Genomic DNA, 128,403 nt, shown 5'->3' on the forward strand with positions numbered 1-128,403 from the left:
AGGAAATAATAAAAAGTTTCATTAATGAACCAGAAGCTTGGAATTATTCCTAAAGAGAGAAAGCAACAGGGATCAAATTTAAGAGAAAAAACAATTGTAAAGAACATCATAGCTTAAAACAAATATAAGAGAGGAATTGTAGGGGAGTGGGGGAACTGGTTTAGGGAAACATCACACTCAGAGCCAATGAAATGCACAAATTCATTTTTTTATTCAACAAATATTTGTTAAGCATCTTTTATGTGCCAGGCACCGTTCTAGGCATTCAGGTAACATGAGTGAACAAAACAGGATTCTTGCCCTCTTGGAGCTGATGTCCTAATGAGATAAGACAGAAAACAGAAGATAAACTTAATATAGTGAACACCTTTGTATGCCAGAAAGGGATGTGAGTGCAATGGAAAATGATAAAGTGGGTCAGGGCAAGCAGATTTGTTGTATCAAGGAAGGAAGGAGGATACTGAATAAGGTGGTCAAGGTAGGCACTATTGAGAAGGAGAGAGTTAGCCAAACAGATTATTAGGGAAAGGGTATGCTAAGCAGAAAGAACAGCGAGTGTGAAAGCACCAGGGTGGGAGGGAGTATGCCCAGCATGTCCAAGGGACTTCAGGGAAGCCAGAATGGTTGTGGGAGAGTAAGTTAGAAGAGTGGAAGGAGATGAGGTGGAGAAGTCACAGGACCCCGTTTTTTTGTTTGTTTGTTTGTTTGTTTTTAACAGAGTTTTGCTCTTGTTGCCCAGGCTGGAGTGCAATGGTTCGATCTCGGCCCACTGCAACCTCTGCCTCCAGGGTTCAAGCGATTCTCCTGCCTCAGCCGCCCGAGTAGCTGGGATTACAGGCCCCCACCACCATGCCCAGCTAATTTTGTATTTTTAGTAAAGATGAGGTTTCTCTATGTTGGTCAGGCTGGTCTCGAACTCCCGACCTCAGGTGATCCGCCCGCCTCAACCCCTCAAAGTGTTGGGATTACAGGCATTAGCCACCGCGCCTGGCCTAGGACATTGGTTTTCACTCTAAATAAAATGCGGCAATGTCAGGAGAGGTGTGTAGGGAGAAGTCGGGAAGTGCAGGGCTTTGAGCAAAGGAGGGATATGATCTAATGTGTCTATGAAAGGGCTTGATTCTGGGTGCCTTATTGAGAATAACTTTAGGAGGAGTGAGAATAGAGCCAGGGAGATCAGTGATCTAGGCAAGAGAGGATAGATGGTGACTATGACGGAAGCAGTCGAGATGATTAAAGCTGTCCATTCTGAATGTATTTTGAAGGTAGAAGGAGCAGGATTTCCCTGATGCATTGAGTATAGGGTGTGAGAGGAGGAAAGTCACAGATGATCCATGTTTTCTGGCCTGAGCAACTAGTTGAATGAAGTGCCCTCAACTAAGATAGCGCAGCTGCAGGCTCCTGCATGAGCTTTTCCCCCAAGGTCATGTAAGGTTTGGTGGGATTTGGGATGGAGGAACGTGGTCAAGAGTTCCATTTTGGACACGCTGAGTCCAAGATGTCAATTACACATTCAAGCAGAGATGGTAGTAGACAGTTACCCAGAGTCTGGAGTTGGGAAGAGAGGTCTGGGCTGGAGATACATGTTTGGGAATTGTTGGCGTATGTATCTTGTTCAAAGCTACTGACGAGGTGAGATTATCACATGGGAGAATATAGATAAGAAGGAGAAAAATCACATTAATTGATTAAAAGAGAAAAATCAGAGTATCATCTCAACAGATGCCGAAAAAGATGTGATAAACCTCAAACACTGGTTATTGATTAATGAACAGCAACAGTCCAGGCACGGTGGCTCACGCCTGTAATCCCAGCACTTTGTGAGGCCAAGGTGGGTGGATCACGAGGTCAAGAGATCGAGACCATCCTGGCCAACACAGTGAAACCCCGTCTCTACTAAAAATACAAAAAGTTAACCAGGCATGGTGGCGCAAGCCTGTAGTCCCAGCTACTAGGGAGGCTGAGGCAGGAGAATCACCTGAACCCAGGAGGCAGAGGTTGCAGTGAGCCGAGATCAAACCATTGCACTCCAGCCTGGGCGACAGAGTGAGACTCCGTCTCAAAAAAAAAAAGAAAGAAACAACAACGAAAAGAAAGATAAAGAAACTTTTAAGGAAAAAAGGAAGAGAAGACCTGAATAGATATTGAAAGATATCACATCCTTAGATGAAATACACATATTTTTTTTCCTTTTTTTTCTCAAATTACAAAGCAATATAGGCTTATTGAAGAAGTAAAATGGTACAATGATGTGCAAAGAAAAAGTTAATCATCATTTCATCCTCACCTCAATCCCCTTTGAGTTAACACACGTTAACACACTGGCATTTATTCTTTGACACCTTTTTTCATAGCTCATTCAATATTACAAGCATTTATGGAGACCACAACCATAGAAGTTTGTTTGTACGTGTTTGCTTTGACAAAATAGAATCATACTTACACATTACTACCTTATTAAAATTTAACACCATATCATGTGCATCTCTACAAATATGTAGATATGGATTCAACTCTAGCTTTTTCTCCTCTCATGTATATTATATCATATATATACATATATTATACTTGTGTATTATATTTTAGGTATATATGCATATAATGTATTCATATACATATTAATATGTAAATATATTAACATAATATCATTATGGTAGCTAAAAAAAATTAGATCCAATTTTTCTTCTACCCTTCTCCTTTCAGATTTTACCCAAATCTCACACCCTCATACCCAACTCGACAAAATTCCTGTTAACAATCCAACGTAGAGCATTCCAAACTTTTTTTTTTTTTTGAGACGGAGTCTCGCTCTGTCGCCCAGGCTGGAGTGCAGTGGCGCAATCTCGGCTCACTGCAAGCTCCGCCTCCCGGGTTCAAGCCATTCTCCTGCCTCAGCCTCTCCGAGTAGCTGGGACTACAGGCGCCCGCCACCACGCCCGGCTAATTTTTTTGTATTTTTAGTAGAGACGGGGTTTCACCATGGTCTCGATCTCCTGACCTCGTGATCCGCCCGCCTCGGCCTCCCAAAGTGCTGGGATTACAAGCGTGAGCCACCGCGCCCGGCCCCAAACTTTTTTCCCAAACTCATGTAATTATAAACAAATAGAAGTTTGTACACAAATATACATGTTTACACATACATACACACACACACACACACTCATCCATACACAGTCATGTGCTGCATAACCACATTTCAGTCAATGACAAACCACATATACAACAGTGGCCCCAAAGAAACAAAGAATTATAGTACCATATTTTTGCTGTACGTTTTGTATGTTTAGGTACGCAATTGTGTTACAATTGTCTATAGTTTTCAGTACAATAACATGTTATACAAGTTTGTAGCCTGGGAGCCACAGACCATACCATATAGCCTAAGTCTGCAGTAGTAGCCTCTACCACCTAGGTTTATGTAAGTACACTCTATGGTATTCACGTAACAACAAAATTGCTTAACAGTGCATTTTGAGAAAGCATCCCCATCCTTAAGTGATGCATGACTGAATACTGTTTATTACTGGAAACCATAACATACACCATTCTTGGCATCTTGCCCTTCTCATTCGACACCTTGTAGCAATCCTTCCAATTCATATGCAGTAGCTCTAGTTCCTTCTTCTTAGTAACTGCATAGTATTTTGTTTTTTTTGAGACAGGGTCTCACTCAGTTACCCAGGCTGGAGTGCAATGATGTGTTCATGGCTCTCTGCAGCCCCAGCCTCCTGGGCTCAAGTGATCCTCCCACCTCAGCCTCCCTAGTAGCTGGAACTATAGGCGTGCACCACCATGCCTAGCTAATTTTTATATTTTGGGTAGAGACGAGGTCTTGCTATGTTGCCCAGGCTGGTTTTGAACTCCTGGGCTCAAATGATCCACCTGCCTCAGCCTCCCAAAGAGCTGGGTTTCCAGGCATGAGCCACCACACCCGGCCAACTGCATAGTATTTTATGATGCAAATACACACACATTTATTCAGCCATTCCCGTATGGATGTATATTCACTTTGTTTTTAGGTTTTTGTTACTATAATTCTGCAATTAACAACTTTACATATAGCTCTCCATATTGATTATTTTATTTTTACTGACTACAATCCCAGGAGTGCAATCATTGGGTTAAAGTGTATGAGGATTCTTTATTTTAATGGATGCTGCTTGGCATTTGTTTTTCTCAAAATGTGACAATTCACATTTTCACAAGTAATGCATGAAATTGCAACAGATAATATCATTCTTTTTAACTTCTGCCAATCTGTTGCATGTAGAGTAATATCTCATTATTATTTTAATTTGCAATTCCCTGGCTGCCACTGAGTTGGGTACCTTTTCATATGTTTACCAGCCATTTGGATTTGCTATTCGGTTTATTTCCTTTTTCATACTTACTGCCCTTTTTAAAAATTGGAATGGTTTATCTTTTTCTTATCAATTTGTAAGAATTCATTATATATAAAAAATATTAACCCAATATCTGTTATCTACATTGTACATATTTTTCTAAATGCATTTTGACTCGACTTTGTTTGGGTACCTTTCACCATATAAAGGTTTGACATTTTTATGTAATCAAATATGTCTATCTTTTATACTTTCCAGGTTTCTGGTTTTAGTTTAAAAGATGTTCTCTGTCCCCTAGATTTGCATGTAGTCACCTAAATGTTTTTTTAAAACTTATTGTTTACATTTATGTTTTTAATCCATTTGGAATTTATTTTTGGATTTGTTGTGAAATTGAGATACAAGTTCATTTTGTTCCAGATGAATAGGCAGTTATGCCGGCAATACTTATTAAGTAAGCCATTCTTTCCCACAGAATTGAAATACTACCTTTGTCACATATTAAATTATGATATATACTGAGATCTATTTTTGGATCCACTCTTCTGTTCCACTGATTTGTCTACTCTTATGCCAATACCATGTTGATTGTATTGCAGTGATTTTTATTACAGTGGCTTTCAGTTGAAGGCAAGTCTCTCATTATTTATCTTCTGCATACTTTCTTTGTTATTCAGGCACTTACATTTCCATGTGGCTTTTAAAATAATTTTATCCAACGCATTCTACCCCTCAAAAAGAGAACTATTAGGATAATACATGGAATTTTGCTGTATTTATTTAGGGGAATATTATTAGTTTTTTAATCTGTAAAAATTTTAGTCTTTCTTTCCCATTTATTATACCTCAAAAATTAGCAATAATTTCTTGATATGATTAAATATCTAATCACTGCTTAAATTTGCCCAGTTGTCTCAGGAGTGTTTAATTTATTTTTTAGACTTAGGATCTAAATAGGCCATAAATTGCAGTTGGTAATGATAGGTGTTTAAATCTTTTTTAATCTGTTGACACCTCCTTCATTATATGTTTTCTTGCAATTTACCGAAGACAACAGGTTGTCCATCAGCATTTTCCAAACCTGAATTTTGATAATTGTACCTCTGTGGTGTCATTTAATGTATTCTTTTGTCTCCTGTAGTTCCTGGATGTTGGTGGTTAAATGTAGAGCTTTGATCAGATTCAGGTTCAATTTTCGGGCAAATATTTGTCATAGAAGGTGACATGGAAAGTCTGATCATCTCTCTTTGTTGTTTAGCACACCCATATCCACTGATTTGTCAAGACTTGCACAGTGGTGATATTTTGACTCCATCATTCCTTCTCATTGTTAACTGAAGCAGCTTTAGAAGTTTCTTAAACAATGGTGCAGTGTCCTCTTCAACCATCTCGTACCTAGAGGTGCAGGTTATGCAGGGAAATAAGATAAGGAACTGCTTTCAGATGAGCTGGTTTCCTAGAATCCTATAACATCACTACTGTGTTTTATTTTGTTGGTTTGTTTCATTATAAACTAGTGGATATCAACACACGTATTTGCTTTTTGTCTATGATAGTTATTATTTTTTGTTTCATTGGCCTATGGGAGAGAATTTCTTCAGATTGGATCTCGGAATCTTTGGACATAACCCTGGGACCTTTGGGGTCAAACTAGAGAAAAGAAAGCTCAGGTACTTAGGGTAGGCTGTGTGTTTCCTGCCCTAGACATATCAAGGCTGTAATGCAAGGGACCCTGCTGTTTCCAGGGAATATGGTATTTGGGAACACCATTTATACATTTGGTGTTATGGGCTTAGTTATTGTTTCTGAGCTTTTTCAGTAGACAGAATAGAAAATGGTATTTGTTTATAAGATTACATATGTCATGACTTTATACTAACAGTTGCAGTTCAACTACACTGTTTTTGTCGAACCCATTGATATCTTTTCTCTCACACTGAAAAATTACAGAATGACCTGTTTACTTTAAGCCTCTCTGTATACACTACAGTCTCAAAATAATGGTTTTCACACTACTTCTGAAACATGAGATTTCTGAGCAGCTTAAGATACTTTTTGCAATTCTTTTCGCCCTTAGGGAATATCCCACTAGGGATGGGCTATCAAATTACTGTGCTTTCAAGCTGCTCTAAATAGGTTCTCTCTGTGTGACTGTGCCACCAACCTAATTCCAGTTGTATTGGGTTCAATTGCTTTTACTTTCCATTTTAAGGGATTGCTTTTTTTTTTTTTTTTGAGACGGAGTCTCACTCTGTCACCCAGGCTGGAGTGCAGTGGTGAGATCTCGGCTCACTGCAAGCTCTGCCTCCCAGGTTCATGCCATTCTCCTGTCTCAGCCTCCCGAGTAGCTGGGACTACAGGTGCCCACCACCACGCCTGGCTAATCTTTTGTATTTTTAGTAGAAACGGGGTTTCACAGTGTTAGCCCGGATCGTCTCGATCTCCTGACCTCGTGATCCGCCCGCTTCAGCCTCCCAAAGTGTTGGGATTACAGGCGTGAGCCACTGCGCCCGGCCTATGTTTTATACTAACTTTTCCCATCCAAGGACAAGGTATATGAAAATGTAAGCCTATGAGTCATGTTTCATGTTAGTATATAATTTAATTCAATTTCAATCCAAATCCTAACAGGACTTTTTAAGGAAATTTAGTAAGCTGGCTAGACAATCACGGGAAAGAGAAATGGACTCAGATGGCCAAGACCATTTTGAAATAATAAGGAAAATGAGGGGAGACTTTCCCTACCAGATATTGAAGCAAATCCTGAGAGTCTATAATGTAGGAAAACTTTACTGATAGACATCTGCTCCTGGCTGTGAGGAAGCAACAGAGCCCAGATTCAGCCTCCTCCCTAAACAACCATATTACTAGACAAAATATATGAAATAACAATTTTCAGGCATTGGACAACGGGCAACATAGAGAAGGAAACTAAATAAGGGGAACTCTAATGTTGCCAACTTACTACCAGGAGAGAATTTCTCAGCTGTAGTTCATGGAAGGAGCACCCAGAGTGCAGAGTCTGAAGAGGTCAAAGGACCTAGGATTTGTGGGGCAGGGCCAAAGAGTAATGAGCCACACTGGGAGACCCTGAAGATCTGCAGAGGGCTCCCCTTGAGAGTTTAGCTTAGTATCAATCAGTTTATGTGTGCCTTAGTCGGCCTGGGCTGCTGTAATATACTCTGGGAGGCTTAAACAACAAGCATTTATTTCCCACAATTCTGGAGGCTGGAAGTTTGAGATCAGGGTGCTGGCATGGTCAGGATCTTGATGAGGGCCCTCTTCCTGGTTATGTCCTCACATGGCCTTCCTTGTTACTTGCATATAGAGAGAAAGAAGTAACAATTCCTCCTGTTTTTATAAGGGCATTAATTTCATGATGAGGGCCCCACTCTCACGACCTAATCTAACCCTAATTATCTCCCAAAGGCCTTATCAACGAATACCATTACATTAAGATTTAGGTTTTCACTATATGAATTTCGAGGGGGACAGAAACATTCATTCCATAGCAATATGTATGCGAAAATTACATGAAGTGTGGGGAAGACCACCGGAATGGATCAGGTAGAACAATAGCCAGAACTAGCCCTAGGCTAAAGATTGTTCTGGATCCAACTAACAAAGCACAAAGGCAAGCTTTGAAAGGATTGAATTCATTCAACATGCCAGGATAGGTGTTTTCTGCCATCATCTTCACGCAGAGGCATTGATTTTGACAACTACCCCCAGATGACAGTACCTTTGTGGGAGACTGAGAGTTCAGCAGAGAAGTTCTAGTACACTGTGGAACAAAAATCTGAGAATAGACGCATTGAAGAGGGTAAGAAGAACAATTTCACTATAACTGTGTCACCTTTCCCCCAAGGCAGCACAGTTCAGTGCCAAGAAAGACTCCTTCAGCCTGCAATTTCTCCTATAGGGAAAGTGAATGCATAGCAAGCAAGTACCTGGCTTATCCAGTCATGAAGAGTGCTACTTGAGAGGTCCACCTCTTTCTTATCTCACACAGAATACTGAGGTGATTGGCACAGCCAAAAAGTTCAGAAAGTTGGGAGCAAGGAAGAGAGCTGGGGATTCACATTAACTAGGGCTCAGAACTCAATAAAGGGCCATGGATGTTACTAACTGCTTTGTTTTGCAGATTCCATCAGGAAGCCCTCCTATGAGTTACTGGAAATGCTTTGTTCACAGAACCCCTCAACTTGCTCACAGGCACCCTAAATGCTTTGCATGTCCCACCCTTCTCCACCCCGTGGCCCCTATGCATGTCACCACAGATGCAAGTACAAGCCTCTGCAGATGGCTCATGAGCATGTGCAGAAAGCCATTCTAACTCTGTGAGATTGGGACAAGGCATATAAACTTGACCATTTCAGGGAACAGCCTTAAAAAAAAAAAAAAGATCAAGAGAAGGCATACAATCTTAGGAATCTCCCTCTCCACAAGTGGTAACAAGAGGTGTGAATCAGACACATTAATAGGAAAGGACTGAGAAAACCTCAGAATCCCTAGTCAGGCCGAATAGTGCAGGTATTTCTCTCCCAAAGTTAGTCAGCAGAGACTGGAGAGGGTGATTGCTTCGTCAAGTGAAAAACAAAAACAAAACAAAACAAAACAAAAAAACAACAATGCAAGATCCCAATGTAATTGAAAAATCAAGAAAACGTGATACTAAGGGAGGAGACCACCCCTCATATTGTCTTATGCCCAATTTTTCTGCCTCCAAAGAAAGAAGAAGTCTTTCTGAAGACTGAGCTGCCTTGGGCCAAAACTGTATAATAGCACTACAAAAACAGTCACCTGGTAAACTTCAAACCACACTAAAAGAAATCCATTTAGTAAATTTCCAAAGTTGCAAACTGTGTGGACCCACCTGGAGTCCCATCTGGACTGGACAGCCCCACTGGATTATACCGGATATGTGGGCATAAAGCCTATGCCAAGTTACCTGACCAATGGGCAGGTAGTTGTGTTATTGGCACTGTTAAACCATCCTTTTTCCTACTGCCCATAAAAACAGGCAGGCTCCTAGGCTTCCCTGTCTATGCTTCCCAAGAAAAGAGAAGCATAGGTATAGGCAACTGGAAAGATAGGTCTATATAAGATATATATATATATAAGATCTATATATAAGATAGGTCTCTCTGTGTGACTGTGGCACCAACCTATATATATATACACACATATATACACATATATATACACATATATATACACATATATATACACATATATATACACATATATACACATATATATACACACATATATATACACATATATATACATATATATATATGAAGAGCAGTGATAATACTATACTTGCATCAGACAAAACAGACTTTTAGTCAAAAACTGATAAATAACTCAGTAAAGTTTCAGGATACAAAATCAGCATACAAAAATCAGTAGCATATTCATATACTGACAATAGGATCAAAAAAGAGATAAAGTCCTTAAAATGTCCTATTAGAAAAAGAGATATTAAGAAAACAATCTCATTTATAATAGTAACAAAAAGGACAAAATAAATTTTAACAAAATTAAGTATAAATTTAACCAAGGAAGTGAACTGTTTATACTATTGAACTATTTATGAAAACATTAAAACATTAGTGAAAGAAATTGAAGACAAATAAATGAAAATATATCCCATATCAATGAATTGGAAGAATTAATATTATTAAAATACCCATATTACCCAAAATATTATATTAGTCATTTTCTCACTGCTATAAAGAACTACCTAAGATTGGATAATTTATAAAGAAAAGAGGTTTAATTGACTCACTGTTCTGCATGACTGGCGAGGCCTCAGGAAATTTAAAATCATGGTGGAAGGTGAAGGGGAAGCAAGGCATGTCTTACACAGTAGCGGGAGAGAGACCGAGCAAGGGGAGAAGTGCCACACTTTTAAGCCATCAGATCTTGTGAGAACTCACTATCACAAGAACAGCATGGGGGAAACTGCCACCATGATCCAATCACCAACCACCAGGTCCCTCCCTAATACATGTGGAATACAATTCAAGATGAGATTTGGGTGGGGACACAGAGTCAAATCATATCAGCAATCTACAGATTCAGTGCAATTCCTATCAAAATTCCAAAGGTACTTTTCACAGAAAAAGAAAAAATGATCTTAAAATTAATATGAAATGGCAAAAGATCCTGAGTAGCTCAAGCAATCTTGAGCAAAAACAGAGCTGGAGGCATCACATTTCTTGATTTCAAAGCTATCTTAATCAAAACAATATGATACTGGCATAAAATCATATATCAATAGAACAGAGAGCCCAAAAATAAACCCACACATATACAGTCAACTGCTTGACAAAGGTGCTGAGAATATGCAATGGACAAAGGATAGTCTCTTCAATAAACGGTGTTGAGAAACTGGATATCCACATGCAGAAGAATGAAATTGGCCCTTTATCTAACACAAAAATGAAGTAAAAATATATTAAAGACTTAAACCTAACACCTGAAGCGATAAAACTCCTGGAAGAGAACACAGGAAAAAGTTCCACGACATTTATCTTGGCAATTTTTGTTGAATATCAGGATACCAAAAGCACAGGCAGCAAAAGCAAAAACAGAAATAAGTAAGTGTAACTACATCAAACTAAAAAGTTTCTGTATAAGTTTCTGCAAATGAAATGATCAAAAAATGAAAAGACAACCTCCAAAATGAGAGAAAATATTTGCAAACCATATATACCAGGGATCTCCAACCCTGCAGTACAGGTCTGTGGCCTGTTAAGAACCAGGCCACACCGCAGGAGGTGAGTGGCAGGTGAATTAGCTTTACTGCCTGAGCTCCACCTCCTGTCAGATCAGTAGTGGCATTAGATTCTCATAGGAGTGCAAACCCTATTGTGAACTGTGAACATGCAAGGGATCTAAGTTACATGTTCTTTATGAGAATCTAATGCCTAATAATCTGAGGTGGAACAGTTTCATCCTGAAAAAATTCGAGAAAAAGTTTTCATGGCCCAGTCCATGAAAAAATGGTCTTCCACAAAACTGATCCCTGGTGCCAAAAAGGTTGGGGACTGCTGATATATATGATAAGGGGTTACTACCCAAAAAATATAAGGAACTCATACAACTCACTAGCAAAAACCAAAAACAAACCCAAATAATTCAATTTTAAAATAAATAAAAGATCTTAAGAGATATTTTTTCAAAGAAGACATATAAATGGCCAACAGGTACGTGAAAAGTATTCAACGTCACTAATAATCGGAAAACTCAAATACAAAAACACAAGATATTACCTCACACCTGTTAGTATGGCTATTCCCAAAAAGACAAAAGATAACAAGTGTTGGTGAGGATATGGACAAAAGGGAACCTTTGTTGGCTGATGGTGGAAATGTAAGTTAGTAGAGCCATTATGGAAAACAATGTGGTGTTTTATCAAACAATCAAAAATAGAACTACCATATGATCTAGCAATCTCTTTTCTGGGTATACAGCCAAGGAAATAAAATACTCCAATGTTAGCTGCAGCACTATTTATAATAGCCAAGATACAGAATCAACCTAAGTGTCCATCAACAGTTGAATGGATTTAAAAAATGTGGTGCACATATATGCAATGGAACATTATTCAACCTTAAAAAAGAAAGAACTCCTGTCACTTGCAACAAAATGGATGATACTGAGGGACATTATGTTAACTGAGATAAGCCAGGCACAGAAAAACAAATACTGCATCATCTTACTTATATATGGAATCTAAAAAAGTCAAACTCATAGAAGCAGACTGTAGAATGGTGGTTGCCAGGAGCTGTGAGTGGGGGAAATGTGGGAGATGTTGGTCAAGGGGTACAATCATAAGTTATAAGATGAATAAATTCTGGAGACCTAATGTACAATATGGTGACTGTAGTTAATAATAATGTATCGTATACTTGAAATTTGCTAAGAGAGTAGCTCTTAAGTCTTCTACCACACACAAAACTATCTGAAGTGATTTATATATTAATTAGCTTGTGGTAATCCTTGCACCATATATACATATATCAAAACATTATGTTATGTACTTTCAATATATACAATTTTTATTTATATATTGTACCTCCACAAAACTGGAAAATAAAATTGCCAGGCATGAAAGATGCAGAATAATATCTCATAATGAGGATTTAAATAATCAACCTGTAAATGGATCTGGAAATGACACAGATTATTAAATTAGTAGGCAATGATATTAAAGTATTATAGTAATCACAAATATGTCCAGGAAGGTAGGAAGAAAGCATGAATATGTTAAGGAGAGACATTGAAGTTGCAGAAAAGACTCAAATCAGACTTCTAAGGACTTGGAGACGGGGCCATTCAGTGCATCAGACTTTGGTGAATTGGTTTTTTACAAATTGGCTTTTAGAGAACTCATCAAGAACTATAGCTTGGGCTGGTTGCAGTGGCTCACACCTGTAATCCTAGCACTTTGGGAGGCAGAGGCGGGCAGATCACTTGAGGTCAGGAGTTCGAGACCATCCTGGCCAACATGGCAAAATGCCATCTTTACTAAAAACACAAAAAATTAGCCAGGCATGGTGACACACACCTGTAATCCCAGTTACTCAGGAGGCAGGCAGGAGAATTGCTTGAACCAGGGAGGCGGAGGTTGCAGTGAGCTGAAATCATGCCACTGCACTCTAGCCTGGGTGACAGAGTGAGACGCTGTCTTAAAAAAAAAAAAAGAGAGAACTATAGCTTGGACCTGAGACTGATAGTGGGGCTAATATTTCTTCCCTCTTGTGGGAACAGGAGGTGGGAATAAGAGAGATGCTCTACTTTGCCAAGCTTACCCTGAGAAGTCGGAAAAAGACAATGGACTCCATTTGTGGCTGTGCAGATCCAACAGAACAAGAGCCAGAAGACCAGGCTGCAGAGAGACTCATTAATCCCATCCAACTGAGAAACATGGACCGATGAATGTCAGGCTCTCACTGAGTTTGCAGAAATAGTGATATCTTCCTTGCTGGTACTTCCTGCAAAAGGAAGGTGTGTCTGCAAAGTGCATAAAGCTGAGAATGGAAAGAGAAGCTCTCCCATACACTTAAGAAGGCATTTTGCTGAGAATTCAAATGTGGATATCATACGGTCCCTCTTCTGTCTCTTACAGTCTAATGGACTTGCCTTCCTCATTTTCTGTTCCTTTCTGTTTTCTTTGTAGATCTCCATTCTTCTTACTTTTCTCCCAGTTAACATAGCACCTGTATGGCACTGGTAACAAGATGCTTCCCTGAGTTTCCTACTGCACACTTACACAACTAGCATCAGAGGGGGAGAAACTGACACAAATTACCAGAGCCTGGAGCAGGACCTCCCTTAGACCCAGGTGACCAGGGCTCCTGGCATGAGATCTGGGTTGTAGGGCTCCACTGTAGCTCTCCTCAGGCCTGAAGCTCTACTCACTCACATGGCAAGGTGTCTTTAGGGCCAAGGAAATGTGGCCACTTGGAGTCTCTGCCTGTAGGATCCTGGACCACAACCGTTACAATTGTGCTGGCGTGTCCATATAGGGAAGTATGCACAGGCCCTGAGCATTCATTTATATCCTTTCCCCAGATCCCTCAAATATTAGCAGTAGAACTGTCTGGCAATCCACAGGTGGCCTAAGAGTATTCCATATTAACACACATCCCTTCTTACTAAGGGAACCCAATCTTACTTTTCATCAGCGTGAACACTTTCTCTAGGGCCTGGACTGTGTATCAGAACCCATGGTTTAAATTGTTGCTCTGTGTCATGTCTCTGCCTCCCTTGAAATAATTGTCTGTGTGTACAGTCATGCACCTCATAACATTTTGCTAAACAATGGATGGCATACACAAGGGAGGTCTTATAAGATTATATTATCATAATTTGAACGTACCTTTTCTATGTTCAGATTTGTTTATATATACAAATCCTTACCATTGTGTTACAGTTGCCTACATTATTCAGTACAGCAACATGCTGTATAGGTTTGTAGCTTAGAAGCAATAAGCCCCACCATATAGCCTAGGTGTGCACTAGGCTATACATCTAAGTTTGTGTAAGTATATTCAATGATAGTCACACAAGGGAATCACCCAACAATGCATTTCTTAGAAAGTGATCCTCATTGTTAAGTGACTCAACTATTTTCGTTTCTAATTTACTCAACCCACTTCATTTGAGTTTTCAGTGCCATCACTCTTCTGAAATAGCTCATATAAAGATCACCCATGGCCTCCATTTTTCCAAATCCATTTCTGTATTAGTTTTGTGTTGTTGCTGTAACATATTACTACACATTAGCACCTTAAAACAGTAAGAATTTAATATCTTACAGTTCTGTGAGGCAGAAGTCTGACAGGGGACTCACCAGGGTAAAACCAAGGTGTCTGCGGAGCTATGTTGCTTTCTGGAAATTCCAGGGAAGAATCTTATTTTTTTGCCCATTCGGATTGTTGACAAAATTTGATTTCTTGTGGTTGTAGAAGTGTTTCCTTGTTGGCTATCAGCTAAAGGTCATTCCCAGTTTCTAGAAGCCATACTCATTTCTTTGTTCATGGCTCCTTCCTTGATCTTCAAAGCCAGCAATGCTGGGTTGGTTCCATCTCTTGCTTTGAATTTTTCCCACCTCCTCATCAATCACATCTCCCTGACTGGCGATTCTGCCTTCTTTCACTTTTCTAGGTCCATGTGATTACATTTGCCCACCAGCATAATCTGGGAAAATCTCTCTATCTTAGAGTTTGTGACACGTGACATCAATTTCTTTCTTTTTTTTTTTTTTTTTTTGAGATGAAGTCTCACCTGTTGCCCAGGCTGGAGCATGGTGACACAATCTCAGCTCACTGCAACCTCTGTCTCCCAGGCTCAAGTGATCATCCCACCACAGCCTCCTGAGTAGCTGGGACTACAGGCATGTGCCATCATGCCCAATTTTTTTTTTTTTTTTTAAGAGACAGAATTTCACCATGTTGCCCAGGCTGGTCTCTAGCTCCTGGACTCAAGTGATCCTCCCACTTCAGCCTCCCAGAGTGCTGAGATTACAGGCATGAGCCACTGTGCTGGGCCCTGTGACATCAATTTCATCTGCAATTATAATATAGTATTACAGGTAAAACACTAGGGACTGAAGATCATAGGCCAAAATCTTGCCTAACACACCTGGCTTCTTAGAAACATTTAAGATTTTTTTCTTGAGATGTTAATTTTTCTTGACTTAAAGGATGTGGTTTGGATGGTTGATTCTTCTGTCATTTTTGCTGGTTTTGGTAGTTAATACTTCCCAGCTATCTGTACTGGCAAATGAAAGAATACAAGAACACCAGGGTTGGTTCTCACTCTACTTCTCTATGTGGATAAAGTCATCCCACCTACTTCCATTTCTTAAATATATCTTTATGCTGATGACTCCCAAATTTACATTTCCAGCCTTAAGATCAAACACAGCTGAGTCCTCGATATCTACTTCTGGATGTCTAATAAGCATCTCAAATTTAGTATAGCTGAAGTAGAGTCATGATTCATTCACTTCAGCTCCACTCACCACAATCCTCCCCATCTCAGTAAATAGTTGCATAATCCACCCAGTTGATCAGACATCCTATATTCTTCTCCTTTCCTTCTATTCTCGAACATTCTGCCGTGACAATACATTGCCATGTCCTATTGTCTCTTCCTCTAAAGTGTATCCCAAGTGCAACCACATCTTGCCTGTTTAATTGCCACTGTCTTAGGTTTAGTCACTGATTTAGTCTACTCAGGCTGCTATAACAAAATATCATAGACTGAAGAGCTTGTAGACAACAGAAATTTATTTCTCACAGTTCCGGAGGCTGAAAAGATTAAGATTAAGGCATTGGCAGATTCAATATCTGGTGAGAGCTTGCTTTCCGGTTTATAGATGATGCCTTCTCCCCATGTTGTCACATGGTAGAAAAGGTGATGAATCTCTCTCAGGCTTTTCTATAAGAGCATTCAAGTAGGCTCCATCTGCATGACCTAATCACCTCCCGAAGGCCCCACCTCCTAACACTGTCGCGTTGGGGATTAGGTTTCAACAAAGGAATTTTGGGGGCACAAAAACTTTCAGACCATAGCTGTCACCATCATTTCTCATCTGGATACTTCAATAGCTTCCAGTTTTTCCTTCTTTCCCCATAGCTGACTCTCCAGTGGCAGCCGAAGTGACTTATGGAAAAGTAAAACAGATAATATTGCTCCCTTATTTTAAATCCTCCAATGGATTCCAGTTGAAATTAGAATAAATCTGAAATCCTTACAATGATCCATGAAACCCAACACTATCTGGCTCCTGTCTCCCTCACTGACCTCCTCTCAGTTTACTTCGTCTTGTTCACTACCTCCATTCATTACAACCTTTTTCATATATTATTTCATAGGTAGAGATGGGGTTTTGCCATGTTGTCCAGGCTGGTCTTGAACTCCTGACCTCAAGTGATCCCCACATCTTTGCCTCCCAAAGTGCTGGAATTACAGGAATAAGCCACTGTATCCCACCTATATTTTACACACTCACACTCCTTTCCCTCCTTTTACTTGCTTTTTTGTCTGCCTGGAGTTTCTTCCCCAGTTTTTTAAAAAACCCGATTTCATTTTGTCTTAGCTCAATGCCATCTTCTAAGAGAATCCTTCCCCAACCCACTTTCGATGTAGTCCTTCATACCTCCAGCACCTCCAATCGCTTTCTATCATACTGCCCTATATTGTTTTTATAGCACTCATCAATCTATTAAATTATCCTATTTGTTTATTTACTTGCTTATTGTTTGTAACCCTCCACTAGAATTTAAATGCCATGAGCCCAGGAATCTTCTTTATCTTTTTTATCACTATAGCCTTAGCTCCTCAAAATGCGCTTAATATATAATAGGTGCAAAGTAAGTATTTCTTGAATGAATGACTGAAAACAAGCCTTTCTTTTTTTTTACTTTTTTTATTTTTGAAACAGAGTCTCACTCTGTCACCCAGGTCGGAGTGCAGTGGTGCAATTTCGGCTCACTGCAACCTCTGCCTCCGAGGTTCAAGCGATTCTCCTGCCTCAGCCTGCCGAGTAGCTGGGATTACAGGCATGCTCCACCATGCCCGGCTAAATTTTGTATTTTCAGTAGAGACGGTTTTGCCATGTTGGCCAGGCTGGTCTCAAACTCCTGATCTCAAGTGATCTGCCCGCCTCTGCCTCCCAAATTGCTGGGATTATAGGCGCGAACCACCACGCCCAGCCGAAAACATAAACCTTTCAAACTCTCTGACGATCTAGAATTTGTTAGGAGGTTATTCAAATTGAAAATGAAGAAACCAACCCTAGTATTTTAAGTTGGGCTTCTCAGGAAGCAGTCTTGGAAACTGAGATTAGCACGCAGATATTGTGAAAGACTCCCGGGATTCACACCAGTGGAAAAAAAGGCAATAAAGCGGTATTGGGCAGAGGATAAAGTTTGGGTGCGATGCAGAGTCTCACTCTGTCACCCAGGTTGGAGTGCAATGGCGCGATCTTGACTCACCGCCACCTCCGCCTCCCAGGTTCAAGCTATTCTTCTGCCTCAGCCTCCTGAGTAGCTGGGATTACAGGCATCCACCACCATGCCCGGCTTATTTTGTATTTTAAGTAGAGAGAGGGTTTTTTCCATGTTGGTCAGGCTGGTCTCAAACTCCTGACCTCAGGTGATCCGCCTGCCTCGGCCTCCCAAAATGCTGGGATTACAGGCGTGAGCCACTGCGCCTGGCCAATGCAGTTATTTTTAAAAAGCCTAAGCTGATTCTAAAGGGAACTCTGAAGCTAGGATAGCCCTCTCAATTTGGCCCAGATTATGAAGGGAGGGGCCTGGGTATATATTCCCATAATGATCAGTCATTAGACACAGGCTATCCTGGGGAGGGGATGTGTCCTAGAGTGAGGTAGCTCTCTCCAGATGAGGAAATTCTTGGAGAGGCTGACAACTGAGGGCTGTCTGCTGACAGCACTCCTTGCAAATGCTGAGGAAATCAGTCCTTCATTCTTGAAGGAGATCTGGGTGGCAAGTTCCAGGATCTATTACAGTCCAATCTTTGCATTGCCTAGAGCCACTTCTTCTTCTTCTTTTTTTTTTTTTTGAGACAGAGTTTCACTCTTGATGCCCAGGCTGGGCTGGAGTGCAATGGTGCCATCTCAGCTCACTGCAACCTCCGCATCTCAGGTTCAAGCAATGTCTCAGCCTCCTGAGTAGCTGGGATTACAGGCATGTGCCACGACAGCCAACTAATTTTGTATTTTTAGTAGAGACCGGGTTTCACCATGGTCAGGCTGGTCTGGAACTCCTGACCTCAGGTGATCCACCCGCCTTGGCCTCCCAAAGTGCTGGGATTACAGGTGTGAGCCACTGCGCCTGGCCTAGAGCCACTTCTTTATGTAAGTTTTAGGAACAGCTTCTCCAGAATTCTGGAACACCTTTTCCCTGGGGAAAGCTAAGAAGATGAAGGTGAGTGGGATCATCCACAGATAGCACCAATACAGTAGATTTCAGTGCTGCAGTTAATGCTCATTGCCTCCCTGAACTACTAGCCGTCTATTTGACCCTTAAGCCTGGCTAGCACCTCTGCTGTTCTGGTGGCTTGTATGTAAGTATGATCCAGACCATCAGCTCCTAAGGATCTGAGTCCCTGGTCACCTATGTCTTTGTCAGGGTGTCACTGCTACACTTTTCTACTTACTATCAACATTGCTCAACAGAATACCAAGGTACTCAAATGGATCACCTGGTGGAAAACATATTTTTCTTTCTTGCCCTTATTGTGTAACAGCAGCCTTACCTCCTTCTGGTGATGGGGGTCATTTACTTCTGCCAGAATGGTAATTCTCCTTGTCCTGGCCTCTTGGTGTGAGAAACTTCAAGAACTCAGGTCGCAACCTTTGTGGATGTATTCCTTCCTAGGAACTCAGACTCTTAAGTGTTAAAAACTCAGAGTTTTGGCCAGGCACAGTGGCTCACGCCTGTAATCCCAGCACATTGGGAGGCTGAGGCGGGTAGATCACAAGGTCAAGAGATAGAGACCATCCTGACCAACATGGTGAAATCCCATTTCTATGAAAAATACAAAAATTATCTGGGCATAGTGGCATGCACCTGCGGTCCGAGCTACTTGGGAGGCTGAGGCAAGAGAATCACTTGAACCCAGGAGGTGGAAGTTGTAGTGAGCCAAGATTGCATCATTGCACTCCAACCTGGAAACAGAGCGGGACTGAGTCTCAAACAAACAAACAAAAACAGCAAACAAACAAAAATACAAACTCAGAGTTTCAAGAACGTAAAGCACAAATTCCTGAAATGAATCATTGGGAGTGAAGGAAAATAAGGGTACTCTCACTTTTACTCCTTGATTCCTAGACCTATGTGTTCTACCTACAGGGGAAATAGGACCATGTAAAGGTCATTCCTTTAGAAAGCTCACTGCATTCTGAGTGATGGCAACCCATCTTCATAAGGCACTATCTCTGATCTGGTGTTTCTGTCAGGACCAGCTTCTTGCTATGCGATATGAACATTGAACCTCGTGGTCATGTGTCTGTTTCTGTGCTTCCTTTAATATTAAATGAGTCCCTTTGTCTGACACAATAGTATGTGGGATCTCGTATTGATGATAGAGGCTGGCTGCTGCCAGTTGAATGACATGTAGTTTTTTTGGTTTGATTTTGTTTTTGTTTTCTTTTTAGTACCTCTTATGTCATGGATGCTCTGATGGGCATTAACATCTGAATAAAGATCTTTACACTTTGTGCTCACTTCCATAAGTTCATTTATTTCCATATGTTCATAGCCCTTGTTGCCCACCAATCTTCCAAGTGTTCACCTTCCAAGACCCTGGCCAAGATGTATCACACTGCCCATGAGTCCCTGTGTGTCTATCTAACTGCAGGCCACTTCTCTTTCCACACAAAATGGCTGACCAGGTGGACTTCCTGGAATACTACTCACTGGGCGGATTTCCCCTTGCCACTACCTTTCAAGACTACCCTGAGTGGGGCTGTTGTACAGCCATCATCTATATCTAGCTTGCACCAATATACCTAGTTGAGCCATTTGTGAATGAAGCTCAGGCTTCTTCCTCTTACATCAACTAGTCATTATAGACCCCCATGCAGTCATGGATGTGAGCTGAGCAGTGATGTGGTGGTAAATATTTAGCAACTAGCTTTCTGAAAAGGAAAAGAAAAGATCCAATTTGTAGTATTAACTAGTTTCCATGCTGTAAGTACTTACGGTGAATTTCAACCTACCGACATGGCATCAATGGGCTTGCAAGATTCCTGAAAATTTAACAAGAAACTACTATGAGCTGGTACAAACTTGCTTCCGCATATACCCAGAGCTGAGGAAGACATGCTGTGTAACAGTGGTGGATGACATGAGCTACCCGCATGCTACCTGTTCACTCGGATTGCTTGTGCCCTCTGGTTTTATTGATGTTGAATCCTAGATGTTCCTCTTCCACCTAGACCCATCCTAATTTATTGCTTGGTGAGTGTGATAAAGCCTAGCTCATGAGAGGTAGTTTTGGTGTCTCCACAGTGAGGCACTTGTCTTTATTAGGGCCCAGTCGTATTTCAACATTTATTTTTTGGAAGGTGTATAATTCTCTGTTGCCATGGTATGGCTTTTATGCAGGATCTATGTTGTGATTCTTCCATTAGGGCTTGTCATAAAATCCACATGCCATCTTTTCACAACACTGATTTTCCTCATACCATAGGGTCTGCTGGATTATGTGGTCCAAGAGGCCAGCTGCTTGCCCTGAAGCATGGACTTGATGGGGAATCCTTTCCTGCCATGGGCCCCATTGAAAAATAGCAACCATTGCTGGGTGCGGTGGCTCATGCCTGTAATCCCAACACTTTAGGAGGCTGAGGCGGGTGGATCACGGGGTCAGGAGATCGAGACCATCCTGGCTAACATGGTGAAACCCCGTCTCTACTAAAAATACAAAAAATTAGCCAGGCGTGGTGATGGGCGCCTGTAGTCCCAGCTACTTGGGAGGCTGAGGCAGGAGAATGGTGTGAACCCGGGAGGCGGAGCTTGCAGTGAGCAGAGATAGAGCCACTGCACTCCAGCCTGGGCGACAGAGTGAGACTCCGTCTCAAAAAAAAAAAAAAAAAAAAAGAAAAGAAAAATAGCAACCATTGTGTCAACCAGTATGTGAGCTAGAAGTGTACTTCTGGGAATACATTGCCTACAGAACCTGAAGAGGCCAACCTAGCATGCAATATGCTTCCATTCTTGTGATGGGAACTACAAGATGCAGTCATTTCTCCTTTACTTAGGCGATGTCCTAGCATACCCCAGGCCACCAGACTTTTCAAAATTTACTTATGCAGTGTGCTCCTGAATCTTTAAGGTTTATTTCCCTCAAGAATGCATGTGAATTATCAAGGCCTTCAACCTCCTAGCTACTCTTGTTTATCTGGTCCAACTGACATGATGTCATCAATTTCCTGGACCAGTGTGCTATTCTGCAGCACCTCCAGCTGGTCCACGTCTCTTCAGATTATGTTATGACAGAGGACAGCAGAGTTAACATAGCTCTGGGACAAAGCTGTAAATGAACATTGTTGTGCATTCCAAAGAAACGTGAATCATTTCTGATTCTATTTTTTATAGGAATAGAGAAAGAATGGACTTGCCAAATCATTGGTCACATATCACTTACTTGAGTCCATGCTTATCTGTTCTAACAAAGATAGATCTGGAACAGAAACTGTAATTGGAGATACTATTAAAATAATAGGTCAGGTCTATGATAATCCACTGCCATTCTCCATGATCTGTCTGAATTTTGCAGAGGCCAGATGGTTAATCTAAATGGAGATATAATGGGAACTACAGCATATTTGTCTTTTAGGTCTTTAAGGAGGCAACCATTTTAATCTTTTTTCCCAAGATGCTTTATCATGGTAAAATATACATAAATAATAAAATGACCATTTTAACCATTTTTAGGTGTACAGTTCTGTGGCATCAAGTACATCCACATTGTTGTGTAACTGTCACCACCATCCATCTCCAAAACTTTTTCACTCTTCCCAAACTGAAAATCTGTGCCCATTAAATAATAACGCCCCATTCCCCCTTTCTCCTCAGCCCCTGGCAACCACCATTCTACTTTCTGCCTATGAATTTGACTACTTTAAGTAGTTCAACGAAGTGAACTCATACAATATTTGTTCTTTTGTGTGTAGTTTATTTCACTTAGCATAATGTTTTCAGGATTCATGTATGTTGTAGCACAAGCTTAATCAACCTGCAGTCCATGGCCCACATGAGGCCCAGTACAGCTTTGAATGTGGCCCAATACGAATTCTTAAAACATTACGAGATTTGTGCATGAACCTTCTTTTTTTTCAGCTCACCAGCTATCGTTAGTGTTAGTGTTTTTAGAGTTGGATTTTCCTTTCAGTCTGTCCAGAAGACTGTGGTCTCCACGCTGAGTATAGTTTGCAATTTATTCCAAGTGCCTTGTTTACTTGGAACAACTGCAGGCTCTCATAAGGGCGATCAGTTCTGCCTTCTGTGCAGAGGTTCCTGGTGGTAAAGTCCTGGCTTCTGTGACCTCTGAAAAGGTTACCATTACATATATAGCTTTTCTTTTTCTGTCGGTTACCAGGCTGCTCCCACCCATGAACAATGTCCAGTCTGCATATGGCAGGGCTGTGTCCTTTAAATTAGGGTGACTGGAAAACACCTTAGTCAATAATTTGTAAACATTATGCGGCCGGGCGCGGTGGCTCACGCTTGTAATCCCAGCACTTTGGGAGGCCGAGGCGGGTGGATCACGAGGTCAGGAGATCGAGGCCATCCTGGCTAACACAGTGAAACCCCGTCTCTACTAAAAAAAATACAAAAAATTAGCCAGGCGTGGTGGCGGGAGCCTGTAGTCCCAGCTACTCGGAGAGGCTGAGGCAGGAGAATGGCATGAACCCAGGAGGCGGAGCTTGCAGTGAGCCGAGATTGCGCCACTGCACTGCAGCCTGGGTGACAGAGCGAAACTCCGTCTCAAAAAAAAAAAAAAAAAAAAAATTAAACATTATGCATAAGTTCTTTTGGCTCTTCGGTAGAGGGAAGTAAAGTAGCTGGGTTCAAGGCTCTGGTAACCTGCAATTTTACTGTGGGTTCATCTAGGAGTGTGGCCTGGTATTTGCTCAATCTGCCCACTGTCAGCCAGTAGCCTCCCTTTTGTTCTAGTAACACTAGTACTTGGTGAGGCACGTAGACAGTGACAGGCTGTCCCAGAGTCAACTTTTCAGCCTCCTTTAATAGTAGGCAGGTGGCAGTGACCCCCCTTGAACAGGGGCCAGCCTTTGGCCACATTATCCAGTTGTTTAGGAAAGTAAGCCTACTGGCTGCAATATTTCTCCTAATTTCTGTGTAAGGATCCCCAGTGCTAGACCTAGTCTCTCATGCACGTACAATTGAAAGGGCTTATGAGGATTTGGGAGCCCCAGGAATAGGGTGGAGGTTAACTTACATTTCAGTTATCCAAATGGGTGCTGGTGTTTTGCTCCCAGTTGAAGGCATCATTGTTAGCTCCCTTAACAGACTGTATAGTGGCTTCACTGGTAGTTCATAGTTAGGAATCAAGATCTAACAAAACCCTGCCATGCCTAGAAATCCTCTCAGCTACCCTCTGGTAGTGGGTGCTACAATGGAAGCAATTGCATTTTGTCTTTCCACTGTTAGAGCTCTAGTTCCCTTCTGTAAGAGAAAACCTAAGTATGCCACAGTTTATTGGCATATTTGAGCCTTTTTACTTGAAACCTCATACCCACGGGGGGCTAGGTGGTTCAGAGTTTTAATGGTGTTATTCCAACATTCCCATTCAGAGAGGCTAGGTATTAGTAAATCACCCACATATTGTAACAATACCCCATTTTCCAATTTTAAACTCTTTACGTTTCAAGCCAAGGCTTCCCCAAATATATGCGGAGAGTTTTTAAATCCTAGTGGGAGTGCAGTCCGATGATACTGAAACCACGTTGCGGCTTCGAGATCTATCCATTCAAAGGCAAACAATAGTTAACTTTCTGTGTCTATGGGTATTCAAAAGAAAGCATCTTTTAAATCCAATACTGTGAGCCATTTATAATCTCCAGGAAGAGAAATGAACGTAGTATATGGGTTAGCTACAGTGGGATGTATGTCCTCTACAATATCCCAATTAGGGTACCTGTGGGGAATTGCCCCCTCGGGATCTGTGTTGCCTGAATTTTCATCATGAAGTCATTGCGCCTCTTCCTTCACTTTATTGAAAACTAGCTGCTGCTCATCTGCAGTGAGCATAATGCTTAGGAGAGCCTGCACATCTGCCCAGGGGGGCACTGTGTAGCAAATACAGTGGTATTATAGGCCCAATAATGTTGGCTGGAGATCCTTGCTAATTGACTCCTACTGAATATTGCTACAGTGGGAACTGCCCTGCTCCAGACTCGGTGACTCCCTGGCCAAAATTAGTACCTTGCCTAGTCCTAGAGGGAGACAGTAGCCCTGCTGCCTTCCTGTACTCTAGGGGTAGCATTCCCTCTCTTTCTTGAGCTGCGGCAGTAGCCACTATGGGGTTTAGGGTATTCATTGACTATTCATTAAGTTGGGTTTCAAAGGTTTTCTCTTCCTCCCCTTGTGAGTCAGGACAGACTTAGCAGTGCATTGCACCATTAGCTTATTTCCTTTTTCTTTAGCAACATTAACGCCCAGACATAAGGTATTTCACCTCATTTGCCTGACCTCTGGCAGAACAATTCTAATTGATAAATGGTATGGAAATTTAAAGATCCAAAAACTGGCTACCATTTCTCAGACCCCAAAACATACATTGGCCAAGATGTGTTACAACAGAAGATTAACTGTTCTTGTCATTAGTGGATAACCAACGTGCTTCCAATCTGACAAAGCTCTTCCCAGAGGACTATTTGTAGGGATAGATGCACTGTTGCCCATACTGACTACTCTAAACTTAATATCAGACCAACAGAACAAATGAATTTTCATGAACAAATGCAAACGGGTCCTCTAACTTTGTAAAGTGGGTGTATTAATCAGGGTTCTCTAGAGGGACAGAACTCATGGAATATATATATATATATGGGAGTTTATTAAGTATTAACTCACATGATCACAAGATCCTACTATAGGCGGTCTGCAGGCTGAGGAGCAAGGAGAGCCAGTCCGAGTTCCAAAACTGAAAAACTGAAAGTCCGATGTTCAAGGGCAGGAAGCATCCAGCACAGGACAAAGATGTAGGCTGGGAGGCTAGGCCAGTTTCTCTTTTCACATTTTTCTGCCTGCTTGTATTCTAGCCTCACTGGAAGCTGATTAGATTGTGCCCACTTAGATTAAGGCTGGGTCTGCCTTTCCCAGCCCACTGACTTAAATGCTAATCTCCTTTGGCAACACCCTCATAGACACACACAGGATCAATACTTTGTATCCTTCAATCCAATCAAGTTGATACTCAGTATTAACCATGACGGGGTATACAAAGGAGTCCTATTGTTTCCTCAACAGTACTGAAAAAAATGGCTACATGAGCTCAAATAGAGAAAATAGACTCCCAGCTTTCGATCAGGTTTTACTTAACCCTTTGAGCAGCTCCACTCCCAACCTCTGTTGTCCCCCAGTAATAGAGAGACAGGGGGTCTTTGCATCTGGGAAGGTCCTTGGGAGACTCCCCAGGACAAACCATACCTGGCAGCTGTTGGGAATCTCCCTATGACTGCCGACTTACAAGCCACTGGCCACTGAGCACAGATCCACCCGAGGAGTCACCAGATTTGTTCCTGGACAGAACAAGGTCTGGCTGCTCATTTCTGTGATCCAATAATAAGATGCAGACAGACTAGGAAAGAACGGAGTTTATTTCTGCAACTAGTTACTGGGAGAACGTCAGAGTAACTCACCAGACCAATTCAAAGTTGCAAGATTTTTTCTAGTGCTAATAAATATTTTAAGCTCCATGCTACATGTAGAATTGCATCTACAAGCAGGAGTGTTTCATTCACTCTATATGTAATCTTTAACTAGGGTCTAGGGTCTGGAAAGCTTTCTCTGGAGTCTTGGAAAGTTTCTTAATCTGGTTTTTTTTAATTTATTGTTTTTATTTTTATTTTCTTGAGATGGAGTTATGCTCTTGTCTCCCAGGCTAGAGTGCAATGGTGCGATCTCAGCTCACCGCAACCTCTGCCTCCCGGGTTCAAGTGATTCTCCTGCCTCAGCCTCCAGAGTAGCTGGGATTACAGGCACCTGCTACTGAGAGGTGACAACGTGCTAGCAGCCCTCACTTGCTCTCGGCGCCTCCTTGGCCTCAGCGTCCACTCTGGCCGTGCTTGAGGAGCCCTTCAGACCGCCACTGCACAGTGGGAGCCTCATTCTAGGCTCGCCAAGGCCGAAGCTGGCTTCCTCTGCTTGGAGGAGGTGTGGAGGAAGAGGCGTGGGTGGGAACAGGGGCTGCGCATGGGGCTCGCAGGCCAGTGCGAGTTTCTGGTAGGCACGGGCTAGGCAGGCCCCACACTTGGAGCGGCTGGCCGGCGTCGCTGGCCCTGGGCAGTGAGGGGCTTAGCACCTGGGCCAGTAGCTGCGGAGGGTGCACCAGGTCCCCCAGCACTGCTGGTCCTCCCACACAGTGCTTGAATTCTCACCGGGCCTCAGCCTTCTCCCCACGTGGCAGGGCTCACGACCTAGGCGAAGCCAGCTGGGCTCCTGAGTCTAGTGGGGACTTGGAGAACTTTTATGTCCAGCTGGAGGATTGTATATGCACCAATCAGGACTCTGAGTCTAACTTGGGGTTTGTGGATGCACCAATCAACACTCTGTATCTAGCAGGGACTTGGAGAACTTTTATGTCTAGCTGGAGGATTGTAAATGCACCAATCAGCACTCTGTGTCTAGCTCAAGGTTTGTAAACACACCAGTCAGCACCCTGGGTCTAGCACAAGGTTTGTAAATGCACCAATCAGTGCTCTGTGTCTAGCTAATCTAGTAGGGACTTGGAGAACTTTCATGTCTAGCTAGAGGATTGTAAATGCACCAATCAGCACTCTGTGTCTAGCTCAGGGATTGTAAACACACCAATCAGAACCCTGTCAAAAACGGACCAATCAGCTCTCTGTAAAATGAACCAATCAGCAGGATGTGAGTGGTGGTGGGGGGTGGGGGGGGAGTCAGATAAGGGAATAAAAGCAGGCTGCCCAAGCCAGCAGCGGCAACCCGCTTGGGTCCCTGTCCACGCTGTGGTAGCTTTGTTCTTTTGCCGTTTGCAATAAATGTTGCTGCTGCTGCTCACTTTTTGGGTCAGCGCTGCCTTTGTGAGCTGTAACACTCACTGCGAAGGTTTGTAGCTTCACTCCTAAAGCCAGAGAGACCACGAACCCACCGGAAGGAACGAACAACTTCCTATAGGCCACCTTTAAGAGCTGTAACACTCACCACGAAGGTCTGCAGCTTCACTCCTGAAGTCAGCAAGACCATGAACCCACTGGAAGGAAGAAACTCCAGACACATCTGAACATCTGAAGGAAAAAACTCTGGACACACCATCTTTAAGAGCTGTAACACTCACCGTGAAGGTCCGCGGCTTCATTCTTGAAGTCAGCGAGACCAAGAACCCACCAATTGCGGACACACCACCACACCCGGCTAATTTTTGTATTTTTGGTAGAGATGGGATTTCTCTACTGAAACAGGGCTGGTCTTGAATTCCTGACCTCAGGTGATCTGCCCACCTTGGCCTACCAAAGTGCTAGAACTACGGGCGTGAGCCACCACGCCCAGCTGAAAGTTTCTTAATCTTAAATGGGCCCTGGTATGAGGTGTATGTGTAAGAATGCTTTTATTGTTCGATCAGACTTTAGGGTTTTAGGGTTTCTCATTCCAGCACTCATACTCAGGCACCAGTTTCTCCAGTTCTTTAATGTTTAACTTGTGACTTCATCATGATTATAGTAAAGGGTTAGTGGAAACCGTTCTGGTTGCTAATGGAAACCTGGCCTGATACAATGGTGTCCCATAAGTCTTAGGATCTGTTTATTTTTCTTAAATTGTGTTTCTTTCTATTTCTCAGATTCAATAATTTCCATTATTTTATCTTCAAATTTGCTAATTCATTCTTCTATTTGCTCAAATCTCCGTTTGAATACTTACAGTGAAATTTTCATTTTAGTTACTGCGTTTTTCAGCCCAGACTTTATTTTAGGTCTCTTTTTAGCTCTTCTACCTTTTTATTGGTATTTCTGTTTTGTTCGTACACTACTTTTGACTTTCTTCATCTTTTCTTTTAGTTCTTTTGGCATCTTTAAGACAGTTTTGTAGATCCGCCATCAAGTCTGTTTCAGGGACAGTTTCTGTTTACTGTTTTTCCTTTGACTAGGCCATATTTTCCTGTTTCCTTATATGCTTTATGACTTTTTTTGTCATTGAAAACCAAACATTTGAATACAATAATGTGATAACTCTGGAAATCAGATTCTCCTTCTTCCCAGGGTTTGCTGGTTTTTGTTATTGTTTTTGTTTATTTATAATTGGTGTAGTTTGTCTCTCGGCCAAGAGTCAGCCTGAGGTGTAAACTTAAGGTCTTCTCAGGTCTTTTCTGGGCCTTACTCTGGGCATGTTTAGTCACTTTCTAAGTTTTCCTATATGTGTTGTTTTTAATGTCATTGTTTTTTATCTCTGCGTCCAGAAAAGAGAAAAAGAAAAAAATGAAGCAGGGAGCGAAAGGTGCTGGCTTTTTAAATCCCCCAAAGTCACTTGAGCTGGAGGAGTTTGCAACAAATGAGGGTAAGTGCAACAATAACGGCCACTCATCTCTTTGTATCTCTCTGAACTTTTGTGTTCAGAAGTGACATTCAGGGCCAGGCGTGGTGGCTGACACGTGTAATCCTGGCACTTTCTAGACGTATCACTTGTGGCCAGCAGTTCAACACCAGCCTGGGCTAACATGGTGAAACCCCATCTCTACTAAAAATACAAAAATTAGCCAGGTGTGGTGGCAGGTGCCTGTAATCCCAGCTACTCGGGAGGCTGAGGCAGGAGAATCGCTTGAACCCAGGAGGCAGTGGCTGCAGTGAGCTGAGATCACACCAATGCACTCCAGCCCGGATGACAGAGTGAGACTCTGTTAAAAAAAAAAAAAAAAAAAAGTGACATTCAGCGATTGAGCACAGCGTACTGATATCTGAAGGACAGAGTCCTTTTTGCTCAACCCCCCCAAGCTGTTTGTAAGCTGCTTCAGGAACCTATGCACTGCTGCCTGCCTTGTAGATGTGTGGTGAGGGATAGGTAGTTGCTACTGTGCTAAGTGCTGAAATTGACAGAAATTAACCACAATTTATATTCCAAACCTTCCTCTAGAAGTTGCAAGCCTTCTATAGACTCCAGAAGTAGTTAAGACAGATTCTGCCAGCGCAATTGTTGCCTGCATGGAGAGACAGATTATTTCTGCTTCCTGCTCCACCATCTTCCCCAACCTGACCTCCTAGAGTTTTCAATATATATTTTAACTTAATCTATGTGCATCCTCAAATAACATTATACTGCTCCAGGTGTAGTGTAGGTAACTGACAACAGAATAACTCCACTTCCTCCCATCCCTCATTACATTGGTGCCATTCATTTCATTTGCCTCTATGCTCTAATCTCCCAAGACATTGTTACTCTTACTTTAAACAAACTGCTATCTGTCAGATCAATTAAGAATGAAAAAAATTTTTTAAAGACTTTATTTTACCTTCATTTATTCCTTCTCCAATGCTCTCCCTTTATGTGGGTCTAAGTTTCTGACATATCATTTCTTTTTCCTTGAAGAACTTATTTTAATATTTTTTGCATGCAGTTCTGCTTGCAATGAAATTCTCTCATTTTTTATTGACTAAAAACTTATTTCTCTTTCACTTTTACAGGATAATTTTTCTGTACCTAAAATTTAGCTTGATGCATTTTAAATAGTTTACTCCATTCTTTTCTTGCTTGGTTGGTTTCTTTTTTTTTTCTTTTCTTTTCTTTCTTTTTTTTTTTTCAAATAGAAAAGGGGTCTTACTATGTTGCCCAAGCTGCTCTTGAACTACCGTGGAGGGCTCAAGTGGTCCCCAACCCTCGGCCTCCCAAAGTGCTGGAATTATAGGCGTGAGTCACTACGCCTGGCAGGTTTCTGATGAGAAGTCCACTGTGATTATTATCCTTGTTCCTATGTAGGTAAAAAAATTTTTTTCTCTCACTTCTTTAAATATTTTCTCTTTATCTTTGCTTTGTTGCAGTTTGGGTATGATATGCCCAGTTGTATGCGTTTTGGCATTTATCCTGTTTGATCCATCCTCAGCTTCCTGGATTGTGGTTGTATGTCTGTCATGAATTTTGAAAAATTTTTTACCATTATTATTTCAAATATTTCTTCCGATCTGTTTTGTCTTTCTTCTTCTTCTGGTACCAATTACACATAGTTACACTTTTGAAATGTCCCAAAGTTCTTGTATGTTCTGTTTTGGTTTCAATTATTTTTTCTGTTTGCATATCAGTTTGGGAAGTTTCTGTTGAACTATTTTCAAGCTCATGGGTCCTTTCCTTGGTCATGTCCAATCTATTGATGAGCACATCAAAGGCAATCTTCATTTATGTTTTAATATTTTTTATTCCTAACATTTCTTTTTTATTCTTTCATCTATCTGATATTACCCATTTGCTCTTGCATGTTGTCTACTTTTTTCGTCAGAGTCCTTTACACATTAATCATAGTTATTTTAAATTTCCTGTCTGATAACTCCAAAATCTTTTTTTTTAATTTTATTATTCTTATACTTTAAGTTTTAGGGTACATGTGCACAACGTGCAGGTTTGTTACATATGCGTACATGTGCCATGTTAGTGTGCTGCACCCATTAACTCGTCATTTAGCATTAGGTATATCTCCTAATGCTATCGATAACTCCAAAATCTATGTCGTATCTCAGCCTGATTCCAATGCTTGCTTTGTCTCTTCAGACTATGTTTTCTCTGGTCTTTTGGTATGCCTTGCAATTTTTTGTTGAAATCTACTGTGATGCATTGGGCATAGGAACCGAAGTAAATAGGCATTTAGTGTGAGGTTTTATGTTAATCTGGCTAGAAGTTGAACTGCGTTGAATGTTTGCTATAGCTAGAGGGGCTAGAGGTTTCAAATTCTATTAGTGTTCTCTAGTCTCCCCTGTTGACTTTGGGATTCTCTAAGAACCCTTCCTCAGTTACAGTCTGTGCCTTGGACCTTTTCCAGCTGTAATACACTGCTGTTATACTAGAGTTATGTTGGTGTGGTAGAAAGGAGTGGGAAAGGAAAGTGTTTTGTAATTTTTTTTTTTTTTTGAGACAGGGTCTCACTGTCACCCAGGCTGGAGTGCCGCGGTGCAAACTCGGCTGACTGCATCTTCCGCCTCCCACGCTTAAGCGATTCTCCTGCCTCAGTGCTCACACCCACCCCTGCTTCTCTGCTGAGTAGCTGGAACTACAGGCGCCTGCCACCCTGCCGGCTAATTTTTGTATTTTGCGTAGAGATAGGGTTTCACCATGTTGCCCAGGCTGCTCTTGAACTCCTGGGCTCAAGTGATCTGCCCGCCTTGGCTTTCCAAAGTGCTGGAATTATAGGTGTGAGGCACTGTGCCTGGCCTGTTTTGTAATCCTGTAATTAAATCTTAGTCTTCTAATAGGCCTATGTCCCTGAGCTGTGACCTTCACAAATGTTTGTTAGCTTTTTAAAATTTCCTTAGGTAGACAAAAAGGCTAGAGGGCTGGGTGTAGGTGAAATGCCCATTTCCAAGTTGGGATAAGGCTCCCATAAAACCTTTTCCCTGGAAAGTAGGACTTCTATGTAGACAATGTTCTGGGCGTGCTTTACAACGGTTACTTTTCTCTTTCTCTGCCTGAGCCACGGGGACATCTTTCTTGGCTTTTCATTGTGCAAACTGAGTGGGTTTCTGGAGGAAAACCCATTAAAGTCTGGGGGTCTCCCTAACATTAAAATACCCAGGAGTTTCTCATCATCGACAGTTCATACTCAGCCTCTAGAAATTTGTCAAAGTAACCACTTAAGTGTTTCTACCAATTTATGGTTCTGGTTGCTTCTGCTCAAAGTAAGCAGATCTCTGCCATGACTCTGAACTTGCACGTCTCTTCAGATTTCAGCATGGCCGTTTACCCTGCAACCTGGTTCTCTAATGGCTCTAAGAAAAGCCATTGGTTTTCAGTTTGTTCAGCTTTTCTTCTTGTAAGAATGGAAGCAATGACTTCCAAGCTCTTTACATACCAGAGCTGAAACTGGTAATTCCATCCTGGGCTGTTTTTTATTTAGTATCCTGGCTGAGTTTTCAGGGGATGGGAAGTGTGTGCAATTTCCTAAACTTCCACTTGGAATTCCCTGGTATGATAGCTCTTACCCCTTACAGATCCAGAATTTGGAGGGCACGAACTACTAAGGATGTTTATTCTATGTGTATGTTTGTATACTGGGGGCATGGCAAGTAGTTTGAGAATGCTGTAGACTTACCATGAGCTGGACCTGGGCCAGACATCCAGTCTCGACTTCCATATATCTCCATGCTAAGACAGGGCCAATAATGAAACTCTGAGTCTCTTGGTATCAATGTCGTTTTACACACTGTGTCCGTGATGTCCTTGAAATGTTTAGATACTCTCTTTTCCCCAGTGTATGGCTACCTAAGTAAATGGCTATAGATCACTTGAGGGAAGGACTTGGGGAATTATTACTGTGTACACTTGTGCTGGTGCTGCAGAGTTCTTTCTTCTAGGGACATGCCCTCTCCCTCCAATTAAGTATATTCTAGGTCCAAAAACTGGTTCAAGTCCAGAAACTGGGCGAGTGATCATGACTTTGTATCAGAGCATCAGCCTTTAACCTCTTGATCATCCATTCTTGGCTTAATTTTGTTGTTCAGATTGAAGACTTTCTTTGATGGTTGCCCATTTATTTTGCTCCAGATGGCTTGTCATCTCCAAAACATCTGTGAGTAAAGCCCCCTGGACTGCCACTCTTGCCTTGCAATGTCCATTTGGCTTTTGAAGTTTAAATGCCATCATGTCACTTCAATGTTACAAGGTTCTGTCATCTCTACTGCTCTCAGTGAACCCAGTTCTGAAATGGTATCTTTTGTCTTCACCCTGGACTACAGAGAGAACCACTGCTGAGTCTTAGAGTGATGCTGATTCCTCTCTAACCAGATAATGCCTTATTGATTTGGTAAGTGGTGTATTCTCTGAACTTTCCTTTGAAATATATTCATCTGTTGGGTTTTCCATTTTTATATAAGTATATTCACTCTAGCAAGCTCACTTCTTTGAGCCATTTAGTCCCTCCTTACAATGTAAACCAAAGCAGTTTTGGCATCTCTATGTAACCAGGTGTACTGTGAGCCATTGATTTCTCTGTGCTTCCAGATGACATCCTAAGTGTGTTCACACTATCACCCAGGATCCTTGCATGAGTGTTAAATCTTGTATGCTAGGAGAGTATTACCAACTTGATAAATTCTCCCTTATCTAACTGTATGTTCCACCTCCCCACCCTGCCATTCATAACCTTCAGAATTTGGTCCTTGGCCAGACGTGGTGGCTCACACCTGTAATCTCAGCACTTTGGGAGGCTGAGGCAGGCAGATCACCTGACGTTGGGAGTTCAAGACCAGCCTGACCAACATGGAGAAACCCTGTCTCTACTAAAAATACAAAATTAGCTAGGCGTGGTGGCACATGCCTGTAATCCCAGCTACTCAGGAGGCTGAGGCAGGAGAATCACTTGAATCCAGGAGGTAGAGGTTGCAGTGAGCCAAGATCTTGCCATTGCACTCCAGTCTGGGCAACAAGAGCGAAACTCTGTCTCAAAAAAACAAAAAAAAAAAAAAAAAGAATTTGGTCCTGTGCCTACTCTCCTGGTTCCTGCTGGTACCTGTTGGCTGGGTCCTACAGCTTCTTTGAGTAGGATTGTATGCCAATATTATGTGTCCTCTGATATTGTATTAGTCTGTTCCCATGCTGCTAAGAAAGACATACCCAAGACTTGGTAATTTATAAAGGAAAGAGGTTTAATGGACTCACAGTTCCACATGGCTGGGGAGGCCTCACAATCATGGCAGAAGGCAAAGGAGGAGCAAAGGCACATCTTACATGGTGGCAGGCAAGAGAGCATGTGCAGGGGAACTCCCCTTTATAAAACCATCAGATCTCCTGAGAGTTACTCACTATCACAAGAACAGAATGGGAAAGACTGACCCCCATGATTCAATTACCCCTCACCAGGTTTCTCCCATGACACATGGAAATTATGGGAGCATCAATTCAAGATGAGATTTGGGTTAGGACACAGCCACACCATATCAGATGTCCTTGGAATATCATATGTAGTGATATGACCTTGTATCATGTGATACTTATATCATATACTTTTTTCTGCCTTCCCACTGTAAGAAATGGCAGTCAAAGGAACTTTACTCACAGAGGTTTTGGAGACAATAAATTAAATAAGGCATCTGGAGGAAAATAAATGGGCAAACGTCAGAGGAAGTTCTCAATCTGAACAACCAAATTAAGCCAAAGATGGATGCTTATGATATATCATATGTAGTGATGTCCCTGGAATATCATATGCAGTAACTACCTGGTTTATGTATCCTGAAAAGGGTGGTAGATGTTATTCTGCAGAGAGGAAACCTCTGCATCGTTTTACAAGAGAGGAACACGAGCTTTTAATATGGAAAAGTAGGGTAATTTGACAGACTCAGTGGGTTGAGGGGAATCTAGGGATTCAAAATTTTTCAAGTACATCAACCCAAATGTCCCCACCCATGTGTCAGAGTCCCACTCTTTCCCATCCAGGGTCCTAACCTTGGTATATCACAGTTGCCTAAGTGGAGAGTTTAATCTTCTTTGGAAGTTTCCACTTAATTTTCTGCTACTATTATATTTAAGTCCTGGAACTGCTTTTCAGTTTTCTCTGCCTTCCCACTGCAAGAAATGAAAACCTTTTTATATGCTCCCTCGTAAGATTTCTGGTTTTCATGCTTAGTTTTGAATTGCAGATAAATCACTTCCAGCCTTTCATTATCTCTCCCCAAAATATTAATTCTACTTAGCAATAGCCATCAAATTCTAGGGAGCTTATAGTTACTAGTTCCCCTATATGTGAGAACTGCATGCCTTTTGCAGTACACCACATGCTTTTTTCCCAGTAAGCTACAGGTGAAAGTTTTAACAATTGCCCTGCTTCCTTGTGTCCTACCTCCACCACAGATTCATTGCCAGCCAGCAATGGGTGACCAACTCCAAAATCCAATCATAATGTCTGCTTTCTTTCTGGCACCAAATCTTTTAGGTCGGCTTCCATGAAAACTAGACTCTGAGGCAAAGATTAGTATTTAGAAAGTTTATTAAGAAGTACATTTAGGATCAATATCAGTGGAAAGAAAAGATAAAAGTAGAATCAGATAAGGAAAAGTTGACTGTGATGCTGTTGCATGACAATGAATGTGACTGGCCTTTATCCCTGGTTCATGGGATTGGTTCATTTTAAATCCTTGGGGTCTCTGAAGTCATAAGAGTATCCTTGTTGCTCTCTTTAGGGAATATGCAGTGACTTCCTGGTTTATGTATCCTGATTTATGTATTCCCTTTATTCTCTTTATGTATTCCCTTTATTCTCTTTAGGTTTATGTAGTCCCTTTATTCCCTAAAGAGAGTTACTCTCTTTATGTTGGGCCCTTGGACGACATCTGAATTAGTGCTAAGGAGATAACTCAGGATGGGGACTGGTCATCCCAGAAAGACCAACCGTGTGATTAAAGGGTTGAAGCTTTGAACCACATGTTATCAGCCCAATCTCTTGACCTTTAAGCAGGGAAAGGAGGCTGGAAATTGAGTTGAATCATGGAGCCAATGATTCAGTCAATCAATCATGGCTACATAATGAAACCCCAATAAAAACTGCAGACACTGAAGCTCAGTGGAACATTCTAGTTTGTGAGGACATGGATGTGACAGAAGGTCACATGTTCTAATTCCACAGGGAGAGGACACAGAGGCTCTGATTTGTTTCCTTTATAATAAAACAGTAACCATAAATATAGTGCTTTCCTGAGTTTTATAAGTTATTCTAGAAAATTATCAAATATGATGGAATTGTGAGAAACTCTGAATTTGTAGCCAGTTGGGTCGGAGTGCTGGTGGCCTGCAGACCCCTGAACTTATGGATGGTGTCTAGAGTGGGGACATCTTCAGTCTTGTTTGGGACTATGTCCTTAACTTGTGGGATTGGAGGTAACTCTGGATTGTTACTGGTCAAATTGCATTGGGGTACATCAGATGCCATTCTAACAAAGGCTTCAGCTGATCCCACAGAGGGTTCAGATGCTCTGAAGCTCACAGTTGTCCTGAGTTGGTAGACAGGCCAGGACTTTATACCTGTAGAATGTATTCAGGCTGCCCCTGGGCATGGCAGCTTTCTCTAGCCACGGACGTTTCTGAAGAGGGCAGACATGTGGATGTGTGCAGGTGGCAAGCACTCCCAGAGCTGAGGGATGTCTCATTATGAAAGTGAGATTTTGATGGCAAGCCATAGCACCACTATAGTTTGTAACTGTTTCTGTCTCTTACATACTAGAGAGAGGATTAGGTGATTAAAAATAGTACTGAAAATTCTTTCAAATTTGTAAGCATTTTGTCGCTAAAGAGGATTCAAAGAGGGAGACTGGTGGATTGATCCTGGCAAATCCTCATGAGTGATCATATTGTTTTCCCACTTAAATCTCATTTCTGTTTTCCTCTTGTTTTCGGAAGGATAAAGACTTACCTCCTCAGCAGGACTCCTCAGATGGGGCATGATATGCCCTGTTCTTGCATCTGCAGGATCACAGATGACAACTTCCTCATCTCAACACATCCATGTTGTTTTCTCTGTCTGTGGGTTGCACCTGACTTTTTAAAGCTTCAGGGCCTTTGCACAGGCTGTTTTCTCTGCTTGGAATGCTTTCTGCCCTCTCTGCCTGGACAATTTGCATTCTTTTTGTTTTGTTTTTTTTTTTTTGAGACAGAGTTTTGCTCCTGTTGCCCAAGCTGGAGGGCAATGGTGTGACCTTGGCTCACTGCAACCTCCGCCTCTTGGGTTCAAGCAATTCTCCCACCTTAGCCTCCCGAGTAGCTGGGATTACAGGTATGCGCCACCATGCCCGGCTAATTTTGTATTTTTAGTAGAGATGGGGTTTCTCCATATTGGTCAGGCTGGTCTCAAACTCCTGACCTCAGGTGATCTGCCTGCCTTGGCCTCCCAAAGTGCTGGGATTGCATTCATTTTTAAGGTTTTTGTCTAAATGTTTCTTTCTCAGAGAGGCATTCCCTAACCCTCAATGTAGATCAAGGCCACTTGTTATATGCTCTCACAACGCCTGTCCTCTGTAGCTGGCCTTTTCAGCACTTATCATCATGATAACAACATCGTTATTTATGTGTTTAGCTGTTCAGTGCCTGTCTCTCTCCCTGTGCCACGTTTTATGAAGGCAAGAACTATGGCTATTTTCTTCCTTCCTCTTTCCCCAGCACTTAACTCAATGCCTGACATGGGAGCTTAACACATATCTGTTGAGCGAATAAGTAAATGGTAATAGTGATACTGTACAATGGTCAATAGTGCAGCTCTAGAGTTGGACTGGGTTCAAATAATCCAAATCCCCACTTGTCCACTGAGGGTTCTGTAAACTAGTTATCTACATGGACAATGCAGAAGTTTTATCAGTTCATGTTCATCTTGTCAGACTGGGAGAACTTATCCTCAGTAACCACACCTTAGACGAATAAAGTGGAACGAGAATATCTATTTATCAGCTGCAGCAGAACATAGCAATTAAGCACACACACTGTCTGGGCTGAATCTCAGAACTGTCATCTTGGCCAAAATACTTGCCTCTTTGAGTAACTGTTTCCTCAGCTGTAAATAAGAGGAATTCATTGGACTAAACTTGAAGTTGCTGTAAGTCTCAAATAGGCTCAAATGTGCAAGGAACAGCATCTGGCTCATAGTGCTTTGTATGTGTTTGCTATTAGCAATTATTTTTTATTAATTTAGGTTGGCTTGAGACCCTGCAGCTGGTTAGCTGCATAAGACATTTCCTCCAGGTGAGAAAGTCCATGTCATAGGCCAGAGGGTTGTCTAGTAGAGAAAGAGTAAGAGTAAGGGAAATAGGATATTCTCTGGAAATATTTCCAGCCAAGTTGTGGAGGGCCTGGTGGGTGCCTTTTCTCTACTCCAGGGATAATGATGTCTGAAAATCCAGGGTGGATCATTTAGACATAGAATTCTACCCTTCTTCCCACGGAGTGTGCACATCCTGGCAGCTTCTGGCCACTTGTTCCCCTTATTCTAGATTCCAGAGAGGTCACTATCCTTCGATAAGTAGAGCCTTTCTCTTTCCTTCTTTCCTTCCTTTCTTCCTTTCTTTCTTTCCTTCTTTCCTTCCTTTCTCTTTCTTTCTTTCTGATGGAGTCTTGCTCTGTTGCCCAGGCTGGAGTGCAATGGTGCAATCTTGGCTCACGGCAACCTCCACCTCCTGGGTTCAAGTGATTCTCCTGTCTCAGCCTCCTGAGTAGCTGGGATTACGGGTATGCGCCACCATGCCTGGCTAATTTTTGTATTTTTAGTAGAGACGGGGTTTCACCATGTTGGTCAGGCTGGTCTCAAACTCCTGACCTCGTGATCCACCTGCCTCGGCCTCCCAAAGTGCTGGAATTACAGGTGTGAGCCACCGCGCCTGCCCAGGGCCTTTCTTTAATTGTTCAGGTCACAACAAAGCTGATGAGGTTATGGTTTTCTTTAGCTGTAACCTAGGCCCAAGGGAAAAGTCTCATCATCTTGATTTCAGTTCCTCTTTTACCATTTATGAGAGGCTGACATCTCTTAGAGTGGAGCACTTCTGCAGGTAGAATTCTAACTTTTTCCCCTGATTATTTCTCTAAAAGTTTAGAGCACTTTATAGCAGTCATCAAACTGGAAACCTGAAGACTGAGATTTTAATACTTCAAGTGATATCTGCATTTTATTCTGACTTTGAAACCAACTGATTGTGTGAACTTCGATAAGACCTAGGGGTTCAGGTTCCCTCATTTGTAAAATTAAGCAAAAAGCGAAAAATCAGATGGAATCCAGTGATTATACATCATGATCTGAAAAAAGTCAATACAGTCGTCCCTCAGTATCCACTGGGGATTGGTTCCAGGAGAAACTGCCGACACTAAAGTCCATGGAGGTTCAAGTGTCTCATATAAAATAGCACAGTATTTGCATATAACCTATGCACATTCTTCTGTATACTTAATCATCACTAGATCACTTATAATACCTAATACAATGTAATTGCTATGGAAATAGCTGTTATACTGTATTGTTTAAGAAATAAGAGCAAGAAAAAGTCTGTACATGTTCAGTACAGATGCAACCATCCATTTTTAAAGAAAAATATATTTTTGATTTGCAGTTGATTGAATCCAGGGATAAGGATCCCACAGATAATAAAAAGCCAACTCATCATTTTAATTTCAGTTTTTTTCCTATACATATGTAATTATGATAAAGTGTAACTTATAAATTAGGCACAGTAAGACATTAACAACTAATAATAAAACATTTATAACAACATACAGACAGTCCTGACTTACAATTGTTTGACCAGATTTTTTGACTTTACGATGGGTTTATCGGCATATTAACTGCATGTTCAACTTACAATGTTTTCAATTTACGATGGCTTTACGATGGCCATCACCCCATCATAAGTCAAGGAGAATCTATACTGTAATAGAAGCTATGTGAATGTGGTCTCTCTCTCAGAATATCTTACTGTACTGTGAAAGCAAAACCAGGGACAAAGTGGGGACTACTGTACATTTAGGATAGAAAGTTGTACTGAATATTTCACAACTGAAAAAGATACTCATTTTTCTTTGTGTTGACTTTCCAATGTGGATTTGGTACAAAAAAATAAAAACCCTCCTTATCAATTGCTGGCTGGGCACAGTGGCTCACGCCTGTAATCCCAGCACTTTGGGAGGCCGAGGTGGGCAGATCACTTAAGATCCGGAGTTCGAGACCAGCCTGGCCAGCATGGCGACACCTCATCTCTTCGTCTCTACTAAAAATACCAAAATTAGCCAGACGCGTAGCCAGGCGTGGTGGCGGGCGCTTATAATCCCAGCTAGGAGGGAGGCTGAGGCAGGAGAATGGCTTAAACCCGGGAGGCAGAGGTTGCAGTGAGCTGAGATTGCGCCACTGTCCTCCAGCCTGGGCGACAGAACAAGACCGTCTCAAAACAAACACACAAACCCCTCATCAGTTGCAATATTTAAGTTGTATTTAATCCTAGCAATTGCAGTCCTGAGACTTTGATAAGAACCAGAGTATGGTCTTCCAGGGCAGCCAAACCAAGCCATTCCATGAACAACAGAGATCATCCTGCTGCAGATGGTCCACAGGTTTTTTCTTGTGCATTTCTTCTGGGAACGAATGCAACTGAGGAAACAGAGACATTCTAGGGTGAAGAGATCCACAAAAATCCTTAGAGTCATCTTGCCCCACCTCCTTGTTACAGCTTTAGGTACAGCCCTTATGGCTAGGAGATGTAACCTTCCTCAGCCTTTGCGCCTACGTCTACAAAATAACAACTACCTTGCAGGGTGTTACTTAACACTGTGAAAGTGCATTAATAGGCACAGAAACAAAAACAAAAAACAAACAAAAAAGCAAATTGTCCCCTCACTGCGAATTCTCTGTATTCTAGTTAAAAACATCTATAGCTTGAGTGCATGGTGCCCGTGCTGGGCAAGAAAAGGGCAAAATAGATCTTGACAAGCCTTAACATTTTCTCACTTCAGTTTCCTCACTGCAATTGATCTTTTTTTTCTTTCAAGTCGGAGTCTTGTTCTGTGGCCCAGACTGGAGGGCACTGGCGTGATCTCGTCTCACCGCAACCTCCGCCTCCCAGGTTCAAGCGATTCTCCTGCCTCAGCCTACCGAGTAGCTGGGATTACAGGCGTACGCCACCACGCCCAGCTAATTTTTGTATTTTTAGTAGAGACGGGGTTTCACCATGTTGGCCAGGCTGGTCTCGAACTCCTGACCTCGTGATCCGCCCGCCTCCGTCTCCCAAAGCTTTGGGATAACAGGCGTGAACCATCGCGCGGCCCCTCACTGCAACTGAGGGTAGCGCAGTGGCCGCAAGTTCCAGATCTGTAGTTGCTAAATAGCTGGGTTCCAATCCCGGCTCTGCCACTTATTAGCTGTACGATCTTCATTCGTTTCTCAACCTCTCTGGGTCTGAGATTCCCTTAAAGCCAGGGTAATAGAGATGAATAGGATTTCCTAACTAGGACTAAACTTTTTCAATTTCTTGACTCTGAGGGGCAAGGATAGCCTGAAATGGAAAGTGAAGGCCTTCAGGCTCTTCCTAACACCCGCTCCGAGGAGGGGAAAGCTACAGGAAGAGGGAGGAGACTCAAGAAAGGTCGGACCAATGAGGCAGCGGGCGGGACAGGAGTTCCCGCCTTTAGGCGGCGTGCTCGCGCACCTCGCTCACACGCACACTCGCACGCACGCACGCTGCGGAAGCGCGCGCGCGCGGAGGCCCAGCCCTCGTCGCCGCCGCCATTTTAGCTGCTGGTTCCGGCCGCACCGTGTGGGCTGTAGTAGCGGGAGGGGTGGGGGTCCTCCAGAGTTAAGTGGCTGTCCTCGACTGTGCCCATACAGCAGCCAGCTTTCTTCCTTAATAATCGCCCGTTCGAAGACTGCGAGGATGTCCAAGCGGCACCGGTTGGACCTAGGGGAGGATTACCCCTCTGGCAAGAAGCGTGCGGGGACCGATGGGTAAGCCAGGCCGGGGGCGCGAGGCGGCAGCTCGGGCTTTGTTGGGGTCCTGGCAGGGAGCGGGCCGGGGCTGGCCTGGCCGAGCGGGTCCTGGAGCCCGAGCCTTTGTTTCCCTCTGGGCTGGGTTCACTAGCGGCGGGTCGGAGAAGCGCGGCGCCCGTTCGGCCCGGCAAGGGCGCGGGGGGTTGCGTGCGACGGGACCGCTGCCCAGCCCAGGCCGGAGGGTGGAGAGGCCTGCAGTGGCCATGAGGGCGCCTTCTCCCCCAGGCCGAACCGAGCGGGAGTCACTTGCGAGGGCGTCGGGCGGGAGTGAACCGCGGACCTCGAGGTCTCGGTTCCCGAGGAAGGCCTGGAGCCGGGGGAGAGGGTGGGGGAGGGCGCGGCGGGAGTGTTCGCTTCCAAGGGCAGCAGGCACTTCCCAGGCAGAGGGGCCGTGGGGAGGGCCTGGGTGGGGGCGCGGCCAGGCACTCCAGACGGGAAAGGCGGAGGGCGGAAAGTGAGAGCAGCGCGTGGATTCTAATGTAGGCTGGGATGGGGGTGGCGGGAGTTGAGAGAAGCCAGCAAATGGGGAGTTCTCGGGGGAGGTGGGAGTACAGGATCTGCCTGGAGAAAGGAAAACGTGGAGTAATCACCTGATGGGCTGGAAGGCTGGTGCTTTGGGGCGACTGAGTTTATAGTTCGGCGGGAGAGAGCGTGCCTTGGTCCATTCAAACACTTCAAAGTAGATACTAGCAAACTTCCGCCCTCTGCCTACGCTCCCGCCATCTCCTCTATTTCCTGCTTTGGTTAAAACTGGTTACTGAACATCATCCCATGGGGAGGGATTAGAAGGCATTGTTTGTTTTTTTTTCATCATTTATTTTCTGTGCATGTCCCACTTTTCTTCCTAAGTAGCTTTTGAAATACAGGGATCATGTTCAAATCGTATTTTTAGTATTTATGGCGAAACACCGCCCATGTGGAGGTTGAGAGTTGAAATACTTACACAAACTCATGGTGTTCCAGATTCCTTTCCTTAAAGGTACAGAGGAATTTAGCAGTTAATTTAAGCAATTTCGTGAAAATCATTTCTTGTCCCGTGTGTGTTTTCATTGCTGAAGTACAAAGACCTGTTTGGATAATTCGGGCAAAACTCGCAAAAGCCCGAATAGCCAAATACTTTGCATAATTGTATCATTTTATTGTGTACTTGTGATACAGAATCACTGTGTCAAGTCACCTGTATAGCTTTTTTGAAGTTTTCAGCGAAAGTTCTTCATTGAAATTGATTTCCAGGGATATGTTTAGTGTCATTGTAGAGTATAAGCCAGGATAGGAGGGTGTACTTTTTGAGGCCTTGCCATATGTTGAATTATTCAATAGAAAGCAAAAGCATGTCGTATTTTAATTTTGTGAGATCTTTAGTTTACAATATTAGGCATTGTAAAAAGACAATGACATCGTAAGACAGACTCTCTTTAGGCTATCACCCTCCCCCACCATTACCCCCCGCAAAACGTTAACGCCTCTGAGCTGTATCTCACAGACTCTCAGAGCTGGAAGCAACTTAAAAAAGACTATACTCAGCTCCGATCAAGGAATGAGAAATGGAAAACAGAGTTAAGGTGGCTTGTGCAAGTTTACAGCAGGATCTGGAACCCTGCCTTTATCATTTTCACTCAGCAGCACACAGTTCAGTACTGTAGTTAAGAGTCATTACAGCCTATTTTAATGACATTTATAATGCGCTGGTAAAGTAGGGAACACTTAGTTCTTGATTTCTCTGAGGCAAAAATAAATTGCTGTCATCTGGAACTGATGTCTCTCACAGGAGGTCAGATTGGAACAAAATATTCTGGGAGGGAATGAATGAATTCATTTGTATTTGTGCATATGTGCACCATTTAAAATGTTTCCCTTGGGATTAGTGGTCCCAACATATGTATGTGCGATTGTTAACTTTCTCTTGCAAAAACAGATATCCTTAGTAAAAAGGTTGACTTTTAGGGTCTAATGGTAGCTTTATGATTCCCTTGTATATTATTTAGAATTTGCCTATGGATAAAGGAGAGTTCATCTTTGGAATAATGCCCAAGTTATAAGAAATTGTAGAGGGAAGTTTTTATACTCATTTCTATGTCGTTTGAGTGCCATTTATCATAGAACTGGTTTTATTTAACAGTGGACTTAAAATGTTTATCGGCATCAGAATTTTTTCATACTCGATAATTTTAAGTCACTTGTTGACTGCCATGCAATCCTGCAGATTTTTTTTCCCCTGATAGCAAGTGGTTTTATCTGAGAGTATAAGCTTGTCCGTCTTACAAACTCCACTGCCAGATAGGGTTTCTCCAGTACTGAGAAGGGAAGGTAATTCAGTGGGAGATTTCACTTACATTAATACTTCCAGACTATATAAGGCTTTATTTACTCCTGGCATATTTTAACTTTGAAATCAGGTGAAGTTATTATAGGTTTCTGTTGCATATTCTGGCCTCATTTCTTCTTTTTGTCAACCCACAGAATCTTCACTATACAATTATTACCGAAAGTAATACTTTTCCATACTTACCGTTGAAGTATGGAAAAAAGTTTTCGATGTTAGGGACGTTTTTCATTTTGATGTTGGTTTTTGATATTACCACCTGATAAGAGTTTTTTCTGTTAATTATGGGAAAGTAAAGCTAGTGTATTAATACTGTGATAACATTTGTAAAGCATGCACATTTTCACTACAATCCTGTATGGTAGATGAGGTTAAATGAACTTGCCACAGGGAACATAAGAAATGTTTATACTCAAAGGTTTAAAGAAGGCATTCGCTAAAATCTTCATCTCCATCTTTGGAGAACAGTTTTTGGTGAACATTTTTTAAGATCTCTGCATATTGACTCAAAAATATGAACTATAAAATTTAATATCACTGGGATCAACAACGCGTGTCATTTTGTACTTTGATTTTTTTTTTCCACTCAGAAATGTCATTAACTGTAGGTATACATTATGCTTTTAAATTGGCTGCCATAGGCCGGGCTTGATGGCTCACGCCTGTAATCCCAGCACTTTGGGAGGCCAAGGCGGGTGGATCACCTGAGGTCAGGAGATGAAGACCATCCTGGCTAATACGGTGAAACCCCGTCTCTACTAAAAATACAAAAAATTAGTTGGGTGTGGTGGCAGGCACCTGTAGTCCCAGCTACTTGGGCGGCTGAGGAAGAATGGTATGAACCCGGGAGGCGGAGCTTGCAGTGAGCCGAGATTGTGCCACTGCACTCCAGCCTGGGCAACAGAGCGAGAGACTATCCCAAAATAAATAAATAAATAAATAAATAAATAAATAAATAAATAAATAGATTGGCTGCCATAGTACTCCAGTTGTAAAGGTATGACATCACTTATTTAACCAATATCTTGTTCATTGATATTTAGGTAGTTTTCCACTTGTTGCTATTTTATAAATGAGAAGTTCGATGAACATCCTTATACATATGTATTTGCACACATCCTTGAGAAGTTCCTGGAAATAAGATTGACAGATAAAAAGCAATGCTTATTGCCGAGCGCGGTGGCTCACACATGTAATCCCAGCACTTTGGGAGGCCTAGGTGAATGGATCACCTGAGGTCAGGAGTTCAAGACCAGCTTGGCCAACGTGGTAAAACCTGTTTTTGTCCCTGTTAAAAATACAAAAATTAACTGGGCGTGGTGGCGCACCGCTGTAATCCCAGCTACTCTGGAGGCTGAGGCAGGAGAATTGCTTGAACCTGGGAGGCAGAGGTTGCAGTGAGTTGAGATTGCACCACTGTGCTCCAGCCTGGGTAACAGAGGGAGACTGTCTTTAAAAAAAAAAAAAAAAAAGGCAATGCTTATTTAAAATACCATGATTTTGATGACCAGTTAACGTCTTCCTTAGCAGTACTTCAGTGCCTGTTATTATTCCATGTAGAATATTTTTATTTTTTAGAGACAGGATCTTCCTCTGTTTGCCAGGCAGGAGTGCAGTGGTGTGATCATGGCTCACTGCAGTCTCAAATTCTGGGGCTCAAGTGATCTTCCTGCCTCAGCCTCCCAGGTAGCTGGGACTAGAGGCGTGCCACCACACCTATCTAAGTTTAAAGTTTTTTTGTAGCGATGGGGTCTCACTGTATTGCTCAGGCTGGTCTCAAACTTTTGGCCTCCAGTGATCCTCCCACTTTGGCCTCCCAAAGCACTGGGGTTACATGCGTGAGTTATTAGGTCTTGCCCTCCAGGTAGAATTTTGACATGGTTTTAGAACTTTAAAAAGATCTTTAATAATAACCAATATTGGCAGGGGCGCGGTGGCTCATGCCTGTAATCCCAACACTTTGGGAGGCCGAGGCAGTCAGATCATGAGGTCAAGAGATTGAAACCATCCTGGCCAACATGGTGAAACCTCGTCTCTACTAAAAATACCAAAATTAACCGGGTGTGGCAGCACGTGGCTGTAGTCCCAGCTACTTTGGAGGCTGAGACAGGAGAATCGCTTGAAACAGGGAGGCAGAGGTTGCAGTGAGCTGAGATTGCGCCACTGCACTCCAGCCTGGTGACAGAGCAAGACTCCGTCTCAAAATAATAGTAATAATAACAACAACAACCAATATTGGGCATTTGCAATGTGCCAGACAACACTTAAAGCACATCACATATATTAACTCATTTAATCCTATTGATACTCTAGAAAACATTGATAGCCACATCTTATAGGTGAGGGAAGAAATAACTGTGATCGTATAGTTGGCTTAAGTCTTGAGCCAAGATTGAACTGAGACACAGTACAGAGCAGTATGTTCAACAACTGTGTCATGTCATACCTCCCTCCCTGCTCGTGTTGTGGCTGTGTCTGAAGCACTGACTTGATACCAGTTTTTAAAAACCCTTATACTTCAACTAGTAAACTTTTAAGAACAAAACTCGTTTATAATAAAAAGTATCTGTTTAAAAAAGAAAACACGCACATGCATAATAGTTGACAAATATTTATGAAGTGGAGGGTTTGATTTTCCCCTTTTACTCACCTTTCATTTGTATCCTCCCTCTCTCATCGAAGGAAGGTAGTTTGAGCCATAAGCAACATTTCTAGGTGGCTGAATTTGCCTCCTGCATCCTCCCTGTTTTCTACTTTAATCTGAGACTAAAAGTATCTGAAAATGCTCTTCATTTTGCAGATCAGTAAATTGAGGTGGTGTCTTGCAACGGTGATTCCAGCATTCCTTTTATCTTAATACCACAGCTGTCCCCATTGCTTGATCAGCAGCTAACCTTTTTATCTTTAGAATGTATTTTATACATCCTTTGTTTGGTTTGGTAATGAAGCATCTGATGAAGTGGGCCCCTGAAAAAATCTTTGTTAGTATAGGTATTACTTTAACAAACTAAGGCAATGTATAATACATGATTTACTTTGTCTGTCGCCCCTCTTCCCCCAAATTTTGTAACTCTTGAAAGGTTAGGTCCATGTCTTAATTGCATTAAACTAGGCTGGGCATGGTAGCTCATATCGGTAATCCCAGCACTTTGGGAGGCTGAAGCAAGAGATTGCTTGATCCCAGGAGTTGAAAACCATCCTGGGCAACATGGTGAGACCCTCATCTCTACAAAAATAGGAAATTAGCCAGGCGTGGTGGTGCATGCCTATCGTCCCAGTTACTCGGGAGGTTGAGGTGAGAGGACCACTTGAACTCGGAAGTTTGAGATTGCAGTGAGCCATGATCCAGTGAGCCACTGCACTCCAACCCAGGTGACGGAGCAAGATCCTATCTCAAAAAAAAGTTGTTTCAATTATTTTTTGTCATCTCCTCCTTCCCCCGTGGTTGAGTGAATACTAGAAACATGAATCCTTTTTGTTTAGACCAGATGTTCTTTAAGAGTTCTTTTCTAGATGTATGATCCATGATCTTTAAGGCGTCAAGTATTTGAACCATTTGTGAGTACAGTGCTTGTTACTTTGCTGGGTACATTTCTGTGTACTCTTATTATAAACTACACCTCGTTGGCATTTTGGAGCAATGTAAACACTTAATTAACAGTCACCTTAGGCCAGAAGCAGAAGAAGCAAAGATGGTTGATGGCATATTTCAGAAGATAGGCCCAGACTCTCAAGTATTGAATTGTGAGACTTCGTTTTATGTTTAAGTTATCCTTTGACTTTTGTTTCCCATTGATTTTCTTTCTGTTTATGCCAGGTGAAATGAGAGGCTTCATACAGTTCTGGCTTGTATGCTCTGTGATTTTTGTAGAAGGTGAACATTGGGATGGAAGAGGGGAAAATCACTTTTCATGTTTATATATGCATATATATGGCTTTTCCACTTTTTGAGTAAATTTGTACATGTCACACAACTGTACTTGGAGCACAGGGAATTTGTACTTTTGTGTGTTGTGGGTAAGGAAAAATGACATGTTTAGGGGCTTGTGTCATAGCCCATCATGCCTCATTATTTCAAGTCTGGTTTAAACATCTTGAGGCAACTTTCTGTGCTGAAGGACTTGGTCTGAAGTAAACTGGATTAGTAAAATGAACAAGCATAGATTATTTTATTTTATTCCCACCACCAGTCTCCCAGAGGCTGTGCTGCTTTCAGCCACAACGCATATGAACAACCTGTAGCCATTCTGCTTGTGAAGTTCTTAGCATAGATACTTTTAAAATGACTTACTAAGGTCAATCTCTAGTAACTGGAAGTAGATACCAGAATTGACTACTTAAAATTGACCCAAGTTTAATAGAGTGGCTACCTGCATAATTTGAACATGTTAAACAACTTAATAGTATTCAGCGAAGCTTACTTTTAATTTGGCTATGTTTCATTTTATGGTAGACCAAGGTACATAGATTGATAGAGTGCTTTCAGTGTTTTGCTGTTGCTGTTTAGGTTAAAATGCAAGAGGAAACAAGGAAGAAGGAATAAAAGTTTTAATTTCAGTTTTTTTAATAAAGCAATATACATTTACTGAACAAAATTGGGAAAGTGCTGGAAAGTATAACTAAGAAAACAAATTCTGCAGTCCTGTAATTCATATTTGTATTAGTTGAGATATTGACATGTATAACATTGTACTATGCTCTTTTCACTTTGCATTACAACCAAACATTGTCCTATGGCAAAGAAAGGAATATTAAAGTAATTTATTAGAAGTGGATTATAAAAGTATTGAGCAAAAACCACCACTGTTGACTGTAATGATGTGAGGTGGAGTTGTCTTTATCTCCAGTAGCAGTGTTTGTGCTAACTTCTGAATATACTTTTACTGCAAAAAATACTTCTTCACAAATTGAAGGAGAATTTGAGAAAGATTGAGATGCCATCTTCTTTTACTCAATTTGGACCTATCCTTTCTTCATCCTACCCTCAGTATCTGATTTCTGTTGTCTAAGTAGGAGGGGTTTTACTTGCAGCAGACTGAGTTCTTGTGTTACCTCACCTTATGTTAAAAGTTAAGGAAGGTGCAGCTGGGCGCGGTGGCTCACGCTTGTAATCCCAGCACTTTGGGAGGCCGAGGCGGGCGGATCACGAGGTCAGGAGATCGAGACCACAGTGAAACCCCGTCTCTACTAAAAAAAATACAAAAAATTAGCCAGGCGTGGTGGCGGGTGCCTGTAGTCCCAGCTACTCGGAGAGGCTGAGGCAGGAGGATGGCGTGAACCTGGGAGGCGGAGCTTGCAGTGAGCCGAGATCGCGCCACTGCACTCCAGCCTGGGTGATAGAGCGAGACTCCGTCTCAAAAAAAAGGAAAGTGAGGCATCAGCAAGGAAGGGAAAGATGTTTGTGGTGGAGTATGAGAGACCCTTGATTGTAGGGTATTTTTTATTATTTCTGATAGTTACATAATCCATTGGACTTTTTATTCATTTGAATGTTGGACATTTACTCTCTTTGTGATTATAATGCTACCATGAACATTCTGCATAAAGTTCAGAATCTGAATTCTAAATTTTTGTTTTTAGGAAGGATCGAGATCGAGACCGGGATCGTGAAGATCGGTCTAAAGATCGAGACCGAGAACGTGATAGAGGAGATAGAGAGCGAGAGAGGGAGAAAGAAAAGGAGAAGGAGTTGCGAGCTTCAACGAATGCTATGCTTATCAGTGCTGGATTACCACCTTTAAAAGCTTCCCATTCAGCTCACTCAACCCACTCAGCACATTCAACGCATTCAACACATTCTGCTCATTCAACGCACGCCGGACATGCAGGTCACACGTCACTTCCACAGTGCATTAATCCGTTCACCAACTTACCCCATACTCCTCGATACTATGATATTCTAAAGAAACGGCTTCAGCTCCCTGTTTGGGAGTACAAGGATAGGTTTACAGATATTCTGGTTAGACATCAGTCCTTTGTACTGGTTGGTGAGACTGGGTCTGGTAAAACAACACAGGTGAGTTACTGTATACCATGGTACGTATTTCGTTTAGGTTTAAGTTTACCAAATGTTGCATATTTGATTCTGGTGGTCATTTCCCTTGTCTGTCCTATAGAACATCTTGAAGAATAGCTGATCTGATGTTTAATTGGCACTCTGAATTTCAGAGTGGAAATCCTGTAGAGAGTACCTCTCTCCCCTGAGTCTAGGGGAAAATAGTGGTGCTCGCTTTTCAAATTTTGTTACCTTATGTATGGCAGAGTGGTGCTCTCCCACCCATTTTGACTCTAGGACAGTACAGATTTAGGGACACACAGTTTGTTTTCTGGTGCTTGGGTGGAGAAATCAGTGGGGTAGATTTTTGTCGTTTGTATTTAATGTAGTATTTTGAACCATGCAAATATCTATTTTTCCAAAAAATGAAGTGCTAAAATGATACAAAGTCTATACCAGTGACTTTTGTCCATCTAGTCGTCCTCCCCCCCATAGAACTAAACACTGTTACTAGTGTCTTATTTGTAATATAGCTAGGATATTTTTTAAACATGGATGGGCTGTTATTAACTAGACCCCTGTTGATAGACATTTAGGCTGTTTCCCATGGTGGTTTTGCATGGGGCAGGTGTTTCTGTAGGAAGCAGAGATTGCTGGGTCAGAACATCATTTGTAATTGTGATACAGAAAGCTGGATAGCCTTCCAGAGGGAGCGTATCAATTTACCTTTCCATGAGCATGTATGAGAACACATGGGAAACTATTAAAACATGAATTTTTACAAATCCAATAGGTGAAAAATTGCATTCTAATGTACTTTTTAATTTGCATTTTCTTGCTGTGGGTGAGAAGTAACTGTCTTTATGCACTTAAGCCTGAACCATCAATTAAAAATTTCTGGTTTCAAAAGTAGCAGTCCCTTATCATTGTAGAAACTTTGAAAAATTCAGCAAAGTATTGAAGCGAATTTAATAATTACCTGTCTTACCATGCAGAGATTGAACATACTGCATACACAATTTATCTTTTTCTAAAGTTACATGTGCATAGAGACATCTTGAAGGTACTGTACCAACCAAAATAGGAAGCTTTTATGGCAGACTGAGCCTTAGTACCATTCTTCTTTTTTCTTTCTTTCTTTTTTTTTTTAAATTTTTGTGTTGTTGTTGAGACAGAGTCTCTTTCACCCATGCTGGAGTGCAGTGGTATGAACACAGCCTCAACCTCCTGGGCTGAAGCGATCCTCCTGCCTCAGCCTCCCAAGTAGCTGGGATCGCAGGCATATGCCACCAGTGCCTGGCTAATTTTTAAATAAAATTTTTGTAGAGTTGAGGTTTTGAACTCCTGAGCTCAAGCAATCCTCATGCCTTAGCCTTCCCAATTTTTCTTTTTTAATGAAGGAAAACTTAGAATTGATGTTAGGGAAATCACCTTACGGAAATTTAAAGAATTTTCAAACTACATGAAAGACTGTAACTCTGAACTTACTATTTAATTGACATTTGGGTAAAGCCAGTCACTGTATACTTTACATGTATTAGCTTATTTACATTTTTATATAACCCTGCAGGGAAGATATTCATCACCACTTTACAGATGAGCAAAATGAGGTTTAGGTTTATGAGAAACTTAGGTTTAGTGGATTGTCCTGGGTTACATGGATTATGGATTTTGGTGGGCTCAGCATTTAAAACTTTGTACCTTTGTCTTTATATCTAAAGTTACATTTCATACTGCTATTCTGTGGTCTGATATGGGTAGCCTCATTTCAGAGATGAGTTTATTAATGGTTAGTGTAGAAGGAGGTCAGGTCAAACTCAGGATGAGATTTGTGATTATTTGGATTAATATTTAACTTTTAGAGGGGTAATTAAGATACTTGAATACTGAGGATTACAGCACATCTGGGGGATTTGAAGGGAAACCAAACAGTTTAAAAAGTGAATTTCATTCAAATGTTTCCTAGCATGCTCTTACTAAACTTTGACTCAAACCATTAAAGCCAGTCTTTTTTTGGTGATTTGTTCTTGTCAGAAAAATTCTCTGAACAAAATCTAAAGTAATGACTTTAACTTTTTTTTTTAATTATTTTGAGACAAAGTCTCGCTCTGTCACCCAAGCTGGAGTGCAGTGGTATGATCTTGGCTATCTGTAACCTTCTCCTCCTGGGTTCAAGTGATTCTCCTGCCTCAGCCTCCTGAGTAGCTGGGACTACAAGCGCGCGCTACCATGCCTGGCTAATTTTTTTTTTTGTATGTTTAATAGAGACGGGGTTTCACCATGTTGGTCAGGCTGGTCTCTAAATCTTGACCTCGAGTTATTGGCCTGTCTGGGCCTCCCAAAGTGCTGAGATTACAGGCCTGAGCCACTGCACTGGGCCATGACTTTAACTTTTGACAGACCTACAATAAAGACATTTCACGTTGCTGCTTAGTAGACACATAACTGCACATGAGGAAGGAATTGAAGCTAGATCAGCCAAAGGGACAGTGTGGGCAAGGACACATGTTGAGCTAAGGGAATGCAGGTATGCTCTGGCTAGAATACAGAGGGTTTGGGAAGGTGGAGGTGGGGCAGGTGAGACTGGAACTGTAAGTTGAGCCTTAATATATTTTATATAGATCGGAAGCTATCAGAGCTCTTGAATTGAAGAGGAATGATGAGGATTTTTTAAAAAAAATGTCCTGTCTAGTGAACATATTGATGATAGACCATGTAAGAGGTCATAACAAAAGTTTTGATTCTGTGAAGGGCCTTGGGAATAGAAAATAAATAATGGATTGGAGTCAGGATATTAGGAATTAAAAGTATTTTGGAGGAAGGTGAGGAATGGTTTTGCTTTTGAATGTGTGAATTTGAGATACCGACTAGGTGGAAATGACCGTTAGCTCTAAGATGGAAGCTAGAGTTAGGATTGGCATTGATGTATTATAGGTAGTATTAGAAGTTAGAACATACAAGACTTCACAGGATATTGTGTAAAACAAGAAGACTAGACACCGAGGATCAGTTTTTAAGATGACCTCAAGTGGAGGAAGCAGAGAAGCTGAAAAGGAGGAATGGCTTTAGAATAACTCAGACCTGGCTGGGTACAGTGGCCCATGCCTGTAATCCTGGCACTTTGGGATGCTGAGGCAGGCGGATTACCTGAGGTCAGGGGTTTGAGACCAGCCTGGCCAATATGGTGAAACTCCATCTCTACTAAAAATACAAAAATTAGCTGGGCGTGGTGGCGCACACCTGTAATCCCAGCTACTTGGGAGGCTGAGGCAGGAGAATCACTTGAACCCTGGAGGTGGAGGTTGCAGTAAGCCTGGATTGCGCCCCTGCACTCCAGCCTGGGCAGCAGAGTCAAACTCCGTCTTAAAAAAAAAAAAAAAGGATCCCTGGCTTGAATACAACAGTAGCCTGCATATCTCAGGACCTCCTTCTTTTCCTAGTGCTATTTTCCTTAGAAATGTGAACAGATGCATTAACTGACTGGTTCTCCAGCTATTGCCAGGGAGTTCTTGAAAGTCCTTGAAACCATTTCGGGGGTCCTAGAATTTGTGAAAATATAAGGAAATGCACTCTTCTAGCTAAGTTTTTTTGTTTGAAAAGTAGTCATTTTTATAGAAAGCGTTATTTTGTGTTAAAACAATGAGTTTTTATTGTTAGGAATTAATATTTTACCAATTTTTCAGTTTTAATTTCTTGACACAGTAAATTTATTAGTAGCTTGGCATTCTTGGTCATTTTCAGAGTGAGTGTACAGGGGTCCTGAGAGCTGCTAATTAACTTGTTGATCTTGTTTTTAAAGTGGAGGTAAGCTGTTGATTTTAGCGGAGTGAATTAAAAAATCTGAACATTCTTGGCCAGGCATGGTGGCTCATGCCTATGATCCCAGCAATTTGGAAGGCCGAGGCGGGTGCATCACCTGAGATCAGGAGTTCAAGACCAGCCTGCTCAACATGGTGAAACCCCGTCTCTACTAAAAATACAAAAAATTAGCCAGGCGTGGTGGCACGTGCCTGTAGTCCCAGCTACTTGGGAGGCTGAAGCAGGAGAATCGCTTGAACCTGGGGGGTGGTGGTTGCAGTGAGCCGAGATTGTGCCACTGCATTCCAGCCTGGTCAACAGAGTGAGATTCCATCTCAAAAAACAAAAAAACAAAAGATCTGAACATTCTTGCCTTGAGAATTTTGAATTAATTTTAACTATCTTTAGTTCACCAGTGAGTGAATTTCACTTTCTAGATCTTTGAAAGTACATTTTGCCTTTGTAAAAGGGTTGCCGAATTGAGGATCTATCAGTAAGTAAGGCTTTATAGCCTGACTAGGAAACCACTTAAACTTGGGTCTGTGGATTTACAGAACCCGATAGATACTACTTCTTTAGCTATTTTTGTTCATTTAAAGTGTTTTAAAGATATATATGATGTTTTTAGAGAATCAGTATAATTACCCTCCCTTTCACATACTTGTTAGTGACAAGTTACCCCCAAATTGCAGAAGCAACCTAACTAAAATGTAATAATAGTGCAGCCACCAGTATTCCTTATCAGTTTTACTGTACTGATACTATGCAGAAAACTCCATGTTTCCTGTAGCATTAGAGTTTGATAGGCTTTTGGAAGCTTTGATGTAAACCAGTTATGCTCTTCTAGCAGTGGATTTCCATTTAATATGGTGAGCACTTACATTTTTCCCATGGTTCTTTTCCAGTTAAGTGACTGGAAAACTGTAAAATTGGGGAGACCATTAGCTTATATTGATAATGGAACTGGGGGAAAATGTACTGCCGTCATGGCAACCAATTTAACTTGTGCTTGGGGGTCCCCCACCCCTTTGGCTGCGCTTAACGAAGTGGTGCTGCTCTAGGTCCTGTTAAATTTGAGACTGGCAGTTCTTAAAATTGACTTTAAGGTGGTACCTAAGGTGCTGCCATTGTGCATACTGCTCCTGAGGGGGAAAGCACAGGATTACAAGAGTTGGGTGCCAAGAGTTAGGTTCTGCTGGCTTATAAACCAAATTTGAATTGAATTAAATGAAAGTAGAGCTTCAGAGTTACAAGGGGGTATGATTTCTACTTGATTTTGCAACTCAAATTATGTAAGAATTTAAAAGTTACACTTTCTTAGAAACGTTTGTTATAAAGTAGAATTTGTTGTAAGTTGGATTTTTTAAAATTGCATAGAGAAATACTTCATGATGGGATAGTCACACTGTCGAGTGTATCCCTGATTGTGTCTACCCAACTTGGGTGTGTGTCATATCAGTATTATACATAACTGTTCCGTGGTTTAGAGAGCTTGTGTTGTTACAAGTTTTGAGTCACAAGTCTTTTAGTCATTTGCCTAATTGGATTTGGTTTTAAATCATTGGAATGAGATGAAGTGCTTTATGTTACATATACTTGATATGCAGGCAGAATAGAATTAATTTAATTGTGAAATTATTTGATAGATTCCACAGTGGTGTGTGGAGTACATGCGATCATTACCAGGACCCAAGAGAGGAGTTGCCTGTACCCAACCCAGGAGAGTGGCTGCAATGAGTGTGGCTCAGAGAGTTGCTGATGAGATGGATGTGATGTTGGGCCAGGAAGTTGGTTACTCCATTCGATTTGAAGACTGCAGTAGTGCAAAAACCATTCTTAAGTAAGTACTATACCTTTAATGATGCTTTTATTTCTCTGCTTGCCATTTTCTGCTATTAGAAGACTTTGCTAGGGCAGGCTTATGTCATCCAAATTTAGAATTGTCCAAAGTAGGCCTTCTTAGACTTACCACATGACCTTAGTTTAATTATATATTATTGGTAATCTATAGTTATTTGGTAGAAATTGAAGTTCAAAGGTCAGATTTTAGTTACTTGGTTCTGCATTTTAGGTGAAATGTTACTGATACTGTAAAATGTGTGGTTTTAGTAGACACAATGGTGTATGATTTAATTGTGAAAGAAAAGGAAAGTGATAGGTCTTACTTAGTAAAAGATAACTACTTTTAGAAGAATGTATAGGATGGGATATGATTTATTTAGGGGAGAGAGGACTTTTAATGTTAATTATGCAACTATTACTCTGCGTCTGTTACAAGCTAAAAAGCGGAATCCTTTGTTCTGTAATACACTCTTAGAGCTGCTTCTAGGTCCTCGTTTCTCTATAGCTACCGTGCAGATAATTGACTACCATATTGAGCTTTCTAATGTTTTAACCCTACCAACTTTTTATTGTCTTATACTTGCATTCTGCATAAGTTATGATATGTGCTACCTGATGATGATTCTTTCTCAAGTCTTACTTCCCTCTGGTTGCTTCTGCTTATTCTGTATTTATGTGATATTTAAGTTCTTTTAAATGTGACTTGTTTGAGTGGGACTCAGTGGCATATGCCTGTTTATTCCTAGCCACTTGGTAGGCTGAAGCAGGAGAATTGCTTGAGGCCAAAAGTTCAAGGCTACAGTGTGCTCTGATCATGCCTGTGATAGCTACTGCATTTGAACCTGAGCAACATAGCAAGACCACATTTCTTGTAGGCAAGTGATATGATTTTGTCAGAGAGATATAGTTTAATGGGATAATGAAAAAGTCTCTTTTTTTTTTTTTTTTTTCTGTTGCCCAGGCTGGAGTGCAGTGGTGCCATCTCGGCTCACTGCAACCTCTGCCTCCTGGGTTCAAGTGATTCTCCTGCCTCAGCCTCTTGGGTAGCTAGGACTATAGGTGTGCGCCACCACGCCTGGCTAACTTTAGTAGAGTTGTGGTTTCACTATGTTGGCCAGGCTGGTCTCGAACTCCTGACCTCATGATCCGTCCACCTCAGCCTCCCTCAGTGCTGGGATTACAGGCGTGAGCCACCACACCCAGCCACAGAAATTGAATGGAATAATGAACTGCATGTGTTTATCATCGACTTTTAACTATTTCAATTTTATTTAATTCATATTCCAAAACCGTTTCCCTGTCCCATGTTATTTTGAAGCAGTCTTAGATACCAAATAATTATATATATAAATATTTCAGTGTGTGTCTCTGAGATAGTTTTTAAAAATAGAGCTATCATAACTTAAAACAATTTATTGGATCAAAATATCCAGTCTTCATTCAACATTTGTGTCAGTTTTTTCTGATTCTTTGATTTATCTCATTTTATTAGAACTTTTTATTCAGCATGATATTTAATAGCAGTTGAAGTTTAAAATATTTAAATAAGCTTATCCTTATGACTTTATGGTACATATTTTTGGCTTAAACCTTAATCTTCACTGAATAAATTCTTGTAGTTGTTCAGTGATATGTTATTGATCACTGGTAATTACAGTATAATTGACAATAATTACATAAGCAAAATCATAGCTCATTATGTTATATTACTTTAAAATGCAGATAATGTCAAGGACTTGAGGATAATAAGGGGGAGATTTTACTCATCTTTAGGAGGAATATCATTATTCTGACTTGATTCACATTGCATTGAATTTTTCTTGGTAAGCCACAGTTGAGTTGAGAACAGAATTTGGAAATTGGGATACAAGAAAGTTATGCAATATTGGTGCTGTGTGTATGTGTAGTAGGAAGTGGGTGGAGGATAGGCTTTCAAAAGATGAGTACTTCTGAAAGATTTTGGTTCACTTCATAGGGAATGACAAGTAACAGATTTTATAGTTCAAATGAAGTATTTTTGGCATTGTGATTTTTTTTTTTAATGGAGCAGTTTCTAGAGGTTATAACTACTTTTAAAAGCTTACTTAAGACAGGGTAAGCTTATTGGAGTTTCTTTTAGGAGCTAACCTGGTGTTGCCTTTAAGTAATATAAGTAAAGGAGTGTATTATTACAATAAGTTAGCTTAAAATTTAAAAATTTCAAATGTAACTCTTTGCTATTTGATAGGAAGAACTTAACTAATGGGAATGCTTCATTAAATGTAGCTCTTATCATATATAGATATAAAATGCTTATATATCCATTGTGTAGCCAGGGCGAAATTTAATTTTCACTCTAGGATGGTAAAGAGGCTAACTTAGGCAGATTATGCTTGAGGAGCACAGAATTTAACCATAGTTTGAGAGCATTTTAGCTAAATAATGTATCTTTAAATTGTCCCCATATAGATTAAGGGTCCGTAAGATAGTTTCTTCAGTGTTTGGGATGCCTATTCATAAATTTTAGGTTATAGATCTGATACTGTGCTCTTTTCGGAAGATTGGACCTGGTATAACTTAGTGCACACTCTGTTAGTCTAGCCTTAAATGGCTACCCCATCCCAGTGGACAAGTAAGTTTACAAAGCTGCCACTCCTAAATGGTTTTTATATTTCCTTTTTTATGTGTTTGCTTGTCCCTATCCTTTTCTTCTGAGGCATTCTTTTTGCAACATACTTACTTTCCTATTGTCTTGGAGTGGAAATTATGAAGAAAAAACCCAATGAGATACCTAAAGAGCTTACCAGTCAGGGAACAATATATTGCTGTATTTGTGACTAGTCAGTGTAAATACCTTGATTCATTTTGATGTAGGGAAGGAGAGGTTGTTGGCTTCTGGTGTAGCCCTTTTGCCGTGGATTTTAAGAAGCATTTGTCTGTGGTTGTAACTTTTTTGTTTTTTTTTTTTTTTTTTTTTTTTTTTGGTGACAGAGTCTCTCTCTGTCGCCCAGGCTGAAGTGCAGTGGCACAATCTCGGCTCACTGCAACCTCCACCTCCTGGGTTCAAGCCATTCTGCTGCCTCAGCCTCCCAAGTAGCTGAGATTACAGGCACCCGCCACCACCCCCAGCTAATTTTTGTATTTTTAGTAGAGACGGGGTTTCACCATATTGGCCAGGCTGGTCTCAAACTCCTGACCTTGTGATCTGCCCGCCTTGGCCTCCCAAAGTGCTGGGATTACAGGTAGCCGCCACCACGCCCAGCCTGGTTGTAACATTTTAATTCAGAAAATCACCTTCAGTTTTTTGAAGGAGCTGATAATTTTTTAGGGAAGAAAACAATTTGATAATCTTGTATGTGTAGAAAAACATAATAATTGAAGTTGTTAATTTGGTAGGTAATTTTACTGTTATTTTAGGTGATATGCTTCCTTTTTATTTTTTCCTAAGCTGTAAAATTAGAGATTTTTATGTTGAAGGAACCTAATAATTTGTACACATAATGATTAGTCATTCAGTCAGCTAATAATTAAGTACCTTCTATGTGTTGGGCAGTACTAGGTATAATGAAAAATGAATCTAGTCCCTGTTCTTGTTAAAGCAAATAAAAATGTAAATAAAAAGCTTGACATTGTGATTAACCTTCTGAAGTAGAATATGGGTGTTCATATGAAAGAATGATTTGAGAATAAGTTTAGGTGGGAAGATGTTGGATTTATTTATTTTTGAGACAGAGTCTCATCTCATCTGTCACTCAGGCTGGAGTGCAGTGGTGCCATCTCGGCTCACTGCAACCTCCGCCTGCCGGGTTCAAGCAATTCTCATGCCTCACCCTCCCGAGTAGCTGGGATTGCAGGCGTGTGCCACCATGCCCAGCTACTTTTTGTATTTTTAGTAGAGACAGAGTTTCACCATGTTGGCCAGGCTGGTCTCAAACTCCTTACCTCAAGCGATCCACCCACCTCAGCCTCCCAGAGTGCTGGGATTACAGGCGTGAGCCACTGCTCCCAGCCAGGAAGTTGGAATTTAAGTCAAGGGTTGAATTTAAAGTAGTGGTTAGCCAGAACAGGGGTTATGGGATAGGGAATTACAGGGTATTGCCATAGTGGATTCTTTGGTGCCTCTGGAAACAGCTGACTGAAGCACTAACTGTATAAAAACTACTTACGCATATTCCAGAGTGGGTTTCCAACAAAACAACTTGGTTTAAAAATACCTTGAGGCCAGGAGCAGTGGCTCACACATGTAGTCCCAACAGTTTGGGAGGCTGAGGCAGGAGGATTACTTGAGTCCAGGGTGGGTAACATAGTGAGACCTTGGCTCTCCAAAGATTTATATATAAAAAAATTAGCCAGGTATGGTGGTATGTACCTGTAGTCCCAGCTACTTGGATGAAGTGAGTGGATCACTTGGACCCAAGAGTTCGAGACTGAGGTGAGCTAGGATTGTGTCACTGCACTCCAGCCTGGGTGACAGAGCAAGACTCCATCTCTCTTAAAAAAAAAAAAAAAGGTGGCTTGTGAAGAGAATCAAAAGGAAATAGATCCTAGAGCATAGCCTCTAGGGTCAGTGTCTGAGTTGTCCTAGCTCTGCCCACGTATTAGCTGTGACATTAACTATGTGTTAAGTAGCCTTCATGTGCTTATTTCTTTTTCAAAAGACGGAGCTGGTACTAAATACCTGATAGGGTTGTTCTGAGATCAGATATAGTTGTCTGTGTACAACTCTTCGTCATTTATGGCACTCTGTTTAGGGGTGCGTCAGTTAGCATTGCTGATTCTTGCTGCTCTTGGTGATGATGGTAGATTTCCAGTTGGAGAAATTATTGGATCTTTTTAGCCAGTTAACCCAGTTAGAGAGGGACTTATAAAACCAATTTAATGAAGTTCCTTTTGGCACGATAATTGAATTACAATTGGGGATGTAAACTTAAACCTTGACATGACTTGTCACTGGAATGAATCAATTCAAGTATTCTTTTAGGGCTGGAGGTAAAGGTGAAACAGATGTGGCACTTTAAGGACCATTAATTATACAAACAATTATAAACTAATTTATTGAACATTTGTTATGTGGCAGTCTTGGTTCTAGTTCGTGTGTAGCACGTAAGTTAGGTAAGGGTAATTTTATTGGACTGTTCAAAAGAGGTGGGAATAAAGGATAAATGTGGTTATTTAACACTTAGGCAGTTTCTACCAGAGGACTAAAAAGTTACTGTGGTCACCCTAGAAGTAGAATTCTATTGGCTTTTGCCAGTTCCTAGAAAGCTAACTTGGTTTGCTGAGGCTCTATGTGTTTTGTTAAATTTGACCTTTGTACTTAAGTATTTGTGAGGATTAGATAGAGAAGGCTCTCTTTGTTTATACAGTGCCAATATCTTACAAAATATTAAGTAGAACCTACACATTCATTCTAGCTTTCTGTGAGTTCTGTTGAGGATGAAAGAATATTCCCTTTAAAACTTGTGAAAATTTGAGGAATAGGCAATATATTTTTATTTAGTTGTCTTTATTTTCTGTTGTTAACTTCTTAGGCATTTTTTCGTGATTAGGTATCTAACTCTGAAATACATACCAAATGTATTTTAGCTGTTTACACTAACAAAGCTGTATGAGTTTGATTGTGGTCTTAAACATTTCAGCTCTCTTTAAGAGTCCAGGGTTTGATGTTTCCTTTTTGCCCTGTTTGATGTATTGAACATTGAAACACTATAGATTCTAAGTTATTCAAAATATGTTCCCTTTCCTTGTGAGCATTTACAGCTAGTAGTTTGTTGTCATTGTAACCAGTATTTTGCTATATGTAGTGCTATTGTGATTACAGTAAGTTAGTGTTACTCATATTGTGTAACATGGTTGTTAAGAACATACCAGATTGAACTAGAGCCTGTCTTTGTTTATTCCTTCACCAATAAAAGAAACATTATGTAAGGACTCTGCTAATATCACTGGTTCTTCACTGACTTGGTTGGGGAGGGGTAAGCTGTCAAGCCAATAAGAAGGTAATTTGAATGTATAGCGATTTCACAGAGGAGGAGGTATTTCATCTGAGTTGAGAAGGACGGAGAGACTTTGATAGGCAGATGGACTAGCCAGTAGCAAATAGTATCAATCATTTCCTGATACTCTAGGTAGATGAGCTGGTTTCCATTAAGGTTGAAGTTCTCACACTGTCTTAATTGACAGCGCACTTAATATTTCAATAATTTCTTCGTAGTACCCCAGGCCTAAAGAAATATTTCAGAATTCCATTTACTAAGTAGTTGGGACCTAATAACCTAAGTATTTATGTTTCTTTTAAAAAATACTACACATACATTGAAAGAAAAATTATTTCATTCTTAAATAACCACCATTATTTACTTAGTGTGTTAATGCTATTTGATCACTCACAGTTTCTCAAACCTTGATAACAGATTGAACGCTACCTCTTTTATTTCCTGTTCTATACTGATGTTTGCCTCATGCTTTTTTTTTTTTTTTTTTTTTAATGAGACGGAGTCTTGCTGTGTCCCCCAGGCTGGAGTGCAGTGGCGCAATCTTGGCTCACTGCAAGCTCCGCCTCCCAGGTTCACACCATTCTCCTGCCTCAGCCTCCCGAGTAGCTGGGACTACAGGCGCCCACCACCACGCCCGGCTAATTTTTTTTTGTATTTTTAGTAGAAACGGGGTTTCACTGTGTTAGTCAGGATGGTCGTGATCTCCTGACCTCGTGATCCACCCGCCTTGGCCTCCCAAAGTGCTGGGATTACAGGCATGAGCCACCGCGCCCAGCCTTGCCTCATACTTTTTAAAACAGCAACTGTCAAAAGTCTAGCTTCACAAATATAACATCAAAAGGATTTATGGTCTACTTTTGAAACTCTCAACTACCTTAAACTTGTAGTTCCTGGGATGTCCTACATGTTGAACATGGAAAATAGTAAAAAATTATGTTTTAAATCATTAAAATGAGAACATATGTATTCTAGGTGATCATTTAATGCATTTACAGATGGAATCAACAACTTACTCTACCATTTGAGTGATCTGTTTATACCCCAAAAAAGAGTTTAATCTTCTTTTGGCTGCATGGACATTAAGGTTGTAAACAAGTCCAGGTGCAGTGGCTTATGCCTGTAATCCCAATACTTTGGGAGGCTGAGGCAGGAGGATTGCATGAGTCCAAGAGTTCCGGGATGTACTGTGCTAGTTTGGCATCCATATGGTAACTCCTTGGAGAGCGGGGGACTACCAGGTTGCCCCAGGAGGTGTGAACTGGCCCAGGTTGGAAAATGAGCAGGTCAAAGCTGATCAGTGGTGGGACTGTATCTGTGAGTAGCCACTGCCTTCCAGCCTGGGCAACATAGCAAGGCCTTGTCTCTTTAAAATATATACATACATATATATGTATTTCTGTATATATAGATTATATATATTTCTTTATATGTATATAGAGATAAACCTAAAAGATCAGTTGTAAATAGAAAAATTATACCTGGACATTTAAATATAAGACCTATAGGTTCATTTATTGTTAACATTAATCAACACCATTTTGTTGAGTATGGGTCATTTGTTTGGAATTCCATTTACTTCTAAAGCTGGAATTTAAACTCAAACATTTAGAAAATACACAAGTTGCTTTTCTGGAATTTAAGACAATTCAGTCTTTTGGAATGCTTGGTTTCTAGGCTCTTTTAAATCTTTCCGAGTTGTCTCACAGATTTGGTAGTTTTGTGTATGTGAGAGATTCATCTTGTTCTAAACTTCTGAGACATACGACTTAGTGTTCATATATATGACTCTTTTCTATGCTTGGTGTTTATCATTTCATGTCAACTGTAATTCTCTTGACCCAACTGATGGAGACAGGATTATGTATATATTACACTGTGTTTCATAAAGTGTATGGCTATCCCAAGGATTTATGAGTTACATGGAGGCTAGTTAAGAGTGTGGTATAGAACTGTTTATTGAATATTTCCCAAGTGCCAGGCAGTTAGTGTACTGAGGACTTTATATATGTACATTGTTTTGTTTATTTTAAACAATTTTTACCCTGTTCACATTTTTACAAAGGGACCATTACAGAAGAAATTGTCCAAGATCAGACAATAATAGGAAAACAGGGACTTAAACCCAGTTTTGTCTTGCAACAAGTGTGTATTCTTAACCTCTGTGTGTTTTATTTCCTTCATCATCATTCCTCATCACTCCATGTAATTCTCTGAGTGTATTGTAAAGCTTTCCTAGGTAATATGGAAAACAGTAAATCTGATTACTCAGATTAAACAGTGCCATTCATTTATAATAGATGCCTTTTTCAGGTTGCTTTATTTATTAACTTTTAGGTTCAAGGGTATGTGTGCAGGTGTGCTGTATAGGTAAATTACATGTAGGAGTTTGGTGTACAGATTTTTTTTTTTGTTTTTTTTGAGACAGCGTCTCACTCTTCCAGGCTGGAGTGCAGTGACGCAGTCTCAGCTCACTGCAGCCTGTGCCTCCTGGGTTCAAGCAATTCGATTCTCTTGCCTCAGCCTCCCGAGTAGCTGGGGCTACGGGTGCACGCCACCACGCCTGGCGAATTTGTGTATTTTTTGGTAGAGATGGGATTTCCCCATGTTGGCCAGGCTGGTCTTGAACTTTGACCTCAAGTGATTCACCTGCTTGGGCCTCCCAAAGTGCTGGGATTACAGGCTGGTGTACAGATTACTTTGTCACTCGGGTAATAAGCATAGTTACCCGACAGGTAGTTTTTCTGATCCTCTTTCTCTTCCCACCCTCCACCCTCTGGTAGGCCCCAGTGTTTGTTGTTCCCTTCTTTGTGTCCATATTTACTCAAAGTTGAGCTCCCAACTGAGAACATGAGGTTTTTGGTTTTCTGTTCTTGTGTTAGTTTGCTTAGGATAATGGCCTTTAGCTTCATATATGTTGCCGCAAGAACATGATCTCTTTTTTTATGGCTGCATAGTATTCCATTGTGTATATGTGCTACTTTTAAAAATGAATTCTACTTTTGATGGATATTTAAGTTGATTCTATGTCTTTGCTATTGTGAATAGTGCTGCAGTGAATATACACATGCCCGTGTCATTATGGTAGAAGGGTTTATATTCTGATTGCTGGGTCAACTCGTAATTCCATTATAAATCTTTGAGAAGTTGCCAAACTGCTTTCCACAATGGCTGAACTAATACATTCCCACCAGCAGTGGATAAGCATTCCCTTTTCTCTACAACCTTGTTATGTTTTGACTTTTTAGTAGCCATGCTGACTGGTATAAGATGGTATCTCATTGTGGTTTTAAGTTGCTTTATTTTTAATGGCTGCATAGCATTTGTGATTGTACCTTAGTTTACTTAACAAATTCTATTGATGGAAACTCATTTGCAGTTTTTGCTATTAGACACATTTGCTGTCCTCCATATCCTCTTACAAACTTGTACACACATTTTTTTCACACATACATATCTGTGAAATAAATTCCCTACAAGTGAAATTGTTTGGGTTATAGAGTATACTTGAATTTTATCAGCTTTTGGCAGATTGCCCTCCATAGAGATTTTTATATACTCTCACCAGTAAGGAATCAGTAAATGAGCATCTATTTCTTTACCCTTGCCAACTCAGCATTATAAAACTTTTTGTCAATCTTGTTAAGTGAAAAATGAGATTACTTTATGGTTTTAACTTGCATTTATTTTCTGTGAAATTGAACATCTTTGTATATTAGCGATTTGTATTTCTTTTTGGAATCTGAGACTGGTGCTTTTTTCATCTTCTCAGGATTTCTACCTAGTTGATAGCTGTTTTTAAGGTGCTATTTTAAAATGCATCTTAGTTTCAGAGAATTTAAATTTGACCAAATATGCGGTATTATAAAATTGATAGAATTAGATGTTTCCTCATATGCTTTGCCCATATTTCTATAGTGGGTTGGCCTTTTTCTTACTGATTTGTAGGAGCTTATAACAGAATTAGCACTTTGGATATAAGTTGCAATTTTTGCCCAGTTTGTCATACATTTCTTTGTCTTTGCATGACACTTCATGCAACACAGAAACTTGAATTTTGTACACGTATTGAATTAACCACTTTTATGATGTCCAGGGTTTACATCATACCCTGCCCAATATTGTTTCAAATAATTTAATCCATGTATTTTACTATTTTGTTTTTGTTTTAAACATTTAACCAAGCTGGAATTTTACTGGGGAGGGATCATAAGGTTTGAGGTAGGGATTTCTGGTTTTCATTTTAGAAAAACGATTTTTTGCCTTTCTGAGGCTTAGTTTGTAATTTTTTTGGAATGTTTCATAAAATATGTATACATATATAAATACAAAAATATAAATAAGTAGTATATTTGCAGGATGTAATGTTTTACCATGGTTTGTTCAAATCAGAATTAGTGATGTGTTAGGTGTCATCATCTTGCTGAGATCATAGCTGGCAGTTGGCTTGTAGTTATACTATGCCATCTACATGTGCCTGTTGCAAAAAAATACTTAAGCTAGGTTGATACTATTCAGTACATTGGGTTTTTGATATATTTTATTAAGCAGTCACAGTTGAAAAGCTGAACTGTTACTTACTCCAAGGATGTTTTTGCTACTTTAGGTAATCTGCTTCTTAATTTGATTAATTTAGACTAGTGTTTCTTAAACTTTAGCAATCATCAGAATCACTTGAAAACTTGTTACAGCAGACTGCTATGCCTCACCTTCGGAATTTCTGATTAAGTAGATCTGAGATGAGACTCAAGTTTTGTAGTTCTTACTAGTTCCCAGGGGATGCTAATAAATTTTTAAGAGCGTCTCTGCCCTAAAACAGTTGGAAAACACTGTAGATCGTAAGGCACCCAGTAAAGTGTAGAGTTTGGCTATCCTGTGGCACTTTTATTAATTCATCATTGAAACTTCAAACTTAAAATTTTACTATTGTGACTCATCCTTAGCCTGGATAAATATTTCATTACTACTAAGAAAGGTAGTAAAACTTGACTCTTACATAAAGGAAAATGGACTGTTGTTTTTATCTCCAGTGCCTGGTTCTGCCTTTCCTGAGTTCTATGTCAAGTTAGTTTTTTGTTGTTAAGCAAAGGGTTTCATACATTTAACAGTATAGCAAATCATCGAGTACTGTTTCTTTTTTTTTTTTTTTAGTGGCTTAAAATTAACAAATTCATTCTGTCACAATTCTGAAGGTCAGAAGTTCAAAAACAGTACATTGGCAGATTAGTTCCAACTGGAGGCTCTAAGTGGCAACAGTCGTTCATGATTGTCTCCTAGCTTTTGGTGGTGGCTAACAGTCCTTGGCATTCCTTGGCTTGTAGCTTTGTAACCACAGTCTCTGCCTTCATCTTCACGTGGCTTTCCTTTTGTGTTCAAGTCTCCCTCTCTTTACATTTTGTAAAGATACTGGTCATTGGATTTAGGGCCCACTCTTAAATTCAGGGCGATCTTGTCTGAAATTTATAACTTAATTACTTCTGCAAAGACCCTATTTCTGAATAATGTCACGTTGGTAGGTACCACAGGTTAGGACCTGGGCATATCTTTCGAATAGCTTTTTGCTATGAAATTTGTATGTACAATGTGTTCCTTTATCTGGGACTTTGTGAAGTGTGTGTTAATGTAGGAGAGACTTAGGACTGGGAATCAGTACAGTGATACCTAGTCTTAGTAACTGGTTTTGAGAGTCTGGAAAAGTTGACTACGGTTTTTTCATTTTCTTCACTGGAAAATAAATAAATTTGACTATGTTCTTGAGAACTTTGAAATTTTAAAATTTCATTTTTCTTGAAATTCTTCATTGTACAAACAGCAATATCCCATATTAACTGGTGATGCAAGAAGTAATTGAGTGCAGCACCTCATGGAATGGGATCACTGGGTGATGATCAGTATTGAGGAACCATTAGGAATTGTCTGTGGATGACAGAAGTTTTGGCCATTTAACTAAGTACTTGCAATATGCATAGTTAATAAAGCACAATAAAATATTTCCATTAAGCTAATTTATAATATTTATAGTCTGCCATCTGTAACATTTCTTCCCTTAGAAAAATAAAAAGGAATGTCTGTTGGTTAGCTCTGCTCCATATTGTGATTGATTAAAGCTTGAGGAATGTGAGGAGAAAAAAAGATCAAAATAAAGAAGGTGACTTTTAAAACTAGTTTTAAGAAGTTTTCAACTTAAAGTCATATTTTATCATTTCTGTGACTTTTTTCTCAAGTTTTTTTTGTCTGAAGTTACAATGTGTCTTACAGTCTCCTGAGGTCTTGTAGTTGGTGGCAGTTTGGTTATTATTGCCTGTGAATGCTTGAACTTGATCTAGCTGTACATATTTTCACCTCACATAATGTGAATTGTTGGGTCTGTACTGTGAGTATTTGCTAATTTAAATGCCTTCAGAAATATTAAATATTACACTGTGATTCCATGTTGAAATGAGTACTGAGTATCAAGAGGCTGGGAAATGGAGCAGTAGAGTGTAAATATGCTAGTATTTGAGCAAATGTCGGAAGAGTAACCAATCCATTTTTTTTGCCCTGCAAATCAACAGACAGCTCTATTGAAGCTAAGAGAGGTAACTCACAAATAGAGGAAGCTGTGTGTTATGTTCTGCTACTGAGATCATGTACAAGAGTATTGCCTATCTCGTGTCTGATATATCGGAAGACAGGAAAAATTACCAAATGTCCTCAGATCAAAGAAATTTCAAAGCAGCTACGGGCTATAGTGTTGCTGATTCATGCACTATGCTTTACTGTCTTTAAGGCACTGAGTCATAATTTAATTGGCAGTGTGTTTTCTTTCTTGGTCTTACATAAAATAACCTTATAACTAATGCTGTTTGTCCCTCCCAGGAATGTGGTAGTTTATTTTTAAAAATATGACCAAGGACAAGAAGCATAAAGCACATAAATGAGTTAAGATGAATTTGTTTGCCAAAAGTTTATTAAATTTCGAATTAAGTTTAGGTGAAATAAAGAGAATTCACTTCTTTTTGTTGTACACTATCAATTTGCTGAACTTAATGCTCCAACAGATGGCATGAGCTAAAAATATCCAGTTCGTCCATGAAAGATTAGGTTAGGCTAATCATAAAAAGAGCCAAAATGGTGAATTCATAAATGATGGCTTCAGATTTTTTAATACCACTTTTAAATCCGTAAATAAAATAATGGGTTTTTATCTAACTGAATGAGCTGTGACTTAAGCATCTAAAGGCATCCTGTGTTTTGTCCAGGTGCCAAAAGGAAGATAGTTGTTTTTCATAGTGACATCAGTAACCAGTGTGGAATGGACAGGAGATAGCTGACCCCTGCAAAGTTATACAATCTTGACCGTTGATCTCATTGCCTTCATTCTTACGTGGCACCTCTCTTGTGATAACTGGAGTCCATAATAGCTGCCTTCACTTGAGCCATCCCTAACTAAGCCTGGTTTCCCTTTTTGGTTCATTGATCAATCTGACATCATTTGTTTTTTATCTTCCATTTATGTATCAGCATTTCTTTAGTGTTGATGCTGCCCCTCAGTCCCACTTCTTTTATTAATGAATTCCTTTTGTGCTTTAAGATTATTTCTTTGGGGTGGGAGGACTCACGTGCTTTCAGCCCTTTTGAACCAAGAGCCTGTTGTTGTTAGCTTATTAAGTAAGGAATTGTTAAGGCTTGACAAAAAATGCTTATTTGCATGTGGTAACATTTTAGTGGTGTGACATGAAGCAACTTAAAATGGTTTATTGGTTTATTTTGCGTGTTGAATATTTGTATGTTTTTAAAAGGTTTAAGAAATTGAAAATGACGAATTTTGCCTTGGCATTCATGTGAAACCATGTGATCATTATGTTCTATAATCGGTCACATTATGTCTTCCTAGTACACTTCAGTATTACATTTTTCAAGAATTGATGATGCATATCTTGTTTCATTGTATACTCTTAAAAGATTTTCTTGAAACTTAATTTTGCAATTGATCATGAAACAGTAGCACATTTATTTGGGGCAGAAGTTTATTTTTAATTTACCTAATGTCTTTGCATTTCATTTTTGTCACGAAGTTTGGTTTTAAAATGACCTAACAGAACCTTTAACCAACGTGTTCTTTGGAATATAGGTATATGACTGATGGGATGTTACTTCGTGAAGCTATGAATGATCCCCTCCTGGAGCGTTATGGTGTAATAATTCTTGATGAGGCTCATGAGAGGACACTGGCTACAGATATTCTAATGGGTGTTCTGAAGGAAGTTGTAAGACAGAGATCAGATTTAAAGGTGAAGTAATTTCTCTCCATTTAACTATATATGTGTGTATGTGGGCGTAAAAACAGGGAATACATACTGATCAATAACCAACTGTAAGAAATCACCTGTAAAAGAAGGAACTAGTAAGTACCTTCTTGTTTTGTTTCTGCTTTGCTGTGCCTTCATTTTAGACTTTATTTCTCCCCTTTTATAGTAATGCATTTTTAAGCCAAATCTTCTCAATTTGTGACTCACCTAGTTCTTTTATAATCTAATAACATATGTGTAACTGTGCTACTCACTCTACCCTTCATTAAGTACAGAGGCTTATTTTAGCTAAGGATCAAATCTTTCTCCCTCAGATCCGTGTCCTTGTCTCGTCACAAACACCCATTGTAACTTGCAATGTTGGAGAGTGGAAATAACTATACACAGGACAGGCAGCTCCTTAGAAATGTAGTCACTTACCCTAGTGTATTACTTCTTTCCTCCATACCACATGTACCTTGGCCCCTGTTACTGTATTGATTAAGGGCCTAAAACTATTTTCTGACATTTTTGTCCCCCAAAGTCTGTGACGTTCCCCTTTTTGCTGTGTTCTGTGTGTATACTATTCATTGGAATGTAGACTCATCCCTTGTTGATATGTGTGTTATAGAAGGGTTCATAGCCTGGTGACAGAGCGAGACTCTGTCTCAAAAACAAACAAACAAGGGTTCAGTACTGGCAAGAAAGATTCTGGGTCTTTAGAAAAAAAACTGAGGCCTGAACATGTTTTTGTTTATACAAATTAGATCAATGCTTTAAAAAATATATTTAAAGAATAATGTGAGTACTATCATTATTTATTAAATTTATCGTGCTACCAAGGTTTTAGTGAGAACCTGAAAACAGAAATTAAGAACTCTAATGAAACATTTTATGGAGGAACCTTTCTGTATCTGGTCCACTGAGTTTTTTTTTTTTTTTTTTTTTTTTGCATTTTCTTTGTTTTTTTCCTATTTGCAAAGTTTTGTTTTAATAATGGTAGCAATAATTATACTGCATATTAATGTTTTCTTTTCACAATCTGAATTACATATAATTTTATAAACTCTGATTTTTAAGGTATTTTATGAAGAAATGCTGTAGTTTATGCATTTATTTTTTTCTAAATTTTAAAAAATGTAAATAACTTTTACTATAGTTCAGCCATTATGTATTTGATTTTTCATTTACAGTTTATTTGAAGGTTTTCATGGGCATTTTTATAGCCGATATATATGTAGAATAGTAAATATTGCTATACTTTAAGACCATGTAATAATCCTTGAAGGCAGCTTCAAGTAATTTACTGTTTTCTTTCAGGTTATAGTTATGAGCGCTACTCTAGATGCAGGAAAATTCCAGATTTACTTTGATAACTGTCCTCTCCTAACTATTCCTGGGCGTACACATCCTGTTGAGATCTTTTATACTCCAGAACCAGAGAGAGATTATCTTGAAGCAGCAATTCGAACAGTTATCCAGATTCATATGTGTGAAGAGGAAGAGGGAGATCTTCTTCTTTTCTTAACTGGTCAAGAGGTATTGTTTTGATTTTCTTCATTATTTAGCTTTTGACATACTGTTTCTAATACGCAGCAACTTTAATCATAAGAACATGTTAATCATGTTTTTTATTTCGATGTTCTTCAACCTGATTGTATTAATATGTAAAATATATAACCCCTTTTATCTGTATACCGTAGGAATACTTTTGTATACCACTAGAGTTTGTGTTATAGTTAATTATTTTAAGAGTGTTAAATGCTTTGGAATTTCAAGATTTTGCAATTGTAGTTATAGGAGATCCCTGGGATATAAGTGCTATTATGCTGAGGCATGAATTCGCATCACAGCTGCTTTGAAATCAGGTTATCCTCATCAGTTATTTAGCTTGTGAGTGAACTTGGGAGCCTATTCATCATCAAAACACTTCAGTTTGGTTTTGTCTTCCCATATGCTCTTAAAGGTTGGGAAGGATGACTAAAAGTTCTTAGTTAGAATTTACTCCATTTAAAATTTTATTCTCAGATGTAGCTTTTTTTTTTTGAGACAGAGTCTCGCTCTGTCACCCAGGCTGGAGTGCAGTGGCTCAATCTCAGTTCACTGCAAGCTCCGCCTTCCGGGTTCACGCCATTCTCCTGCCTCAGCCTCCCAAGTAGCTGGGACTACAGCCGCCCACCACCACACCCGGCTAATTTTTTGTATTTTTAGTAGAGGCGGGGTTTCACTGTTGTAGCCAGGACGGTCTCAGTCTCCTGACCTCGTGATCCACTCGCCTTGGCCTCCCAAAGTGCTGGGATTACAGGCATGAGCCACCGCGTCTGGCCAAATGTAGCGTTTCTAAGCTTCTTTTCAATAGGGTGTTTATAGGTGTGCTTTGGAATACCTGAGTGGCTAAATAAATTCAGAAGCTATTTGGATAATACAAAGTTTTAAAAAGCCTTTTACGAAAGGGTTTTTCTTTTTCTTTTTGGGGGTGGGGAGGGAAGACAGAGTCTTGCTCTGTCACCCAGGCTGGAGTGCAGTGGCATGATTATCGGCTCACTGCAACCTCTGCCTCCTGGGTTCAAGCGATTCTCTTGCCTCAGCCTCCCAAGTAGCTGGGATCACAGGTGCCCACCATCACACCTGGCTAATTTTTTTTTATTTTTAGTAGAGACGGGGTTTCTCTATGTTGGCCAGGCTAGTCTTGAACTCCTGACCTCAGGTGATCCACCTGCCTCGGCCTCCCAAAGTGCTGGGATTACAGGCGTGCGCCACTGCGTCTGGCCATATTTTTGTTTTTTAAATCACTATTTAAAATTGTCATCATTCTCAGATAACATAAGCATATTGAGATTCTACCAGAAATATCAAATGGCCTCATGATTAAGGACCTGAAAGGTTTTTCTCTGAGACAACTTTGTGCGGTATTTTCTGTGAATCCCACAGCTGGGGAAAGGAAGGGAGTAAGCCGAAGGGTTTTCAGATGTGTGCTAGAGTGTAAGTCTTCCATGAAATAAAATGCTGCTCTAGTTGTCAACTGTTTTTATGCATACCATTGCTTCTTTAAATTATCTTTAGATTCCCAGTCTTGAATTTAAAGAGTTTTGGGGAGAAGGTAGCAGAAAACCTAACGTTTTGTTTACATTTCATTTGTTGTATTTAGTAGTAGAGCTGGTCTAAAGTAAATATTACCTTCTCATTTTTGTGTACCTTCGTTATTTTTACTTGGTAAGTTAAATGCAACTGTGAAATCAGTACTCCTTTCTTTGTAAATTTGAATAGCCTCCATGAAATTGAGTAATCTCAAAAATTTAAAACTGGTTTTTAAGAACATATTCTGACCGCCTAAATAAAAGTGCTTCTATAGTCACGTGAGTTAATTTGGGAGGGAGAGAGAACAGTTTAAAGTGTTGCCTAGATAGTAATTAGATAAGAGTGATAGTAATTAAATAATTTTATTTTTAATTTTGCTTAGTAAAATTTTTTTTCAACATGCAGTGAGTTAATTGGTAAGGTCCAGATTAATTTACTAACATATTGCTGCTTTTGGAGTTAAAAATCTTTCCTCAAATCAAAAACTCCTGAACTGTCTGTCTTTGTTCTCAGTATTGCTAATGACTAAGCAGATGGCTGCTGTTGGGACAGTGAAACTTCTTTTCCTCCACTACCTGTTTCTCTTTATATTCTGATGAATGCAGATAAGTTTTGTGTCATTCTCAGCTGATAGTGTTGACTTTTTGGAAGTTTGGCAAACCTCAGGGAAAATTTTTATTGCAAGTTTTAAAACTGTTTAGGACTATCTAAAAACATAAGTGTTACACAGGATTTCTTCCACATTTTAGAGATGCCTTTATATCCTACATAGTCATCATTTTGTTTTAGCTCCATCCATACTTAGCAGATTGGGTAGTCTAATCTCCAGTAAAGTTAGAATTGTCATTTTAAAATACTGGAATCACAAAGCAAATGTCTAATTTAAGCACTTAATTTTTAATGTGTGAAATCTGGATATTTTGTGATTTTTGAGCATTTATTTTTCATTTGTATACAGTAAAATTAACAAAATTGCAGACACTCTTAAATGTTGGAAGCTTAGTTTTATATTATGTTCAAATCTTTTTTAAGTTGGAGAGCTCTTAATTTTTTATTTGCATGCCAGCAGGGGGCATTCTAATCTAGATACAACATTTAAAAGCAGTATTTTCAAAAAATATTTGTTCGCTTTGTTATATTTTTTATTTAGATGAATAGCATCTACTTTCATTTTCTTTTAGAAACTTGAGATTTCAAAGGAGGATCTAGTAACATTGAATCTTTAATAGTTTTCTGTGTTACAGTTTTTGAGACAGATAACCTTTAAAAAAAACTGATGTGTTTGAAATAAGTGAAAAGTAATTTATTTGTTCTTACTGTGTTTAAGAACTTTGTGTTTTTTGATATAGAAACACAGTTGGACATTAAGAAAATATAAAGTAAATGTCCTAAAATTCTTCCTCACCGTTTAGTATCATTGTCCTTTGAAAAAAAGCACGCAATTTGTTGACAAGGGTTGCTTCTGATTGGGTCATTTATTGGACAGGCTGCCTAGTATATAATAAGCGTTTTACATACTTCTGGGTTTAATTGAATTAATACTTCAATAAAATTTAGAATACATTTGTCTGCAATGCTGCCTTCCGTTTTTAAGTTCCTTTGCCTCTCCCAGAGCTGTCATACGTAATCTGTCTCTCTCTTTTTTTCTGTCTTGATATTCATTATGTCTCCTCTTGAATGCAAATGTGTTAGAATATAGTCATGTGCCACATAACAACGTTTTGGTCAAGACAAACTTCTCAGATAGCTGTGGTGCTGCTCCCGTAAGATTATAATGGAGCTGAACGTAACCTTGCAACATCATAGCACAACATGTTACTCACTGCTTTATGGTGATGCTAGTTCAAACAGACCTGCTTTGCTGCCAGTTATTTAAAAGTACTGTATAGTATGTACAATTATGTACAGTACATCATAATAATGATAATAGGACATTGTTAGTGGTTTTTGTATTTACTATACTACATGTTTTATCATTATTTTAGAGTGTTCTCCTTCGACTTAAAAATGTTAACTGTAAAACAGGCTTAGGCAGGTCCTTCAGGAGGTGTTCTAGGAGAAGGCATTGTTATCTCAGGAGATGACAGCTCCGTGTGTGTTACTGGCCTTTGAAGACCTTCCAGTGGGTTAATGTTAAGGTGGAAGATAGTGATAATGATGATCCTGACCCTGTGGGGGCCTAGGTTAAGTGTGTGTGTCTTTTAACCAAAAAGTTTAATAAGTTGTAAAAGTAAAAAATTTTAAATTAGAATGAAGCTTATAGAATAAGGATATAAAGAGAAAATACTTTTGCCAGCCATACGGTGTGTTTGTGTTTTAAGCTAAGTGTTACTGCAAAAGAGTCAGAGTTAAAAAAATTTTAAAGTTTATAAAGTTAAAAAGTTGTAGTAAGCTAAGGTTAATTTATTGAAGAAAGAAAAATATATCAAAAAAAAGAAAATACTTTTTAAAATAAATTTTGTGTGCCAAAATGTACGGTGTTTATAAAATAGACAGTTCTGTACAGAATGTCCTAGGCCATCACATTCACTAAGTACTCATTGACAGCAAGTTTTGGTCCTGCAGACTTCATTCATGGCAGATGCCCTATACGAGTGTACTGATTTTTACCTTTTTTTTTTTTTTTTTTTTTTTTTTTTTTTTTTGAGATGTTCCCTCTTTTTGCCCAGGCTGGGTGCAATGGCGCAATCTCGGCTCACCACAACCTCCTGCCTCCCGGGTTCAAGCGATTCTCCCGCCTCAGCCTCCTGAGTAGCTGGGATTACAGACATGTGCCACCACGCCCAGCTAATTTTATATTTTTCGTAGAGACAGGGTTTCTCCATGTTGGTCAGGCTGGCCTCGAACTCCCGACCTCAGGTGATCTGCCCGCCTCGGCCTCCCAAAGTGCTGGGATTACAGGTGTGAGCCACTGTGCCTGGCGGTTTTTATCTTTTATACCATATTTTTGCCATGCCTTTTCTTTGTTTAGATGAACAAACACTTCCCATTGTGTTACAGTTGCCTACTGTATTCACTTCAATAACATGCTCCTCAGGTTTCTAGCCTAGGAGCAATAGGCTATACAGTTTAGGTTCGTGAATACACTAGAATGTTTACACAACAACAGAATTGCCTAACAAATTTCTCAGAACATATTCCTGTCATTAAGCAATGTGTGACTGTAGTTTTCTGAGAAAAAAAATTTGTAGCTGCTCTAAGACATTTGGGTTAGCCTAGTTCTTAAATATCTGTGTTGATACAGTAAAGGTGTTTGTTCTCATTAGGCACAATGAAGCAAATCTTCCATATAATTGCATTAGTGATACGTGACATTAAAGCCTAATTGGCTTATTTAAAATGTCTAGCACATCAATTTCTTTTAGATTGTGAAAATTGAAAAGGTCATGAGTGCATTTAAATATTCCTGGGTGAGAAATTTCAATTTTAGTACAATTTGTTGAGAATTAATTAGGAAATCTGACTCTAATAAAAGGGGTGTGGAATGCAAATAAGGCAGTTATATATTCATTTGAATACAATAATGAAAGTTTCTTGGATTGTTTTGGAAATCCCATTGAAATTTGCTAAATTAGTTTTGGTTACTAAATTGAAAATAGGGTATACATGAAGTGAAAGAAGATGGCATACATAAAACAGACTGCATAGAACTAGGATTATAATAAATACTTTAAAATGTTTCAGTATTCGTTTTGTTTTTAGACTCACTTTTATTTTGTAGGAAATTGATGAAGCCTGTAAGAGAATAAAGCGTGAAGTTGATGATTTGGGCCCTGAAGTTGGCGACATTAAAATCATTCCATTGTATTCTACACTTCCACCTCAGCAGCAGCAACGCATTTTTGAGCCTCCACCTCCCAAAAAACAGAATGGAGCAATTGGAAGAAAGGTAACATTAGAAATGTTCTTTATAAATATTTCACTAATAATGAAAGAGTTATTTATGAGATATAAACTTTATTCAGTTATAAAGGACTAAGTTATGGGTGATTGTGATCTAAGTTTATACAACAAAATAATATCCATTTGTAGGGTTCTGCATATCTCTTGACCCTAAAGTAAGAATGAGTACTGTTTCTCCTAGGTAGTCCCTCCTTAGCAAATGGAAGATTCGTTAGGATGGGTTAAGAAAACAGGATGTTGGCCAAGTACCGTCTTTTCTCCTATTAAATCACTTGGTATAAAGTAAGCACTTTTTCTTTGGTGCCTTGGCCTTCTACCCATAATTTTGTTTAAGGCTTCACCAAATGTAATGTCTATAGGTGTGAAATGTTGACCCTGTGTAGACCTCTAATAACAGTAGCACTGATCTGGCTGGGCGTGGCGGCTCATGCCTGTAATCCCAGCACTTTGGGAGGCTGAAGCAGGTGGATCACGAGGTCAGGATTTTGAGACCAGCCTGACCAACATGGTGAAACCCTGTCTCTATTGAAAATACAAAAAAATTGGCCAGGCATGGTAGCACGTGCCTGTAATCCCAGCTACTCGGGAGGCAGAGGCAGGAGAATCACTTGAACCCTGGAGGCGGAGGTTGCAGTGAGCTGAGACCGCACCACTGCACTCCAGCCTGGGCAACAGCGCGACTCCATCTCAAAAAAAAAAAAAAAAAAAAAAAAAATGTGGCACTGATCACACTGCATAAGTATGTGAGTTCCTGGAACGCAGAAGCTTCATCTAGATCCTGTCACACGGACAGGAACAAGATTATTTCAGCCCTATTTCTGAGATACTTTGTTGAGGGGCTGGGAAGACATCTTTGATTCCTCATCAGCAGATATATATGTGTGTGTGTATATATATATATATATGTATATATGAGAGAGAGACAGACAGAAATATATATCTTAAAATATTTATATAATAAGAAGTTAACGCATCCTCCAGGTAGAGCATAATTTTTTTTTTTTTTTTTTTTTAAACAACGTGGGGTCTCACTATGTTGCCAGGACTGGTCTTAAACTCCTGGGTTCAATTAGTGCCCCCTCCTGGGCCTCCCAAAGTGCTAGGACTACAGGCATGAGCCACTAAGCCCAGCCCTCAGCCTGCCTAGTTTTCATTTGTCTTGAAATCATGTGTACTTTGTATATCTCTATTTGTTTTATTTTTAAAACGTTGTGTTTGTTTACCATTGAGTGAAACTGGCGTACAACAAAGGTGTCCTGTTTGCGCATCCTTTTGTGTACTACTTGTTTCATTGAGTTCTTCTTTGAGATACATGGGCCCATATTTACTAGTTACACATCTGAGCTCTTGCTGTCATAAGTCTATGAAGTAAATTAAAGTTTTTGTTTCTGTTTTGCTTTTTGTGTTTTAAATCCTTAGGATGCTGAGGAGAATTTTGTCTTACTGAAAAGAGTGACTCAGCAGTGGCTGGATATGTGATGATGGCCACAGCTGGTGATGGGCTCACTCTGAGGACTGATCATGAGCTTTTAATTCAAAACTAGGGGCTGTATATTGCCACTTTGCCATCCAGTGATGGTGTTTCAGCCAAAACTGTAGGACCTCTTGCTGGGAAGTCATGTTATCCTTGCCTTGAGTCAGTTTCATCTTAGAGGTTGAGACAAGCACTGATGTAGCTTCCCTGGACAGTCTTAGGGAGAGTAAAGGAAGACTTCCTTGGCAGTTGCTGCATCATTTTCATTATGAGGAAGAACATTCTGAGGCGCAGCATGTTAAGCACAAATTTAAAGTTTTCATACAAGCCTAGCTTATAGAGGAGGGATCTATACAAGTTTTACTGTTCATATGTAATTTTAAACTTACTGTTTGCATCTAATTGTGAAAAACAAAATATTTGATTTTTTTTTTTTGTTAAACTGTTCTAATATAAGGATAGTAGCTAGCATAGAGCAAATATATAAAAGTATTAAAAGTTTTTGAACAAATATAATATTTAATACAAGTTTTAATTTCCATCAAATTAATTGTGATTCTGTATAACTTTATATTTGAGTCCCTTTTATAAGGCCGTGCCATTTCTTATTTCTCTATTAAGTTTATGAAAAATAGATTTTATAACTTGGTTGTGGTACTAATAAAACAAACAGCCTTTTAAACATGTTACAGCACTGATGGTGAACGATTTCAAGTTTTTAGCAATCAAAGGTTGAGAATGCAACATATATTTATATGAGGGTAGATATTTTTACCTCTTGATAATTTTTGAAGTTTATTCAAGTATTTGACTAAGTTAAAAGTTATAGTAAGTCTTTACATGCATTCAAGTTTACTCTTCGGTAGATAACTTCTGCATTTTTGGACTGAGACTTAAAATTGCTATTTTATGGATTTGGTTGTTATTAAAATACAACTATAATTATTTTTTAAATATTTAGTTTTCATTAATTTTGTTCATACAAATAGCTCACTTTTCTATAGTTGATCCTACATTTCGTTGATTAATATGGTTCAGAGCATACATTGCTCAGTAAAAAAGAGAAATGGCCCTTGTGGAGATGGTTCTATAGTTTTAAAGAAAGACTTAATGATCCAGGATCTGAAGATAGCTTACTGTGGTGCTGCTGGGATGTTTATAAGCTTAAATAAGTTGATGTCCTTGTGTTGGAGACCCCCACAGAGTTCCCTGGGGACTAAAAGTCCAAATTAGTTTAAATGCATTATTGTGTCCAGACAGTATTCAGGTAGGGCAAATGAAGTACTGCGAGTTCTACTTTGAAGTGGAGTTATTGGGGGTGGAGCAGGGGGAAGTGGTTCTATTAGAAAAAAAGTGAGTTCTATTAGAAGGCAGGTTATTGAGGGGGGAAAATTTACTCTTAGCATGTCCTGACAGTGATGCCAAGCTTTTCACCATAGGGTCTGTTCCATATTAGTCAGTGCGGTTTGAACACTTTTTAAGGCTCTTTGAACGCATACTGCAGTGTTGCGGTCTAGAAAGCATGTAACAATTATATTGATTCTTACTGGTCATAATGTAAATCCCTTGACAAATTCAAGGTCATTTTGTCTCCTGATGGGTTCCTGATTGTATGTTGTGCCATTTACAATTAGAATATGCTTAGGGCTTGCCTCACTCAACTGCTGAAGTACCAAAGAAGCTTTTATCTTGTCATTTATTAGTTTGCTTTTGCATTGTGTGTGTGTGTATTTAGCCTTAGCTATTTTTAGTCCTTGAGAAAGGCTAAAACTTGTGCTTTTTTATAAGGACTCAATTTAACACTTGTATTTTAGGGTTTGACTTTGGGCTGGCAATAGGCTCTTATTAATACCAATAATGACAAGGGTTTGCCAAGTTGGCATAAATCATGTGATTCTTAAACACTTGCAGAATCATGCATCCGCGTCTTGTTAAGTATTAACAGAATTTAATACACTCACCCAGACAAAAAACATACACACAGGATGAAATTATTTTGTGGAGAAAAATTAACTGTTTTTTATAATAGTAACTCTTCAAAGAGTTGGTCACATGAAAAATTTTTATCACATTGTATTATGTTACAGAAGAAATATGTGAAATGTATTTTTTCCCAGAACAACTTTTTTTAAAGTGATTTTCTTCATAAATATTTTCAGAACTATGGTTTTCACCCCAGAATTCCAGAAAGCCAGAAGACGTCTTCTGTATTTACAGGCATATAGTTGGTTCTGTATAGATTTGAGATAGGGTCTCAGTCTGTTGCCTAGGGTGGAGTTCTGTGCCATGATCATAGCTCACTGCAACCTCAACCTCCTGGACTCAAGCAGTCCTCCCACCTTAGCCTCCTAGGTAGCTGGGACTACAAGCATGTGCCACCATGCCTGGCTAATTTCTTTTAATTTTTTGTAGAGGTGGGGTTTTACTATGTTGTCCAGGCTTGTCTCAAACTCCTGGACTCAAATAATCCTCTTTGGCCTTTTTAAGTGCTGGGATTACAGGTGTGAGCCACCATGCCTGGCCTATTCTATATAGTTTATAGAGCATTTCTACATCCTTACATAATTTATTCCCTACAACCCTGTGTTACGTAGACTAAGTAATATGCAAGTTATAAAAGGAATACAAGCTTGGGGGTGTTAAAACCTTTCCACAGTTACTTTAGCTACTCAGGTTTGATTGCTAGGTCTGCCAGTTACCTCTAAATTCATCACTTCTTTAACTACAACAAACTGACTTTCTAGAAGAATATTAAATGCAGGTTATGCTTATTCGAGTTTCACCTGTTAACCTTATGTATGTCGTTGTTTGCTTCCGTTCTAGTTGCTGATTATTCATCTAAATGTACTGAAGAATATTTCAGCAACATCATCAAACCACTTGTGGTTCCTTATTCTTTTGCTAGTTGTCAGTCTTTTCAACTGACAAATAAAAGGAAACATTTTGGTTTTTGACTTGTAAATTATTCTGAAATACCCTGATGGTAAATTGCTATTATGTTTTTAAATCCCTGAGGTTTCCTGCTAGTATTTTGGGAAGTCTACTACTTAGTAAATATGAAATCAGAAAATGAAACTGTTAAGTAAAATAGTTAATGCAGCAAAAGCCTATGATTTTTTAAAGCTATTTGATTTATAAAATTAAGTGTTTTTAAAATAAAATAGGGATAAATATAAATCTTTTCATTTTTTGTATGTGCCCATAGGCATTTCTCCCACATGTGTTTTTTTAAGATTGAACTTTAGTGCTAGTGTTGTTTCCTTCTCTCGTGAGTAGGTCTTAACCTTACCTTCAAGGACTATCCTAAATGCTATTATTTTTCAGTAAAGCTTTTCTTGTCTTTGCTATGGAAGTAAAACCTTTTTAAATTTCACAGTGTGCCTTTGGTGCCACTCACACTTTCTATCCATGTCTAATCATCCCTTACAAATGGTAAAAGCAGACTCTGTTTGATTCATCTTCTGTATCAATTGCTCGCATATACAGACATCTTCAACTTAATATCAGTAACCTGTTCCTGAAAGTCATGTCCTGAGTTAAAATACTAATGAGGAATCCCCATTTCCTATTTAAAAAAAAAAAAAAAATTATATGTAACATGTATTTCCCAAGTCCTTAACTAATTTTCTAAAACATATGTAATATATAGTAAAACATGCACATATACAAAACAAGCTATCATGTTAGTATGTAAATGCTTTAAACATTTTCTGTCAATGAAGAATTATAGTTCGTAACAGTTGCTTTGTGTGTAGTAACGTATTACATGTCATCCCTTTGAGACTATGCACTTACCAAAGTATTTACATTTGATTCTGCTGATCTGTCTGTTCTTATTGGATTATAACTTGAGGTTTTTTCCATGTGGCATTTTGTTTAAAATGTTGAGTTGAATTTTGGTGATATAAATAATGAAGTTTTCATTTGTAAATATTGCCCAAAAACATTGAAAGATACACTTGTGGAAATTTGAATACAAATTATAAGGGCTGTTTTATCAGACATTTTGTAAGGCATGTTATGTTGCTTTATCAGTATTTTTCTTTTTATGCTGTCCATTAATTTGATTAAGCAAAATGTAACGGGGTTGAGTGATAACCTGAAGTAATAGCTTTGTTGAGAAAAGTTGCTGTTGTGGCATAAAGAAAATTTTGGTTTCTTAAATTTTAATTTACCTTTTTAAAGCATTGGCCATTGAAGATCAAATAATATTTCTAGTTTATTTGCTAGTTCGAAATTCCTTGTGTTAGTGAAAGTGGCTGATCTTTAACAGTCCTGTTAATTTTATTTGATATGTAATATAATTTATATACTCCATTTCTTAACAGGTAGTTGTGTCAACTAACATAGCAGAGACATCTTTGACAATAGATGGTGTGGTGTTTGTGATTGATCCTGGATTTGCGAAACAGAAGGTACATATTTAGTGGATACTTTATAAATTAGAGTTGGTTTAACAGCACTTACTACCCATTCATTTAATGGCTAAAATTTACCTTTCAGAATTATTTTCCTATCTTTTGTTTCGTTTTCAGATTTCTGCTGTATGAACCCTTTATGTTTTGGCTGGCTCTCAGAAATTAAGACAGTGTTTAATATGTAATTCTAGGCTTTTTTTTCTTTTAGAGTTGCTTTGGTTTCTTTGTTTCAGTGTAGTGACGGTGGGCGTTTTGGCTTGTATATTCATTGAACAGTATGGGTTTAGTAATAAAGTACAGGATTTCCATCCCTGCAGTTCAGTCACTTATCCAACATTAGAGTTACTGCTGTCAACTAGGCACACTATTTGAAAACAGTACTATGTTACTCCTCTAGTTTAACAGTGCTGTATACTAAATGAAGTGAAATGCAGGTGAAGTGGCTATTCAATAAATACATGTTTTATTTTTCAAATATCTTTTGGATAAATTGATTACATTTTGTTATTGATGGAAATTTTTTCATTAAACAGTAATAGTCATAGTACTCAGACTGTCGAGTTTTGAAAGTGAAGGTTTCTTTTCGGGCAGAATCCTTGACTGCCCAGCATATAAAAAGCAAGGAACAAGGTCAGCCTTATAGACCTGAAATTAGGAGGAGTAAGGATTATATAAGCTGTCTGTGTGTTTGACGAGAAGTTTTTCATGTTAGTTTGAGTCTTTCAGATGATCGAATTAGAATGTCTGAAAGAACTTAAAGGTTCAGGATGATGGGTTGTCTATTGTAGCAGCATGATTTATGGCTATCGATATTTCTTTGTTTATTTTGGAATTAACTGTGGGCTTTGGGTACTTCTGTTGCATCACAATTTTATGTTTGACTGAAGAAAGACTCCTGCGTTATTTCAATTCCAATAGGTCTACAATCCTCGAATCAGAGTTGAGTCCCTTTTGGTGACAGCTATTAGTAAAGCTTCAGCTCAACAAAGGGCTGGTAGAGCTGGACGTACCAGACCTGGAAAATGCTTCAGACTTTACACAGAGAAAGCTTATAAAACGGAAATGCAGGTATGGGGTATTGTCATTTCCTGCCGATATGTTTAAAATGTTAAGTTGAATTATCTTACCAGAAGAAAATTGCCTTATTTACTTAATCTTGCCCTTTAGGATTAAAAGCTCCTTAGCTTTTCCAGGAGTGAAATGTGTGGTGTAATTAACTTAGATAGTTGTACACCCCCTTATTCGAGGCTGATGCATTCCAAGACCCTCCCCCTCCCACGCTGAAAACTAGAATATGCTGAACCTTACCTACATACACTATGTATAAATATCTTTCTTTACAATTTCACTGATAGAAGATACATTCTTTAGATGTGATTTTTTTTTTTTTTTCTTTCCTTACTAGGTTTCAACTTTTTTTCTTTCCTTACTAACTTTCAACCTTTCACTTAAAGGAAGCACTTCAGGGCCTCTCATTGGCATATCCAAATTGCCAGCATCACTATTCTTGGCGCTTTGGGGCCATTATTAAGTATAAGGTTACTTGGGCACAAGTACTGTGATACTGCAAAAGTTGATCTAATAACAGATGGTTGCTAAGTGACAAATGGGCGTATAGTGTATGTAGCATACTACTAAGAATGTTGCACAATTTATAATTGATGGATTGTTTCTGGAATCTTTAAAATTTTTTCTGTTGACAGTGCTTAACTGAAACCATGGAAATTGCAAGTACAGATGAGTGAAGACTACTATACAGATTTCTTTCTGAAGTTGCGAGTTTTATGGACAGTAGCAAACACTTTGAATACTATAAAGATAGTTGGAGAAAAATGATTTCTCTCTAATCTAGCCTACAAGTATTTATCTCTACTGAGACAGTGTAGAAGTAATGCCAAAACAAATAGCTCAGGAGGCAGCAGATTTTTGTTTTCTGGAACAAGGAGACTGAGGCATTTTTAACATGACAAATAAATGTTTTTGTTTTTTGCTAGGATAACACCTATCCTGAGATTTTGCGATCTAATTTAGGATCAGTTGTGTTACAATTGAAGAAACTTGGTATTGATGATTTGGTACATTTTGATTTTATGGATCCACCAGGTATGACTTATCAAAACACATTTTTATCAGATCTTTTAACCAAAATTGACTCTTAGTGTTTTTCTGCATCCTATTTAATACATGTATTAAATACATTTTGCTTTTTCCGTCCAGTATGCATCGAGATTAAGTCTTACATGATAGCATTAAAACTAAAAAAGGTGACAGTTACATGAGCACATTCTTTTTTTTCTTCAAAAGTTATTATGGGGGAGTTTAGGTAAATTGAATTATCCTCTGGGCATGAAAATATGAGAATTCCTAATTTTTCTTTGGGGAAAAAACAGTTTGATAAACGCATTGATGAATTAGCAATTATTTAATGTATTTCGGAAGAAGACAGTTTTGCCTACAGGAAAATTTTGCAATGTTTTTATGATTCATTGTTTGCTAGATCTGTATAATTGAATTGGATGACAGTTTGAGTTTGAGTTTGGTCCACTGCAGAATGAAAAATGAGATTGCTTATAATAGTTCGTACTTTGTCACATTTTTGCTTGCTTAAGGCACCGTGTCTAATAGATTGTCTTTTACCACTAGCTCCTGAAACTCTGATGAGAGCCCTGGAACTTTTGAATTATCTGGCTGCTTTAAATGATGATGGAGATCTGACTGAATTGGGATCCATGATGGCAGAGTTTCCTCTAGATCCACAGCTCGCAAAAATGGTTATTGCAAGTTGTGACTACAACTGTTCTAATGAGGTCCTATCTATTACTGCTATGTTGTCAGGTAATAGAGGGAAAGGAACAAAAAAAAGCCCAGCTCTTCAAAGTTTGGGTGGACTTCACTTTTGTTTTTGTTTTTTAGTTTTTAGTATGATAGTGGATTTTATAGATGGTTTTAAGGAATTAATTTTGTTTCCTAAATACCTTGTAAATAGCTTCGTAATGACATAGTGCTTACAAAAGTAAAGTAAGTCATTGTGCACAAAAGATAGTAAAGCATTGGCTCTCTTGAGTGCTAATAAAAATTGCAGTAAGTTTGAGCACAGTTGTAACTGAATTCTTTGGTTAAAGGTCCATCACTGCTATCTTTGTGGTTTTTTTGTTTTTTGTTTTTTACTGCAAGTACAGGAAGAACTTTGCTCTCGTACTTAGCTCTATTAAATGTGCCTGTGACAAACTTAAAGCTATACATTAAGTTGAGCCTTTTCTATATATGTACTCCAATGGCACCCAAACAAACATGAATTTCAAACTTGATATCAAGTAAATAGAAATAGTAATGTATAATTTTAGGCTTAAAATCTAATCTGATAATGGTATTCTTTTACAATAGTAGAAAAACTTGGTAAAAGAAACATACCTAATATATAAAATTGCTAATTTTGTAAAATTGGACCATTAAGCTAAGGAAATAATGCTGTTTTTAGTAACAATAAAATGTAATCCACAAATGAATAGTAACTTGGAAATTAGATTTTCCCTAAAGGAGAAGAAATATTGTTAAGAAACAAATGAATGGCTATTCTTACAGCTAAAAATAGAAAATAAGTTCTTACTGACGATCAGAATATTCTCTGCTACTAGTTTTAGCACCGGAGAGAACTGACTCCCTATAGCTGAGTGGTTTATTGATCTTAATGCTGCATATATTTCAAAATATTCTGTGGAATTAAAGGATAAATTGAAAAAAATTTAAATATAAAATTATGGCTTAGTTTAGATGTATGGTATATTCTAATGGTGTGAATTTTTTATTTAAGAAGTAGCTAAAATGTTTTCTTGCAGAGTTATGACTGATCAGACTCAGAGCAGATGGGCAGGGCAGTATTGAGTCACTTTAATTAAATTGTAGGTTCATTTGCGGAGGTGGTGGTAGGTTGTTGTCTGCCTTTCTTATGTTGTTTTATAGATTCTTCCAGTTGTACTTCTCCCAAGATTTTAGTTTTTAGAGAAAGTATGGGGCAAGAACTAATGGATTGTGTACTTACTTGTCTATCTGCTTAGTTTTTATTTCTCTAGGTTCTCTTATCAGATATACTTACATGATTACATGATTACTATTGTTTGAGTTTAGAATATTAGCACTGTAAGAAGTTTGTTGTTGTGATGCAGTTGTAATCTTCCAACTACATCTCAGTTTTATTTGTAATTTTAAAAAACCTTATTTTTATTTATTACAAATAAAAACCTTTAGTTTGTCAGGAGAATGAGCATTTATGTGCAGCAATGTAAGTGGACTGTTTTTAAACGGTCCATTTGTAGGAAAAGTGTTGAAATAAGAGGCAAGGAAGAAGTCAGGGAATAAAAAATAGTTTGCTGAGCTTGTAATGCTTTGTTTGACATTAAAATAGTTTTTGAAGTTTTGAGATCCTGATATTAACAGTGCAAATCTAGAGGCCTTTGAGAGCACTACTTATTTATTCCCACTTAACTCTAGTGGCTAGTTCACATTAAAATTCACAGCTGTGAGAAGTTTGTGTGCTTTTATGAATTACCTTGCTTCAATTAAATTAAGCAAGAGTTTTAATATTTATTATGATCATGTTTTGTTGTCACTATTTGGCTATTTTGGCATCTTTTTAAAGGGGAAACTGTATGGGAAAGAGTAATATGATACTGTATTTTATCTTGTTGTTGATTATTCCCATTATCTTCTATCCGAACCGATAATTTATGAATTTTTTCATTGACAAGGTTTTAAGAGCTTTTAAAATGTGTTGAAAAAGTCCCAAGCTGTTAAGTATTTTTATTTTCATATTGCTTTTATGACTATGGAATTGCTAAACTGAATTAAGGAAAGTTGTATTTCAAAAAATGTAGTACATGCTTTGTAACAATTTAAAGTTTTATGTGAATTAATATTGAGGCTCTAAACAAATAACTGTAGTTACATATTTTGATGACCCTTGATATGATTGTTTCAGACTAATTGTCAACTTTCGAAATATTGGACTTTGCTTTTATATTGAGGTTTTGATTCAAATAAGTTTGTTTTTTTTTTCTTTTTTAAATTTGGGACTTTATTTTCTAATCCTTTTGTTAAAATGCTGAAACACTAGGCTGAATATCCCAGCCTTTTTGAGTTTTCTTAATTCAAAGGCGGTTTAACCTTCCACCACTACTGCTATCATGCAAACCCAAGAATTCTTGATATTTTTATGTTTACGTATGCTTCTGCTCACCGGTGCTAATAGTGATACCCACCAGCTGGTAATAGCCACAGTATTAGGGAAAAAATTCTGATAGAAACATGACAGTAGACCGGTTTCAAAGTTGTTGTTAGCTCTGCAGTGGGCAAGCATAGCTTCCTAACTTTCACAGCCATTCAACAGATTTAGGGGATGCCCTTTTTAAAAATTATAGTTAGCTAAAAGGCAATTGACACCATTATTCTGATTATTGGTAGAGCTATCAGCACTGGTTTTTTTAAATAAGTTGAGCTTTTTAGTATCCTGATGGCCTTCAGAATAGCTGTTTTGATGCCTACTTTTAGATCTAGTTAAAATAATCAGGTACTCTGTAGCTTTGAAACCCTCTTGTCTTACAGATGTGGTTAGGTGTTGATGTACCAAATCAAGGTAGTAAACAGTCCAAGATGCAGTTGGAGGCCATCCTGCCCTGCCCTATGCTCTGTGAACTGACCTAGCTAGGCCTTGTTCCTCTATCTGTGAATGCGTGACTCATCGATATGGGCGTTTGTGTTGGGCCCATACCAACCTTGTTTAGTCCCACAGTGTTTTGTTCGCCCCACGGAGGCCAAGAAAGCCGCAGATGAGGCCAAGATGAGATTTGCCCACATAGATGGAGATCATCTGACACTGCTGAACGTCTACCATGCTTTTAAACAAAGTAAGTGTAAATTTGTTTGGAGACACTCTTGTCTAAATGTCACTTGCAGTGTATAAGATGTTTCTTCATCCCACTTTGATTTATTATCCGTGACAACTTACATTAGAAACCCAGAGGTACTTTTGAAAAACTCCTGACGAGCATTTGAAATAGAAATTGCCAATCTTTTTCAAAGTTTTTTATGTTTATAATCAGGGGATAAGGCACCAATTGTAGAAAACCTGAAAAATAACAGTGGTAAAAATGACAGACTTGTATGACATTTATCACTAACATACAAGTTTTTATATACTTTTATTTCTGTGCATTTTACATTTTTAAGAATAGTTTTATATTGTTTATACAATCATTACTCTAACATTTTTACTAATAAAGAACTTTTTACACCAAAATCAAACTAATAGAAAAAAATGGACAAGTATGAATGATGGTTCTCAGGCTACCAGTGGTCTCTAAACATGATATGGAAAAGTTCAGCTCTACTGTTAGCCCAAGAAGTGCGTTATTATTTTGGCATTATTATTGATAATGAAAGGCATTTACCGTTTTCTCACCTATAAAATTTGCAGATATTGAAGAAAAATTTTCCTTAGCTGTATGGGAGTGGGGTTAGTTGTGGTCTTTATGAAAAGTTGATTTTATGTTACCAGGAACTTCAGCAACTGTATACTCTTTGACCCAGAAATAATTTAGAAAGTTATTTTTTGGTATTCTGTGGACACTGATTTGATTAAATAATTTCACCAGAATTATTTATGGTGGTAAAAAAAAAATTGGCTACCTAAATGCCCACTAGTGGAAAAATTGTGAGTTATACTGTAGACATATGAAGTAATTGTTCTAGCTTTAAATCATCTTATCAGAGAATATTTAGTGACCTGAAAAACATTTGCCAGTGACTTGTAAATGAGGAAAAATAATAACAATGAAGTTACTGCTAGCTGCTGCTGTTGGAATGTACCATTTACAAAAATTAAGAGGAAACCTTAATAAATTTAAAGGAGAAAAAAAATACAGAAATTGCAACTGGATCTGACAGTTTTTTTTTTTAACTGATAGCCCTACATTATCACCCTGTGCCCAAAATGTGGAATTCTGTCACTAAGTTCGTAGTTTCTTCTCATGAGAAATTGGTTTCCTAATTTATAAAGTTGACATTCCAATTTTGTATGTCTGGTTTTATTTGTAACTCATTTTTATTATCTCATAAAAATCTCATTTATACTCTTAAAGTGGGGAGCCTGTTGACTTTGGCACATCTCCGTAGGGGTGATGGTGAATTTATTTGTCTTGGGGTCCAGAAGTGCTAGAGGGCCAGTGTGTGCACCAGACGTAGTACCTAACTTGATTTACATCTGTTCCTTACTCCAGAACCCTGATATGAGTTGAGTACAATTGATGACTAGCGGAGAGAAAGAATGGAGCTCTTCTCTGCCCGGGCCCAGAAAACTTGGGGCAGATATGAGAGTTAAGGGAAATGTGGTTATGAAACCACAGGCTGAAGACCAGCACATGGTTTACCTTAGAACAGTTATTTAATCTTTCTTGTATCCAAATACTGGTATTACCTAGTGTTAAAGACTTACCCCTGATTAGACAGATCTACTCAAAAAACCTACTGTATTCCTCTTGTATGCGAAACATGCTGGGTGACCAAGAGATATGTAACCTATTAAAGCCTTGAGAAGGAACAGATTCACACTCAGAGGGAATGTAGTAAGTTAAAATGGTGTTATCCAGTCACTAGATGTGTGATCTATTTCTGATAAATACATCAAAATACTACTTTCTATATCAAAATACAACTAATAAAATAGAGAAACGGACAAGTATGAATGATGGTTCTCAGGCTACAAGTGGCCTGTAAATAAGAGGTGGAAAAGTTCAAGTCTATTGTTTGCGCAAGAAATGCACTATTAGTGAAAGGTACTATGATCTCTCACTGCCAGTGGGATGGTTAGTCATTGGTGGTTTTTAGGGGTTTGCAGTATGTGATGACTTGACATTTGGTAGAACTATCCTTATTAAAGGTGAGGATTTAGCCTTTTATCACTGATTGCCACATTTTCAAATAAGAGAAGCTCTTTAAAAAAAAAAAAAAGCAAAAAACTTTGCCAGATCCCCATGCTTTATTATTTTGATATATCCATATACATATGGATATGAAAATACTTGAAATATTTTCACAAAAGCTTTTTAAATGGTTGTATGTTATTAATTGAAACATTGAATACATTTGAAAAAAAGCATGTTTCAGATACGGGTCAAGATGTTTTACATTAGAGACAATAGTTGATTACATAGTGAAGCTAAAATGTCATGTCAATTAAAATGTTGTCTTAATACTATTTATGTAAATAACCCCTTGAAATCCAAAACTAGATTTAAGTTATTTTACAGTACCTTAATCTGTCTGGGGAGGGGAGATTTCTCTCTAAATATCAGACAAATGGTTTGGCTTTAGATCTTAGGGGTGGTTTACTGTATTGGTGAGAGATAAACAGCTAGAATTATATTAATGTTCCCAGTTTTAGATTTACTTTTCTTATTTACCCAATTATTTCTCACAAGTTTAGAAATACAGTAGAACCATCAGATGTTAGTTATTAGTCATTTGTTCTTAACAAATAACTTAGATTTGCCATTTTTCCATCTGTAGTACATGAATTCTAAAAATTGAGAACCACACAAAACTACATTTCAAGCGATAGTCTGCAAGTCAACAACCCTCTCAAAAATTTGCCTTTTTATTGTCCAGCTTGGGCATTTTCCTGCCTTTCAGCTTGTTACAGAGCATCAGCATAAGTAAAATTACCTCTAAGGTGTGCTGTTTCAGCTCCCAAAGATACTCAGTACTTTGGTTTAAATGTCAATAGCTTCAGATGGGTAACTTTTATTTCTCATTCCAGATGGATTAATTAATGGGTGTTCTAATATGTTATTGTATTCTTTAATTCAAAAATCTATTTCCTATCTCCACCTCACCCACTCTTAATTTCTGAAATGGGGATGCATTTTGTAATGGATAAAAATGTACTTATATATTTGTTATGTCTAAAAAACATTAAGGCAAAGTTATACACTATAACTGGTAGAATCCTAGAACCAAAGAGAAAAGAGTATGCTGAAGATAAGCATACATCACAGTAGCAAGAGAAGGATCAACTGTTTTAATTTTTGTTTTCTCTCTCCCGTTTCACAATAACCCTTTTAGTTTTGTTTATCAAAGGTCCTCTGAAATAAATAATGCAGTTCTTTGCCATGACTGTCTTTGGCACATAAAAGATGTCACTGTAAAATTTCTTTCATGATGCTACAGGTTGAGTTCTTTAAGTGAGCAACACTAGGCTAGTTGGAAGCTTATCAAGGATTCATCAGTGGAGAAATATCCTTTTGATAATACATGTAATAAAATTACTTGAAGTGCTTAGACTTAGGTCTTGTTTATTAAACATGAGTGGAGGTTTGAGGCATCCTTGTAAACTTTCTTCTGTTTCAGGACTTGCTCATAAATTGCTGAGAGGCACGTGTGTCGCAATAAAACTTTGCTGTCTTTAAGTCTGAGGTGCTCTATCTCAGGCATAAAGAACAATACACAACAATTGTTTGCAGTTATCTTAATATAAAGCTGTAGTTTCATTGAAAAGAACAGGTCATGACTTTTACCAAATACTTCCAGCCTTCCTTTATCTGATAGACCATCTTTTGGAAACAACCAGGTGGATGTTAATGGGTAAAATAATTCACTAAAAATAGTTAATTCAAAGTCATTGTTTTGGCATCCAAATCCAAAAGCCTTGTTACTGTTTCTAATGTTGAATCACACTAAAGGTCTTTGAGAAAGTTGGTAACATTGCAGTTCATTTAAAGAAAATGTTGTGGGTAAATCTCCTTTCTGGTTTATTTAGCTTATTCTTTATAACAATTTTTTTAATTAGAGAACATTCCTGTGTGGATGATTCATGGTGCCCTCTTTTCTCCCCGCCTTCTACCTTTTTAGATCATGAATCGGTTCAGTGGTGTTATGACAACTTCATTAACTACAGGTCCCTGATGTCCGCAGACAATGTACGCCAGCAGCTATCTCGAATTATGGACAGATTTAATTTGCCTCGTCGAAGTACTGACTTTACAAGCAGGGACTATTATATTAATATAAGAAAAGCTTTGGTTACTGGGTATTTTATGCAGGTATGTAGATAATATGGGAATGAATAATTAAATACTCACATGACACTGATTTCTATTAACAGTCCTTTGAATCCACTCAAAAGCAAAAGTGAGTTTATGCATGCTCATAAAAATTTATCTTAAATGTTGTTACATGCAGTTTCTTTGAGTGAATTAATATACTAAGAAGTTTTAAGTATTTAATGAGTAACAAATTAATGCACTAAATGGCTAAGGTAGTCTAGTTCTGCAGGAATCATTTTTAGAATTATTAATAGAGCCTTTGTTATACAAAATGGAAACTTTGGCTACTTTCAGATGTGATTAGGCACCTATTTCTTCAGGAATGTGAATATTGATCAGTGCATTAAAGTTTCTCTGAATCTAGGTCTTAATTGGAAATACATTGTCATAACAGAGTACTATAAGGAAGCAACTGAGCGGATCCAGAAGTACATACAGTTGGCTTTAGTCTTTATCTAAAAACTAAGCACCTCCAAATTCAAATATCAAATATGTGGATTTCATTTACAGTCCTCTACAGAGTGATCATTGGTAATTATGACCAAGACCCTTGGGTACTGCAAAAGCCAAAAATGTCTGTTGAGTAGCAATAAAGATGAAACATAATTTAAAAGGTTTTATTTAGTTTAAGTGTGCTGTGTTCACGGCTATAAGAACAGAAGTAAAACTTGTCAAGTAAATACTGTGAACAGTTATTTTAAGGTGTTTATAAAATAAGAGAAACTTTGAGAAAAATGGAAGAAAATTTTGTGGTGATAAAATTGAAAACAAATCACTTGATTTGGGATAAATCTCTTCTCTCTCTTTCCTGTTCGTTCCTTCTCTCTTTGGCTGTGCTGTTAAGCACGATGTGGCTTACCCTTAAGACCAGATGGGCTCAGTAGCTAGAATATGAGCCTAAGGACACTCAGTTTCAGAATCAAAAATCAAAGGGGATTGGTGAGATGTCTGTATTTGAATCTAAGTAACAGAATGTTTATTATGTCATCTTATTGTATAATAGGCTTATTAGAATTTGGTGAATAATAGGTATGAGCATTCTTTCTTGAAACTCTTAACTATATTCTTAATATTTGATATGTACTAGCTTCTCTTTGGCATGTCCTGTTCTTTTTTAGGGGGAGGGGATAGGGTGAGGGAGGCAGTGTCTCACTCCCAGGCTGGAGTGCAGTGGTGCAATCACAGCTCACTGCAGCTTTTATCTCCCTGGGCTCTAGTGATCCTCCCAACTCAGACTCCTGAGTTCCTGGGACTACAGGCACGCGCCACTATGCCCAGCTAATTTTTGCCTTTTTGTGTGTGTAGAAAGAGGGCCTTGCCATGTTGCCCAGGCTGGTCTTGAACTCCTGGCTTCAAATGATCCTCCTACCTTGACCTCCCAAAGTGCTGGGATTACAGACGTGAGCCACCAGGCCTGGGTTGACATATTCTTAAATTTGCTTTTTATATTTCAAAAAAAAATTGGCCGGGCACGGTGGCTCACGCCTGTAATCCCAGCACTTTGGGAGGCTGAGGCGGGCAGATCACGAGGTCAAGAGATCGAGACCATCTTGGCTAACATGGTGCAACCCCATCTCTACTAAAAATACAAAAAATTAGCTGGGCGCGGTGGCAGGTGCCTGTAGTCCCAGCTACTCGGGGGGCTGAGGCAGGAGAATGGCGTGAAACCAGGAGGCGGAGCTTGCAGTGAGCCGAGATAGCGCCACTGCGCTCCGGCCTGGACGAAAGAGTGAGACTCCGTCTCAAAAAAAAAAAAAAGAAAACTGATGAAATTATATTCAAGCATTATACTTCTTAATTATGTAGATTAAATTGTAGTCCTAGCTACTAGAGAAGTTGAGTAGAGAGCAAGGAGCGTTGAAGCCAGCCCAGGCAACATAGCAAAACCCTATCTCTTTTTAAAAACAAACAGAAAATTTATTAGAAACAGCATGCATTATAGTACCTGACACCTAATAGGTGTTTAGTAAATATTTTGAATGAAATTGAGTTTCTTTTCTATTATTCATGCTCATTCTTTAAGCACAGAATATTAGAATTGGAAAGGGAGAACTGTCCCTTTTGATGAGTATCACCAGTCAAGGCGTTATCAAATAAGAAATGAAAGAGAAGCACATGCAAGCTCTTTTTTTTTTTTCATTTTTATTTTCCTGTCTTTGTAGGTTACCTTTTTCTTTTCCTCTTTGCCCTCTAGTTTTCTACCTTATTTTTATTTTATTTCTTTATTTTCTTTTTTGAGATGGAGCTCTCGCTCTGTCACTCAGGCTGGAGTGCAGTGACTTGATCTCAGCTCACTGCAACCTCCGCCTCCTGGGTTCAGGCAGTTCTCCTGCCTCAGCCTCCTGAGTAGCTGGGGATACAGGCATCCGCCACCACGCATGTCTAATTTTTGCATTTTTAGTAGAGATGAGGTTTCACTGTGTTGGCCAGGCTGGTCTCGAACTCCTGACCTCAGGGGATCCACCTGTCTCAGCCTCCCAAAGTGCTGGGATTACAAGCATGAGCCACTGCACCTGGCTTTAGTTTTCTACCTTAGACATGAATGTTCTGGTAGTTGTTTGTCTACTCATAGTTGGTGCCCAATGCTGAAGAGCCTGCTCTAGATGGTCTAAGGCAGGAAAGATCAGATAGTAAATGTTGGGCTCTGTGGACCCATGAGGGCTTTGTCAAAACTACTACCTAACACTACCTGCTCTTGGAGCATAATAGGTATAGACAAATAGGCATGGCTGTGTTCTAATAAAACTTTCCTTATGGACACTGAAGTTTGAATTTTACATGCTACTCATGCTTCACGGAATGTTTTTCGTATGGTATTTTTTCTTTCTAATTAAAGATATATAAACCATTTTGGATTCACAGACCTTACAAATAGAGGCTATGAGTTGGTTTTGGCCCACAGGCGGCAGTTTGCTTATCTCTGCTTTTAGCAGACAGTGATAAATAAGTATAGCCATAGAATGAAAAGTAAAAGGGAGGCCTGCCTCTTCCTAATTATATAGGTAGCTTTACAACTAGCATGTCAGAAGCATTGTATTAATAATATACTGGGTTTTGGTTTCAGGTGGCACATTTAGAACGAACAGGGCATTACTTAACTGTGAAAGATAACCAGGTGGTTCAGTTGCATCCCTCTACTGTTCTTGACCACAAACCTGAATGGGTGCTTTATAATGAGTTTGTTCTAACAACAAAGAATTACATCCGGACATGTACAGATATCAAGCCAGAATGGTAAGTACACCTTTTGTTCTAACAGTTTTTTGTTAATACTTTGCTCAAAATGGAACCCGACTGTTGCCAGAGTCATGGCCTTGCATTCATTCATTGAGAATTTATATTTTAGTTTGTAGGTATGAGGGAATTGACTGGATGGTGTGATTAATCTTTCACACCCTTCCTTTGATAAGTGGACAGTGGGATTGTTGATATTTATGGGCAGGATTTGAAGCCAAATGTGAAGTTACATTTGAATAGCATGAAAAGTTTCTTTAGGGGCTGGGCATGGTGGCTCACACCTGTAATCCCAGGACTCCGGGAGGCCAGGATGGGAGGATCACTTGAAGCCAGGGGTTCAAGACCACCCTGTGCAATATAGCCAGAACCCATCTCTACTAAAATATATATAGGTGTGTGTACAAAAATTAGCTGGGCATGGTGGTGCTGCACGTCTGTAGTCCCAGCTACTGGGGAGGCTGAGGCAGGAGGATTGCTTGAGCCCAGGAGTTTGAGGTTGCAGTGAGCTATGATCATGCCACTGTACTCCAGCCTGGGTAACGGTGACAGACCCTGTCTCTCAAAAATACTTTAAAAAAAGGGTTTTTTAAATTTTTTTTTTTTTTTAAGAGTTTCTTTGGAGCCATTCTCTTGCTGTTGTGATTAACTCAAGTCAGTAGTGTTTCTTGCTTGCAGAAATCTTTTTTTTTTTACATTTTTTTTGTCCCATTACAATTAGCTCTCAACTATTTATTATTTATATATTGGTTTTTAGGAACTGTGTAGGCATAAAAATGATAGCTCTTTGTGTTTTAACATACTAACTTCTACAAAATGTAGAGTAAGAACGAATTGTTTTATTTTAAGCAAAATAACCCTCACCTTCATGGTGTTTTATTTATGCCAGAATCTATTCTATAACCTATGATAGGAAATGTCAGCCAAGAGTAGTGGGACTGAAGGCACATATTCTAGGTGCTGTCACCGCTTTATATTGTGCAGCTGCTTTCTTATACAGATTTGGGACTTTTGACACTTAAATTTTGTAGGACATTACCATTTTATCTTAAACGCTTTGTTGAGGAAAAAATTGTATAGCTAAACTTTATAAAAGATTTCAGTCAAGTGTATTTTGGGGGTATAGAGTTATAGTTATTAAAACATTGAAAATGAGAAGATCCAATCATTTGAATACCACGATGTTTCCTACACAGGACCTGTTATATATTACTATATCCTTGGAGTGGCAAATTAATAGTGTGCCAGAGTAAAGAAATCAGTGACTTTGTTATCTTTACATTAATGTATCTTGAGGGGTTTTTTATTAAGTTTATGGTAAGTCCAACATCAGAAAATTCACATCTTACTAAATAAAATACTTAACACATTTCTAAAAGTGCTATTTGTAAGGATTAGTTATTTGTATTTTTCTGAGACTTGAATTCATAGATTTGCCTTGGTTCATCAGTATGTTAATGAATAACGCCAATCCTATCAACAACTCCAGTACTTCAATTAAATGTTAATTTGGACATTTTTCTCCCCCCTTCTAAACAGGTTGGTGAAAATTGCCCCTCAATATTATGACATGAGCAATTTCCCACAGTGTGAAGCAAAGAGACAGTTGGACCGCATCATTGCCAAACTTCAATCCAAGGAATATTCACAGTACTGAATTCAGTGCTTAGAACTGAAGTTATTGAGAGGACAGCTTTAAAAGATGAATGAACTCAAAAGTTCGAGTTGTGCTCTTCACGTTGGTTCGATAATGGCCTTTATTTGAAAGCTTTTTAATTTTTCTTTACAGTAAATATTCCATTCTGATTTCATAAATTAAACATTTATGCCTCCCTTTTGTGTTGACACTGTAGCTCATACTGGAAAAGTCGATCAATGTTTTGCAGTTTATTGAAAGTAGTTCTATATATAACAATGTTATAAGCATTTCTTTAGAAATGGTTGAAAATGCTTCTAAAATGTGATTATCGACCATGGTATGCATGATCGTTGTAATTGTTGACATTCCTTTTAGAAGTTGTGAAATGTTACAACTTGTGCTTATGTAGACACAATCTTCTGTCTCAGTACAGAGGCACTGACTTCAATAAAGTCTATTTATACTAATTTTGGCCAAAGCCCTTTGGTATCTTTTTTCTAGTCTCTAAGTATAGCTGTTTTTCTTTTCAAGTGTGGAGCTTTTTTATTATTATAATTATACTATTACTACATATTTAGTGTCTTTCTACCAGGAGTACTCCTTAGGAAAAGTAGCTGTTAAAGGAATATTTTTAAGAGCATGGCTTAGTGCTTTGTTAGGTTAATCAGGATGTGATCGATCTAAAAGGGGTAAAGTGTGTGTAGTGATCATTTGACACTGGACCCCAAAAGAATAATGAAAGGAGAGCTCTCTACTTGTCTTTCTTAGAGTTCCTTTCATAAGGCTCATAATTTATTATCTTAACTACATTTTTGTCAGATGTTTTTATTGTACTTCTAGCTTCTCTAACATGTTTATTAGTATTAGGTAAGAGGAAAGCATATTTTGGATCTCAGTTTTAACAAAATTCTTAGTGATGGAAGTTTTATGCAGTATACGAAATAATTTGTATAGTGTGTTAAAATGTACATTTGACCTTCCATTTTCTATGACAGGCAGTAGGCAAGTTGAAAACTTGTCTACGTTCATTTTGGAATGAAAATTAAGGTGTTTTATGTGGCCCATAAAATTTTTCTTAATTATTTTCATGTGAAGACTAAATACTGTACTCATTAATGTCTGGACTTCCCTCTTCTTCCCCTTCTACCTTTGTAAGTTTTTAAGTGTTAAAGGAAATATATAGGTGTGTGCCTGGCATTTAAATATACTTGGTAACTAGCATGTGACTTAGGGAGTTGGGCAAGTTAACTCTTTGAAGCTAACTAGTATGCTTTTTAGTGTAGGTAGGTGTTACTAAATGATGCCTAGTGGCTTGAAAAAGTTAATGTGCCTTGTATAAGTGCCTCATTTTGTTCCCATGGAATAATTTACATGGTGGAATAATACTTCAGGTTACATTTAAATATTGGTTAGATATTCATGCAACATTAAGCATTGGCAACATTGCCAGAATCTCTTAAAGTTATGTTGGCAACATTGCCAGAATCTCTTAAAGTTATGTTGAAAAAGTCTAAATACTTGGTCAGACTGTTCTCACTGAAATGGCAGCTCTCACCAGAGGAATATTTTGCCTGTTAATTTAAGCTGCAAATGTAGTTTGTAAGTTGTTGTGTATCTTTATAATCTGACCATCCAATTTTAAGTAGGTCTCAGAGTGGTATAACGTATTATTTAATCTTGGGCTGTGTAAAATGTGAAGTTAGACCATTAGGTTTTCTTACAGAGAAACTGTTAAGTGTTAGAGTTTTCAGATATCTAGAATAAAGTTTGGTATTTGGCAGAGCTTCTAAGAATGATGGGTGTGCATTGAGAATGGCCACATAGAAAGAGCAAGTTGAGTTTTTATCATGATGTCTATCCCCCGCCATCTCCAGTTGTTCTAGGCTGCCTACATCTGACCAAAGCTGAAAATTATTCTTTTTTTGTTTTTTTTGTTTTTTTAAAGATGGAGTCTCGCTCTGCTGCCCAGGCTGGAGTGCAGTGGCGCAATCTCGGCTCACTGCAAGCTCTGCCTCCCGGGCTCACGCCATTCTCCTGCCTCAGCCTCCCGAGTAGCTGGGACTACAGGTGCCACCACCACGCCTGGCTAATTTTTTTGTATTTTTAGTAGAGACGGGGTTTCACCATGTTAGCCAAGAAGGTCTCGGTCTCCTGACCTCGTGATCCGCCCATCTCGGCCTCCCAAAGTCCTGGGATTACGGGCATGAGTCACCGTGCCCAGCCTAAAGCTGAAGATTCTTACCATTGATGTTATTGACAAAGTTGTGGCTTTTAAAAATTGTCTTCTCTCAACCTTCTTATCTTACAAATTTGGCAGCTGAACACCAAAGTTGTTAGTTTCCTTTGTTCACATACAGCTATGCTATACAGCAAGAAAATTAAAAAGTTTTTTGGAGATTACCTGAAGAGTTCACCTTCCCTATCTTTCAACTTGGAATAGGTGAACTGCTTATTGCAATATGGTATAAGGAAAGAAAGCCATCAGCAAGTAGAACCATTGACCCTGCAAATGTCAGGAAATTAACATAATTTGTGAGAAATGGGACAAGATAAAAGATGCCCTACAATAAACCAATTTAGCTAGAATCCAAAAGCATTCTAAACTCAGGTTTTTTATATGGCATATGACTTAGTTCTAGAATTTTAGGTTTATAAGGTACTCGCATATACTTAGAAGTAATTTTAATGGCTATCCTACCTAACCAGATACATGAAGAAAAACAGTTCGTTACCCTTGAAGGCTGCCTAATAGCTCTTAGAAATGCTAAGCTAAAGCCCTTTCTGTGTAACACCTAATTCTGGTTTTTCCTTCTAGAACATAATAAGGCTGTTCTGCTACTTGATGGCCATTTAGATATTTGGAGTTAACTGTCATCTTCCCTTATTTTTAATTTAGACTGAATACCCTGGGTTTTTTTTGTTTGTTTGTTTTCTTTCCTGTCAACATTTCTCTTTAACATGATTTCCAGCTATTCTGAACATTCCTGGTTAACCTCTGCCAAGTACTCTGTGGATTGCAGTCAGTACTATGGTCTAAGCTGGACAGACTGCAGTTGAACTTGCTATTTCCCAGAGGACCAGGCCTACCATCACTTCTGTTACTACAATTTCAAATTACATTAACCTTTCAAGCAACCACAGCGTACTTTTGTTTCATATTAATCTTAGTATAAATTTAAGGCACCTAATTATTACTTGAGAATTTTAATCTTTGTGACTCAGGGCTGAGAAGGGACCTTCACAGACCTTGGGTCGTGTTAATCTTTGGAGACTTCACCCTACATGTTCAAATATATCCATAGCTCATTAATGACATTTAAAAAAATTAAAGGCAGGATAGGAATATCTTAATTATAAATGTTTTCTAACAGTCTCAGAATTCTTGTATGAAACTAACCACGTTATTTCAAATGCCGTTTTTATCAGTTACATTTAAAAATGAAGTTGACAGATTTAGTAGATGATTGTATGTAAACATTAATTTGAAATTTGCAGTTTCTTTTAATATTAGAGAACATGATGAGGTGGTTTTCTGGTCTTGTGCATTTTTAGTGGTCCCTAAAAAATAGGCTATAAGGATTTCTTAGATGATTAACAGCATTTCAGAGCAAGAGTCATGGTTCAGAGACAGTTTTTAAAGTTCTGCTTTATTGAGGTATAATTAACATCAACTATATAGTCTGATAAAGTTTGACAAATGTATATAGTTGTGTGTCACCACAATCAATATGCAACATCTTCATCACCCTAAAAAGTTCCCCATGTCTCTCGTAGCTAATACCCTTCCTCCTATTCCAAGTGTTTGGCTACTTGGAATCATACTGTGTGTGGTGTTTTGTGTCTAGATTCTCTCATTTGGCATAATCCTTTCAAGAGTCATCTATTTCACATATATCAGTGAGTTCTTTTTATATTGCTGGGTAGTATTCCATTGTCTACGTACCATATTTATGTGTTTTCCACTTGTTAGAAAGTCAGCTTTTGACTGTTATGAGTAAAGCTATTTGCATGTAGATTTTTATATGGGCCTGGGTAAGTTTTTCTATTGGGTAAGTAACTAGGAATCAAGATTGCTGGGTTGTGATAAATGTACGTTAAATTTTGTGAGAAACGGCTAGTTTTTCAAAATACTGTATCATTTTGCTCCCCCACCATCAGCATATAGGTGTTTTGATTGCCCTGTATCCTTGCCAACATTTCATAGTATCTATTTTGTTTTAAATTTTAGCCATTTTAGTAGGTGTTGTACCTTGTGGTTTGTTTGCATTTCTCTAACGACTAATCAGTAATGGTGTGGAATATTGGGATATCTTTTCATGTCCCTATTTGCCATTTATATCTCTTAGGTGAAGTGACTGGTCATAACTTTTGCCCTTTTTATAATTAGTTTTTTTAATTATTGAGTTTAAGAGTTCTTTGTGTATACTGGATCTAACTTCTTTATGAGATAATGTGTTTTGCAAATGTTTCTCTAACCCGTTAGCTTGTACTGTTGTTTGCTTAAGAGTGTGTTTTGCAGAGTAGAACTTTTTTTTGAGACAGAGTTTCGCTCTTGTTGCCCAGGCTGGAGTGCAGTGGTGTGATCCCAGCTCACTGCAACCTCCACCTCCCATGTTCAACTGATTCTCCTGAGTACTCAGCCTCCAGAGTAGCTGGGATTACAGGCATGTGCCACCATGCCCAGCTAATTTTGTACTTTTAGTAGAGACCGGGTTTCTCCATGTTGGTCAGGCTGGTCTTGAGCTCCCGACCTCAGGTGATCCATCCACCTCGGCCTCCCAAAGTGCTGGGATTACAGGAGGGAGCCACTGCGCCTGACCCAGAAGAGTAGAACTTTTTAAAATATTGATCAAGTCCAGTATTTGGTTTTGGGTTGGTTTTTGTTTGTTTTCTTAAATGGTTTAATGGTTTGTGCTTTTTGGTCGGGGCCAGTTTTGGTAGTATGCTAAGAGGACAGCAAAGAGCAGTCTGGTTTGAATGGAGCATGATCTCTTTATTTAGGTAAAAACAGGAGACTATGAATTTAGGTTGGGGTTGAGTTGTGGAGGAACTTGAAGGTTAGGCTAGGTGTGCATCTGAGTTCAATATAGAGGATAGATTTTTGGAAGAGGGTTCACTGAAATCATTTAGAAAAAATACTACACAATAACCCAGGTAATGAGATTGAACTGGAAAAGAAGAATCAGAATGAAAGGGTCAGAGATGAAGTGGTGGTGTAAAGCAAAAGAGTCATCAGAGATAGCTTGTGTAGGCTATATGAGATGCATGGCTTGGGGTGCCAGTCATGAATCTAGGCTGCAGATCAATTTGAGATCCTAGTTGCTGCTGAGAGAGAAAAAAAATAGTGAAGATGAAAAAGCACAGAACCTTTAATAAGAGAAGGGGAGGGGTGAAGGAGCAGCCAGAAAGTAAAATAATTTATTTAGATAGTGGAGTTTCATGCTGCAGAGAGGTGTGTAGTGGATGGGAACTGTGAATCCTGAAAGCTATGGGAATTGGTAGTTTGGTCTTTAGCCAGCTTATGTAAGTTTAAGGTAGAGGATGCAAGCAGGTAGTTAAAAGGGCCCAGATGCAGCCTGCCCTCATGTGATCCTCATGAAGTGCTTCAAAGAAATAGAGCACCTTTCTGTAAAAATAGATCCATGTAAAGTTTTCAAAATATTCCTAAGTCTGGCAAGGGTGGGCCTACCTGAAGTTTCTCGTGACACACCGTTAATTAGCTGCTTTGTAGGTAGGCATGTATTCTTCAGTTTGCCAGAACCCCTTGCATGCCTTCATTTAGTCTACCTGTAGGCATTGTTGGGTGAGAAAGGGTTTTGAAGTGGGAAAGCTTGCAAAGACTGCTTTTAACGGAAAGTTTCATGGGCAGGATTGAGACCAAGAGGAAAGAAATTTCAAGTTAACGGACCACCTTGAAATTTTAGGCAAAACCTGTACCTGTGTCATGGGAGAGACTGGGATTATGGACACACTTGATCTGAAGTTGAGGTCAAACTTAGTGATGTTAGCCTTGAAAATAGGAGAGATTTTCATAGACCAGGATGAAGATAGAAGGGAAAGTTACAAGGGACTTCAGCTTAAATTTAGTCTCTCTTATCTTGGCACAGAGGGATGTATCTGTTAATCTGAGGTGGATCAAGTTCAGGCTTGAGAGAGGGAGTAATGCATGAGACTTTGAAAGTGGTTTGATTGTGAGTAAGCAAGAGATGGTGAAAGAGATGCCTTAGATCATGGGCATACTTAGATCTTACAATTTTGATGATGAATTCACGCTAGCCTGAGAACTGAAGTGGAAGGCTACCCCTGGTTGATGATGGGTAGCAGGGATGTAGAAAAGTGGTAAAGTCTTTAAGATCTTGCCCTTTAAAAGAATCATCAGGTGGGGCAGATGATTAAAGATCATTACTTAGGGTTTAATGCATTCAGCGTGTTTAGATTTGCGCGGCATTTATACCCATAAACTCATGAAGAACCAGTGGATTTTCTGTATGTCATGTTCTGTGGTTTTGGGTTAGTAGCATTGATGAACATATTCTGCACTCAATAATAAACATGAAGACTTTGCTGAGAGGTTTCTTCATTTCAGCTCATAGATTTGCAACTTATGTAAAGAATTGTTAGGCAGTTTAAAGTAGAAAATTTGGCTCAGCCAAATCTGAGGTAAGATTAAAATAACGCATGCTATCGGTTTGAGTTACTTAAAACCATGAATAGATAGTTACTTAAAACCATGAATAGATAGAAATTCATTCTAATGATTGCACAGGTGTGTGTTTTTTATTTTAGATTATATTAAAAAGTATAGTTGCTAAGATGCTGGGAAATATTTCAACTGTGGCACTAGCACTGTTAGCTTTAGCAGAGAACCTAGAATTGCTTTTTTTTTTTTTTTTTTTTTTTTTTTTGGAGATAGGGTCTCACTCTGTCTCTCAGGCTGGAGTGCAGTGGTGCGATCTCGGCTCAATGCAGCCTCCGCCTCACAGGTTCAAGCGAGTCTCATGCCTCAGCCTGCCGAGTAATTGGGATTACAGGCACCCACCACCATGCCCAGCTAATTTTTGTATTTTTAGTAGAGATGGGGTTTCACCATGTTGGTCAGGCTGGTCTCGAACTCCTGACCTGAAGTGATCTGCCCTCCTCAGCCACCTTAAGTGTTGGGATTACAGGCGTGAGCCACCATGCCCAGCTGGTATTTGAGTTCTTAAAAAGGGAAATACTTTGATTTTTAAGGAATGATAGATAAAACTTGTGCAGTAGATTATAAAAGAAATGATGAGAATTTCACTTCTAATTTGTGATAACGAGTATGTTATTTTAGATTATTTGCTTTTTAGTGTACTGTCTCAGTTCTGCTTACTACAAAAACCTACTGAAGACTGTAAGATATTTACTTAAAAAATTATTTAAAGTTTTATATTTGGCTGTTTTGTTGAATCATTGTTTCCCAAAATTATATTAATGAAATACAGCTTACAACTCATTTTCTTTTTTCTTATTATTTCCCTTTTTACACTTAAGGAGGGCTGAATGGATAACTTTTAAGGTATTGTCTTAAGTGTTAAATGTCTGAGTATGCTTTCCTTGCCTCTCCAGAAATATTTTAATAACCTTAGAGAAACATGTAGGATTTTCTACAAAAAGTGCCGGCTGCTTTAGAGGTGTCTCCCTGAAGTGATGCGTAACTGATCAGGATCTACTCATGTTGTCTTTGGTAAAGTTATGTTGCTGGTCAGGGTAAGGAGAGTTTTTGAGATGCAAATTTTCCCGTTTTTGTTTTATTACCATAGAGAAATGTAATAGTAGGTGTCTTTTGGTATAGATAACTTTTAAACAGTACAGGTGGCTCTTGGACAGTTACTGCTGTGTTTTAAACAAGCAGCAGTAAGGCAGACTGAAGATAGCAGAAAAAAATGATCAACATGGTGGAGGGAAAGAAAGCAGTCAGTAACAATTTATATAATAATTTGCAGGAACTCTTAGAACTGAACCTTACAGTTAAGTTGTAATATCTGGGCTAGATTGTATTATTTCCTTATTTCAGAAGAACTGAGGCCCCAGGTCACATGGCTGTTTATCTGCAGAGCTGGCATTCCACTCTGCTTAGCTAAGTGCTCCCTCCACCTTGATGCTATTTTTCCTGAGCTGGGTACCAGGGGAGCTTGGATATGTAAAGCTTGATTGATGTCCTTGATAGGTGCATGGTTCTAAGATTGTGATTTTCATCCTAAGTTTAGGAAGTTACACATCTGCGTGGACAAGGTGGGTCTAATTATTTTTCATTCTGGTTTAATGTTGACAAGAAAAACAGACATGGAAGTGGACTTTCCTGCACGCCTGGTCTTCCTTTTCCTTAAGTAGTGCTACAAGGGTCTGACCGGGAGATCTTTTTACTGGTGGCTTGCTGCTTAATATAGTACAGGTTTTGAGTACAATCATTTCTTCGTATTATTTTCAAAGTAGAGCAGTGATATGACTAGTCCGAAGTGAACATAGTCCAGAAGTCACTTGTTTGGTTTGGGGATTAGAAATATTTGCAAGGTGAACCACCCATTCTCTTCTGCTTATTTACACTACACTGCTTTTATCCGTAACTTGGAGCCATCATTAAAATAGATTGTTTTTTCTATCTCTGTCCTTGGAACCTGTTAAAGTATTTAAAGCTGTTTTCCTCTGCTAGGCTTTGAGTTTCTTAAGGGCTGGAGCCATATCATTATGTCCCTTGCACCTGGTTCTGGTATACAATGTCATTCTTTCAGCAAATACTTTTATTTATTTATTTATTTATTTGAGGCAGAATCTCGCTGTGTTGCTCAGGCTGGAGTGCAGTGGCACGATCTGGCTCACTGCAACCTCCGCCTCACAGGCACAAGTGTTTCTCCTGCCTCAGCCTCCCGAGTAGCTGGGATTACAGGCGCCCACCATCACATCCGGCTAATTTTTGTATTTTTAGTAGAGATGGGGTTTCACCATGTTGGCCAGGCTTGTCTTGAACTCCTGACCTCAAGTGATCCACCCACCTCGGCCTCCCAAAGTGCTGGGATTGCAGGCGTGAGCCAGCGCGCCTGGCCAAGCTTCTTTCTTTATATGGACTTTGAAACATTTACTGTGACTCTTGGGATTTCTAGTTGAAGTCACCTGCAAAGGGATTCCCCCTGTAAGTGTCCATATTGCATATTGCTGTGAATATGACTGGAGGTTGTAACTTACCTGTATGTTTCCCTTTCCTGATTACATGCCAGGTAATACTGAAAGGGAAATGTCCAGAAAGGATGTATTGGATGCTTTCAAAAGAATCACAACCTTTTCATGAATAAACCTCCTTTTATTTCTGAATGGACATTGTGCTGTCTGTGACAATGTTTATAAGTGCTGTAATCTGCTAAAATCAGTATCTGATTACAGATAAATGACCAAAGTATTTGTCTACAAGGGAAACTCCAGGACATTGTGTACTTTCTAAGGATCCTGTTTCAGTTTCCAGGGGAAGATTTTGAACTATTTGGCATATAACAGTCATTTTTCTCCTCTAACATCTTTTTTCCCAGTCTCATAAGGAAGAGAGAAAAGTCAGAAAATAATATTTAAATTGTGTAACTAGCTTATTATTTTCATATTAAAAAGTAATCACTGATAGTTTTTCTGTAGGTATGAGATCAAGGGAATCATTTTTAGAAATCATTTTCTTTGTAAAAAGTATATTAGATGTCTTTTGTCAAATTTTACCTAGTTAGTAATTATAAACAGTATCAGTCTTATTTTCCTATTGTTTATGAACAATATAAAGACCTTAGTAGTGATCTAAAAGCTTTCTATTGTCACTGGGTTACCTTCAGAATTTCTAGGCCTGTTAGATTTATTTTTGTAGTTAGCATTTAAAGTTTTGCTCTGTATTAGAAAATACAAAACTTAGAAAAACAGATAGTGGCAGTTCATCACTTCCCCCAGTTTTATTTCCAAGTCATAACCTAGTTTCTCAACGTGGCATTGCAACTCTGATTTTTTACTGTTCGTGTACTAAAGCATTTGCGATAAGCCCTTAGTGTTGAGGAAATCCTAAATCCTACTGCTGGGGGGTTAAAAGAAATACAGTGACAGGCTATGAAATAGTGTTGTCATGACTTATCAGTGGCTAGTAAGTAGGGTAGTTGCCTTCTGACACCATTTTGAGTGAAGGCAGTTTAATTGCGTTGCCTCTGTTTAGATAAGCATTTGGAATCCACAGTCAAATGTGTGAATGCTGTGGTTAAAGTATTTCCATTATATGAGATTTGATTTCTTAAGTGATTTTTTTTTCTCAGGTTCCATTCTACATCAAAAGTTATTTGGAAAATGTCTTTCACTGTATGTGTACATGGAGAACCATAACCTATAATTGTATGTAAATCTAGTGATTGTGAAAAACAAGAAACTTGCAGACACATATTAACAGTTGGTGACTTATCGCCAGTTGGTGACTTATTTACCTACCCCCTGCCTCTCAAATCTTGTTATAACAATTAAACAGTTCGTATTAAGACTTTGTAATTTTTTAGTTGTGTTATTTTTACTTGAAGAAGACTCTTTACCTATTGAATTAAGATTCTAGTTTCTGGGCATAACACATTCATGCTTTCAACTTCATTGCTTCTTGCAGCATAAACAATACACACTTAAACTCCTAAGCATTTACCAGGATACTAATAGAAGAAGGTTGCGGCTACTTGAGCTAATTTTTGCATGCTTTGTCAATTCAGATTTTCTACTAGGTTGAAAATCCACTTTGGGTTGCAGTGGTGATGGGTTTTATCCTCTGATGATTCAACCTTTTTGATTTTTGAAAGAAAGGAGTTTTAACCTTAGCAGTCATGTAGCACTTTAAATTCAAAACAAGAATCTGACTGTGACTCTTAAAATGATACTGTGCGTTTTGTTTTTGTGGAATGGGAGGGCCAAATGGGTTGGTAGTTTCTTTTGCAATTGGAATAACTGTCATAAAACCAGAAAGTGCTGGAAGAGACCCCAGAAGTCATTGATTTCAAATCCTCATACTCAAAGAAAACCAAGACCCAAAGATAACCAAGTTCTGTTCAAGGTCATTCAGTTTGTTATTTTGTCTCATCCTAAGCGACAGCATTTCCTCTCTATGGAGTATATCCTGTACCTGTGTTGTGTTTTTTGTTTGTTTGTTTTTTTGAGACAGAGTCTTGCTCTGTCCACCAGGCTGGAGTACAGTGGCAAGATCTTGGCTCACTGCAACCTCTGCGTCCCAGGTTTGAGCAATTCTGCCTCAGCCACCCCAGTAGCTGGCACTACAGGCGTGCACATCCACGCCTGGCTGATTTTTGTATTTTTAGTAGAGACGGGGTTTCACCACGTTGGCCAGGCTGGTCTCGAACTCCTGACCTCAGGTGACCCATTTGCCTCGGCCTCCCATAGTGCTGGGATTACAGGCATGAGCCACCGTGCCCGGCTGTACCTGTGGTATTTTATAATCCTATTTGGTTTCTTGCTTTCCCCAAATAGCCGTTTTTGAACTGTGCCAGTGGCATTAAGGAAAGGAGGATATAAAACTTGATGATAGTTATCAAAAGAACATTTTTCCCCATTATTTTAGTGATATAACTACGGAGGAAATTTTAAGCCTTTGCTAATTTTAAACTTTTTTTTCCCTCATTTCATTAGCATCTGATAAGGCTATGAAAGCCTGGTCCTTTATAACTAAAGATGTTTATTTCTCATTAAATTGGCAGATAATGCATAACCGTATCTTGACTTTCTTAAGGAAAAATCTTGATCTCTGGGAGAAAAACACATTTCCACTTTTGCCCCTTCCATGCTTTTTTTGTACATTTAGCACTTAATATGCACGAAGTTTATCAGCTCTTCACAATACCACAACCAAGGCAAACGAGGTACCATAAGGTTATGTAACCTGCCCAAGGTTTAGGACTAGTAAGTGAGAACTGTGAACCCCAGGCAGAGGGATGGGAAAGGTCCACAGAGCCCATTAACTTAATCTGTAGAGCTGGTTATTTTCCTTGGTATACCTTACACCACTTGCAGCCAGTGCAGAGAACTTCATTGTCCTATGCCTGTGTCCCTTTAAAGGCCCAGACTTTATGTAGAAATCTCAGTTCTACAGCACTTCACTCACTCACTCCTTTTCCTGTCTCCAATGCTACCCAGTCACATCACTCTTAACTGTTTGAATTTTTCCAGTCCCTTCCTCCCATCCCAGAATAAACTCAGCCGTGCATTTAAAAATACGTATTTATGCCGGGCGCAGTGGCTCACGCCTGTAATCCCAGCACTTTGGGAGGCCGAGGCGGGCGGATCACGAGGTCAGGAGATCGAGACCATCCTGGCTAACAGGATGAAACCCCGTCTCTACTAAAAACACACACACACAAATTAGCCGGCCGTGGTGGCGGGCGCCTGTAGTCCCAGCTACTGGTGAGGCTGAGGCAGGAGAATGGCGTGAGCCCGGGAGGTGGAGCTTGCCGTGAGCCGAGATCGTGCCACTGCAATCCAGCCTGGGCGACAGAACGAGACTCCGTCTCAAAAAAAAAAAAAAAAGTATTTCCTGAGCATATTTATTATATGCATTTCTAGGTGTTTTGTTGCAGGGACGCTTTCAGATTATCTGTCTTCAGAATTGCTAGATATAGAAGTTCACCACTCCCTTTTAATCTTTAAATCAAGGACAGGATTGAGGTCAGTATCGCTGTGTGCTGTCTAATGAATTATTTGTACAGATTTAGAAAAGATATTTATTGGTGTAGTCAGATGAGTGAAAGTTAAGTAAGCTTCTTCAGACATATTGACATACTTAAGCCAGGTAATTTTCTGTCCTTTAGCAAATCTCACCTGCATTCTCTGGCATAATTAAGTGGGGTTGATAAACCATCTCTATTTTCTTTCCCCCGAAGCCTGACACCCAGTGGTCAGACTTTGAAACCAAAACTTTCCAGAGGGGGTTAACAAAGAAAAGTGAAGACCATTTGCTAGGCTCCTGCCTCACACTTTTCATCTTCATTGTGGAATAGGTAGCTGAAATACTGAGCTGGACGGGGAGAGCCACATCTAAGCTATTCCCTTACGGGAGACTTGCCTTAAAGAGATGAGAAATTTGAGCCACTTCCTTGCTCAGTGTCCTTGTTGACTGTTGCAACTTTGTTCACTTCTTCATCTTTTAGAGAATGATGAAGTGATGTCTCAGCTGTCATCCAGGGGCAGACTCTAAAGTCACTCCTTAAGGCAGAAATCATGATATAGTCCAAATTGAGTCTCCCTAAGAAGGTGTTGTGATAGGGAAGCATGCTCGATTACTTTGCAGGGGAAAAATGGCCTTTTTTTCCCTCCAACATTGAAAGATTACAGCTTTTGAGCTGAGAATCTTGGTTGGCCTTCATTGAGAGGCCATGTACAAAAAAAGGAATATCTTTATCAAAAGCAGAATCCCACTCATGGATGACACACACACGGAGGGGTGGACAAGGCTTGAGCACGTAGCAGATTCATACCTCGCATCTCATGCACTCCAGGCACTTTCACTCACTAGTGGGCAGAGTTGCCTGAACTGTTTATATTGGGTTTTCTGTTTTTGTTGGTGCTTGCTGATGCCTTATAATTAAATGATCACATTTAATGATTAATTACCATCTTGGAATTGTGAGGATTAAGTTGGGTAATCATTGTGACAGATGCTTTGTAAACTAAGATCCCTGTGGTAGTCATTATTGCTGTTCTCCAAATATTTCTAATTTCAGGCATGTGGTAGGTTTGCACTGCCCCCTTGAAGTTACATATAGCCAGGTGAGACTTGCTTAGGTCAACACGATTGAGCAGAAGTGATGGGGTCACATCTGGGTGGCAGCTGTACAAGCACAATGTCATTTCACCATGCTCCCTCTCCCCCTGCCGTGGCAACGTTCCAGCGTGAGGCATCGTAGAGCAAAGCTCCCAACAGACCCAAGATGGAGATGAGCAAGAAATCAATTGGTGTTGTAGGAGCCACTGAGATTTGGGGGCTGTTTGTTACTACTGTGTAACTTCCTCTATCCTGTCTGATGGGCAACATGCACAGGTCTCATGTGGTTTTGTGCCATTTAACCTAACTCCAGTGAATGGGCAAGGAAATAAGGATAAGACCTATTAGAAGGCTGGGAGAATACAATGAGGCTTATGGTGAAGGTGCAGTTGTGAATTGTATTTAAAATGAAATATTTTTAACTCTTCAGAAGATGGCACCAAGATCCTTTAAGGGTATGTCTGAGTCAAGCCCCATTTCCATTAACGGAACATAAGCATGACTAGAAAAAGGTGGAGATCTGATATTTAGTGAGCCTCTTCTCTGGCATTGTGCTAGACCTACTGGCACAATGAGCTCATTCAATTCTAATGGCAGCCCTAGGAAGAACCCAGGATGTTATTCCTATTGCATTAAATATATGAAGTAAGGCTAAGAGATATTAACTGTCCCAGGTCACTTAGGCAGTAAGAAGATGAGAAGATTATAAAGCACTAAGTGCCACAAAATGGTACTTCAATATACAGTGCCAGTTTCTGCTTAAACCTACACATTTATAGGAATACCTACTGGCAGAAGTTTGGTTCCCCAATTTAAGGATTAATTCGTCTTATTATGGGTATAAGAGAGAAGGTGCAGGTCGCTCCAGTGTACCCTGACCTTGCAAAAAGTCACCCTCGTGTAAACCTCAGCCTAACAAAGCCCTAACTACCGGAGGGCCATCCTTAGCAATTTGGAAGTTAACTTACTCCTGTTTGGGTGGGAGTGCTGGCTGGACTCTGTTTTACCAGAGCTCTTTATTGCTTGATTGATTTTTCCTGATTTATGTCTTCACTAAAAACAGAAAGAAAAAAACCCAGCCTTCTAAAGTGATGTGCATTATCAGAATGCTACACCTTTCAAATTCAGATTTTTTTAAAATTGCAAAGCCAAATATATTCATTTGCATTTATTATAAATTAATATAATAGCTGAGAGTTAGCAACAGTTAATTGCTTAAGAATATAATTTGCCACACATTATGAAGCCGTCTTAGTTTATTATACAGCTGTATTCCCTTTTGTGCATTTCTGTGCATGGACATGAGATGAGAGAGGAGCTGCTAGTTTAAGGGTGCTGCTTTGTAACATGGTTAAAACAGTGGTTCCTAACTCAGCCCCCACCTCGGATTAGTTAAATCAAGTTTGGGGCCCAAGCATGGGCATTTTTTTCAAGAGTCCTCATTTGCTTTTAATACAAATCCAGGGTTGAGAACCACTGGGCTAATATGGGCTCTGGTATCAGAGTTGGATTCAAATTCTGGGTCCACTGAGGAAATTAACCCTTTTTCAGTTTTGTCATTTGTAAAATGGGGATAGCCATCTATTTCCTATATTTCTATTAAGTATAAAATTATGTCATGTATGCAAAAACAGCATAGTCCCTGGCTAAGTTCGAGTATTCAATAAATTATTAAGAGGTCTGGGCTGGGCGCGGTGGCCCAAACCTGTAGTCCCAGCACTTTGGGAGGCCAAGGTGGGCGGGTCACCTGAGGTCAGGAGTTCAAGACCAGCCTGGCCAACATGGTGAAACCCCATCTCTACAAAAATACAAAAAGTAGCCAGACATGATGGTGGGTGCCTGTAATCTCAGCTACTGGAGAGGCTGAGACGGGAGAATCATTTGAACCAGGGAGGCGGAGGTTGCAGTGAGCGGAGATCACACCATTGCACTCCAGCCTGGGCAACAGAGACCCTGTCTCAAAAATAAAATAAAGAGGCCTGTTTTTAAATGAGTAGGAAGTATATATCATTGTGGGAATGGAAAGGATGTCTCCATTTTCAGTGAAGCAAACCCAACCTTTACAAGGTTTGAGAAATGACTTGCCCAAGTTGTCACAGGCAGACCTACGATCCTGTTTTCCTCCTCCAAACCTAATCTCATCATCATTCCATGCTGCCTCCCCTTTTCAATTTCAGCTTCTTAGCTACAGCAGACAGCATTCCCTCAAATAAGCCAACAGAAATGAGCTGGGCATCTTTACCAAGGGAATGTAAACACGGAGCTGCCTAATCGCCCACACAGTGATGCCTCCAGCTGCACCCAATCTGCATTTCCTTTCTAGGAATACTGTGCCGGATGACAAGGCTCAGGGCTTGGAGAGGTGAACGGGCTTTTCTAGGAAATGATCCTTTGGGCTCAGGGACGCATTATGATGCAGTAGTGAAAGGGTAGGACAATTGGAGTCAGCCAGTTTTTGACTCAGGCCCTGGCTCCACACTCCCAGCTGAGTAACTTCACATCTCTGAGACAGTTTCTCCCTCTATTCACTGGTGATGGTAACACCTGTCATTTAGGGTTGTGAGTAGGGCTGACTCTACTGATTCTGCCACTTCCCACTCAGGTGACCTGGGGATAATTACTTAATCTTTGATGCCTCCTATTAACAATATTTCATACCTCAATATGATTATCTGTAAGATGGGATAATAATAGTAATACCTACCTCATAGGGTACTTTGATGATTAAATAAGATGATTGTGAGATGTTGGGCGTATGCCTGGTACGTGCTCAACACCTAAGCCATGGCAGCTATGCTTGCTGTATCCTGTGAGAGGAAGTCGCCCATTTTTCCATCCCTCTATCAGATGTGATGAGGTGACATTACCCTCATGAAGCCTGCTTCCTCTTCTGAGGGCTGATGGGCAGTGGGCACAAAGTCGGGCCCATTCCACACTTACCTTCATGGAAAACCCATTCCCATTTGCCCTTCTTGGCTCCTCTGTGGCATTTCCAAGCTTTCCCCAGTTTGCTTCCTATTTGTGGATCCTGTTGGTCTGCGGTTTCCCTTGTCTTTGTTTTGCCTTCTAATTACTTCCTTACCATTAGTTTCACCATAGAAAATGGGCAAAGAACGAATGGATAAGACATTCTATTAGAAGCCTGGGAGAACGCATTTGCAAAACCATTGCTGTCTCCTTGTTACCCTGATAATAAGAAACCTTTGCATTTGAAAGGCTGATTCTAATTCACAAGGCACTTGCAGGTATATTATCTCTGAGATGGATGGTACCCTGTTTTTGTAATTGTGAAGACTGTAAAGACTGCAGCTCAAGCAGGAAAAGTGCCTTCCCAAGGCTCTCCTAGTTATTGAATCTCAGCCTAAATTTTCTTACCTTCTTTTTTTAAAGCTCGGGTGCAGAGGTTTGAGTGAATCCTATGTACCCTTTAGTAGATGACACATTATCATCGCTTGTTCACGTAACGTGCCTCTGACAATACATAAACAAATGGGCATGGTGGTGTTCCAATAAAATGTTACAAAAACAGGCTAAGGGTGGATTTCACCTGAGAGTCACAGATTGCTGATCTCTGCCTTCAGGTAACTCTGTGTTTCATGTGAATTTTCCTGTGTACGTATGTCCTTCCAAATGAGTGTTTCGTGGGGCTGTATTTTGAATTCACATTCTCGACATCATTTCGTTGCTTATTTTTGTTTGTTTGTTTGTTTTTCTCTCAGCTTGATGCCTTAAGGCTCATTCTTGCTATGGGGACATTTAATCGGTTGCTTCTGGTTATTCCATACTGTTTGCAGGTACAACCCCCACATCTTCCCAACCTACCCTCCAAGTGACTGACCCACAGCTTTGCACTGCAGTAAATGAAGCTGCAGTGAGCCATTCTTGCACATTTTCCCTATGAGACTCTCTGTGCTATATGCCAGATCATAGAATGGGCTTATTCAAGCAAGTAGGGCCATATTGCTCTTCACCATGCCTGTCCCGTGGACACATCCACCTACATCTCTGCCAGCAATTAGTATTATTCTACTTGCTCATTTTTGCCAAGTTAACATCTCTTTGTTTTAATTTGCATCTCTTTTGATTACTGGTGAGTTTGAACATGTCGTCATGTGCATATACATTTTCTAATTCAAAAGCCAGGTTCCTTCCCTTAACCCTCATTTGCTTCTTCCCAAAAGACTTCAGGTTTTTTAATGAGATTTTTCAAACATGCACCAATATATAGATGTTTTATAATGAACTCCCGTGTATCCATCCCCTGCATCAACTGTTAACATTTCGCCAACCTTGTTTCAGCTATTCCCCCACACTTTTTTTTTTAGTTGTTGTCAGTGGAATGCTTTAAAGCCAATTCCAGACCAAATGCTATCTCACTCACAAGTTAGTTTGCAGCTCTGCCTAATAAGGATTTTTTTTTAAAATCACTTATGCCATTATGCCAACTAATAAAATGGACAATTCTACAATATCCATATTCAGGTCTTCTCAGTCGTCTGGATCTGGCCAATTATTTCCTCATGCTGTCACTTAGCTTGTTCCTCTGCCTTCATGCCTGGCTTCTCACCTGGAGGCACATTTGTAGCTGTCCTGCCTTTGGAGCCCCAGCTATAGGCCCCTGATGGACCAACGCTGCCTGAACCTCACTCTGATTATCTGTGCCCAGCCTCCCCAGTGCTTCACATTGCCAGTCACCTGCTTCTGGGTCCTTTCCTGTTCACCCACCCCAGGCCAGCAGGCCCTGAAGACTGAAGGTCCCAGCATTCTGTTTAGCCAAATGTTAGCCGAACACTGGTGTGGTAGGCCGAATAATGGCCGCCTAAAGTGGTGCACATCCTAATTCCAGGAACCTTTGAATATATTACCTTCTGTTCCAAAAAGGACTTTACAGATATGGTTAGATAAAGGATCTTAGCCGAGCGCGGTGGCTCACGCCTGTAATCCCAGCACTTTGGGAGGCCGAGGCGGGCGGATCACGAGGTCAGGAGATCGAGACCATCCTGGCTAACACGGTGAAACCCCGTCTCTACTAAAAATACAAAAATTAGCCAGGCGTGGTGGTGGGTGCCTGTAGTCCCAGCTACTCAGGAGGCTGAGGCAGGAGAATGGCATGAACCCGGGAGGCGGAGCTTGCAGTGAGCCGAGATCGCGCCACTGCACTCCAGCCTGGGTGACAGCGAGACTCCGTCTCAAAAAAAAAAAAAAAAAAGATCTTAAAATGGGAAGGTTGTCCTAGATTTTACAGTAGGACAAATGTCATCATAGGATCTTTACAAGAGGGAGCAGGAGGGTCACCAAGTAGGAGCTATGATGACAGCAGAGGTTAGAGTGATGCCAGGAAGGGGCCATGAGCCAAGAAATGCTGGCGACTTCTGGAAGCTGGAAAAGGTGAGAGGACAGGTTCTCCCTGAGAACCTATGGAAGGAATGCAGATCTATTGACACCTTGATTTTGGCCCGGAAGACCCACTTTAGACCACTGACCTCCAGAACTGTAAGCTTGTAAGTTTGTGGCATTTTAAGCCAATGAGTTTGTAGTAATTTGTTACAGCAGCTGTAGGTAACTAAAGCAACCAGTATCGCATGTTTATGCAAAAACTATACATCATCATGGTAATGCCTTCTGCTTCCCTCTTTCTAGAATATCCTTTTCCCCAGGTACCCGCATGGCCTCCATTCACACCTCCTTCACCTTCTTGGGTGTCTCTAGTCAGATGCCACGTGCTCAGAGAGGCCTATTTCAAATAAAACACACCGTGTCACAGGGTTCCCCCTTGCCCTGCTTTACTTTACTTTTCTTCATAGAAAAGTCTATATCTTTATTTATATATGAAAGCCAGAGCTTTGTTTTGCTCCCTTCACCCGGCACAAAGCAGGGGCCCCATTAAATGTTTGTTGAAAGACTGAGGAAAGGAAAGTTCTTCCTTGTGGTAAGAACCCTCTAACTTAAGGGCTTCCTAAGTGAATAAATATTCCCACTTCACCAATATTCTTCACGTGGTTTGTCTATTTCTTCCTCGAATCCTTTCCCATAAAACGAGGACAGTGCTTAAATCACGGAATGCTTCAAGTGCACTGCAGGTTGCCAACAAGAAATCGGCATTTATTTTGCACTGCAAATGAGAAAAACAAAAGTGCCTGGTCCTAGGCCAACGGCTTTTTTAAAACCATAATTGTAGGGATTTGAGCTACTGTGCTGGGCCGAGGGCAAAGGTGAATCCGATGGCTCTGAGCGAATGGCTCACCTGGGCTTCCCAGGAGGAGCAGAGTCATTTGGGGGCAGCACTGAATCCTAATTCACCATCTGAGGTCAGCAGAGCTGGGAATGAGCTGGGCGATTCTCTGGATTCACTCCTTGCCTTTGGAGCATGACTGTTGAAACATTCCTGGGCTCCAAGGTTAAAAAAAAAATAGGCCCCACTCCTGGGTGTTCCCTCTCCATTCCCGACTGGCCCCAAACTCCCCAGGCTGAGACTTGATGGGTTTTGGGGATACTGCTGTGGATGGAGAAATCCTTGCTCTCTTGGCTCCATGCACAGGCCCTCAGGCAACTGGTGACAGTTGCACCTGCTGTGTGGCTAACACTTCAGCCTGGCTGCCTGGGGCCCTTCTTGCTTTTCCGGCAGTGGGCAGGCTGGAAGGGTAAATGGCACCAGGAGCAGCCTTGAGTCAGTGAGGGGCAAGGAAGTCTCTTTTATTGGCTTTCTTCCCTTCCCTGTCCACACTTCCCTACCGGGACTTCCAGGGGTCATCTCAAGTTAAATACCTGCACTGAATACTTGACTGTGGGTCCACTTCTGGGGGAACCCAGATTGAGAAGCAACCCTTGGCTCCTTCACTAAATGGTTCACTCCATGGAAGCTACCCGGGCCTCTGAGCATCTGCCGATGCCACTCCCACCTCCAGCAAGCCACGTCTTTTCCCTCTGCCTGCCTCAGTCCTCCTCAGCCTTCAGTAGCATCTTACCCATCCTCCGAAACCCCTCCTTCCCTTCCTCAGCAGCGAAGTGAGCATCCCTCTTCAAACTGGCACCTATTTACTGCCTGTGGTAATTCTAATATTGTTCAACTTTTGGTAGAGTCAGAGTGGGTGGGGTGGACATGTCACTCCTGACAAGACTATAAATTCATAGTGACCATGACTTAGACTTTTTAATCTCCCTTAGAACCTATGGTTTTGGACCAGATGCCTAATAGTGAGCTGTGATCACGCCATTGCACTCCAGCCTGGGTGACAGAATGAGACTCTGCCAAAAAAAGAAAAAAAGAAAATCTTTAGTTCTGAACAACAGAAAACCCAGCTCAAAATAGGGTTATGCAAAAATGGGAATGTATTGATTTATATAGCAGAAAAGTTTGAGGGTAAATTGGCTTCAGGCAAGACTCATCAGGCCGGGCGCGGTGGCTCACGCTTTTAATCCCAGCACTTTGGGAGGTCGAGGTGGGCGGATCAAGAGGTCAGGAGTTCGAGACAAGCCTGGCCAATGCGGTGAAAACCCGTCTACTAAAAATACAAAAATCAGCTGGGTGTGGTGGTGGGCACCTGTAATCCCAGCTACTCGGGAGGCTAAGGCAGGAGAATCGCTTGAACCTGGGAGGTGGAGGTTGCAGTGAGCCAAGATTGCGCCACTGCACTCCAGCCTGGATGACAGAGCAAGACTCCATCTCAAAAAAAAAAAAAAAAAAGACTCATCCAGGACTTCAACAATAGCACTGAGACATAGTCCTTCTCCTCCTCTCTTGCCTCTGCTTTCCTCTGTGTTGGCTTTGTTTTCAGGCTCCTCTTAGGGACCCCAGTAATCATCTACTTCAGTGGCAGCTGTCTCAGCTGAAAAGACAGAGGCTTTTCCTGGGAGCCCCGGTCCCAGGATGCATCAGCTGAGATCTGCACTTGCCCCTGAGCCAAGCATTTCAGCCAGGGAGCTGGAACTTTGCTGACTGCCAGGCTGGGTCCTGCACCTCACTCTGGACAGGGGTAGAGCCCCACATGACTCATATGACCTGAGAGGAAGGGACAAGGGGTTCCTTAAAGGAATATGGAGTGCTGCTGTTTCTGGCTCTGGAGCCAGACAGTGGGACTTTGGGCAATTCATCTCATAATGCCTGTTTCCTCGTGCATAAAATAGGAAGAACAATAATAATAGTATTCACCACACAGCGATGTTCTGAGCGCTGGAAGTGTCTTAGCCCATTCAGGCTGCTATAATAAGACACCATAAACAGGTGGCTGATAAACAACAGAAATGTGTCCTAGTTCTGGAGGCTGGGAAGTCCAAGATTGAGGCACTGGCAGATTCAGTGCCTGCTTTCTGGTTTATGCATGGCACCTTCTCACTGTGACCTCATGTGGTGGAAGTGGCAAGCTAGCCCTCTGAGGCCACTTTTATTAAGGCACTAATCCCATGAATGTGGGATCCCCTGTCACAATCTAATTCACCTCCCAAAGGCCCCGCCTACCTCCTAGTATTTAATACTATCACCTTGGGGGTTAGACTTTCAACATGTAAATTTTGGCAGGGGACACAAACATTCAGAGCGTAGCATAGAGTTAACACAGTGCACTTAGAACATTCACCAATCCATGTAAAGTACTCCGTAAATGCTTGCTATTAGTACAGCAAGCTCAATTTTTTTTTTTTTTTTTTTGAGACAGAATCTCATTTTCACTCTGTCTCCCAGGGTGGAGTCCAGTGGCGTGATCTCAGCTCACTGCAACCTCCATCCCCCTGGTTCAAGCAATCCTCCCACCTTGGCCTCCCGAGTAGCTGGGATTACAGGCATGTGCCACCACACCTGGTTTTTATATTTTTTGTAGAGACTGGGGTTTCCCCATGTTGACCAGGCTGGTCTCGACCTCCTGACCTCAAGTGATCTGCCTGCCTTGGCCTCCCAAAGTGCTGGGACTACAGGCGTGAGCCACCGTGCCCAGCCTCGATATTTTTGATACTGTAGAAGCTTTCCCTCCAACAGATTGGAACTGGTTGGTTAGTTAATAAAATGATGAATTTTTTAAAATGTTACACTCCTTCCATATTTAAGTTTAAAAGCATAAATAGGCCTGAGGCCATCTGGCAGGGCTGGGATGAGGGTGAGGCAAGTCAGAAATAAGAGCACAACATTTAATGAGGCGCTCGCTGTCAGGTGCTGACCCTGCACTTGCATGGTCCTGAGGGCAGTGCCTTCTTAACCTTTGCACTCTAGGTGCCTCTCTTCTTGCCTTTCTGCTTTGCCATCTAGGTCTGTTGAGTGGCATTCCTTGTCTATCTTGCCTAAGCCGCACCCTGAAATAATTCATCTATAACCTCCAGTTTCAGTTTTTTAAAATTCCAGGAAGAACTTACAGACATTTGCAAAGCAGAATCTCGTATTCCTACCATTTTCTCCAATAGTTGATGGTTGTCTGGCCCACGCCAAATTCAACAGCATTTGTCTGAAGCAACTTGCATCTATTCAGCCACACCAAAACATTCAACTTGGTTTTCATAGGAACAAAAACTTCTTTTCCTGTTCCTTTTTTTTTTTTCCTTTTCTGAGACGGAGTTTCATTTTTGTCGCCCAGGCGACACTCCATGCAATGGCGCAATCGCGGCTCACTGCAACCTCTGCCTACCCAGTTCAAGCAATTCTCCTGCCTCAGCCTCCTGAATAGCTGGGATTACAGGCACTCACCACCACACCAGGCTAATTTTATATTTTTAGTAGAGACGGGGTTTCACCATGTTGGCCAGGCTAGTTTTGAACTCCCGATCTCAGGTGATCCACCTGCCTCAGCCTCCTGAAGTGATGGGATTACAGGCGTGAGTCACCATGCCCAGCTTCCCATTCATTTTTAAATAGGTTTTACAACATGTAATTAAACCATAGAAGCAAATAAGTATAACTAGCATAGAAGCTCCTCGAGGGCAGGACTTCTCTGTTCTTTATCACTGCAGTGTCTCCAGAGCTTCAAACAGTGTGTACACATCATAGGTGCTCAGATGTCTGTGCATGAATCAATAAACTGGCTTTGACACGTTTGGGGAGCAAAGGGTTAATTCAATATGTGGGAATCCATGGACAAAGTCAGGTGGAGCCTGCCAGCTTCAGGTATTTCAGGGGCCATGGGAATCCTCAACATCATTTACAGAAGTCTACATGGTTTACAGTGAATCTAGCAGGGTAGTTAAGAGACGGTCAGTTGTGAAAGCTACTACCACATTATAAGTAAATATTTAAGGGAAGGATCCAGAAACATCTGTTTGTCTCTTTTGGTGAACAGGTGTGTCTTGGAGGGAGGGTATGGTAAGGGGGATGGCATTTGCATTCCAGCAGGTGAACATGCATCATTTGAAAAAACCTATTTAACGTAATTATCATATTTTAAAAATACGATAAATGAAAAATACCTACTGCTTTCATAACACATTATAGAAAGCGAAGCTCAAGAAAATATAGTAGTGGGAACAGGCAGAAGCAGCAGCAATTCTAGACAGTAAGTCCCATGAAGGCAGCATATTATCGATGCCTGGCAAATTGTCCTGACTTTATCAATATTGTGGGAGAAAACAGATTCTCAGTAAGAAGTGTACCTCTTAAGGGCAATGTAGCTATGAAGGCGTAGGCTTGGAAAATGTCATTTCCCAATCAATATTTTAAAAGGCATCTTTTTAAAATATTGAAAAACCGTGTTTTAAAAACATAGCAATGTTTTTGGCTAGGCGTGGTGTCTCATGCCTATAGTCTCAGCACTCTGGGAGGCTAAGGCAGGCAGATCTCCTGAGGTCAGGAGTTCAAGACCAGCCTGGCCAACATGGTGAAAATCCATCTCTACTAAAAACACAAAAATTAGCTGGGTGTGGTGGTGGGTGCCTGTAATCTTAGCTAATTGGGAGGTTGAGGCAGGAGAATCTCTTGAACCTGGGAGGCGGAGGTTGCAGTGAGCTGAGATCGCGCCACTGTACTCCAGCCTGGGCGACAAGAGGAAGACTCTGTCTCAAAATAAATAAATAAATAAAAATAAAAATAAAAACATAGCAATGATTGTTCCAAATAAATCACAACAGGATTCTTTTTGGGTGCTTCCCCAATGTTATTTCCTTGGTGGGATTTTGTGGTCAGCTGATTCACCGGACAAGTAAAGCTGATTTTTAGACTAACCACAGGGAATAGTTCCACGGATGGAATTGCATTAGCATTTTGGCTCATGGAAATAGATGGCGTATAGTAAGGTTCATAGAGACAGCAGCCTTTCACTGACCAAACAATTGATTGTATTTGTAGCCAATTTAAACTGAGTATTTTCTGGAAGAGTCGGAGACTATGATGCTACACCATCCATTGCACAAACATTAGCCACAAAATGGTGGAAGTCACCTGGTCTGGCCTCCCCAAGGAATCAGTCCTTGTCATTTCCTCCCGGCTGCCTCCGGTGGAAGGACATTCCACACACAACTCCGTGGTATTTGTAGCACAAGCCCAAGTTTGATTATCCTAGTGGGAATTTCAAGTTCTTTGTTTCCTACCCTCCTTTTTAAACCTATTTCTTCCTAATCGGTTTCCTGAGGATGTGAAACCTATTCCTTACACAAACCAGTTGAGCTCAATTTTTCCTTATCTAGGCTAAACCCCATTTTTGTGACTTTTCCAGAAATATTAAAATAAGCAATAACCACAAAACCAACAGCACCAAAACTAGCTGCACCTTTAGGACGGCACTGTGTTCTTCCTTGTTTTTCTTCTTTGCACGTGCTGTTCCCTCTGCTGCTGGGTGTGCACCTTTAAACCTGCATCTCCCTGGGCTAATCACCATGCCAACTCAACTCCTGCTCGTGCCTAAAGACTTACCTCTGTTAAAGAGTGACGCTCCAGACAACCGCCCTTGCTCCCCACACCAACAGAGGAAATTATTTTTATTTATTTACTTATTTTTGAGACAGAGTCTCACTCTGTCACCCAGACTCAAGTGCAGTGGAGCAATCCCTGCCTCCCAGGTTCGAGCGATTCTGGTGCCTCAGCCTCCTGAGTAGCTGGGATTTCAAGTGCATGCCACTGCGCCCGTTTAATTTTTGTATTTTTAGTAGAGATGGGGTTTTGCCATGTTGGCCAGGCTGGTTTTGAACTCCTAAACTCAGGTGATTCACCCGCCTCAGCCTCCCAAAGTGCTGGGATTACAGGCGTGAGCCACCATGCCTGGCCATGTACTTTCAAAATATATAAAAAATGTTGAGAAGATGCAGAGAAGAAAAATAAAATACGGTCAAAGAACTGGACAATATGACCTACCACTTACCCAGCCATCCAAACACCCATCTCTGAAACACACGTCAAGTCTTTGTGCCAGGTGCTGTGTGAAGTGTGGAGACACACAGGGATGAAAACAGTGTTTTGTAAAATGAGAATCTCAACCTGTCAAATAATTACATCAATAATTATGCACATCAACCTCTATCAAATAATTACATTGCTTGGTATGAGTCCTGTGATGGTTAATTTTTATATGTAAGCTTGGCTAGGCCCCAGTGCTGAGATATATAGTCAAACATTATTCCAGATGTTTCTGTGAAGGTATATTTTAGATGAGATTTAACATTTAAATCAGTAGACTGTGAATAAGGAGATTACCCTCCATAATGTAGGTGAGCCTCATCTAACCAGGTGAAGGCCTTAAGAGAAAAAGACTGACCTCTCTGAGGGAGAAGGAATCCTGCTGGCGGATGGTCTTTGGACTTGAACTGCTATTCTTCACTGGATCTCTGGGCTGCTGGCCTACCCTGCAGATTTTGGATTTCTCACTTGTCAGCTTCCACAATCATGTGAGCCATTTCCTTAAAATCAATGTTTCTCTCAATCTCTTTCTTTTCTCCTTCCTTCTCTTCTCCTTCTTCTTTTCTCTTCTTCTTCTTTTTCTTCTTCTTCTTCTTCTTCTTCTTCTTCTTCTTCTTCTTCTTCTTCTTCTTCTTCTTCTTCTTCTTCTTCTTCTTCTTCTTCCTTCTTCTTCTTCTTTCTTCTTCTTCTTCCTTCTTCTCTTCCTTTTTCTTTCCTTTTTTCCTTCCCTCTCTCCCTTCTCTCTCTTTTCTTTTCTTTCTCCCCTTCCTTCCTCTCTTCCTTCCTTCCTTCCTTCCTTCCTTCCTTCCCTGCTTCCTTCTTTCTTTCCTGTTTTTCTCCCCTGTTGGTTCTGTCTCCCTGAAGAACCCTGACTAACATGCCCCTAACAAGTCTTGCCTTCAAGTTTTCAGAGTCATCTCACCAGTGTGTTAAAGTCACTAGAAATTGCCTCTCCAGCTGATTGACAAAAATTCTCTAGACTCTGGAATCAGCCCTGGACAGGGATAAGAGGTGTTTGTGTCCAACTCTGCACAGTATAGAAATTCCCTCTGGGTGCTTGTCTTGGTCAGCATTCTATATGGTGAGCAACAGAGGTGGCCCCCAGGCCATTAGGCTGGAGAGGAGTTTATTGAGAGCACATTGGGGGCTTGTCAACCTGCTAGGGTGCAGCAGAATGGGGCTCAAAATTCAGGAGCCAAACTTGAAAGCATCAATCTAGTCTGATGAGGAATCCACCACTGATGCTGCCACTAAGCAGCTAGTTTGCCTCTATCAGGAACTTGATTTCACCAAAGTCATCACTGTCACCAGCTCCAATGCCAGCTCTGTGCCAGAAAGTAGGCTTTGTGGCCACCACCACCCTCAAAAAACCAGCCTCCTTAGCAAGCTGGACTCCATGTCCCTCTTCTTGAATCACAGTCTGGACACTCCAGTTGCTGAAGCCTGGTCTCATGTCTGTGCGCTAGCTGCAAGAGAGGCTGGGAAAACATGCTTTCAGCCTGTGGCTTAGGGAAGAGTCACCTAATATGGAAATTGTGTTGCTTGGCATAGGAAGGGTGTTCTAAAGGGCTGGGCATTGAGGAAACATAACAAATGCCCATACCATGCTCTTACCAGATGCTTCTCCCCATCAGCTACCTTCACTTCCATTTCTTCAGTGCCGCAGGTTGCTTTCTTTGGGAAAGAATCTGGCTCAGCTCTAATTCTGAGATAAATGTTTCTGCTGAGCCCTGTAATTGTGCCCCTGTAACTTTTACCCCCTGCTCATTTTGAACAGCACAGGAAATGGATTGGGTACTCTGTTCCAGCCTACTGTTTCGGAGTCGGGAAAATCAGGATTCAAGTCCTAGCTCCATCACTTATGAGTCGTGTGATCTTCGACAACGTACTTGATGTCTCAATTCTGTTTTCTCATCTATAAAATGGGGATAATAGTACACACCAGGGACCTGGTGTGTGGTGGCTCACACCTGTAATCCCAGCACTTTTGGAAGCTGAGGCAGGCGGATCATCTGAGGTCAGGAGTTCGAGACCAGCCTGGCCAACAGGATGAATCCTTGTCTCTACAAGTATATAAAAATCAGCCCGGCATGATGATGGGTGCCTGTAATCCCAGCTAGTCAGGAGGCTGAGGCAGAAGGATTCTGGAGGTGGAGGTTGCAGTGAGCTGAGATCGTGCCATTGCACTCAAGCCTGGGTGACAGAGCAAGACTTCGTCTCAAAATAATAAAAATAATAGTATGCACCAGAGAAGTTTGGGGTGAGGACTGAATGAGGTCATGCATGTCATGATTTAGCAGACCACTTGGCAAATTAATAGTAGCTATTGTCATGGGATGCTTCCTAATCCTTCTGCACACAACAGCCATTAAAAAACTGGGAGGCCACTGCCGTGATGCCCTCCTACCACTCCAACCCCTGTGTTTTCTTTTTCAAATGTACATCTATGCCTTCCAGGAGAACTTCTGCTTCTTTAGTCTGCATGAGGTCTGCACAACTGTCCTGGCCTGTCTCTTCTTTCAACCTCCCATGTGCACTCCGCAGTGACACAATGCCTGATTCCCCAAACACACTGCCCCAAAGGAACCTCTCACTTAGTGTCCTCACCTAGTTGTCTAATAATGGGCTCCTTCCTTTTCCACTGCAGTCCCCCAACCTCCACCCTCCCCAGCAGGTCACATCCTGCCTGTCTTCCCTCCATTTTAAAACCTTCCCTTACTGTTCTGTCTGCTAGTATCTGTGCCAACACTTGGCACTTGATTATTATTTTTCAAGACAGAGTCTCGCTCTGTCACCCAGGCTGGAGTGCAATGGCACGATCATGGTTCACTGCAGCCTTGACTTCCTGGGCTCAAGCTAGCCTCCCACTTCAGCCTCCCCAGTAGCTGGGATTACAGGCACGTGTCACCACACTTGACTAATTTTGTGTGTGTGTGTGTGTGTGTTTATACAGGCATGTGCCACCACACTCGACTAATTTTGTGTGTGTATGTGTGTGCGTATATATATATACATATATGTGTGTATATTTATATACATATATATGTGTGTGTATATATATATATATAAATGTATTTTTTTTTTTCTGTAGAGACTGAGCTTCACCATGTTGCCCAGGGTGGTCTTGAACTTCTGGGCTCAAGTGATCCACCCCCCTCGGCCACCTTGAGGAATGGATAATACTTTAAATGCATCTTTTCCCTTCCTTAGTACCTGTTTTGATGACTTTCCCTGAACTGTCTTCTTCATCCTCATTTTCTTCCATCTCTTCATTCTCTTCACTATCCTTTTCTTCCTCTTTGAAAGACTGGTAGCTTTTGAGATAAAAGGTCTCAAAAGTGGTAGCTTTTGTAATAAGAGCAAGGCGCAATGGCTCACACCTATAATTTCAGAGCTATGGGAGGCTGAGGTGGTGGGATACTCAAGCCCAGGACTTTGAGGTCAGCCTGGACAACATAGTGAAACCCTGTCTCCACAAAAAATTTAAAAATTAGCTGGGAATGGTGGTACATTCCTATACTACCAACTATTTGGGAGGCTGAGGTGGGAGGATCCCTTGAGCCCAGGAGTTGGAGGGTGTAGTGAGCAACGATTAGGCGGCAGCACTCCAACCTGGGTGACAGAGAAAGACTCTGCCTCTTAAAAAAAAGAGTGCAATAAAGAGTGGGTGATTCCATAACTCTTAACCACTCTTAACTACTTAATTATTCATATAGTCCTTTCATTCACACCCACCCATCCATGTATCGATCTACCCACCCACCCACTAACCTATCCACTCATCCATCAATCCAGTTACCACCCATCCATCCATCCATCCATTCATCCATCCATCCAACCAGTTACCTACCTACTCACACACCCATCCATTCATCCAGTCCCCACTCATCCATCCACCCATCCAGTCCCCATCCATCCATCTGTCCATCCATCTGTCCTTCCAGTCACCCATCCATCCATCCATCCATCCATCCATCCATCCA

General features: G+C 39.9%; 1 protein-coding gene across 1 annotated transcript; it reads left to right on the plus strand.

Annotated features, from left to right (window-relative positions):
• Positions 1-42,016: 42,016 nt before the first annotated feature.
• On the plus strand, positions 42,017-103,469 carry DHX15 (DEAH-box helicase 15). The gene is made up of 14 exons (XM_032136118.2): positions 42,017-42,248; positions 50,194-50,629; positions 56,053-56,246; positions 70,334-70,493; positions 71,811-72,029; positions 77,290-77,457; positions 83,274-83,360; positions 84,282-84,431; positions 85,358-85,466; positions 86,007-86,198; positions 89,141-89,263; positions 93,264-93,454; positions 96,522-96,691; positions 98,231-103,469. The coding sequence occupies exons 1-14, from the start codon at positions 42,178-42,180 to the stop codon at positions 98,346-98,348; spliced, it is 2,388 nt and encodes a 795-aa protein (XP_031992009.1). The 5' UTR covers positions 42,017-42,177; the 3' UTR covers positions 98,349-103,469.
• Positions 103,470-128,403: the final 24,934 nt, after the last annotated feature.

Source organism: Hylobates moloch, unplaced genomic scaffold (assembly GCF_009828535.3).
Source record: "Hylobates moloch isolate HMO894 unplaced genomic scaffold, HMol_V3 SCAFFOLD_17, whole genome shotgun sequence".
NCBI classification, from domain to species: Eukaryota; Metazoa; Chordata; class Mammalia; order Primates; family Hylobatidae; genus Hylobates; species Hylobates moloch.

What these genes read in the sequence shown, in the direction of transcription:
- DHX15 (XM_032136118.2), top strand. Translation starts at nt 42,178, where the DNA reads ATGTCCAAGCGGCACCGGTTGGACCTAGGGGAGGATTACCCCTCTGGC. An exon ending in ATGGAGCAATTGGAAGAAAG is followed by an intron (nt 77,458 to 83,273) that starts GTAACATTAGAA and finishes ATTTCTTAACAG; the next exon opens with GTAGTTGTGTCAACTAACAT. An exon ending in CTACCATGCTTTTAAACAAA is followed by an intron (nt 89,264 to 93,263) that starts GTAAGTGTAAAT and finishes CTACCTTTTTAG; the next exon opens with ATCATGAATCGGTTCAGTGG.